General features: G+C 41.1%; 4 protein-coding genes across 7 annotated transcripts; 2 read left to right on the plus strand and 2 right to left on the minus strand.

The window, feature by feature from the left end:
* Positions 1-6,229: 6,229 nt before the first annotated feature.
* Positions 6,230-28,793, minus strand: mamdc2a (MAM domain containing 2a). The gene is made up of 14 exons (XM_026342544.1): positions 28,589-28,793; positions 28,270-28,398; positions 22,656-22,909; positions 18,688-18,772; positions 18,457-18,594; positions 15,614-15,870; positions 12,457-12,550; positions 10,992-11,138; positions 9,995-10,260; positions 9,767-9,863; positions 9,379-9,525; positions 8,899-9,158; positions 7,874-7,958; positions 6,230-7,769 (listed from the first exon to the last, which is right to left on the minus strand). The coding sequence occupies exons 1-14, from the start codon at positions 28,620-28,622 to the stop codon at positions 7,708-7,710; spliced, it is 2,055 nt and encodes a 684-aa protein (XP_026198329.1). The 5' UTR covers positions 28,623-28,793; the 3' UTR covers positions 6,230-7,707.
* Positions 28,794-33,897: 5,104 nt separating this feature from the next.
* Positions 33,898-45,415, plus strand: ptar1 (protein prenyltransferase alpha subunit repeat containing 1). Its single transcript, XM_026343824.1, has 7 exons — positions 33,898-34,007; positions 36,242-36,411; positions 37,856-37,922; positions 38,079-38,183; positions 38,513-38,768; positions 39,450-39,820; positions 40,992-45,415. Exons 1-7 carry the CDS (start codon positions 33,922-33,924, stop codon positions 41,374-41,376), a joined length of 1,440 nt encoding a protein of 479 aa, XP_026199609.1. The 5' UTR covers positions 33,898-33,921; the 3' UTR covers positions 41,377-45,415.
* A 1,557-nt stretch (positions 45,416-46,972) lies between these two features.
* On the plus strand, positions 46,973-77,896 carry apba1a (amyloid beta (A4) precursor protein-binding, family A, member 1a). 4 transcript variants are annotated; one of them, XM_026344303.1, is made up of 14 exons: positions 46,973-47,058; positions 59,678-59,758; positions 60,794-62,443; positions 66,067-66,165; positions 66,284-66,323; positions 68,403-68,548; positions 69,375-69,407; positions 71,422-71,508; positions 71,955-72,140; positions 72,320-72,499; positions 72,626-72,838; positions 73,604-73,723; positions 73,836-73,976; positions 75,531-77,896. In XM_026344303.1, exons 3-14 carry the CDS (start codon positions 60,878-60,880, stop codon positions 75,600-75,602), a joined length of 2,883 nt encoding a protein of 960 aa, XP_026200088.1. In that variant the 5' UTR covers positions 46,973-47,058; positions 59,678-59,758; positions 60,794-60,877; the 3' UTR covers positions 75,603-77,896. The 4 variants fall into 4 exon arrangements, with proteins under 4 accessions (XP_026200088.1, XP_026200089.1, XP_026200090.1 ...); XM_026344304.1 differs by having other exon boundaries at positions 60,797-62,443; XM_026344305.1 differs by having other exon boundaries at positions 59,678-59,739.
* A 4,436-nt stretch (positions 77,897-82,332) lies between these two features.
* On the minus strand, positions 82,333-98,412 carry fam189a2 (family with sequence similarity 189 member A2). Its single transcript, XM_026343568.1, has 11 exons — positions 97,769-98,412; positions 96,011-96,067; positions 92,145-92,255; positions 89,230-89,349; positions 86,882-86,989; positions 85,735-85,868; positions 85,268-85,403; positions 84,841-84,895; positions 84,169-84,342; positions 83,263-83,603; positions 82,333-83,136 (listed from the first exon to the last, which is right to left on the minus strand). Exons 1-11 carry the CDS (start codon positions 98,045-98,047, stop codon positions 82,855-82,857), a joined length of 1,797 nt encoding a protein of 598 aa, XP_026199353.1. The 5' UTR covers positions 98,048-98,412; the 3' UTR covers positions 82,333-82,854.
* Positions 98,413-101,642: the final 3,230 nt, after the last annotated feature.

The following is a 101,642-nucleotide window of genomic DNA, read 5'->3' on the forward strand; positions in this document are numbered from 1 at the left end:
TAGCTAAATTTTTTGCAGTGTAGATGTCTTCATGAAGTCATTAGAACAATTTCTGACACTTGTATATAACAGTACAGTGGGCTTCCACAAAGTTCCTTTTTGTCCTTGTGTATGATTCCAGTGGGCTCCATCTTTAATAAATACTGTAAAGTGTCCCCTTCTGCTACTTTGCTTGTGATACACATCTATTTGCCACTATAAGAAGATCAAGAACTGCATAAAGTCAGCATTGGACCATCTGAAGGGCATAAAAGGCCAGATGTCATTCTTTTTTATTAATTTAAACAAAGGGGGAACTGGGACAGTGGTCATTAGAACTCCAGACTTCACTGGTTTCCCTGATGGTTACCTCACCCTGTTAGAACTCCACTATAAACAGTATGCATGTAATCTGTCTTACTACCATCCCGTCTTTGGTTTTACTGCTGTTCTTACATCACTTACAGCAAATGATTAGCACCATCCCACCTTTTTGAGCTATTGCATCTCTTCCTTCTCTAGAGGAGGTGGAGACATTGTTTTTATGGCAACAGCCTCCAACTATGGAACTGTCTACCTCAACACGGTAAAAATCTATTTGTTTCCCTTTTAACCTGGCTGAGGTATTTTCCATTACTCTTTCCTTTCCTTTTATTTTCTGGATAAGTTCTTTTTTCCATCTGTTTTGCAGTTGATTTAGTTTGTTCTTCTGTTTCAAGGCCAGTCAAATGAAAACAAACAATTCATGATTTTGTCTATGTAATTGCAGGGTAATTAAACCCCCCTTGTTCTTTATAGCCACAGAGTAAGTACAACTTATGCAAGCTATAATATAAAGCCATGATTGTTAACCCCTTATTCCCCAAAATGTGCATCTTCTTACCTTGTACCTAAAATATGTATTGGTGCAAACTGTACAAGTACATCTTTATTACAAAAAGGTATGCTGTGATTAGGTTTGATTTTCCTTTATTTGCAAGTTATAATCTGAGCCATTACACTGAGTCACTAATGGAGGAAATGAATACAAGTTTATGATACAGATATGTAAAGATGAGTAAATCTTATACAAAGTAGATAGTTTAATGCAGGAATGTGGTATATGTTTAATATAGTAATATATACTTTAACTTTTCCTAGTGTGGAGCAGCAGGAGAGCTGACACAGTGTACTAGAGAATGGCGCAACCTAATGGCTGTACAGAGGACTTCACTAGAGAGGAGCGAACGGGTGTCTCATCTGCAGGGTATCTCTCAGCACACACACACACACACACACACACACTCGCACACACATGTCGTCATAATTTATACGTGGGTAGTAAGGTTTAGTGAAAGTACAATTACTGTGACGCCTCTTTAAGCCATTATAATTATTAAGTTAAGTTAATTATAAGTTGTTACCTCACTTTCTGTCAACTATGTTTTTTACATTATAAGTACACTATAAATAATAGTGTGCATTGTACAAAGCTTTTGAGATCGCTGCAGCTTGATTGATTGACATCAATCAATCAAGCTGCAGCGATGTACAATTTTCTGAACAACATCCATGATGCATGGATTTTTTAAATTTTGCAATAGATAAATGCCATAAAATATTCAATCCAGCAATGGCTTTGAGAAAATTGATTTATTGGAGTGAGAGCGAAAAGACGAGTAAGGTAAAGAAGCAGCAGAGCAGAGGTGGAGGTCAATAATGATCAGTGATATTGACTTAGCCACTTGCAAATGGAATCATATAACAACAGGCTCTAGGAGACAGCATCGTCAGAGTAGGCACACGGATTCATACTAATGGCCTGTATCTGTGGAAAACCAGTTCAACTATCTTAAATTATGTTATTCAGCTGAATTCAAATAATAAAATATTTCGTTTTATTTTAGATTGTGGAGGGAAGGTAGATGTAGTAATCCAAATGTGTATTGATAGTAAAGTGGTAAGACGTCGCTGAGGACCCTGTCATTGAGATCATTAACACACACCTCGAGAAAAACATAAACACAGACATAAAATCCAAGTAGATCATTCAGAAGGGTGTTGAAGCCAGACGTGGCAGCAACCTGAGAACCTGCGTGTGGACACCTGTGGTGACTGAGGCCTTCGGGTTGATGAATAAGGGCTTTCGGGCAGTGGTTGGCCTGGTGGTCATCTGAAGCAGCTAAAATGTAAGAGGTGACCAGAAGGGCTGCAGCTGCAGTGATCACAGACAAGAACCCAGAGGTTTCAGGAGGCTGTGGAGAACAGCTTTCAGGATGTCTTTAGTGAAGTTCTAGCAAACCATCAGATGTCAGGCTTGGCACAGACTGTGTTCAACACAGAGGGTAAACTACTGACTGTGACGGAGAATATTAAGGAGCTCCAGAAACGAACCAGAGTTTAAATACCTGCAAGAAACCTCACTCAGCACGTCTGGTGCCTTACAGCTTCTCAGCAGTAAGGCACCAACGTCACTGTTAGATGCTGAAGGCTCTGGACTTGTTGTGTTGGGTTGTCTGACATGTCTTATTGTTATGGCCAAGTCAGAACTGCTTCTCTAGCCCATGTGGTGACAAAAAAAAGATCCTGTGGCCATGAATTACTTAGGAGTGGCAAGATACTATGTGATCGTTCATGTTCAACCTATATGACAGGATGCTTGACATTGCACCGCAGTGAAGTCTGAACTATGATTTTGGTATGTAATTGCTTAAGACCACAACATAGTGTCTTGTTTCCATGCCTTACACTTGTGTGGACATGACCAGAGCTGGATTCGTGACAGTGGAAAGAGCAGCCACATTCTCTTCACTGTTACTCCTTTTGATGTAGTCTCTATAAGAGTAATCACAAAAAACAATCATTTAACATTATATTCTTTCTCGTTCATATATTGATGAGCTCTCAAAACTGGGGCTCATGTGTTTAGACAATTCCTACAAAGAATAATAGTCATTTTTTGACTACACCAATAAAATCCCATTTAAGTCATCACAGTTGTGTACAAAACCAAAGTGATGGAAATTTAAATCATGTGCTCTGAGTTGTACGTGCACTCCATTGTCTTCATCATCGCAGTAGATTTTAGACAGTTCATCGCTCACCTGAACCCGCTGCCTCCTCATCCTCCGAGCCCATTCATGTTCCTCTAATCGCTTCATGAAGTTGGGAGCTATCGGTGATTAGAGGAGCTGCGGCTCTTGAGACAAATTCCGAGCGAGCTCCAGATGAAGGGTTATCGACTGACCTGTACACCTTGAGCCACGGAGAGGCTGACCCCTCCATCCTGCCGGTGATTAAGCTCCAGAGATTGTCGACCAAATCGCTGGGCGCAATCAATGGCTTCACAACTGTCACACACTGACCACTTCCACTAATGATGACAAGCTAATTAGTTGTTTTTCACTGTGAGGGCATCAACCCTTCAATTATTTATTTTGCCTGTTTTATTCTGAATTCATCCCAGACTTTAATCAGAGTCAGAACACATTGATGCAGTTTTATCCTGTTCATCTAATGAATGCTCCTTTACTCAAACACAGCAGCCATACAACAAACTAAATATTTCCCAAAACATTCAGTCATCCAGTTATGGGACCTGTGCAGACACTATGTGCTTTTGCTGCTGTGGTCAACACTCAACTTTAACCAACCTAGATGTTGTTCCTAGATTGATCACTTCCACTAGTGCACCTTCACTATGTTCACTGGGAAGGTGAGATTGCACCCGCTGGATCTAGTGAAGTCATTTTCATTTTCATTTGCATACCTGGGTGACTGTGGTTCAGTTGGTAAGGCAGTCTGCAAATCCCAGGGTTGGTGGTTTGACTCCCATTATTATTCTTATTACATATACTTATGAAGATAGGTTCTTCTGCATTTTAAGGGAATGTTACTGATTGGGCACATGTTAAAGTCTCTCTCAACATGAATTACTCAACATTATTACTGATGCCTCTGGTCCTTTTTCATCACAACATGAACTATTTGATTATTTTTGTTAGCGGTAAGGTCAAGTAAAAAGTTACTAGACCTCGATTGAAAGTGGATCATAATACATATTTCATAACTTTCTATATGGTGTTTATTTACACAGACAACTGCACTGCTGTGCAAATATTTACTGTCTTTACATATAAAGATTCAATTTAGAGTTTGATTCCTGCAACATAGTCAGAAAAGCTATAAGAAGAGAATAACACTGTTCTGAATAGTTTCAGAATTAGCAGGTTAACTGGTTACAGGTGTGAGGATCAACTGAATATGTGTTTACATGACATTGTTCAGTAAAAACACTAAAAATCTTTTTCTTTGTACTTTTCTCAAATAAGTAGGTTCAAGAAAATCACAGATCTGAGTTTATATTGCGTTTTACTAAAGTTGTCAACAAAGGAGTTTCATTAAAAAAATGTTTGTTTACTACACCTGATGTTAATTTCAGTTCTAAATAAAATGGTAAAAATCAAACGTAATAACATCAAAAGGATTCTATATATTGAATTCTTATGCCCATAAATATTTTATACACGTTGTACAGGAATGCCAAGTTGTAGTGTGTATAAGTTCTATACTGCTGCTAACTTGCTGTCAGAGTATGTCAGAGGGAGTGGGATTCTGGTGTTTGACTGCCCTCCAGTGGCTTCTAGATTATTTTCATATCATGAGACAGGCTGACCTTGGCCCTCTTCAAATGAACTGTGGCCCCTTATTCCTTCTACTCTTTGTGAGACTTATACAGGTTTTCCACATATACTCCTAATGGCAGATTTGTGTTTTAATGTAATAAAGTTGTAAACACAGTATGCCCTATCTATGAAAAACTGAGAAAAACCTTTTGATCAACATCTCTAGTTAAGCTGCTACAGGGGAACCAGGATGACTATAAGACCATGAAGCGATGCAGGATGCAGGATGTGAGTTCACTGACTTTGACTGTGCGGCTCAAATGAGTGACTACTAAAACCAGTAGAGGGTGCTCTCACTTAGCAGACAGCAGCGACTGTCTCTGAACTTGAATTCAGTTTCCAGTGGCTCTATTCTGGCCTACTTACAGACTATAACAATAACAAGGTAGATTCACAATGACAATACAAGCATGAACAGGGCCGGAGAAAGATCACTGTACATACAATAAGCCAGAGTGTACAGCAGGTGAGCAACAAGGTAGATAGCTTTAACAATGGCATCACACACAAAGTACAGCATTTATCCAATGACAAACAAGTAAGTGAACCATTAAAGCATTGCAGTGAACCATTTCCTGGTTTTCTGCATATAGGTAATGAAATGTGATCTGATCTTCATCAAAGTCACAAAGATCAACTGCAGTTTGAGCAGTGGTCTGCTAATCATAGAATCGGTGGTTCGATTCCCAGCTCCTTCTATCACATGCCAAAGTGTCCTTGGGCAAGATACTGAACCCCAAGTTGCCTCCAGTGAGTCAGATCAGCTGCATAGCAGCTCTGCCATCGGTGTGCCATGCTTGTGTGTGTGAATGGGTGAATGAGACGCAGTGTAAAGCGCTTTGAGTACCAGCTAGGTAGAAAAGAGCTATATAAGTGCAGAACATTTACCATTTTACAACAATTCCAAGTTTATGTCATATTTGTGTCTGGTAGAATAGATGTACATATGATATATAATAATACAAAATAATTGTTTTATTTATGTTAAGTGTCACTCAAAACTCTGGGCACAATTCCTCTTTGAACTTAGCAGGAAGTTGTGTCAAAACACCTGACTTGCAATGAATATTAGTCTTTTTGAAGCCCTATCTCCTCTGGATTTATTCATTTGTGTAGTGCTTGCTAAAAGATCCAGGAAAAATCTGCTGCTTAGGCGCTCGTCCTGCCTCCAGGATGTTGCTGTTTTTACATTTTGTAGGACAGTTCCTGTCACATATACACTCTGCCACAGGAGCTCTACCTCCCTAGGACCTCAGGTGATGTGATACACTGGGTAACCAATGTTCTGGCTTGGTAAAATATTTTTAAAAGATACACACAAATCCTTTTTAACACATCTTTTGATTTTGATATTAGTAAACTACAAAATTATGATTGAATTGTATCTCTATAAAAAAGAAGTCATACTGATTTTAGACCCCACACTCACCAAATTGTTGGATGCAACTCCCCCAGTTATGCACTTAGAATGCAGTCATGGCATCACTTTTCAGACATGTGATTCTAATGACGCACATGATGGTGACTACACGTTTACCAAAAAAATAAACTGAAACAAGTTGTAGTAAACCAGTATAATTCTTTAATATGCAAAACTGTGATCTGTGATTGTTGTTACATAAAATGATTATCTAGTTTCAACATCTGAGAAACAGTCATGACAGGTTCATGCACCGCAGTGTCGAGAGCTCAGGAGAGGAACCAGCAGAAAATTGCCCGGTTCCAGACTTCAAAATCAGACATCTCAGACATTTGCAGAGAGGTCCAGCATGTTTGGCTGAAACATTTGCAGAATCCCCAGGATGCTAATGAGTGAGCATGGATCAAACCGAAAAGGAAGGTTTCCAGCACCTTACTGAAATCATACCATGAAAAGAAAACAAAAAGTGACTAATACCTGGGTAATTGTCTACACTGTTTAGATTGTGAAGACTAATGCTGGACTCGAGTCCTTTGTCACAGTGGAACTTGCATTATAAATCTTGAGTGAAGTCTGATGGAAACATAATCTTCGTAGCTATATAGTGAGATGGAAAATGTACTGACGTTTTCCGTAGCATTTGCTATGTGTCCCACACAATTTATACATTTCCCTACAGTTCCATTTCTTGGGCCTCAATCCATTTCTAGCTATAAACACCTGATACCATGATATTATCAACATGAAAAGTCAATTTACTGAGAGCTCTGGGCTACAGAAAGCTAGTGGTAGGGTATGGCCAAAACTGTGTTTGCAAAAGCATGTCTCAGCTGTGGTTACGTATCTGTATCTATTTTCTGCAGAAAGAGAAAAAATAGGCTTAAAGTTTAAAAATATGCTCTGGGTCACATTTACGAGCATGTGACATGGGAGTCAGCACGTGGGCAGCATAGAGAACTAGACTGATGAAAATAGAAGCACAATGGCTGTGAAACACTGTTGACGTGCATTTGGTGCAGACATGGCTTTACTGTGAATCTTCCTGTGCACAGATTTGTGCTTTGTATATTATTTCCTGCCAAACAAACTATATGGCCGCACAAAAGTGTCAAATATTTGTTAGACGTATGAGGTGCCAGATCTGATCCTCACTTTAAAACCTTTAGATGCTGCAACCTCTGTGCAGCATCTAAGCTCTGAATAACCACCACAGAGCAATAAAGTTTTGTAACTGAAGGAATCATTCTGACCTCTGGTTTAGTTGAAAATAAATGTGAGCCAATATATTCATACACTACTTTTGTGCATAGTGAACAGGCTTTGACAACGCGTTGTGTAATCGAGTGCCTTGAGAATGAGGTTTGACTGTTGTGAAGATTAAGTAGAGAAATCATTATCACTGTTATGTTAAAGCATGATTAGAGAGACACTAAGAAATAAAAAATATTGAAATGACTGCACTTAGAAGTGAAGAAGGACAGCAGCAGCACAGTATGGTGGAGGTCCAGGTTGTAATGTAAGCATCGCTCTACAACTTTGTAAATTGTCTTGATGGACTGTTCGGTTTCATACATTCCCCCTGAGCCACCCACCCTGACCCTGAAAACCTACCACGCATTCAGACAGAGAGACCTCCCTCTAGTTTTAGTTCTCAATCTCATTAAAATACTCTGAGAAGCCTGAGTACGGAGTGATGTCATCAGGATCTGGAGGACAAGATGACACACATATTATAATTCAACTCTTTAAACATTAATATTTAAATCACTAAGTCTGGTTTAGAAAAAATAAAAAGAATATGAACATGTACCTTCACATGGTCCCCTGTTAAAGCTGATGTCATCAATAGCAATATCACTTCGTAATGATGGACCTCGCATAGCTTCAAATATAACCTGCAGGAAACATAAAGTGATGCAGCTGTCATCATTTTGGCTCTGTACACCACTGAGCCACCACTGGATGGATTTGAAACTAAGCAATCAACACATGCTGAGCATGTAGACTCTCAGCTTCACGAGTGTTTTTAAATCCCTCTGGCTGCGCAGCCGTTCCATGGCCAAGTGTGTGTCATTCTCTCGTTCTTTAGTTGATTTACAAGTTACAGTTTGTTGATAGTTGATTAAAAGTAAGCTGATCAAGGTGTGTCACGATTTGATTTGAAAGGGTTTGCATTTGCATTGGAAATCCAGAGAGTTGTTACTGGCAGTGAACAGGCTGCAAAACCAAAACAATCATCAGAGAGACAACTATCAGGAACATTTGTGAAGAGAGAGAATTCTCTGGGTGACCTCAGAATATCAAAAGGCCCAGAAGACCACAGCAAACAGCTGTGGTGAATTCTTGTGGACTCGACTAAAGATGTTACATATGGTTCTTTTCAATCAAACCAGTCTTTGTCCTCTTACAGGAAAGTGAAGAAGGACAAACCAAAAGACTTTTTGGTCACACTATAGTTGCTCTGCAGCTCTCAGACCTTTACAGAGTTGGATTAGCAAAGCCAGACCAGAGGGGTTACTGTTCCCAATGTGTAAATTTGGTAAACTGCAATGCAAATTACCAAGCAGTGCATTTTCCAGGGGAAACGCTTGCTGTGGACTTACAGTATGCAGTTGCTTGCACAAGATGGCGCTGTCATGTAGCCTGTACTGATTTGGAGTCATAGAGTTATGCAGGTCATCAACATCAGAGATGCAAGTCTGCATTTAGTAGTTAGTTATACTCCAAGAGGTTCAGTTCTGCCAGCTAAAGCTAGCTTCATTAAATGGTAAAGTAAAGCTTTTTCTTGGCATTACAAGCCACTTTACGACTTCTATTAGTTCAACACTGATGTACCTGGTGTCGGTCATCACAGTAGTAGTCCACCTTCGCCCTCATCCAGCTGACGCTCTGCTCCCCACGGCGTCTCCAAAGCAGTGCTTCCCTCTCTCCGCTGCTACGGCGCAGGAGCACGCTCAGTATGCCGGTGCCAGATCCATACATGTGGTAGTAGAAGATCAGACACTGAGAGGATGAGGAGCCACGCAGTTCAGAGGTCAGCAGCCGAGCTTTGTGACCCGGAAGCATTAGTGAGGCTTCAATGTACATGAAGTAGCCTGGAAGAAGTACACAGAACTCTTATTACATTATCAATTCATAACCTCAACTATTAGAAACTTTGAATAATATGGCTACTAATGACTGGTTTCTTTAAACTTGCATGTGTGGAGGATGATGCATTAAGTCCTCCACATCACACACGGGTCTCTATCCAGTCACGTCAGGGGTATTTCCTCTGAAAGAATGAACAAAGCATTAAATGAGGAAATGACTCACCCACCCCTGTGGTGTGGTCTCCTCTGGGCCCTGTATAAGAGGTGGGGGTATGTCCCTGCACTCGCAGCCAGTCAGCCTTGTCTTCTTTCCTGTCCTGCATGTAGCCACAAATACCGTTTTCAAAGTTGCACTGGCCTGGGAGGGAGCCTGCGGAGTAAACAGTCACATTAACACTAGCTAAGTCCAGTTTTAGCCTGTAGTGGTTTTACAGTTTTAAGAGCATCACGTTCAAACAGACATTCCATTGATTTGATACTTTTCAGTCATTCACTGTGCTATATACCACTCAGCCTGTGTTTTTTTCTGGCAAAGCAGCTGCTGCACTGTTTGTTGTGTTAAACATCCTTTATTCAGACAGTCAGTATATGTTTTTTAGTGAGCTTTTTACCTGTTGTGATTTGACAGTCCCCCAGTCTGATGGTGATGTCATCAATGGCTACAAGGCCACATTCCCTGAGGTTCGTACATATGCTGACAAAAACTACCTGGGATACAGAGAGAAAGACTGAATATAGCTATTCAGTGAGCAACCATGTATCTAGTTATTTTTCATATGTTTCATTCATATTCATCTCTCATTCAACCATCCTTCTGCCTTCCATTCTTACAATCATACCTTAGAAAGCATGGGTTTCATGTAGGTGATCTCAACCTCAGTCCATACAGCCCTGGAAGTCTCAGGCAGGCTCCATGCCTTCTCCAGGGCCACATTGTTCTCGTCATAAATGTAAAGAAGAAGAGAACTGTCCACTTTTCTAAAGCCATAAATCAGGTAGTAGAACCTCAGGCAATATTTGTGGTTCCCCGGTAATAAGGGGCCGTGCAGCCGACCCACATAACCAGGGCGCGAAGTGAAACGAGTGTTTGCAAGGAGGAAACAGCCTAAGAACAAGACGACAAAGAATACAGTGTGTAGCTTAGATGACTAGCTGAGATGCATGTAGATGCATGTTTAGCAGAAAGCATGTTGCAGCAAATGCTCCTTAAAAAAAATCAACAAAATAAAAAACTCCTCATCTGATTAGGTATATCTTCCGTCTCTGAAGCCCTCTACGAAATGTTAATGGATGATGCACCCAGCATCACCTTTTTGTTTTGATATTAATCGCTGGAGTCGAACTGGAAAGTTATTCCACTTTACCCACTCCAACTGATCTGGAATTACATAGTTGCGCCTGTATGTGGGTTGGAGGTTGAGGGATGTAGATTAAACAAATACATTGCCAGGTGTATTCGTTCAAGTTGCCCAACAATAACATCAACACCAGTTCCCATTACATTAGAATCTACAGAACTGGTGGCTGAGTCTGGTAGTCTGGTGCCTAGTGTCCAGAAATGAAGCCATAAAGTTTACAACTAAATGACCTGAGCAATTACAATAGGAGCACAATGTTAGTATACAAGATAATAAACGGATGCTGATTGTTTCTGGGAACCCCAAGACACTGGGTCTGGCTAGTCCAACAGTCTTCAAAAACAAAAAAGGAAAAAAAGAAATAACAAGAGCAAACTAGCACTGGCTACAGTATTTCAACAATCCAGAATTCTACCTCAGTGTTGTCACTAAGTAGCATTAATGCAAGTTTTGCAGTCTGTGGTGCAGTGTAACTCACCGGATCCTGTGGTATGGTCCCCTATCCTGTAGGCATTAGGCTTGACTGAAACTCTGTTCCACACCTTCGTCTCTGCTGTCTCCTGATGGTACAGGCACAAGCCATTCTCAAAGTCACAGTCGGCTATAGATGGATCAACAGTCGGCTCTGGAACACAAAACACAGCATCTCCAGCGTGAACCTTATTAAGAGAGGTCAGTGATGTAAGAATATTGTGCATCATCCACATACATCAAATACGCAACCTACTATGTGAACCATGACTCAAAAAAGATCTCAAAAGATCAAAGAAAAGAAGATCAAGACTCGCTTATGACTTGATTTGCAGTCATCTAAAAAAAAACGTTTAGGTATTCACAAGTCTGCTGCTGGTTTAAATTGTCAATAACTAAGAACAAGTTTGTTCTATAGCTACTCTCCCTGGAAGTGGAGCTAAGGTGGCCCCTAAGACACATCACAGAATGCTCAATGAAGCCAACATCTCTGTTCAAACACAAATCATGGAGCACAGAGAACCTTGATACTCCACAATGCTACTAGATTTTATGGCACCCTGAACAAATCTTACAAGGAATGCTGCAACATAATAATCTCATCCCATTGGTTAAGTGGAAGGAGCATCATCATTTGGGGCTTTGTTGCCTCTGGACAGCTTCATCTCTGAGGAGAAAATGTATTCCTAAGTTCACCAGTGTATCATACAACAGGATGGCCAATGCAGATCCTTGAGTGCCACCTTCCTGTTTGTCTCCACCTATCCCTGCCCTAGCCCCTGCTGACTACCGGGTGTCAGGTGTAAGATCAGAAGGTGTAAGTGCAAGGATGGTTGGAAAACAAGCTTGTTTAAGAGCAGTGGACAGAACTAGAACTAGAGGTACAGGAAATAACTTTCTACACCAGTAGAGGGTAGTAGTCTGCATTTATCTTTCAAGAAAGGGAAAACATAACAAGACCTTGGACTGCAGATATATAAACTGTAAACACAGAAGCACTTGGAAGCATTTCATTACTATTTTCACACCACTCTCACTCATCACAGATGGTTTATAGCTACTTCTACTACTAAGTTGTAAATGGTAATGATTTAACCCTAACCCATGCAATCAGAGTGGTCTCTTACCAATGGTGCCACCTACAATTCAACTTGCAGAACTGGCTGAAAATCCAGAGATGGCAGTCCAAAGGTGTGGGACACACACCTTGACTTGTGTCACAGCCCTAAAGTACTGAGCTTTTTGTGGAGAGGTGTTGATAATACCTGAGCCATAACGTCCTAACCCTAACAGCAAGTTGTTAGTCTACCCTTTCACAACAAATTTGAATTGTGAAGTGTAATTAATATGGCTGCCTCAACATTTTAAACTCCCCACCAAGCTGAACCAGATGGAGATTTTTGCACATTTTAGTTTTTGAACATGGTGTGAACATGAATCCACCCCCATAAAATCGAAATCCCCTTTCTCACCCGTGTCCCTATGGCAGAATTCAGGGGAAAAGGAGATGTCATCTATGGCCACATAACCACCTCTGGCACTATTAAAAGCCACCTCAAACACCACCTGGAAAGACACACACAAACAACAACAATTAAATAATTGTATGACTTAGACCTACTAATCCTGAGAACATGCCCTATGATTAGATTGATAGATGAGCCAGTGGTAGAACCCAGACAGTGACATCAGTATGCTGCAGGGTAAATTTGGGAAAAATAGATCAGTCAGCAGAGTGCTGCTTAATGGAAACTCTGTGCAACTCTTGGCTCAGATGGACAGAGGAACTGCTCCAGTTAGTAATGTTATGCAAACTTCTTTCGACAACAGCAGTGGTTGGCTGTGGGAGGTGTTCTGGCTGAAAGCACAAGGAAAGAAAGGCAAGTGCAGTAAAAAAAAAACACAAAGCAGTGAATATAGTGAGTGTGTCTGCCTCTCAGCTGCACCAATAACAACAAGAAAGAGAAGCGCCATACAGTACGTTTTTCCTTCAGTAATATCTATAATATAAAATATATATGTTCTTTCTGCAGCATGCAGCACAAACCAATCCCAATTAAATGTGTGCTCTAAATAGTACTGCAAGCAGTATTTACAGAATAATGTTGAACTGTATCCATCAATACATTTTAGAGTTTAGTTTTTAGAGTTTAGACCTGGTTTAGATCTGAAGTAGTGGGTTAGGCAAGCAGTAGCTATAATTCAGGTTCTTTGTAAGTCTCTGGGAATTTTTTGTAACAAAATGTAAAATCCCCAAAAGGATATTCCACATGTTCCACACACATATGGACTCCAGCAGCTGATCCTCTTTCTGTGCCTGCTGGTTGCTGCAAAGGACCAAGTCTCCATGTCAAAGAGTATGGCAAATAACCCCAATGTGCCTCTTATCTTATGTATCTAGAGAGCCTCTTATCCAGTTTCTGAACTCTGAGCCGTGCATATTAATTGAGCTGTTTCTTACACATGGTTTGTTCATTACTGCTGTTTAATTTAATTCAATTAATTTTTTTTGTATAGCTCCAATTCACAACAGAAGTCATCTCAAGGTACTTTCCAGTATAAGGTTTAAGACCGTACAGAGTATAATTGTATAAATAATTCTCAAATAAAAGATCTGACTTGTCACTACAGTCCTTATATATAATATTAATTACATGCTAAAGCGGGCCTGAAGAAAGAAATGTCCTACTGTCCAAACTTTTAAAGAAAGCAGAGATTTAACTGGGTCAGCGCTCACTGTAACACAGCTCCAGCTCCTTTAGTAACACAGGATTATTTAAATGCTCTACCAAAGTTATCAGTAAATAAAGAAACTTCATAAGATAAAAATGAAAAAAAGATACAATATATAAAATATATAGCAGTGACTGAAATTCTGTCATACAACTTAAAACTCATATTTAGAAAGTCTAATATCAAATTACTTTTTGGAGCTACTTTCTTCGGAGGAGGAAATAGTCCCTATGAAATGGATAAGCAGTGTGGTCTGTGGAAACTACCTCATCCATACCCAACCCATCAAAGTCATTGGCTCAAGCACCTATCCTTCTCCAAAATCCCAAAACTCTAATAAAACTGCTGTAGAAACATTCAGAAAAAAAGCGAGTTAAATAAAACCTGCAGCATAGGCTGAGATAGCTCCCATGATGGGAAGTGAACTCAGTAGTCTTTTGTTACACCTCCCTCTTCCTGCCAGCATCTTTCAGACTTTGCTGGCTCCTTTAGTAACACAGTTTCTTTTATACCTCCTTTTTTCTGTCATGTCAGCGCTAATTACAGCTGCACAGCCACACAATTCATTATATACAAAACAAACTAAAAAGACCTTTTTTTTTTTCTTGAAGGATAAAGCGCATGTATAATAAACAGGGCTGTGTATTGGCCAGAATCTGCCAATACAAAACATATTATGATACAGGGTAGGTCAGTGTATGGCATATACATGTATACTATAAGCAAGGTGATGTATTGCCCCTTTTTTTAGCTATAATTTTAGGAAAACTGTCATAGTTAAAAAAAAAACACAAAACACACCACAATATACATAAATTCTGAGTAAAGAAAACAAACAAAACATACACAAAACTGCCCAACACAACAAAAAATGAATCACTGTCTGCAAGACCTGTTTCTAACATTAAACTAGCAGAACAACTATATATATATATATATATATATATATATATATATATATATATATATATATATATATATATATATATATATATATATATATATATATATATATATATATATATATATATATATATATATATATATATATATATATGCACATATATACAACTTTTATAATTCTCTGTAGAGTTGGACTTTCCTGCATCTCTTGTTTGCTCTAGTCCACAAAGCTGTACTGGATTGTGATGTGGGTGTATAATAAATGTTCTACACCAGCAAAGACATCTGTGTTTTATATCTCATGCTCATGCTACAGCATATCATGTGTTATTATATGTTATTTATATGCATGATATACTGCTCCACTACACATCTAATTACTGAAGACCAAGTCACAACAATTCTCCAATAGTAATTCCAGTGAATGTCATCTCTAAGGCATGGGGAGTTTCTACGTACTGTCATTCAGAAGATCAAAAGAGAATTGTTTTAGTTCCTCTGGGATACTGCAAACATCCAAGTCATGAAATCAAAGTGATAACACATGTTGACTTGTTAGACCACAGTGCTCCTGCTGAGTCGGTGTTTTCCCACCAGAGGGAACACTGCTGATTATTCTGGCTCGAGAGCAATTTTACATGTCCGGCCTTTTTGTTCAAAAAAAAAAATTGGAATGGTTTAGAAGTAGGACTTTATAGACTCTAACTTAACAACTCGAGCTGTTCTGTGTGTCGCTGCATTGTAATTATGAAACCATTTCATGTCATGTGACAGTAAAGTGTGTGAAGTGAAAATGTGAGTTCTTTTTATTGATTCCAACTTGTTTGTTCACTCATGAACTTGTGAGTGCAATATTATCATAACTGATACAGCATACAGTGAACTGACTGAAAAAATAAAAAATAAAATTAAGACACAAATTCTAACATTTCAATCCCGTCACATGAAGCAGACCTGTCCCCTATACCTGTGCATGCCGGCTTCAGCACTGACCTCCAAGGGGTGTGGTGCCTTGATGTCTACACTGACCAGCGTCCAGCTAGGTGTAACATACACCTCTGGTTTCCAGATCTCTTCAAAGTGGCCCAGCTGGTCTCGGGTGAAAACTGAGAAGATATTTCCCCTCTCCTGGTCTCGGTGGTAGTAGAAGGACAGGCAGCCTGCCATCGGCACCGTAGTCATGGGTGAGCTTAGCTTGGCCACTTCCTGGAAGTGCTTGACGTACATAGAGTCCACATACATGTAGTGACCTGGAACGGTATAAGACATGGCACGTTTGTGGTTTCACAAGCTGTCATAACACTGTGCAAATGTTTTATGTACAATAGCGCCACCAAGGGAAATTTCTGGCCACTCCAGCGACCACACAAGGTCCAACTCTGTGGTGCCCACAGCCGATTGTTAGATGTTTCTCATGGCTTAGCTGACTATGTCTAGTGTTATTTCAGCTGCTTCCTACATCATACAGTATATACAGTATTTGTATGCGTACAGTATATTTGCTGAATTTTCCGGTTTAACTTCAGCGTTCAATTAGCACTGTTGCTCATTGAGCGTTCTGTTTTTAAGCATACATCACAGAGGGAGACGGATGACCACAAGCCACGGCCTCCAAACCAGTGCGTCTTCATTCTTCAGTTGCTTGACTGGCCAGCACACTGTCCTGATTACAGATTCTGCTTCCAGAACCACAAAATCCAAGAGCCTTAGTCTCTGCAAATTTACAGTATATGCAGCTGTATCCTGGATGTCTCCTGTGGAACAAGCTCGCAGTCCAGGTTCCGGAGGCAGAAACTTCGTTAAGGCTAGACTCCATCTTTTAGTTAATCTTCTCTAGTCTACGACAGCTGAGGGACCTCGATTAATACACTGTGCTCCTCTCCTCTCCTCTCTCCATTAATATGCCAATGTGTTTTTGCTGACCCTGGTTCTGCTGGAGGTTGCTTCTGTAAAAAGGAAGTTTTTTCTCTCCACTGTCACCTAGTGCTGCTTAAGGCGCCATATAAATAAACTGAACTGATCGGTAGACCACAATGTGTTTGAAGGAGGTATATTATGCCGTGGCCCAGGTGTAGCATGTAAATCTGATTTGACTTTCACATTCAATGTGATTTTTGCTTAATTCAGCTCCACAAAATGCAACACAATAACAAAAGACATGCAGACATAACAATAATAAAATTCAATGACATCAACACTTTGCTAAAAGAAAAGGAGGCATCTTACAGGGAAGTCCTGAATGTCGGTATAAACTAGATGTAATCCACAGTAACACTGAGTGAAGATATTGGGTCTTATGCAAGACTTTATTTTTACTATCTTAAGCATCTGTTTATTTTGTCCATAATACAGAGCTACGTAACTACACTAACATGTCAAAGGACTATTGATGAACACCACCTGTTCATGATGTGGAGCACATTTGTGACCCAATTTGCTACAGTGCCTGTTCTGGTTCATTAGCAGGCAACATTTCACACTATTACACAACAAAGGTACCATTGAGTAGAAAGAAGACCTTCATCTGAACACTCATGTTATGGACAGTTATGGAGATAAATACATTTGTGCATTAAACAGAAGGTCATGTTGCACTGTCCAGTGTTAGTGAATGCAGCCCGTCTGGAGCAGGCAGTAGTCTGTTCCAGTCGGTTGTCGGTTCCCATCCAGATTTACTGTGATAAAACGTTACCAGATTGACACGTTCAGCTGCTTGTCTTCAATAACTATTCATATTTCTCAGATGATTCACATTTAATTCCGGGCGTGACACAGTATGTCAGTCATGCTAGATGTCATATGTGTAAAATGCTGTGCAGCTTTTCAGTGCTGCAGTCTCTGCACCAATAGTTGCCGGACTTTCAGAAGGTAATTCCCGACAAGGAGGCTGCTGGTCCCTAGGAAAAATTCCAATGGTGAAAACAGGCCTGAGGCAGCTGAATACCTCATCCTTTCTGACCGATAAAAGCACCACTAACAATGCATCACTTGAACTAACTATTAAAATAAAAGTCTCCTTTATTAAACAAACGATGAGAAATTTCTTTCAAATTCCATGTTTAAATCAGGTGAAAGCCAGCCCATCACAACCTGAGGTCATCCAGTCACTGGAGACAACAATTTAGCTTTGAACGTGCATGTATTAAGGCTTTAAAGTTCAAAGAGGAATTCCTTGTGAAGGCACCTGAGGGCTTGGGATCAAACCTTTTCCTACACTTTCATACAGGAGCTGGCCTAAAAGATAACCTAGGCTTTTCATCTCCTAATTAACTGTTGTTTTTACTGCAAGTCATGAAGTCTTAGAAGAAAGAGATGATGGTTGACTTCCTTTAATTTTCAAAAGGTTTAGCAGATGAGCTCAACATAGGACTGTGTGTATGAGGTCAAAACAGCTCCTACGTTGCTTTGAGTCTTCAGTAAAATTCACACTTTGGCTGCCAGGTCTGTCAGCTGCAGCAGTCAGACCTCAGTACTGTGCAGTAATAAGCAGTTGGGAGATTCAGACGTTAACAGCTAGTGACCAAAAGAAACTATATATTTAGACATACTTCTGCAAAAATATATGTTTGGGGTGTTTGGAACATACTGATCATATAAACTGACAGAGAGGAGAGAGGATGTTGCTGCAGCGGTGCTGTAAGAATCCTCTGCAACTGAATCCATGCTTGACTTACACTACACAACATACACAATGTAGGCCAAGTTCATAGTGGAGAAGGTGTCTTATGTTATAGAGACTGTAAACCTTAAAATATAATTTGTGTTTTAAACTTAAAAATATGAGTCAAAGGGCCGCCTTAAATGTGTGTGTGTGTGTGTGTGTGTGTGTGTTGTACCTCTCTGGTTATTGTTGGTGTGGTTTTCAAGCAGATTAGATTCAGTCTCTCTTGTCATGCTCCCCCCAACGTACCAGTTGACATTTGGGTTCCAGTTGTTACTGTAACCACACAGGTGATGCTCCTCAAAATTACACTCTGGTAACGCAACCATCAGAAACGTTTTTATCAATAATTTTAGACAATACACCAAAGCTGAAGCATCTCAATTGATATAAAGCTGACACTGACCTATGCAGTAACCAGGAACAATGTGGATCTCAAAGACGGCTATGCTGTTCCCTGAGCTACGCTCAGGTCGGCCTTCCAGCAAAATCTGTGGAGGAAGAAACAGACTTACCAACATGCTGTGTCAAAAAACAGCTGCCAACATTACACCAGGTCACATCGGGTAACAATAGTCAGAGAGCGTAGGATCAAAGGATTGTTCATTTGATGTGTGAGTTACAAAGAATTTAGTCATCCATCAGTCTAGTCAACATGTCTGCAAGTGGTTATTTAGTCAGCTCTGGAAATGGGCAGCCAGCTAAGATCACTCCAAAGGTACAAGTAAAAAGCAGCCCAGAGTAATAGCAAAAGGCTTAAAGGAATCACTGGAGCTCATTAATGTGTTAGTGAGTGTACCATACACTCATCATGATGCATGATGCATGATTCATGGAATATGGTGTAGCTGGTATAGTAGGAAAGCACAGACGAAGCAGGTGCTCTCCAAAAACAACAAGACGGCACCTAAAGTTCACCAAAAAGCACTGATGCTCCTCCACCCTAGCGCATGATGAAATTAATTATAATATTATACATATGTTTTAAACTACACCGTTCAGTTTTAATGTAAAAAAAAAATGCAATGTTGCGATGTTGATGTACAGCAGACGTATCACGATTTAGGGCTCTGCTGCCTTTAGGTCTGGACATTTTCATCTTAAGGGGGCAACTGATTCCCACCTTATCAAGACCTCCAACAGGATAATGAAAGAGCGGCTGTCCACCAGCAGAAGTTCAGGAGGATGTTGGTGATGCAGCAGGACAATGAGCCTAAACACTAAGAGTTATTCACACTAGACATTCTGGGAATACATGTATGAGTGAGGTGATCTCTGTCGTTTTGCAGTTTGTTTTGAGCCACATGAGGTTCAACCAGTTATTAAATCCAAGCTTAGCTTAATACGTGGATTCAATAAAAACAGGAAAGAATTTAATTATTCACTAAGATAGAAGGACGTGATTTTAGACCACAGTGCAAGTCTTGAAAATATTACATGCACATCTGATTAGTTATCTGAGCTGCTGTGCTATTTGTAAAAGACTGATTATCTTGTTTTAAGACCTAGACATTACTTGATTAGAGTTAATTATATATTTATTATACTATAAATATATATTATGCATATTCATAGTAGTAATGGTAGGTGATTATCATTGTAGAACTTACAATAAGTTTTTACATACTGTGATGGCCGCACTTGCTGCCACACAAGTGAACTGTGGGTAACCTCATGTATTGGTTTGGATTTATACCTTAACCATCATATTCAGTTTATACATAGAAAGGTTAAGTTTATACCTGTAGAATGTAAAGCAAGACAACAGTCAAAGTTTATTTAATACACTTTATTTAGTTAATTTGCCAGTACATTAGTTTCTATTTGTAGCGCGCACATTTAGTAATCTTCTGTACTGTCATCCTATGTTTAATAATTCTTGCCTGTGTTAATTTATATTATTTTGAGTTACCAGTTCAGAGGTGGCCGAGGCTAGTTGCTGCTGTTGCTGCTGCTGCGGGTCATCTTCTCAGGCCGAGGTCAAAGGACGCGGCCCTGAATACAGACCTGCTTTATACAGGAAGATGGCTCATTGGACTGTACCATAGCCTACCACCTGTGAGGGGGATTTAGGTTGGCATGTTGTATACTATGTTGGTCTATGTTAATATTAGTCCTTTGTTGAGGGAGTTGCTTTTGATTAATTGTTTAATTATTTACAACTGAAAGACTTACTGTAGTAGACGTAGGTTTTAGGTTGTTTGTAGTACCCTAGTGTTTGTAGTTACTCCCTGTGTGTGTGTGTGTGTGTCAAATGGTCTGATCAGCCATTATATATGTTCCCTCGTGTGTTCCTTTAGGGAGGTCAGTTGGTTTTTGTTATTCTGTTTATTCAGTTGAAGTTATGTTTGTCTAGTCTATTTCGTTATATGTGGTTTCTTTTGTTGACCTCTTTTATGGGCCTTAAGATTTCTTAAATATTTTGTGTAATTTTTCCTTTCACATTTTTGGATAAATAAACCCTTTTTTTTTTGACAATTCACCTGTGTTTCCTCTTGCCTGGCTACTTGGTCCCTTACACATACTTTCTAATTTTAGAAACATCCACAAGTTAAAACTAATTAAATGCATCTTAAATGTACATGTAAAAATACAAAAATAATGAAGCACTTTACTATGCTTAATAAAAATAGTAACGTAAAGCATACAATGCTTTTACTACATATCTCATCTTACTTCAAGAAATCTTACAAAGCCCAAATTCACTTATTCATTTAAGATAAAGCATAAAGATAAAAACACCTTGAGGTAGCATTTTACTAGTGGGACGCATCATCAGCCTGGGGTTCCTGCTAAATTTTCAGCATCTGTGCAGCATCTGCCTTATAGCCGACCGGTGGAGCTTAAACTCTTTAGAAATTCTTCCTGTCTGGTGAGCATTGACAACTCTTCTTCTGAGGTCTTCAGAAAACTTTGTTTAAGACTGGATCATTTTCCTAAGTAAACCCACTATACCCACTTCTTGGCAGCTGACGTATACTGTACATATCTTGCACTGTTTTCAAACTGTAGCTGTGCAGTAAAACTCTCTGTTGGTCTTAAAAATGCTGTGAGGTGAAGTATAAATTTGTATATGAATAAATGTAGTCACTTTCATCATTACACAACATCTGTGTCAGATTAAACACAAGGTGTCGTGTATTTACGGGTGAGTGAGGTGTATATGTGTCTGCAGACAGAGAATTCTTCCAGTCAGTGCACTGCAGCACTCAAGCCACTGTGCACTGTAATAATTCTAGAGCTGCAAACACTGGAATTAGTACCAACATGATGTAGTTCTGTTTCCCCTCCTAACACAGCATGGCATGTGTGACAAATTCATTGTCTCCATTACAGAATTAAAGGCACTTTAGTCTTTTTGGGTCAACTGTTCCGTTCAGAGCAGACTGTTATAAAAGATCTTAGTGCTCTGGTCATCATATGGGCTCTAGTTACATTTAGGAAGATGCCTAGATGACGTTGTCGCTTATTTTATGGTGTTTGTGGGTCTTGGCCTCGAACAGTCTGTATTTAAGGAGGGTTGGCTTCTGTAAATTTAGATTCTTGGGCAAAACTTTATTTATATAACACAATCCATTCTAAAGAAACCCAGTCTGCTGCTCTGCACAGCAACAAGAACATATTTACTACATACTGTACTGCACAAATCAAATCATTAAAACTAAAAGCAGCTTCTTTGCTATCTATGTGTCTATCTATCTATCTATCTGTCTGTCTATCTGTCTGTCTGTCTGTCTATCTATCTATCTATCTGTCTATCTGTCTGTCTGTCTGTCTGTCTATCTATCTATCTATCTATCTGTCTATCTATCTATCTATCTATCTATCTATCTATCTATCTATCTATCTATCTATCTATCTATCTATCTATCTATCTATCTGTCTGTCTATCTATCTATCTATCTATCTATCTATCTATCTATCTATCTATCTATCTATCTATCTATCTATCTATCTATCTGTCTGTCTGTCTGTCTGTCTGTCTGTCTGTCTGTCTATCTATCTATCTATCTATCTATCTATCTACAGCAGCGTCCTGTGTTTCTGATGACCCAACCATCCACCTCATCATCCTCCCTGCAAGAGCTTTATCACTCTATAACTACATCACCTGACTTCCTTTTTTGCTCCAGGCTTAATTACTACAGCTGCTCAATGTCTCAATAAAATGTAATAAGCTCCTTTCACAGACCACCTATGGGGTCGTTTTTATGGGAGGACAGTCTTTCTAAATAGGACAGTGTAAACAGCTGTGGGGGACTGGAGCCTATCCCACAGTGTCTGAGTTTGAATAAACTTTACAACGCAGCATGTTAGGTCACAGTGATTTCTTCACTGTGAGTACTGTGATCGCGGCCTTACAGCCATCCCTACCTGGTAGGGGACGGTGGTGTTCGGTAGGTCCACACTAGCAATGAGCCAGCTGTCAGAGGCTTTGCTGGCAGTCCAGAGCCGATAGTCAAAGTTGTCACTGTCTGGTCTGAGGTGGAGATGCAAGGAACCTCGTCCAGTGATCTGGTAAACCAGCCTCACACAGCTCCAGTCATGCTGGTCCACAACTGGACTGACAAGGACTGCCTGCTCCTGGCCGTGTAGTAAGAAGGCGGAGTCCACAGATATCAAATGTCCTGTGACAATAAGATACATACAGTATATCACATTTATGTACAGAACATACATCTGCCACTGTAAACAGGATGTTACTTATGTTCTAAAGAGAACTAAATGTGGTCCTATTTACTGTATATACATATTTGGTTAAAATCTAGAGATCAACCTTGACTAGGGACTGGGTTATCCCAGAAGGACCCATTGGACATGTCAGAGGACATGAAAAGTACTTATGCATTTGCCAAATTGCCTTTGTGCTCACTGTTTGTGTTAATTAGATATGGAAGGTCAGAAGCTGGTTCAGATGCCATCCATGCATTATTGTCTGAAAACTGAAAGAAATACATTTGAGCTCCACAACAAATGTGCATAACAGCCTTATTTTATTAGTTCAAAAATCCCCTGGCAGAGTCAACAATACCATGACATGACTGATATGAGTCATGATACTGAATGGACTAATTGGCCTATTTCACAATAATTTGGATGCTAATGCTGGAACAGTGGAGGCAGTGCTGCAACATTGGTGATGCTGATGAATATCGATAGAAAGTTCTCATTTCAACCCCATTTAAAAAAAACAAAAAACACCAGGACTCTGTAAAATCTACAGAAAAACACAATGTAATGATTTTTTAATTATTATTTTATATTGACCTTATTTTTTCTTAATGGTTCATCTTTTCAGTTCAAATATTTGATAATATAATATCAAATAACCTCGCAACTGTTTTGGAATTGGGGTTGTACATTACCATGGACTGCTCCACTGTTACCAGTGGAGTTCAAGAAAAAGAGAAGCAATTAGAAAATGACCCACAAGAAAGACAGAGAATGGTAAAGTGTCAAATACTGTAAATTAGAGATGCACACAAGGCTGTGGGTGTGTTCCCACTGTTATTACTATGCATAAAAGATTCATTACACTTAAAGTAGCAAATTAGTAAAGACTGAGAAAGACTTTCCACCATCCTTTCTATCACAGCTCAGAGCAGAGAGGTAATTCAGCAGATATAAACTGTGTTTACGGGCAAATGCTTTAAGTGCCCTTAGTTCTAAATCAGGTTGGGGGTCGTGCTGTTGGGTTACAGTTGTTTGTGCGAGCCCTTTTTGGTCAAATGCTGTTCAGCTGGAGTCTTACTAGCAGTTAAAGTATTCTCTCCTTCAGTCAAAGACTAGTATCAGTCGTTCTGTTCACTAAAGGACTCACTGACTGAATCTGGCACTGCTGGCTGATCATGTCAGCTGTTTGTCAGTTTACTACAAATTATGACCAGAATGCATGCAGACCTAATGTTAATCGACCACACAGCTAAAACACTTTTCAGTAGAGAGTCAGTGTCAGTATTTTAATACTGCACATGTGTAATGGAAGAAACCTATCTCCTTAAAATCACATTTACCCAGTTTCTGTCCATATCAGGCTGTTCAAAATGTTTTACAGCATGATTTTTGCTGATTTGCTTTGTCAGCAGTAATTAACATTCTCTCTAGAGTTTACATATATCACTGGAAACTCTGACTCACTCTGGTGAACAATTTATGTAATTGTACTGAAGCTGACTCAAACCAATACACTGTAAAACCTGATTTATTTAACAAAAAAGACTAAAACTGACTACATGTAAATGTTCAGTGACAATAAACTAAACTTCATTTATTTTCAAGATCAGTAGATCAGAGCTCTAATTTGCCTGCCTACTGTTTAGATTTTGGTGGCCAAAGGTTGAGGTCACAGTCACCTCATGTTCGTCTAATTCTTGTTGTGATTGTAATGTCTCAGGAACACCTTGAGGAAATTTCCTGAAATTCAGTCCAAATTTGGACAGACTAGATTTTGGTGGTCAAAGGTCAACAGCCAAAATCACTGTGACCTCATCTGCTTGGACTCAAGTATAAATATGAGTCAAATATTGTGCTTAGTATAAATATTAGAAATGAATATACTGCATGCTTAGATCACATGAGTTATATAAATAACATAAAACTTGTATTTGACTGAAGCATTAACAGCTGACTTTGACACAGCTTATTAGCCCTATGCTTTAAATACTGATGGTTCTGATTTAGAACTAACAGCTGATCTTGATTTGTGGACATGATATCAACATTTGAACTGGGAGGTTCTGAGATGTCACTCTGTTCTGAGAGTTTTTGAAATACAAAGACACTCCTGTGTTTTATTAAAGTATAGTTGTCTGTTGAAAGAGGCAGGAATCTTCAGAAAGCTGATGTGATGATTGCATTAATAGGAAAATATTAATATTAATACATTTTAGGAAGAGGTGTACATTGGCCTATACAATGAAATAAGGTTTTACCCAGCACATATGAATACATGCAAGGGAACACACACTGCAAGAAAAACTTGAAACGTTAGCTTCAACCAGATATGATCACAGGGGAACTGATTGTGATTGGTGGTGTTATTGCATCTTCCCCTAATGGGACATTTGTCAATTGGTTGATTGACTGGCCAATCAACCAATTCTTTTACAACCATAAAAAGCATTAACTAAAACATCAACTAACAAATAAAAAAATGGAACTACATTATGTACTTTATGACACTTTATTATACTTTATTATTGCCCGCCTATAATTTGCTAAAAAGATCACAGGTAAACTGATATCGATATATCAGGCTATATGTGAGTTAATCCAACTGCTTGGAAAATGTTAAAGCATATTTTTAAGTTTTAATAAATTCAAAGTTTTTACAGTGTAATGTGGGGTTCTATATCATCTTCTCAATGTCAGCATCATCTACTGCATAAATCCCGAATTTTTAGTATACAGCAGGATCTGTATTCATCCTTGCACAGGAAATGTTTGTTCATTTTCAACTTGGAAGAGAGAGGTGATGGGTAGAAAGGAAAGGAAAAAGAGAGAACAGGAGAGGAGAGGAAAGGACAGCAGAGTAGGGTCTGTTATGGAGTAGTCAACTGTGTTTAGCACTTCTATTATTAGTAGAACTTTTCACCCTAAGTTGTCAACATATGTGAGTTCGGGAGACCGTCCAGGGGAAATTTTAAACAGAGAGACACACAGATAAGGATAATTCATCTTAATGGTCTGTGGAAGAGCAGTGAGGACCTGACAGCTCTAACCTCGCTCCATCCATCCCTGTCTTTCTATTTATGCCACCCCAGCACAGCCTGAAGTCTTTGTCTCTGATGTCTCTAGTGAATATAATCACCTAGAACATTCATCCATGCTTTTAACTATAAACTCTGCCTTGGCTTCTTTTTTTTTTTGGAGACAGCCCCCTTAGCTCCAGCCTGAGCACATTGCCATGGCAACCAAACAAAAAAACACTACAGTGGTGCCGTCTTATTTTTTATGAGCCTATTTATTGCCACAGTGGGTGTAGTCTATCACCATTTCCAAGGCCAGGCTGGTGGCAAGAGCTTATTCCATCTAATTTGGTTAGTGGGTTTAGTGAACACCAAGCTGGATCTCTGCTCAAACTTCCGTTTGAGGTAGAGCTCTGTTTTCACTGTCAGGGGGGGGGTATGCAGCCTATTCGCTACATTTACTACACACTAAGAGCTAAAGGCTTGGCAGGAAGAAAGACGGCACACACAATTTACAGTGCCGCAACCTATCTTAACAGTGGGAACATAAACTGTGCTGACAGATGATCATAAACAAAGGGAGCTGCTTGATGCAAAGAGCACAGCAGCTGGTGGAAAACAAGACAAAGGGAGGACTCAATTGGAATTTCTGGCTCAGCATGTGGTGTAATTACATGTATTTGTCATTTGGAAGTCTGGGCAACTTGAATAGAAAGTTATCACATCCAGAACTTGAGAGAAAAACCTTTTCTCTATTTCTAATTCTATCACTCTAACTATTAAGGCCACTCAGTGATGGAAAGAATGAATCTGTTTCTTAAAAGTGATAATAATATAATGATAAATATGTCTCTATTGCAATCTGTAGAACATAGTTGGGAGATTTTGAAAACTCTTATTGTAATATCTAGTATAACATTATAATTTTACAAATGAATGTTATATAATATGATAATAAAATTTTATGAGGAAAAAGTTAAGTTACTATGTTTCAATGTAGTGATCCTGGATCACCTGCTGACAGGATGGTATGTGGAATAAGCACCAGTTGGGTCATTAGCACAGCTGTTTCTGGTGAATCTGAGAATGCATGTGTGGATGAAAACATTTATAGCAGACCACTAAGTCTGAATAATTTCCTAGCACCAAACAAACGTCATGTCTATCTCAGTTTTTACCTTGTGTATCCAGTTTTAACTGCAGTGTCTTAACCCAGAACTATGAAAACTAGGGAAAAGCCCTTCTGATTCCTGTCTGAAAGCCTTGCCTGTGGTAACACAGTTACCCTGCAATATTCTGGTTTGGCATTCCAATCTGTTTGACCCATTTAATGAATCGCAGAGACATCACCCTGCACTTTCCCAACCAAATCTTACTGAAAGCTGCAGTACTGCCTAAAAATGTTAAAATGCTTTGATTTGCAAAGGATGATGCTACTATTAACATCACAGCTGATTCACACAGACAAATAAGCACAAGTTAACAGTATAAGCCATACAAGGACACACTGACAGAGGATGAAATAGCTGTTCTACTCAACTAGTTGTCCAACCTAAACAGCAATGTTTTTATTTGTCTCTATCCTTCCTACAGTCCAAAAAACATTTGTTGAAAGGGTACCTCCATGACAGCAGACATGTGTTGGAATTGCACCCTTCTGGCAACAGGCACCAAAATGGCAGCTGCCTTCTCTTACAGTGGATGGATTACAAATTGTTACAAATTACAGTACCATGTGCTAAATGTGCACTGTACCTTGGATGGATTATCAGATCATGCTACTAAGCACAGGGCATAAAGCTAACTTCTTATCTTAACCCAGCTAAGAGGCACCACAAAAAGACACAAATGAACGACCACAAGGAAATACAAAAAGGCTGCAAAGTTGATGAAAAAAGCTGATGAACAATCAGAAAGGGTGTCAGGACACATAAGTGGGCTGCTGAAACAGCAACAAGACATTCATGGACAAGAGAGGGGCTGTGACCTCTGCTGTGGGACAGTGGCTCCAATCAAGTATAACATTCTCCACGGCTTCTCCAGACCTTTCATGTCTGTCATATGTGTTCAGGATGAACCTGCCAATTCTAGTGTTCTACGGCAAATGTCATTTGAGCTCCTCGGTGCTAGGCAGTGAGCACAGGGCCTGCAAGAGGAGATCTGGCCCTCAGGCTACCCTCATGAAGTGTGTTTCTGATTGTGATCAGTGTGTTTATAATTAGGACTATAAATATAAGTCATTTCATTCAAGTCCATGCATGTTTATTTCTCATAATAAAGAGCTCGTGATGACACTGTACCTTCTTCATTCATTCTCCAGCTCCCATACTCGGGGTCTGATGTGTAGCCACAGGTGCCCAGCTCAAAGTTGCAGCTCCCCGGCAGCAGTATTTGCTGCTGCGCCAGGAGGACTCTGCACAGTAGCAGCACTGAGGAGAGACAAGCATCCATGCTGCAGAGTATGTGCACAACTTAACTCTATATTCACATACTTTTGTTAGCTTTTGTCGTTGCACAAAAAACAATAAACAGGCCCAAAGATAGAATTTATCTTTAGCTGTAAATGCTATATCTGGCATTTAGTGCAACATGCAGCATTTAGCCTTCAAATCCATTTACCCTGAAGAGAGAGCGAGAGGAAGACGCTGCTCATCGTGGTTTGGAAGATGTTTTTGCAGTTGACTGATCGTATCCCGCTAAATTCCCCAGAAGAAGTCCAGCTCCAGCAGCCCGTAGAAACACTCAGATGTTGTCTTTCACATGTCAGCAGGAGAGATGGGGCGTTTATCCAGGAGGATGAATGAGACGGGACGGAAAAGCTGCGGTCCGGGTCGCAGCGCCTCTCCGCCTCCCAGGGCCGGACCCAGCGGGTTCAGGGCCATTTTAAAGGTCCCCCCCACCCCCACCCCCCAACAACAGCAATAACAACAAAAATATAGTGTAATGGGACAAATTTTGGTTCAAATAACAGTTGATAGATAGAGTTTTACCATCCAACTGTAATTACTTTAACCAGTATTTTAAACATTTATCTTAACAGTAACAAATACACATTTGCCAAATAAAAACTTTATTATAGTTATGTATTATAATTTTGTAGAGTAGCCTACTTCATTGTAGTTACTGTAGTAATTTATTATAGTTATAGTTTTGCCTATATCAAATTTTCAGTTTGTGTATGCTGTTAATTTTACGTATTTATTTTTATTTATAGAAGACAGGACACTTGTACACAACATGTACAAGACAAAAAGACAAAAAGACAGGACAATGGGACTATAATGTGCATCTGTTTTTGTGCATTGGTTTAGTGGTGACTAGGGGATAGAGAGAGGAGGCGGCAAAGGGTTAGGGGCAGGTAGGCTACTAGGAAAGAGAAAAAGGGGAGGAGAAGAGAGAGTAGAGAGAAAAAGGAAGAAAAGGAAGAAAGGAAAGAAGGGAAATGGAGATAAATGAGATAAATTAGATAAAAAGTAAACATGAGTCTCATAATACTGACTTTTTATCTCATAATTTAGGTGAAATATTTTACTTTTTCTCTTATAACTTCGACTTGAGCCAACATTCTTCTTTTAAGTTAAGGTAATTTTGTTTTTTATCTCAGAATTTTGACTTACCATTCTTATTTAATTTTTTTTTTTTTTTTTTTTTTGTGGCAGAAATGGGCTTATATAAACTCTAGATATCCTTTAAGTGTATTATGAAGCATTATTACTATTTATATTATTATTATTATTATTGTTGTTGTTGTTGTTTGTTGTTGTTGTTGTTTTACATTACACAAAGTAATGTCAGCCATTGTTGAAAAATAGTAAAGCCATTTTAATAGAAGTGTTTATTTATTTAAAGATAAATAATAAAGAAATACAATTTGGAAGGAAACCCTCTTCTATTGTCCTAAAATACTAGACCCCTTCAGTAAACCAAAAGAAAAAATATAGGTTGTGACATGTGGTGAAAAAATTAGAATAAAAACCCAGTAAATGGAGGGTGAGTGAAGACTAATGTGCTGGTTAATATTGGTAAATTTGTTTGTATGGCTTGGATATGTGCTTTCAGGGACAAACACTAAGTTTTTAATAAAAATTTGAAGAAACAGTCAGCTGAGGGTGGATTTAAATCCTTGGTTAAAAAATGCAACTATGTGTTGCCTGAGATGAACTAGAAATGAATGAATCTATCTGAAACACTTTGGAAATAAATAGAGGGCTGAACTGTGCACTGTGTCTGGATTCCCCCTCCACTACATCCCTGTCTATCCCACTATTTCCTGTTTCAAAATGACTGTTTTTTTCAGGGAATGAAACATCTAATGTGAAATACATGCAGGCCCTGCAGGATACACCCAGAGCCCAGAACTTTGTAGTTACCTACTGTGGAAACATATTACACATCTGGTTATGGTTATGTTCAAAAACATCACATCCCAATACGTAATACCAGTCTGCTTCTGCTTACTGAGTAGTTGTTGTCTGTAATGATGATGACTGAAGACGGACGGTCAAATGAAGATAGTTTTTAGCACTGTTGCTATATTTTTACATTTAAACTCCCAAATGTATGACCTATTATGTGGCATGCCCTTTTTGCCTGATCAGCTACATTTCAGATCATCTGGATAAATCTGATTGTGCATGTTGGTAGTCCTGATAGTAGGGCATTGCAATAGTTGAATTGAGTCAGTAACTGGAGATCGTGGATGGTACCCAAACTTCTAGCAGACTTTGTGAGGACAGTCAGTGCAGACCCTAAGGTGGCCAATAATGGTCTTCAAAAGCCACTTTCCTTTCAACTATCTCTGCCCTACTCACATCTGATTACCTGGATTGCATGTGTTCAGCCAATCAGGAGCTGTAAGTGTAGGGACTGTTGGAAAACAAGCAAAGTCAGAGGCACTGGAGTACCACAGTTGATAACTGTAGCCCTAAGTTTATGCTGGTGTTGTGGAGGGTTTCTCTAGGAGGACTAGAACTTCTGTCTTGGATTGAAGATGCTTTTCCTCTCATCTAAATGGAGATGTCAGAGGAAAAGAGATTAGCGTTGAGAAAGTGGAGCCATCTGGAGGAAGGGAAAGGAAGAGTTGGTTGTCATCAGCATAGCAAGAGATTTGATCTCGATAAACTGAGCTCCTCTCCTCTCTCCTTTCTCCTGTATCAATGCAAATGCCACCATTTCATGTCATTAACTTTGTGTCTTCTCTCTCTTGTAGTTGTGTTTCCTCCTCTCTGTCTCCCTCTGTCTGTACTTTTCTGCAGGTATCCTCGGCCTGGAGCTGTACATCTCCCGAATCCAGTTCATCTGCCCAATGTTCTTGCTGCTTGTTGTTGTCTTATTGCCTGCTGTTCTTTTCTCTCTTCTCTTTCCACTCACCCCAACCGGTCGAGGCAGATGGCCGCCCACTATGAGTCTGGTTCTGCTGGAGGTTTCTTCCTCTAAAGGGAGTTTTTCCTCTCCACTATTGCCTAAAGCTTGCTCAAATGGGATTGTTGGGTTTTCTCTATAATTTTTTGTATAAATATTTTCTGTAAGGTCTTAAACTTTACACTGTAAAGTGCCTTGAGATAACTTCTGTTGTAAATTGGCGCTATACAAATAAAACTGAATTGAATTGAATTGAATTGAATTGAATTTGTTAAATTATACATGAGCATAGTAAGACATACTGTACTGTATTCATGTACAATTGCTTCTAGCAGGACACCTGTCTCTACCAAAATACCTTGAAGGTTCACCACGATAGATAGGGCCTCAGCCAGCTGAGAGCTTTACCAAAGATGCCCAGCTAAGAGAATACAGACAGGTGATTAACAGTGTCAAAGTAAGAGTAGGACACTGAGAACTGGTGCACAGCTCTTGTTGTCCAGAACCATCATGGGCAGTTTCTGTGGAATAACCTGAGATAAACAAATCCCATTTTGTTGGAGACCACATTTCAAGGATGTTAGCCAGAAATGACTTCATGTATCTATTTAATACAACAGTGCACAGTTGTTTTTGTTATTTTTGTTTAGTTTTTGTTTTCAATGAAGGCAGGATTAAGTGCAGGCTTTCCGGCTGTCTGCCTGTTTTCTGATTATAGTGGCATAACTAAGACATAGAATATGGAAAATATCTCCTAAATCTAAAACCAAGGCTAAAATGATCATTTAACATGATAAAGTAGTACACTGATGAGCCACAATATTGAAACTACCTGGTGCTTTTATTGTTGTGGTGGACAGGGCTTACCATGCACACTCTGACAGGTGTGTAGCTACACAGCCCCACACGTTGTAATGCACTGTGTGTTCTGTCAATCATGACCGACATTACAGTTTTCCCATGCTGAGCCCGGTCTACCAAAGCATTACAACCACCAGTTGATTTTAATTATTGTTGTGGCTGATCAGCGTAAATGATATTAAAACAAACAGTAGAATAAAGAGCAACCAGCACTTCACCTAAACAGACAGTGCTGTAAATTTAGTGCATGGTAAACACTGAGAATTGATAAATTGCACCACACAAAGACTTACTCTCTAAATTAATCCCATACCAACGAGGTTTAAAGTCTCTTTTCATTAATAAACATGATGGCAGAGAAAAGAAAAGCTAATAAAAGCCACCAGTGATACCAAAACTAAAAAATATCATTGTTTGTCTTACCAAAGTCACAAGTGCATCAAGCAAAAAGTCCAGCAACATGGAGGCAGGACACAAAGCAGCAGCACTTCAAAGTGTGGAGACAGAGTTTACAGTCTTCTCATATGCTGCACATGAATACATAGGTCTTAGTGGTTCCCAACTGCGTATGAAGCAATGTCAAGTAGACAGCATAGAATGAAATAACAGTGGTAAGATGTATGATAAAGTTCCATTACTGATAAACATTAAAAAGAACATATGCAGAAGTTATTGGCCTGACTTTGGGTGTAGATAATTCCCACAACTTGTGTATTGTGTTGAAGATTATCAATATGTTCTTTGTGCTGGTTTTCATTGCTTAAAACAATAGAAGAAAGCACACTGAATCATTAGCTCGGACAGTTTCTGGCTAGTAAACAGTTTCAGACTCCCCCACAGTTGTTCCCCACATTAGGATAAGACACTTTTTCCACAGATGCTTTTCATCTCTTACGTAACATTGTTTGAAAGTGAAGTCGCAGGCTTTGCTGAATTTTATGTAGGGGAGTCAAAGAGAGGCTATCAAGCTGTTTCATTTCCTAAACACCTCAATAAGACTTTTTTATTTTATATAGTAGACCACATGAAAGAGTTGCCTGTTTAAGTGTTGTATAAATATCCCGTTCTGAATTTCAGAAGGGTGTATTTGGAGCCAAAAGCGCAGAAAAGCAGGATTAACCTAAGAAAAATAGATAAATCTGGGAAACAGGCAAAGGGGAAACCTAAAACTAGCCTGAAACCACAATAATACAACATATAGCCTTAGATATAACAAACACAACTGCAATGATGAACTCCTAAATTGTGCTCTATGCTCTTTAAACAGTTTAATGTCATTGTAAATAATATAATAATACAAATAATATAGGAGTATCATGCCGAAATAGTTTGTAAAAAAAAAATCACCCACAAATTTGAGTTTTTATTGTGTAAAATATGTTATGGAAGCCTTTTAACTTCTTGAAAGACTTTGATTTGCTGTTTGGGAGGCACAGAACTGTGTCTGTGACTGAGATCAAAGCACAATAAAGCACAAAAACGTATTGAATTTACTTACTGACACTAAACATTACAGCTAACATAAAATGCACTCTTCATATTATGTGATTTAAAATTATTTATTGTAGATAACGTTATTTAAACTGATTAAATTTCAAAAAATATCACACAGCCAGATTTCTAACATTACAACTACAGACTGTACTACTTTGCCCACCTGGGCTTCCGTACTATTTTTTAGCCCGGAAATAGTTAAGTACGTCACTGTGACGTCATTCGGTGCTCTAAAAATGGCGGAGTCGGAGGAGGAGGTGGACGTCTTGGTCCAGAGAGTTGTGAAAGACATCACCAACGCTTTCAAGAGAAACCCCAACATGTAAGTATAGTTTACTGTAAACAAACCAGGCGGACCGGGCCGGTGTCTGTCACGTTCAGGGGACGCTAATCCAAACAGCAGCTCCTGCTATTCAGCTATGTGGGCTTGGACTACCACCTGGAATCAGAGCAGTTCAGAGAAAAGTTGACAGTGCTGTCAGCCAGCGTAACTCTTTATTGTGTTAAATAGATGCATACAAGGGGTTTTCCGGACAATTCCAGACTGTATTATTTTCTACCTGGTGTACAACAAAATAGAATAAACGGTGCATTAGTTCGTGTAACTTCGTTACGATGCCTCGCTAATCTTTTGATGTAGGGAGGCGGCTGTCAAACTGTGACATCCACCCGGGCCGGTGTCGTTAGCTCACTAATGGTCCGATCAACTAATGAACTTAACTAATTAAATTGTGTCTTATGTCTTTATTTGATTAGGTCTCAGTTACTGTCTCTCTGGGCTGTCGTGTTTGCGACTGCCTCTTTCTCTGTAGTTAGTGGTAGCTACACCATCGTCAGGGTTAGCTGCTAATAGCACTGTGCTTTCACGAGCTAACATTACTTTACCTCTTAAAATTAAAGTGACAAATTGGGCAGAGCTTTTAGTTGCGAAGAATTAGTCAAGTCGATCATGGCCGAAACACCCGAGGATGTTTTCCGTTTTGGAAGTGTCTGTAAGCCTCTCAAATACTATGTGAAGTTCAGCTGTCCTACATAGCAGTTATCATTGAGAGAAACCTGGTGGAATCCCTTATTGTTAACAAAAAGCGATTAACTTAGTTAGGTTGCAAGTTTGAATGATGCACTTTCATATATTAAAGATTGATGTTTTCTGAATCAAGGTTTCCAGAAAAAAAACAAAGGGATGATGGCGAAACTCAGGGTGCAACAGTAGAGACAGTAACATGAAGAGTGCAGCAGTAAGCTGATTGACTGTAACCATTAACCGGGCTGGAGAAAACTTTCAATTCCAGCTGATCGAGGAGTATATAATGATCTCAAAACCCCCATTGAAATCAAGCAAGAGAAACCCAGAGCTGGAATCTGAAACCCTAGTAAAAAGATCCTTTACCACTTGACTTTTGCAGAAATTTTTTGCTGATATAGTATTTTGCTATTGCTTGCTACTAGCACTGGCAGTGACATTACTTTTAGTTAATGTTTTAGCAACACGCTCTTCAGCAATTCCGTGACAGTTCTTGAAAAGCTGAAACAATCACATATTATATTTCAAAACAAAGTTGTTGTTTTTTGGCAATACAGATGACCTACATTCCGTACTGTGCCTAAATGCCTCACCAGTGCTGCTACTGTGAGAAATGGTGCCTCATGTTACGCACTCTGCAGAGTGGATTTAGAAAAGAGAGAGTGACAACATCTCCTTAAGTAATGAATCATGTCACCTGGAGAATTTCAGATTGATGTTTTTTTTTACCTCTCACTTTCAGAGGTCTTTGTTTCTAGGGTTCTGATGCTGCACACTATTTTGATAAAGTATTTATCACCCCAATAGTAACAAGTCAAGCAAAACAACATACACTGATTAACTAGTAAAATCTGTCCTCTCCTGTTCTCTACCTGTTCTCCTGCATATTCTCTACACTGTGTGGAAGAGCTGAGCCTTGCCCGTAGTCACAGAGGGACGAGGTTGCAGCACCATATTTTCAGATCTTCTAATCTCAATGGCTGTTCTTTTCAAGTTCTTGTAAAATGCATCATAGGTAGCTAACACTGGAACACAAATATCTTTTCACATTCACACTCTCAAATCACATGTACACGTAGCTTCTAGGCTCAACTAGCAAGAGTAGTTAAACTCTATGTCCATCGGCGAAGTTATTGTATTTGTGCTAATGGTAATGTCAGTTGGAAAAAGACAGCGATGTAACAAGAAATGAAAGCATTATCCCACAAGATAGAAGTAGGTCAGATGTTCTACATCTGCAGTGAGTGGGCTTATGCACAAACTGGGTGAAACAGCATCACAGGCCCTTATTCAAGTGAATATAGAATAACAACCATAATTAGAATCTCATCAGAGTGTATAACAAGGCCTGAGACCTGAAATAACTAAAAGACAAAGGCTCTGTGTCTCAGCTTATGTGCAAAATGTCTTTCATAAACTATCAAGACATACCCCGAAATGTGATACGCAATGTGTTTGATCAGTGTGTCCTAGTTTTAATCTAACAAGTAAAAATGGTTCCCAACCCTCACTCTCATTGTCTCCACCCTCAGTGATGAGATCGGTGTGATCCCATGTCCAGAGGCCCGCTACAACCGCAGTCCTATTGTGCTGGTAGAGAACAAGCTGGGTGTTGAGAGCTGGTGTGTCAAGTTCCTGCTGCCATATGTCCACAACAAGCTGCTGCTCTACCGCCAGCGCAAACACTGGTTGGACAGGGAAGGTAACTGAACATGCTCATCATTTACTATAATAAATTATTCACTGTCTCATCTCTCAATACATCAGATTTACTCTTTTGAGTACTTTACTCTGAGACTGGGTGATATGGTCAAAATTATTACTATAATAATTCTTATTCTAATAGTTCTTGTATGCATTCCTGACAACATAGGTAAATCAGGACATGCTTCTCATAAGCGACAGATAGTGTGCTGGGTTATCTCCTTCCAGATGTTGACCAGGGTATCACTGAGCTCCCAGACAGTCTAAAGTGCAACCTGGCAGCATCGGATGGGCCAAAACATGTCTGAGAGGTGTTATTTATTTGATCGAGAGTAGGAGTCAGTCAGTAGTATTAATTTATTCATCCTCCAGGAACTGTCTGCATACTTTCATCACATGAGGCCGGGTATTGTCGTGCATCATGAGGAACTCAGGACCCACTGCACCAGTGTAGGGTCTGACAATGGGTCCAAAGATTTCACCCTCCATGGATATGCCTCCCCTGAATAGGGATGTCCTGATTTATTTTTTTTGGCTCCCTGAGTTTTCCGTTTACTTGCAGTTTAACAGCAGTTTTAACAGAGTGGAGCATCTTCTCGCACAAACAGTCTTTGGTGATTTGGTGGCGTTGACTCTAAAAACAACCTTATACCAGCAATGTTTGCCTTTTGTACCAGTAAATGCAGCATCAGCACAGGCTAAACACATGACCTGCACACTACCATTTAGTGGTTATAAATAGTTTAGTGTTATGTGTGTGAGTCACATGGCAGGTGCCCAAATGATATTTCACATTTGCAAGCTCTAATATCCACTCCTCTGTGAAGGCAGTAATGCTGCAATACCAGTCGTGTGACTTCTGTTGGTCAAAATTTACTAATGTTGTGAGGACTACTCCACTCATGTTATCTTGTTTCTCCCTTTCAATGTGTGTGTATGTGTTATTTTAGCTTAAAATGTGTCCCATGTATACAACCTGAGGTCTGCCTGGATGAATGTGCAGCTTTGTAGCAGAAGCAGAACATTTCTAATTGGAAATGACACATCCTTTCTTCATCATCAATGACATCCTTTCTTCATCATCATTGATGGATATTGTTTCCTTTGACCTCCCAACTCTAAATGAGATGAAGTTTTATTATGAGCGAGTGTGCTTAGGCTAGTCATTTTGTCTAGGCGGCTTACTCTGGGGAGAGTCCTGGTGGTTTCAAACTTCTTTCATGTCACAGATATTATTGGCACCAAACTCCTGAGAACACTAATGGCTCTAGAAATGGGTTTTATATCTTTGTTCTGATTAGTGCCTCATTACTGTTGTATTGTGGTTCTCTTTAGAGAGAGCCATAGTTCTTTGCACCTCATGTGTTGAGTTCAGTCCTGACATGCATCATATACATTAATCAATCAGAGTAGCTAACGGTTCCTGTTTGTGTGCCCCTCAGCTTTAGTGGATATCACCTGCACTTTGCTGCTCCTCAACCCAGATTTCACCACCGCATGGAACGTCAGGTACAGCTACACCCAGGCAAAGTGGCCACCTCCAACACAATTACAGCAATACTGGTTCTTCAAATCAGACATTTATTGTCTTTGCCCTTGAAAGAGCTAAACACAAAAAACAAGCAAGAGTGGCTAAAGCTAATTTATGTCTAACTGTTGTTGCAGGAAGGAGCTGTTGCAGTGTGGAGTTCTTAATCCAGAGAAGGACCTCTACTTGGGCAAGCTGGCTCTCACCAAATTCCCTAAGAGTCCAGAGACATGGATCCACCGGTAAAACTGCAAAGAAACAGGCTTTTCATTCATGTATTTGATGTGTTTCTCATATTTTTGCTGCATTTGGTCAGTCAGTGTAAAAGCAAATTGTACCATGGATGCAGCACAAAAAGTTAATTACTTGCACATTACCTTACTAACACAATTTCCATTAGTCTCAGCTGTACTTCCTTACCCTGTTTCATGGGGTCTTTGAGGACTACTCAATAAAACTCACATTCCAACAGCAGATGGAAGTGAAATTACTGATGGATAAATTGTCTCATAAAAAGTGGTGTAGCAGTAACTGTCCTGTGAGTTCAAGTTCAGTTTGTGTATCCATGTAGACGCTGGGTGCTGCAACAGATCTTACGTCAGTTCTCTGCTGTGGGGCACGGCACAAAACAACAGCAGCAGCTGCACCAAGGTGAAGCAGAGCCGGCTGATGCTGAGAGAAGCCAGCAGCTCAGTGACCATCTGGCCGGGACGCTGCGCCAAGAGATGAAGGTGTGCTCAGATGCCGCCAGCCGCTATCCCAGCAACTACAATGCCTGGTCCCATCGTATCTGGGTGCTACAACACATGGCCAAGGGTAACATCAAGGTACAACATGGAAGTGCTTTTTTTGTTTGTTTTTGTTTTTTTTTTTTTGTGGTCAAAATATCTACATACTATATTTTGGCGGTTTATTAGGTACATAAAGCTCAAACTAATGCACCTACAGTCCTGCAATGATTGTTTCCTTGATGAATGTTGAAGGCATGGTCCATGATTCTGTTGAAACTACTTGCTTCATCACCTTAACAAATTCAGCATTCTCTTCAGGAAGCACCCCAGGGCATCAATGTTAGCTACTGGGTAATCACACAAAGTACCAATATTTCACTGTTAAAGTGATTCTTTTGGAAGATGCAGTTTGGGTTGTGCTGTTGAACTTTACAAACTAACAGGTTATTTTGTGCACTGCATCACTGAGGCTAGGCTAAATCACAGAAACACCTCTGCAAGGCGCAGTGCTCTTTCTTAATCACTCCCATTTTTTTAATTCAAAATTCTATATGTTGTGATCCACTACTGTGAATATCTAGTTACCTTTAAGTGTATTTGACCTACTAATGTTTGTAGCTTGTATTGATGCTATGACCATGTGTCATTTTCCAAAACAGGAGGTTGAGACTCAAAGTAGTGTAATAAGTGCATTCTTACTGAAACTCACCTGAAACTGACAATATTATCTCCCACATATGTACATACACATGTTCTCATTCCCATGTTTTCTGACAGGTTTTACATGATGAGCTGTCATCTATGCGCCTGTGGGTGTCCATGCACGTGTCCGACCACAGTGGCTTCCATTACCGCCAGTTCCTACTCAGTGAGCTGATTACCGGGGTCTCCCAGTCACCATCTTGTACTGCCGCCACCACTGCCGCCACCTCTTCACACCATCAGCAGTCCAGCACAGTACCCATCGGCAGTCCCCACCATCATAGCCACGTCCAAGCTAATGGGGAGCCACAAGGGGCTGAGGTAGCAGGTGAGGAGGAAAGGCAGCTCAGCTTCACCACAGTCCTTCTACTCTTCCACGAGGAGATGGAGCTGTGCTCAGACCTGATCCAGTCTTTTCCTGGGCACGAGACACTCTGGAGTCACAGGTGAGACACAGGGCTAAAGGCATTTGTCATTTTGCACTAACTACTACAGTTTAAAAGAAAAAAAATAAAGGATAAAAAAAATGGATATGGTACATCGTGAAAGTCTAAATAATTTTTAAGTTTAATAATTGCTCAGGGTGCGGGTGACTTCATGTCTGTTTACATCTCCTAAAAGTGGTGATATGTGATTAGTCATATTGGAAGAGTTTTACATTGCTGAGTTACAGCTTCTCATCACATAAAGAAACTGAAACTTTCCAATAAACAAGCTATTCTGAGACTTCCTGTGTGTTCTGAAAGTGTAACCTAGAGCCATTTACCTCTTAACAATTAAGAGGCACATTCCACAGTATAAAAAGCTAAGATCAAATACATGCCTATTCTAGTGAGGTGCTGATTCATAGGCAGACACAAAAGTAATGAATTTGGGCATTTATTAAAAACGCATTTATTCAGTTCCATCTAATCAGATAACTATTTTAGCAATTTACCTTGTTTATGTAGAGTAAATCGGTATTCCAGGGATCCTAGAATATACCTAGGATCCAAATCATCAGATAAGTCTTGCAAGCCCAAACCCTTGAAAAGCCTAAATGTGTAAACTAAAAGTAAATTTGTTGTCTCACATTGAAGTCTGCCCTTTACAATTATGCTTGGATTAGCCAAGAGGTGTCAAACCCTGTCAACAGTTTTATGTCAAGCTGAAACATTTAGTTTTAGGTGTAAATACTAATTTTCTGGTAACTTCTGTGATGGCTGAGAGCTGTTACAGACGTGATTTGAAAGCATCGCTTGATGACAGGTAAAAAGGTTATTAGTCAGAGGTGATATGTGGTGAGTTGCATGTCCTCCTGCTCTTCCTCATTAATCACGCCGTGACTTTTAGGAACTTTTAAATGATAACATGGAACTTTATCTCTCTAATATCTAATATCTATCTAATATTAATTTTAGTGCCATGATAGCTACAGCTTTGACAGTGTATGGCCAAAAGTATTTAGACCCATTAGTGCACCTTTTGAAATCAAGAGTTTAGCCTAATGTGTAGGGAAAAAAACAACTTCAGTCCAAAAATACACTACAATAGCTGGACCATGTGCCCATATACTGAACTTGTGTCTTTATGCAGGGCATTTGAATATTAAGATGCTGAATGTATGGTTGCTTGCAGGCGGCATGTCTTCTACTTGTGGCACAGTATGAGGAGGGAATCCCATCACCACTGCAGCACCAACGGAAGCATAGAGTCTGTCCACCTTAAGGACAGCGATCCAGTCCTGCCAGAAGCTGGGGATCAAAGCTGTGCAGGTCACGAGGAGAGTGTGAACGGACAGAGGCATGCTAGTGAACCGATGGAGGTAGATGGCGCTTCCTTGGCAGACTCGCGTGACAGCAAGCGACTGAAGAGAGGCGTCCTGCTGCCCAGCCCCCCTACCCTGCCCTCTGAGCACAGCTTTGTAAGCAGTATCTTGGACAGGTGCTCAAACCCTGAGCAGAGACGCTTCGCCCTGGCATACAAGAAATGGTTAGACACTGTCATTGGTCAGCAGCCTTGAGAGAACAGCCCCATCCTTTCTTTATGTTGAAGTTGCCTTTAGACAAAGATTTAGGATCATCTTGCCCACCTATAGTGCTGACTTTAGAGAGCAGTCCTAGGGAAGCCTAGTGTTACTGTCTTGTCCTGACACTAAGTAGAGAGGATGGGGGTGGGATTTTTTACAGAAACATCTGGATTTGTGAGCTTCATCTGAGCCAGTACCCCCTTCAGAATGGAAATCTGCACACACACAAACAGCCTGTTGGATTGCAGTCCTAGTAGATTCTGCTCTTATGCCTCAGGTCAAATTTCCACTGTTTGTTTATAATGCCATGCTTTGAATGCCTTGGCATTCATTTGCATGTTACTTACTTTCCGTTCAGATATTTCACCAAGTACTTCCACAGGACAAGGAAGAGTGTCTTTGCAGAAGTGAGAGCAGGGCGAAATATAAAAATAACACTTGTTGGACCTAATTATATGGAATGCCAAAAGAGCCAGTAGAATATAAATAAGACTTCATGAAACAGTAAAATGAAATGTATAAATAGTTGAAACTCCATTTATTTTGAATTGTCAACATCATTCCATGTTTTATGAAGTGATTAGTTGTAAGAAGTGGGGAATTGTTGCAATGGACGCAGAAGTGTGAGCAACAAAAATGCTTTTATTAAAAAGTTCAGTATGGGCCCTTCTAAAGTACAGTACAATAGGGTGATGGTAGTTTAAATGATTGCGTTCAAATTCACTCAGCCCTCACTTATTGCAAATGCATTTAAGCACAGTCGCACTCCTTTTCTTTTTTCTTTTTCTTTTTCTTTTGAGCTTCCTCTGGTTTCCATTCTGAAGGCTGTAACCTATGTTAACTGTGTCAGTTTGTCTTGATCTCTACTTCTGTTGACCCCTGGTTGCTGCTCCTGGTCTCATTTTACTGCTGAATATAGTCAGTAAGTATTAACTATGTAGCTAAGTGCTAGGTTACAGTAGCGTACAACAGAAAGCCCTAAAAGTTAGAAGCTAGCAGAAATAAGGATGTTTGTTATGTGAAATATTATTCAGAGCTAACTTTAAGTTATATTTTCTGCCTACCTGAATCACTAAATAAGCAGAGAAATGTTAGCTTTACCAGTTTAGCTGAACTGATGCTAGGATAGAGTACTAGGGGACTTTCCCTGACATTCACTGGTGCTACATGCTGCCGTTACTGCAACAACTTCATCTGTTACAGATGTGTAGTGAACCACAGGTGGACACTGAACAGCACTTTTGATAATGATAATAATAGTCAATCATTGCTAAATGACAATATAAAAGCTGTTTTTGAAGAAACAGCTGTTAAAGAGAGCTGATACCTTCCTTCTGGGCTAACATTCTGTTATCAACGTAATGCATTGTCTCATTAAGATTTTTCTTTTTTTTCATCGTTCCTTGATTTCTTGTCATATTCTATAATAAATTGACAACCACTACAGCACAAGCTAATAGACGTTGAAAAGGAGTTGTGATTTTAATAAAGTCAGTTCATTCATTTTTACGCCTCTGAGAAACTACAGCCACCCTTAAACAAGTCTAGCAGAACGAGTACTTGCATGATCACAATGTGGATATTGTCCGTATCCAGGGCTTGACATTAACACCCACCAACCCACCAAATGCAGGTGGATTTCAGCAGTGGCAGGAAACGCAGTCACTTGCACTAGCCACTTTGGCAGGTTGAAATTTAATTGAATTTTTCTCAAAAGGCATCTGAAATAAGTGACACTACATCTGAAATAATAAGCTAAGTGCCATGTGACACTATGACACTCCACACCGAGGCTGACACTGAGCACAGCCGGGAAATGTCACATTGCCAGTGGATGGTCACAGTGGAAAAACCCAACACTCAGCCAAACTGATGTTGGGAGAGCAGACAATGACGATTGTTTTGTGCTGGGACGGTCCTAATGCTCACTCAAATAAGTTAGGAGCTGGTGTGCCTGCAACGTTAACCTGTTCATGCCAATGTGTGTGCATGTGTCATCCACTCTGAGCCGACGGTGATCCGCTGGTCGTTAAGCATGTGTCATAAATGACAATGATAGGAAGGAATATGAAGGAAGCCTTGATTTTAGGCCAGGGTTTGGTCTTAGAATGTCCGAAGTCCCAGACAGAAGCACTTTATTTAATGTAAGAAACTTAAGAGACATTTGTGATAACAGCTCTAATGGTTCTAACAGTTCTCACTTGTCACAGCTTGCCTTCCTATTCTTTTACTTTTTATGTTTTCAATCAATGTTCTACACCCCAGCACTACCTTTACTGTATGCAATAAGAAGCTACTCTTTTTTTATGTCTCTGTCTTAATAGACTTCATGTTGGGTTGTAAATCTGGTTCGAGCACATTTTAGCAAACCATGGTCAACTTTATTCATAAAACATGATTTCTTCTAACTTTGGAAAATCACCTGCCACAGTGGCTGGTGAGCAAAAATGTTAATGTCAGGCCCTGTCTGTACCCATAAAACTCATGAATGCCCTCATCTAAAGTCATTCTTTAAATGTTGTAGCTGTGATCTCTGCTGTCTTAAATCCTCTGTTGTTCAAGGACTCTTTGAGTCGCCTCAAGTTGTACCTAAATATTGGATAAGTAATAATGCTATGTTTTATAGAAAGCTACCTTGTTTATCTTAACACACCAAGTAAGTCGGTCGACAAAGTAATTGAAAAGGTATTGTTATTATTAATATTATTATTATTGTTGAAGTTAGAAATCCTAATGGGATTTTGACTGGAAGGTCTGTTTTCACTTTTATTTCCTCCAGCTAGTCAACAGTAGACCTAGCTGCTCTGTAACTAGCTTGTTAAAAATAAAGGTAAGATCAAAAGGGTCCAAATATCTATTAAGAAATTATTTGTAGTGTTTCAGTTTCTCACAGGCTGTTTCTACACAGTTGGTCCCTTCTGTCAAGTAGAAGGTGAAGGTGATAGCATCCATCTGTACTGAGAATTATTCTGAAATTTGTACAAATCTGAAGTAAGCTTTATTACAGATAGTCACTGCGAAAAAATAGACTGCAGATCTGATAGGGTCCTTTTTTGTTTTGTTTTCATTATGGGATGTTGTTACTAGTTTGATGCCATCATTTCTATGTATAGATGTTTGACTGGTTGGCCTCCTTTAGCAGACTTGAGCAGAACAATAAATGCTGCACTAGGCTTCATTGTGCACAGACTGGCTAGCTAGAACAGCCTAGGTCCCCATTAACCATGTTGTCCTCAGCTCTGCTACAGAAAACTACAGTGCAAGAGTTACATGGACAGAATTGTTGGTACGGTTCTGTTAAGAAAGAAAAACACACAATGGTCAGTGAATTGACATTTGGTATCATGGTGTGTACAACAGTAAACATGGACCACAGAAAGCTAAGGAAAGAGTTGTGTCGGGACATTAGAGAAAAGAAACGATAGACTAACGTGTTAAAGTTAAAGGCTGTAAGACCATCTCCAAGCAGCTTGATGTTCCTGTGACTACAGTTGCACATATTATTCAGTTGTTCCACAGATCCACAGGACTGTAGCAGCCACGTCCAGGGAGGTTGGCAGGAGAAAAATGAATGACAAAGTGAAGAGACAGATAATATGAATGGTAACCAAAGAGCCCAGAACATCTTCCAAAGAGATTACAGGCGAACTCCAGGGTTATCATCCAGGGTCCATCAGTGTCAGATCACACCATCAGTCACTGTTTAAGCCAAAGTGGACTTAATAGAAATGATTGATGAGGACTCCACTGTTGTAAGCAAATCATTAAAAAAGAGAAAATACATATTGACAAGCCACAAAGCTTCTGGGAGAGTGTGCTTTGGACAGGTGAGACAAAACTGGAACATTTGGCAACTCACATCAGCTCTATGTTCCCAGACGCAAAAATGAAGCAACATTATGTTAAGTTAAGTTAAGTAAGGCTACCATCATTTTGGTCCAGGCCTGTTTCATTTCATTTTAGTTCATTCGTTTTTGTTTTTGTTGTTGTTGTTGATTTTATTTTGTTTTGTTTTTTAAACTTCTGTTGAACCATATCTCAAAAGCAGTGTCTGATTTTCATGAGTTAATTTTCAGTAATTTTTTTATTTATTGTTACTTTTTTATCATTTTCTAGTTCTTCTAGTGGCCAGTGTGGGTTTTTCTTTCTTTAAAGGAAAGGTACCAACAATTTTATCCACATCTGTATGTCGTAAGATGTTTTATCACCTCAGATCACTGTGTACATGAACATAGATAATCTTGAAGATTTTGAGCCATGCCATTCTTTAGGTTTGTTCATCATGAAGGGGTGCATATCGCAACCGACGGGTGGTGGGTATTTTAACATCCTTGCAGACCTAGAACACAAAACTTTGAATACAAGACTATCTATGCAGAAATGTTTGTTTTTTTTTAGAGGTTCAACAAGCTTTTAAAAAATAATGTAGCTTGTGTTTCTTTTATTTATTCTTCACTTGACTTCAGTTGAGGGTATGTCCTTAATGAATAATCCTAGCATCTCATTAATTTTCTATTTATTTATGGAGTATTTTATCTTCACTTTCAGTGTTGTGTCATCTGCTTACTAAGAAAATAAAGCTCATCTGGGAACTGTTTGATCTGCTGTGTTTTATCTGGTGTGTGTGTGTGTGTGTGTGTTCACCATATTTGAGATGCCACTATACTCTTAACTGTTTTTGTGATAAAGTCACAGGTAATGGCCTTTGACTATTCCCACTCTTACACACTGCATAACCTCAATGTTATGCAGTGTAGATTGGAAAGGAAATGTAACCATATGGTGATGTTGATTAGCTGTAACAACATGTTTTTAAATGCAGTCTTTCCATACCCCTTCATTTTTGGACATTTCACTGCACTGTAAATGTATGTGTAGAAGCCCCTCTGGCAGTAATTCCAGCTTATTGGTTAAGTCTCCGGAAGAATCTCACATCTGGATTTAGACGGTTTCTCCCATTCTTCCTGACAGATCCTCTCCAGCTTAGTTTGGATGGGAAGTGGACCACTGAAGCACAAGACAAGGCTTTGGAAGAAGGTGAACCATCAGCGCAGGTGTTGTAGTAGTTGCAGTAGTTGGCTATGTTCAACCATGGGGATGGTAATAGGTCATGGTCGTCTTCATGGATGATTGCCTTTCTGGCAGGATCTTTCATTTCTGCAGAGGACTTTTGAATGTCTGTCCACCCGAGCATTAGGAAGAGACCTGATGGTTTCAGACTTCTTCTGTTTTGTACTGTGAATTGTTGGACATTATATTATATGTAAACAGGTGTGTACTATTCTAAGCCATGTCCAGTTAATTCAAATGGTGGACTCCTGTCCAAACTTAAAGCCTTGTGTAAAACGTCTGTGGCCTGTGCAAAAAAACACAAACTAAAACATGTTAAGAGAACTTTTAAATGTAACATGTTGAGAAATAACACGCTAATATTTGACGAGTGGTTTATTATTATTATTAATATTATTATTAATGCACAAGCTGCAGCCCACAAGTGTCTTACAGAGCTGTGACAGTGCACAGGCTGCTGGTTGTGTCCTGTCGGGGGGAGTAAGGAGGGGCTGGCGAGGGAGAGAGAGAGAGAGAGAGAGAGCAGCCGCTACAGGGAAGATGGAGGACGGTGTGGCAGCGGCGGAGCGGACCTCCAGCCTGCAGCAACATCACTGCTGAAAGCCGGTGAGTTCGCCTCTTGTTCGGCTTAAAAGCCGCTGTGTCCGCCGACACCTGCAGCGCGCCGCGGTACTGCGGAGCAGCGCGCTCGGGAACGGCTGCGTGGTCGTTGTTGTTGTTGTTGTTGAGCTGAGGGGACGGGGGGACCGTCGCCGCTCGGTTTGCTCACCGTTTTGAGGAGTGGCCTCAGGGCGGCCAGAGGAAGTGCCATACCGGGATTGAGATGGAAAGCAGCGCAGCTCCGGATGGATGTGCGCCGCTTTGTGCTGTGCTACAGCGCAACCGCCCACCGGGTTGACATGAATGAAACGGCCCATTGAGGCCCTGTTGTTGGCAGGTGCAGAGTCCCAGCAGTCGACACCCTGGCCTGGTTCAGGCTTCTCCTGATGCTGGGTTTCGGGCAGGTTCGGTTTCTCTTCATAGCAGAACCTCAGCTCGGCTTCAGTCATCTCCTGTGATCCAGAAATCCAAATCAGAAACATGTTGTGCAGAGGCAGCCAGTCTGTGTGTGTGTGTGTGCGTGTGTGTGTGTGTGTGTGTGTGTGTGTGTGTGGCCTGATTGCTGTTGACAGGGATGCTGCAGGTCACTTTTTGGCTGTGCAGTGTGTCAGGGCTGGCACTACTTCATAAAACAGTGAAACCCGGGTTTGTCATGATCCGGTGGAGGGCATGCAGAACAACCTGGTGGTGAAGCCCTCGTACTGTGTGTTCCTGACTTCAAGTCCAATAGAAATCACATGTTGACATCTGTGTTTGTGGTTAAAACTACGTCGACCTGTTTTTAACCTGCATTTAGTTTTTTATGATTAAAAAAGAAGCTCAAATATCAGAAATGCTCCTTTAACTGCAGTGGGATAGAGGGGCGTATCTTTGTTTGACTGACAGCTGGTTGTTAAGCTAACCCTATGCTTCTTCAGGCTGCAGAAACCCCACCATGCACCTGCAGACCTCCTCCTTGTTGATGACTGGTTGATTGGATGAGTTACGAGGGCTGGACACTGGACCCAATCAGCTGAATGAAAATTGCTCCTCTTGTGCATAAAGGAGAAATTATGTAGGTACACGTCTATACGGTCCTACTCACAGGAGGGGGTTATGGGTAACTACAAGTCGCAGAGGAGCTGCCCTGCACACCTCCCAAATCGAGTGAGCTGATTGGTTAACTTCCTCTCGCTGGCACAAGGGGTCGTGATGTATCCAGGTGTCATAATACCATAATAATTATAAACAGAGGGAACCAATAGAGGGGCACTTCCTTTTCCAGTACAGTCTCAACACTAAGAGGGAGCACAGGTGTAGCTGCTTAGAGCGCTGTCCGTGGTGCTGATTCACGTTCAGTTAGCAACTGCAGTTAAAGGCTGGTAGCTACGTGAGTAAAGTAAGGTAAAGACATACAGGCACAGGAGTAGATTGAAAAGACTGGTCATGAGATGTGATCTGATCTGATCTTCAACCAGTTATCAAAACACTGTTTCACTTACCTTTTCCACTGTTGCACTGTATATTTAATGGGTGTGTTCAAGAACGACATGAAAGATCACGACTGTTATTTATCAGCTTAGAAATATTGTGTTTGTTGATGTGAGGGAGTTCAGTGCCAGTTGGTAGAAGCATCACACGCAGCACCTCCTTTTTTATTTTCTACAGCAGCCTCCCTGTGTGCTGCACCCTAGGGAACAACAGACAATGGAAACAAATTTGCTCTGTCATGGGCAGACAGTGTGTTGTCAGTGGTGCTGAAGGAGCACACAAAGTGACACATGCACCTATATTTACATGTTTTTTTTCACATGCTGCAGCTTAGCATTAGCTGTTTAGCCTGCAAAGTGATACACTAGCACTTTTCCCCAGTGACTGTGAGTTTGGTGGCTCGTTCAATAGGGTACCATGCAGGGTGAAACGTGCTCATATTTGGAAGTTAGATAAGATGGAGACTTGTTCAGAGTCTGCGTCTCTTGTGTTGTGGAGCAGCTGCTGTCTGGCTCGGCGTGACCATCTGATTTGCTTACACAATGCAGACCTTGCTGTTTTATGTAAATATGGTTTCAAAAGAACTCTTCTGAATGGCTGCAAAGACTAGTCCCCAATTAATGCAGACAGAACGGTATTCTGCTGAATGAGTGAAACATTCAGATAGCATCGTCACGAAACTATCAAAAAGGAAGTGAACTCTTTGCTATTTCCTGTTTTTCTGCTAATCATGAACTGTGATCTGTTGTTCACCAGTCACAAAGTCACAAATATCAACAAACAAAACATTTCTAAGCTGATAAATAACTGTCCTGGTCGTTCATGTGTTGGCTGAACACACCCATTAAACATACAGAGTGATGGTGGAGTGAAGTGAAACTGCGTTTTAATGCTTTACTGTATCACTTTATGTTTAACGTGTGATAAATATAGTTGTGATAGATCATGATTATTTGTGTTTTAGCAGCTTATAAATATTGTGTGTGATTATGTTTGTGACTTTGATAAAGCTCACAGCCAATTTATGCAGAAAACCAAGAAGCTGCAATCAGTAGCAGTCTCGTTACTGTTTTGCACCTCTGTGTATATACTTTTCTCCCATTTGGATTTGGAACAGTGATCAACAGAGCAGAGCTGTCAGCTGGGGCACATTTCTGTTTACTTTCAGTTCCCTTTAAACTGTGCTTGTTGCTCAGCTTTTCTGTTGTGACTGTGCTAACAGCCAAAACCTGAATCAGAGCAGCAGACATTTTGACATGTGAAAGCAGGAACCAACTTAAGAGCTACACATACGATACAACCCTTACTGTATCTCTTAAGGAGAAGTACTGGCATGTATGTGTTCATCATAGATTCAGGAGTGTGGATCAATGCCACGCCGGCACATAATGCATGTGTTTACCAGTCTCTATTGACTGTCATACTGTTAGTCTACATAATGATTGTTCCTGCTAGTAGGTGTTATGTTATGCAACTAAGTAATTATGACTAGATGTCCAGTTTTAGCTGGCAGTAACTCTAAATATAATGACATAAGTAACTATAATAGAAGAATAACAGTTCTTGTGAAGTCCAATCTTTCTGCACAGTGCATTCCAGAGACTGAACTGTACTAATCTCGTGCACGACACTGTGTGATGTTGTCAGGCTGTACATTAGCACACCTATCATTCCTTCCAACATGACGCCTGCATCGTAAACCACTGGCACAAGACAAATTGAGAACACACCACCAGGGAGGCACTGCTTTTATTAAAGTGCAACAAATAGGGACACAGGCTCAGCCCACTGCTCAGAAAAGCCCAGACTTCCAGGAGCTGCTAACCCTGTCACATCACACTCCGTTAACCGAAGAGCTCCGTGTTTGCTGTGTGTCTGCTCATGTCCGTGTCTGTTTAAAGACCCCAAGCAGGTGAGCAAACGCATAATTAGTATTCCACGCACAGGCTGCCCCAGTCGCTGTGTGCTTGCATTTCACTGTCCAAACAACTGAGCCCCCAAAAATTTCTGATAAGTGATCAGCGCTACAATAGATGATAAAAGAAACTGATCATTTCGATTGCATGGGCCTACGCATACGAGTGGGTGATACAGACTTAAAAATGTGCAATAGTATGTTACAGTGATGATATTTTAAATAGTACTATTCAGCAACATTGGCCACAATTCATGGCATATAGCCATGAGAGCTGTGCATATCAACAGTGATGAAAGTGAAGAAATACGCCTGCCATCATCAAAAAGCTGTGTGCATTAGGAAAAGAGCTGCAGATCATTCAGTTCCTCCAGCATTGTGACTGTGTGTTTATCATGGCCCTAAATGCCAATAAAATAGGTTTGTTTGTTTGTTTGTTTGCTTGTTTTTTGTAAAATGCATTAAATTACTGATTAAATTACCGAACCACTTGGAGGAGGACTGTGCAAGTGTGCACGCAGAACATCAACGAACTGCCTTGCACGGTTTTTAGCAGAACTGTTTGCAGACACCCAGCTTCTTCTGGAACTTCTGAGAGCAACTTGATATACAATATTATATAATACCATATAATTTGTTTTTCTTCACAGATTTTACTTTTAGAGAGTAGCTCCATGTGTTAACACCACGTGTTACGTTGCTCTCATTAGAAGCTCTGGTGAGGCATTCAGGGACAGTAGGCCTATAGCACATATGTCCAATTTACAGAAAAGTTACAGTGATTTTTCAGTGATAGAATTGCAAGAACGCATCAGTTCTTACCATCACAGCATTGTGGATTCTTGGAGGGACTGATTTTTATATATATCTGCATGTAGTCTGCATATTAATAGGAAGCTATTTTATTGTTTTCAGTAGACAGAAGAGTCCAGTTAATGAAGCGTCAGGGACTCCACATCTTTGTTCTTTCAGATGAATAATTGAGTCAGCAGTACTCACTAGCATTCAGATAGAACAACACAGATTTGAAGGAACTTTGTGTTCATGCTAATCTTGAGAATGAACAGGTTAAAAGGGGTCCAGCAGCTTCTTTTTTGTAGTGTGATGTCAGTGGGGTGACAATCAAGAGTGGCTCATGGAGGTTTTCATTCAAGTGAAAGGAAAATACTGACTGTATGTTCTTCTATGGCAGGTTGTATCCTTATTTCATCAGTGTTGTATTATTCTTTACCCACCTAGTGGCCATCAACAAGCAGCTCCACTGTTGCCCAGAAGCTTTAGTGTCATCCTGTTTGTGTCAGGCCATTTCATCTGTGTTGGTGGACAGCGGCTGTGGTATCCTGCAGTCAGCTGCCTGCTCAGACAGAGGGAGGATAAAACAAGTAGACATCTTGGCAGACATGGAAAAGGACCCCTTTGCCATGGGCAAGGAGCATATCTATTTGTCGAGCAAGGTTTTTGCTGGTGCGCATGTCAACGAGCAGTGACTGGATTTCTGCTGAGAGGCCATCCAAACCTCTGGCCTGCTCAGTGGGAATACAGTCAGGTGACCGGCTGCATCCATTTGGTGATGTAAATTTCTGCCTGCTTGAGCAGCCGGAGGCAAACACTTCACCACTTAAAGCACTGCCATTGTCAGCTATTGAGCGGTGTGCAGGCTGAAATGTCACTGCAGGGATTTATTATTATTTTTTTTTTTATTCTTATATGATGCAACACTCTGATTAACGCTCTACTTTGTTTTTTTAAGTAATCAGTAGGTTTTTAGGCTTGAGACTGTGCACACTTCTCTGTTATCAAAGTTGCTATCGTCAGTGTGTGTCTGTATGTGTCTATATGTGTCAGTACTGTGGGATAGCTGACCAGTGACAAGTCGAACCGCTTGCTGCTTTGTGTCCTATCCTGGGAGCCTCTACTTCCTTCTCTCCTCTGCAGTGCTTACAAACACACAGTGGAGCAGAAAGGTGGTTGTGCTGTACATGAATTGACTACCATGCTTAGTAACCAAACATGCAACCATATCCACAAATGATTTTGGCACAGGTTTTATGCCAAATGCTTATCCTGACATACCTCTCCTCAACTGTCACCGAGCCTGGGACCGGCACCGGCACCACTGGCGTGTGCAGCCTGAGTGGCTGGGGTCTTTGCCAGACGTGGGTGTTCAGAGTCTTGTCCAGGGACATTTCATTATACAGCCAAGAGGAGTCAGGCCAAAAACTGTTGACCCCAGAGTCGATTAACAACCGCTTCACAAGCTGAGCCACTGTCAAATTATCAGATTTCTGAGATATTGTATTGTATTGAACTTAATATGAGGGAGACTCCATTGCAAGACAGGTGGGATGTCTCTAACAGGCAGGCAGCAGGTTGTTTAACCTTTGGTTTATACCACGTTAACTATTTCTTTAAAACTGGTCGACAAAATTGGAAATCAATAATCATGCCTGTATTATGGCAACATTTGATTTTCAGTATTTGGTTGGATTAACTGTTTGACTCAAACATTATACGTAATTAAAAAACAGATTCAAATCAGAACAAATGCTGAAGCTGAAATTGGGGCAGGACTTCAGGCTTCCATACAGCCCACAGCCTGTCTGCTGCATCGTGCAGATGATTGTTATTACATTCACAGTTCAGCCACTCGCAGCTCCTGACTGCAGTGTGTTATGAATCACACTGTTCTAAACTCACGCTTGACTGGTGTGAAGAATTCGAGACTTGAAAATCGCTGTGGGGAGAATCAGACGCCTCACCCCTATTTTGTATTTTGAATGTTTCATGGCCTCATGTTTTTTTTTTTTACCTTGGAGAAATGTAGCAACACTCTGGAAAGAAAAACTGGGACTGGATTCAGGAGGAAATGAAGCCAGAATCTGAAATGTCTGACAGAGACTTTGCAATTGAGAAATAATGAGCCGTGACCACTCAAAGTTCTCCTGATAAAATGTGTCAATATTGGATTTAATCAGCATTTGCGACCATACACAGGATCATGAAATGAAAATGTTCAGATCATCATCAAAGCACTCATATTCATAGAGTCTGACAAATATGAGTACTTCACTAAAGAGCATTAAACACACAGTGACAGTGTGAGTAGACTGACTTTAGCTGGATTTGACCCTTTTTCTTCAGTGTAAACAGCTTCATAACAATCCAGATATCTGGAGTTAATCCTGCACTGTGGGCTATGAGGCAGCTTTCCTTTTTGGAACATTTTCCTTCCATTTCTTTTGTATTTGTACAGTTTGACATGTGCAGTCCACATGTCTCCCATAAACTCGCGGATACTCGTCTCTGATGATGTGTCTGAGAAAATCCATCTACAGTTAATCTCACTAATTAAAAGTATCAAACTTTGTTGCAAGATATGTGTTCTCCCTGCTTGAGATTGACTCAGGCCACCCAGTCTTTGGATTTGAAATTTTGCTGTAGGTGTTCTTTCAAAGGGAACCTGAGAAGAGGAAGGCTCCATATCTGGGTTTTCCTACGCACTCTGAATAGTAAGTTTGCCAGTGTGCAGAACCGTCCTCAACAGCACCACTGTGCTGCATAATTCAGACATCTGTTCTGAGGCTATATGATGAGAGGCCAAGAGATTTCAGTAGCCACAAAAATATTCTATTTCATACAGTATGTGTTTTTGTCCTGATGCTTCCTTTATCACATGCTAGACAATACTGGAATGAGGAAAGAGAGCTGCTGGGTAGTGAATTGTCGTGAAACCACTGTTGGAATTTGTAATAAAATCAGTGATTCTGTTTTGACTGCATTTTTCCTTTCATACAAACACAGCAACTCTCAGATTTCCTTTTTGTTGCACCAGTGACTCCTGTTGATCAGTCTGGGTGCCTACACAGAAGACTGTGGGATGGGGATTCTCTTTCAGTCCTGCTGCTTATTCCACTGCTTCATAATTTAGAGTGTGGAGCAGATCATTGTTCACCGATGGTGGGTGTATGATTTTACATTTTACATCTAGTCATTTGGCAGACGCTTTTATCCAAAGCGACTTACAAGTGAGGAACAAGGCAAAGGCAGGGTAAGCACAAGGAGCTCCTGCCAAATGACCCTGGAGGTAGACCACAGCCAGGATTCAAACCCCGGTCTCCTAGAGGGTGCTGATCTTACCACTACGCTGTCCAGCTGTTTCATTTTGACAGTATACACTATAATGTGCACATTCTGGAGTCAAATAAAAAAAGTATTCTGTGATGAAGTGCTGGTCCTCTCCTGTCATTTATTTACAGGAACACCAATAATTCAATCTGAGACTTTTCTCTGGAGCATCTTGTCATCTGACCTCAACATGAAATGAAAATGACTCAGTACAGCTCTGTGTGCTTTGGCCGGTTCCTGGCTGCTGTCTTTTTGTTGACTTCTTCCTAATTGATTTCTCAAATCAAACTTAATATTAGTCTCTCTATCATCCTCTTCCTTCCACTGCTTGAAATGGGGTTAAATGTTGTCACACACTAGACTGCACAGGACCGGTGAGGTAGAGTATCGACTAGTGGTGGGATTAAATTGAATGTTGCAATCTCCCAATATGTTTATTACCTTGCCAGTATTTGAATATGCTCTGTTGATACTAAGGCCTGCCTAACCCCTGCCTTTTTGTGTAGACACTTGAATTGATCATTGGCCCATTTGGCTTTGTAGCTTGACTTGTTAAAGCTGCCACAACTGTTTTTTCTGGCCACTAGGTGGCAAATTACAAAGTGCTAAATTTGCACATACACAGTACGTGGTTCTGTTGTTTGTTGTGGTATATGTTGTCTATTGTATTGTGTTGTGAGAGCATATTCAGCAGAGTCTGACTGACAGCAGCATCATCAGCTGACTGGAAAGAGGAGAGAGAAAAGAACAGCAGGCAACAAAAATCACTGGTCAGTAGGACCAGTAACTGCACTCTAAAGATATAGAAAGAGAAAGATATAAGAGCCCCGGGGCCAAGGATACATGCAGAAAGGAACAGAGCGAGAGAAAGAGAGGAGGAAGCACAACTAAGGTAGAGAGAAAAGACAAAATTAATGACATGCAAAGGTGGCTTTTAAATGAATAGACAAGAGGATAGGAGGGGGCGTGAGGGGAGGGGAGAGGAGAGAAGAGAAGAAGAGCTCAGTAGAGGTCCCCCAGCAGAATAACCTATAGCAGCATAACTACCACAAGTAAACCTGCAGTCTGAGAACAGAGAGTTCTGCTGGGAAAATAGTTTTTCAGCATCACTTTGAGACAGCATGCTTCTTATTTGACCAATATTCCTCAAGTGTTCTAGAGATTTGTATGAAGTAAAGGAGATATTCTGGTCAAAGATAACTTAGATTTCTCACAGTATTACTTGAGGACAATCCTTTGTCATCCAGGGTAACAATATTATTAGACATCATGTCTAATAGTATAAGACATGTCAAACCGTATAACCTCTGTCTTGTCTGAGTTTAGGAGTAGAAAATTAGAGGACTTTTTAGGCCTTTGTCTTTTAAGCATGCTTGAAGTTTGATTAATTGATTGACTTCTTCTGGTTTCATAGAGAAATATAGCTGGGTATCATCTGCATAGCAATGGAAATTTAGGATGATGTCTCCAAGTCCTAACTGGAAATCTTCATACAGGTTATTATGTTCTTATTATGTGGTCACATAATTGCTTTGAAACTACTTTTTCAAGCTGGAGCTGAAGCTTGCCCCTCTCTGGCTCAAGCAGGTGAGCAGGATACTTAGCAGGATCACAGCTAACAGAACCACAACCATCACTGGTATGGCCGCCATGACTGGAGCAGGGGTAGGGACTGCTTCTCTCCTGAAGCACAACAAGAAACAAGGCAGGAGTACTAGGCTGGAGGATAGAAACAAAACCTTGGTAGGATACAAGAAACAAGGCTAGGCGTTGCTGGAGCCTAGTATCAAAAACTTTGTCAGCCTTGATGATCTGGCAAGGGGGTTTTGACTGAGTGGAGCTTATAAAAGGGAGGTTGGTGCACAGGTGAAACAGATCTGGTGATTAAGGTGAGAGAGCAGAGGGAGAACACAGGTGAGACTGATCAGGACAGGAACAGGAAAATGGACCAACAGGGGCAAGGCCAGGCAGGGATCATGACATCAGGAGTGAAGTGCCCACATCAATGATCTAATTTATAGGAGTTAAGTTAAATGACAGAAGCACTGTAGCCATTTTGTGAAGCTTACATGTGTATTTTAAAACCATCTGCAGGAGCATGTAATGGTGACAAAGAAACAGCTACTAACACATACAGGTCCCAGCTTATTGATTGTCTTTGCTTATTGATTTACATGATCTAATACCCTAAGAAGTCTTCTTAGGGTCTTTAATCAGGCATCAAAATGAAGAGATTTAATGTGGAGGCTGATTTCTGTACATTGGACAATAAACAATTGTAAAAATGCAGCACAAAAGTAATTTTTGTTCTAATGTAGCAAGAAAGATGTTGAGAATGATGAGATGATCAATGTATTACTTTTTATTTTTACCTGAATATTAATATATAATTTGACAAAGTCAAAAAATGTGATTTGTAGGGTTAGGGTTAGGGTTTCCTTGGTTTCATCATATTATTATTTGCCACCAAATAAATTTCTATGAATTAAGCATAGTGTTCGGTCATATGTAGCGCGCCATGTGAGGACAAAACACCTCCAAAAATGGAGGCTGACGGTTCCATTATCAATGTTACAGCAGCTCAAAAAAAGAGCAGCAGGTTTGACAACCGTGGTGGTGGAGGTGGGAGAACACTGCTGTGGCTCCACCACCACCACCACCCTGGAGAGGTCACCTTTTTATCTGGCCTCCCTCAGAGAGCAATTACCCGGTGGTTTCCTTGACAACCAGCCGTCCCCGTGCCGTCAAGCTCTGACAATGAGAGGAAAGGGCGAAGAGGAAGCAGAGCGACAAGCCAGACTTCAAATAACATGTTCTCACCACTGTCAGGAAAATAGCAACTCTTGTTTGAACTCGTGTTTGCTCCTGAGTTACATACATGTCACCACATGATGGAGCTCCATCATAGAGAACCATTGTTAGGACACAACATCACTTGTTACTTTAGTATGTCTAATAAGAAGGACATTAAACTCTTATATGTGGATGTAGCAGGCATCAGGCACTATACTATGATGGAGCTGGAGGGTGAGGCCAGTGCATGGGATGGAAGTGTAATAGTATATAACAACTATAATGTGTTATAGTATAGTATAGTTAATCATGCTGTAAATGGATATGAGGAGCTGATCTGCACTAGCAGTAATTTACCTTAATAACATGTTAGATAGAGTTCTCCATCCATTTATTCATCAGCTATACCACTTAGCCTGGTTGGTGGCTGGAGCCAATCCCAGCTGATACTGGTTGAGACTATTCTACCAAACAGACACTCACAGCTGAGAGTCACTAATAAACCTGCTTGTCTTTGGACTGTATGAGTCTCAGGGCATCTCTGCAGGTTCAAGTCTGGAACCTTCTTACTGTGAAATGAATGCTAATCACTTTCAAGTGTTTGAGGTAAACCACAGTAAGAGTCTGTAGCTTGACCTTCGGCTCACTGAGTCTGTTTTTACTATTTCCCTGTGATATTAAAAACTGATCTACTGACCAGACATAACAACTATATCCAATATATCAATTTCTGCTTGACTGTACCTGCTAATGAAAGTTTTCTGGCTTGGTGGCGATCACATAACATTTTCTTTACGTTCATCACTATAAAAGCATCCCCTTTCTCAGTAACAGTAAAATAAGGTTGATATCTGAGACTTAGGTAATAGCTCCACATACAGAGCTGTCTTGTCTCCTGGATTATAAGGAGTTTCACTGCAGTGGTGCTGAGAGGTTTTAGCTGCCTCGTATCAGTATTGGTTGTATTATTGTCGTAGACTGTAAATGAGGCCAGCTGGGCGGCAAACACATCTCATTCTGACTGCTTGTGTCAGCCACTTGATGAAATATAATGCCATTGTTATAACAGTGTGATAATGAGGACACTCTTGTAGGTCTGCCCACAGACTTTTATAAAACCCAGCTGATGTTGATGTTTTCTGCTGGAAGATGATGCTTTTTCTGATCCACATTCCTGAAAACATGTAATTAAGTCGCTTTTGAAAACAAATAACTCTTGTGCCATTTTTGATGTGTCAGATAGTCTTGATGTGATAGATAATAGCTTGTTTGTATTACATCGCAACAGTTCTTTTTACATGTAAGTTAATATCATTCACAGTATATAGCAAAATTTGAGTTTGTTATGTTGCCTTTGGACAAGAGATACATGATGTTCTTGCATGCTGAGAACTACAGTATATCTGATATATATTGCAACATAACACACAGTTGTTCATTCCACATTTGAACTGGGGAAGATGGTTTCCACTATTGGAGGCAGCTGCTACACAACTTGAAGTAATTCACTATACTCTATTGTTATGAGATTGAATATACTGTATGTACCTTGTATATTCAATTTGTAACCAACTAACTACTGCGGACAAAGAACAGTTCCAACAAATAGCAATGGCATGGATTGAGGTTTCCTAGTTTTCTGCATAAATCTTTCATATCATTATATTTCTACCATCACTTCATACTGAGTGTTTTTAATAACTGGTTGAACCTTTGGAAACATTAACATCAAACAAGTTCTTCAACATCCACACCTTTGGACATTCTTCCTCACAAAACAACAGCTTACTCAGATTCTAATTAGATCTTAAGTGAACATCTCTCTTCATGTCGTTCCTCAGCATCTCTATTGTGTAAAATTACTGTAGGGTATATTTATACCCATATTCAGACGCTCCTGTCTCAATGATGATGTTATTCATAGATTAGCTGCAGCTAATCACCAACAGGTTTCCAATAAAGGGATGTTTCCTCCACATAGGATGAGCTTGTGTGCTCACTTATCTATCCTCAAATGCTGCTCTTTGACCCTTGGTCCTTACTCTTTAGATTGAAAAAGGAGGTTTTGGGACGTCCTTCAAGATGGAGGACCGGGGTGAGCAAGGATGGATGATCAATAAATTAAGGGAACTGGGATCCACCTACGGTTTCTTTCTTCCCTTCATTGTTATAATCTTAGCTACATTGAAAATGCAATGTTGTACACTAATTCTTTAGTGAGGGGCTCTGAGCACTGACATGGACTAAAATGTTAGATTTTATAAATAATTGCATAATAACTGCACTAAGCTTTTAATTTGTGTTCTTCTCTCTCTATTCCAGGGTGGAATCAAGGAAAAAACGACAGCTGGAAACAAAAGCAACAGAAAGTCAACACCATATAGGTACATGTAATAGCAGAAGGTGAGCGACTGCCTGGCACATGTAGTTTGATCAGAGTACAGATATGGACACTCTGAGCAGTCTGCTGCTACAGAGCCCCACACACAGCAAGCTGCAATGCTGGATGTGTTTTGATCACTTTGTTCCCATGCTGTCTGACTTGGACATTACCGTTTTATCATGCAGCTCACTCGGGTGATGTCTAGATATGTTCAGGCTTCCAGTGTGTGTCTGAAGCACCTTTAATCTCTTATCCTTACCATCCAAGACTAAGCACCCAGACCAAGAGGGTGTTCATCAGTAGCTGCCCTTTGTTCTGGAACTCCTTCCCAAAACCCATTTGTGACCACATTCCAAAAAAACTCAAAACTGAATAGACTTTGATGCCAAAATAATGAATTGAGTTTAATGAACAATGACTGAAGTGAATTGTGTTGCAGTGGCTGTGTTGATGTTGCCTCTGTCAGTAGTAAGTGAGCCTGCAATTAACTTTTCATAATTGGCCCAGTATTGAGTGAGGCCCACTCAGTGGACTGACAAGAAAGGAGCAATGCAGATCTGATGTTTAGACTGATATGTCTACTGTAGAAAGACACAGTTGCAATGAATTGTGTTGCAGTTTGACACTTTCATTTTAATTTGGCACATTACCCTTCAAGAGGGTGTCTGGATAGTGTAGTGGAAACGTTGCTGCCCTCCATGTGGCAAAGCAGGGTCCCAGCTCTGGCTTACCTACGTTAGGGTTCCTTAGGCAAGAATTAGTGTCTGCTTAATATAAATTTAATGTTACATCAAGAAGAAAAAGCATTTTTGCAGCTGAAACTTAAATGAATCTCCTTAGCATTAGATTAGATTTTACAGTAGGTAGAATACTTTCCTACTCTATCACATATAGCAACTACTGCCCAGGCCAACTGTTTCAGACATTTGCATCCTCACATGCACCTGTTCTGGGTAATGTCTCGATAAGTTCAGAGTTTAGTGCCTTTCTGCAAACAGCTTTATATGTGTTTATAGTGTTTATTCCAATATTTTCTCCCCTTTCTGTCATTTTAGCAGCCTTCACTCTGAACTCACAGGCGCCTGCTGACCATGGACTAAAACTATTATCTGACACAGTTTAACCAACCAGATCCAGACATGAATCCCCAGGAGACAGAACTTGGCCAAGAGGTGATGGAAGAGACTGATGTCCCTCATCGCCATCGCCACAACAGCCGCTCACGTAACCACAGCAACCAGGAAAAGCGCTATAGGCGCTGTGAGGGCCCAGCTGGAGGAAGTGCTGGCAGTAGAGCCAGAGCACCACAGCAGCGAAGGCCACAGGAGCAGCAAGACATGGAGCTGCAACAAGGAGCTCAGTCTCCACAGGCCCAGCAGCCCCAACAGCCCCAGCCCATTCCCCGACCTGCAGTGACACGTTACCGAAGACAGGGGGACAGCGAGGCCAGGATCCGAGCTCAGCAGCAGAGGCACAGACAAAGACAGCAAAGAGAAGCAGAGAGAGCACAACACTTAGCACAACAACAGGACAAGCAGCACCACACTGACATGACCCACGAAGATGAAAGAGAGAGGGATGATTCAGTACTGGCTCGCTCAGCAAGCACGGAGAGCGGCTTCCACACTCACACTGACCGTGCAGAGGGGGACGATGGCTTGGTGATGATGTGTCTGGAGCCCGAGGGGCAGCCAGAGTTGGAGGATGAAGCTGGGACCTACGGAGTCCAGCTAAGACCTGAGGCGGAGGGGTACACTGAGAGTGCCGAGGCTGAACAGCAACATCACCATCCACATCTTAACTATCCTCCACAGTCCCCGCCCCTGCCCTGTGAACCCCTGTCTGTTATTCAAAACCCCCAGAGACAGGATGAAGCCGAGGAGATACTGAACGCTGGCTACTCCAACTACATCTACACCCAACCCCTCAGCCAATCTGGTGGAAGGGCTGATGAGAACTTGGGGAGTTTAGATACTGGACTTACAGATGAAGCTTATTCTGAGCCATATGACATTTACTCACTTTCTGAACATGTTTACGAGGAAATCTGTGATGCTCCCACATCAGCTTCATCTGCTACAGATGGGGCTGATGGGACAGAGTCTCTCCAACAGAGAAGGGCTGGTTTTCGGCTGTTGGATGGACGGGCAGGATGTGGAGACTACCATCAGCAGGAAGCGGTGGGCTCCCGTCTGCGCCACTATGATGAACGCTCAGACGGCGAGTCAGACAGCCCAGAGAAGGAGGCCGAGTTTGCCCCATACCCACGCACTGACAGCTGTGACCAGGAGGAGGACATTGATGGCATTGTGACTGAGGTCAAAGAAAGCCTGAGCTCTCAGAGTATCCATGGTGCTACAGAGGACACCATGGATGAAGAAAATGAGCAACAGCAGGAAGAAGAAAGACCCCAACCTGAGTCTCAAACTGATGACAAAGAACACAAAGCTGCCAATCAAGGGAGGCCAGCCAGAAAACAGCCTGTGAGTCCTTCAGAGGAGCCTGTAGCAGTGCGCAACAGTCAGGAGAAGAGGGACGCCATATCTTTGGCCATCAAGGACATTAAGGAGGCCATAGAGGAGGTGAAGACCAGAACAGTGAGATCACCATACACACCTGATGAGCCCAAGGAGCCAATCTGGGTAATGAGGCAGGACCTGAGCCCCACTGTGGAGTGCGACCTTCCGCCTTCACTTGGAGGCGAGGTAGGTGCAGCAGCTCTAGCTGCTATTGTTATTGATAAGACTGTGCAGTTTTCTTCTTACCTCTGATGGTGTTGTAGCAGAAAGACTATAGAGTCTATTTACTGTGTAAAGCCAACAGAGAGCAGAAAGACCAACAGACCAGATCACTGAGGACTTTACACTTCTTACTACTGGCCCTTACACATAGTCTTTCTAGAAGGTCTTTCTTCCACACACAATATCAAACCACATTCTGTAGATATTCCAACTCAGTAGGCTCAGTAATTAAAAAGCCCAGAAACTTCAGACCTTTTACCCACTAAAACATTTTGGACAATACAACAAATAAGCCCTTCAACTGTTGACTTGGGAACCTTGGTTTTCACCATTAAGGATGTGCCAGATTTATATTTTCTAGTTGCTATAATTAGAGCCACAATATGACAGTATATCTAGGTTGGCATTAGCACAATTTTCATCAGCCTCCTTGCGATAAATCCAACCGAACAAACCCTGAAAAGCAAAGTAAAGTGTTGTTTCTACGGTGCACCAGTACATCACAGAAATGACACTAATACAATCTAGATGAGATACATGACTGATAATAGGTGTGTGTGGGCGTGTGGCTCACTCCTCTAACCCCACAACGGAAAAGAACACAGGTGTGTGTACACCAATGACCTGCTATTTAAAACATGAATTATTAATGAAATGAAGTCAGTCCAACAAAACACACACACACACACACACACATGCAGATGTACAGTATGTCTCAGGATGCTACACTGACCTAGTTTCCTAACAGTCATCTCGTTGCCTGTGTTTCACAAGAGTAAGATGAAGTGATGGAGATCAGTCTCCCGTCTGTGTGTGTTCAGCACAGAAGTGGAGCAAAGATGTGGTTAGCTTAGCACAGCATAGAGAAGAGCAGTGGGAAACAGCTCCTAAAACCTAACACGCTGAATGGTAAGCAGAGAAATGTTGTCTGACAGAAATGCCAGGCCTCTTCCCACTGACTGCCGTGCACAGTGGAGATCTCCTGTACAACAAGTGATCAATCCAAACACTGTTCTTGACCTGAACAGAAATCTTTCCTCCTCCCCACCCCTCGTCCCAATGATTTATTCAGTAAAGGGAGAGAGAGAAAGGTAAAGGGTAAGACAGGTTCAATAATTTAGTGAGGATCCAATGACAGAATGACGGGGCTGTTTACCTGTTGACAGAACAGAATGCTTTTAACACTGCTGTGTTAAACTTCATGTATACACATACATGTATACTCATGTGTTCACAGCATACACTGTAAATGAATGTAATTATCAAAGATGACATGACTCCACAGAGCAAATCCAGGCCAACACATAGACAGACCCTGGCTTGTTGGTTCCGTAATGAATCATGATACCTCGAGTGTCATCTGAGCAGCTGGCTCCTAGTCCGTAGACAGTGCTGTCACATTTACCCACGCACCGCCACTCTTAACACTGTCTCATCTGAAGGCACTTGTTGAAGTTCAGCTGGGATCGTGCAATAACAGTACTGGCAGCAATGGAAAACTTTTGGATGTATCAAGTAGAAAAGCTTGAGGAGGAGCAAGCCAAGCAGAAGCAGGAGACAGAGCAACATGACAGAGATGAGGTGTGGACAGCCTGTGATGATTTTTCATTGGCGTGTTGGTTTGAATTAGTAGCAGTGGTGGTATCGTTTGTCTCGGCAGTGTTATGATGTGTGGAGAGGTCTGGAATTGCACAGCGTTATGTGTTTATGAGAACAGATATTTCATTTCAGAGCTCTCTCGTGGACTCGTAACAGTAGCAGAGTGGTGTTGTTAGATAACAATGTTTGATCATAACGTTTTGTGTCAGATATTAGGAATTTGTGATCATCTTTATATTATTCTAATGTCTCGAGTACAGATCAGCACAATATATATGAAGAGATAATAGTAAACATTTCAGCCAGTTATAAACAGTAATACTGGATTAATATATTTAATAATATTTACAATAATGCATTAACATGGAGGTGTCATTTCATGTTATATCTGTATTTAAATACTTGACATATCTAGAGTAAAACTAACAAACTAACACTACCCTGCTGGTCTCTAATGTCCCTTGTAATTAGAACCCAATTTGGACTGTGTAGCTGAAGAAGTGCTATTTGTATTTATTGTTATTATTTGTTATGTAGAGAAAGATTTAAATGAGTTTATTGACTTAGTCAGAATATCAACAGGCTGTTGATACTGCGAATGTTAGAGTCGACTGGCTCATCCAGAACTCCTTCAGGTGACGTCATCTCAATGGAAATAATCCTCCAGATGATGTCATCTGCCAGAGGAAGATGTGTTTAGAGTGTTTCGAAACAGGGACACTTCTTATACAGTCTATGTACAGTAAATGCAGACAACTGTGGCCCATAAACCAAAAATGTTCTCACTTATTGGGAAAGAAAAAAAATTGTACTAAATAACAATTATAAGCAGTTAAGCAGGCAAATAATAGTAATTAATATAAATAAATTGATGAATAGTATTCATATATTAATACATTAATATGATTTGTACACAAAGCCAATAGCTTTACAGTGTTTTACTGTCTCCTCCTACAACATGCTGGATATGGGCCAAATCCTGACTGATGGTGATCCATTCTTACCTTTATTGTGCACAAAGTTGGGCTTAACTTGTGGATTCCTCCTGCAAATTTTGCCAAAACCTATGGCCATGACTGTATGTCATGGTAAAGCAGTGTATGTGAATATTTAGTCTCACTGATCCACGGCACATTTTTATTAGCCTGATGAAGACTTGAGCACTGTACCTTTACCTTAACAGTACTCAGGACTAAAGAGATGTATCTGCATGGAGAGATCTCACTTATAGGCAAGTGAGAAAATAAAAATAAAGAGGTGAACAAAGATGCTGAACATGCTAAAATGCAGGGGTCTGAACACACAGGAAATAAAGCCAGTCAGTTATAAAGGAGATCAAATACAGAGATGGTGTGAGCTGCAGCATATGTGTCCTGCTGCTCTGTGCTTCTATGTTATGACACTTGTGTTGTGATGTTTTGCCTCGAAGCTGCGATTCGTCCAGGCTCTGTGTCGGCTCACCTCATCACAGCTTGTGTGTTTGCGTTTTCGCTGCCTGCCACGTTCAGGCTCGGAGCGAGATGAGATGGATCGTGCTGTGGAACTGGTGCTCTTGCTGTTGGCTGTTTTCAGTGCAGGCCTTGTCTTTCTTCTCATTCTGCCCTCTGTTGGCTGCAGATTCTTTCACACCTTCACACAATTTGCAACACAATTAAGAACCTTTGTACTGATCACACACAGACTGTGGGGATTCCCAGTACCCAGCAGGTGCTCACGGTGCTTTTCTGACTTATCAGACACAATCAGGCACAACTGGCTGTATTTTGTTAGTGGTGCTTAGGCTGAATTAAGGATTTGTTTAACAATTCCTTTTGGGCATTGTAGCCTTGAGTTTCTAGCTTTACAGTAGAGAAGCATACAGGAAACATGGGGAGGGAGAGGCCTCTAGCTGGACTTCGCAGTAACTATTAGGCTGTGACTGTGCTGCCTGAATAAGGGATTTTAATGCACTGCCTGTCTTCTGCTTTTTGATGACTGTGTCCTTGCAGTCTCCTGGTTCAAGCTCGCCCTCTCCTCCAGGAGCAGAGTCATCCAGCAGACACCTGCTGCAGGACGACAGCTTTGAATCTTCTCCCTCCAGTAAGGAGGTGTGTTCATCATGTTGTTATTATTCACTACATATTCAACACACCGGGTCTCATTCTCACCTCTTTTTGCACATCAAGGTGAAGTAATGTTTGTTTTTGTGTCTCTTTTTATGCACAGTCCAGGAGAAGCCTTGCATCTTTCCCCACATATGTAGAAGGTAAGTCATCCTCTTGCTGTGAAGGGACAGTTGAAGGAGAGACACAGAGACATGCCAATAACAGGGGACGTGGAAGTTGGAAGTATTGAATGTAGTAATAAAAAAATAGTGAATGAATAAATGAACAGTGCTGCTGCACTGTGGTACTAGGGTTATATTATGCTATTTACAGAGGTATGTAGGGTGGTTTCCTGGAAAACATCTATTGTGGTGCAATAGTTTGAAATAACTAAGTAGCTACTTAAGTAATACATACAGATACTTTACTTTACTTTTACAATTTGAGAGGGAATCAGTATACTCCTTACTTTACTACATTTATCTGGCAGCTTTAGTCATTTTGCAGACATAAATTGAGAACACAAAATATAATCAGCTAATGAATATGTATGTATTGAGGCTACCGTCAGTGCATAAAATCTGCTTCACATTTACCTGCTGCTGTTATTTGTTCTACACCAAGCCTCATGCCTTAAGTTCAGTAGTGTTTCTTTGTGAAGTGCTAAATGGGTTAAGGCAGGAATATACTTAACAGTGTTCAGTGTTTCAGTGTACAGTGTTTGTACTTTATTGTATGGTTACATTAAACCTCTAGAGTTATCAAGTAATAACCACTAAATGGGGACTGTAAATGTCAAATCACCCTTCTCTACCCATTATTAAGATTATGTCACTTTAAATGAAACACCAGTGTAAATATCTGAAAAGTCAGATAGAGGTTTTGGGTCTCACAGGCACAACAACACTGACATGCTGACAAGCGTTTGGCAAACAGAATGAGGCTGTCTGGCCTATAGTGCCAGTGTTTGCTGTGCTCAGGCTCACCCCCCCTCTGATTCTCTGGGAATACACAGCTTATTGAACTGCACTGCTGATCTAAGCCTGTCGTAAAGGCTGCGTCAGCATTTCCTAAATGTCACAGCTTTCACTAGCTAATAAGGATGGGGGAGGTGAAGGAGACAGGTGTGGGGGTTGGGGGGATGAGGAACGATCCACCTTTGACATTATACGTCAACATACCCAACACACATACATTATTTATTAACTGTGTCAGGATAAATTGATCTCACCGTTATAATTACAAGCACCATTATTATTAAGTCGGACATTTCTCCTGTCATTATAATATACAGGAAATATTTTTTATATTATAGCAAGAGAGGTTTTGTGTTGATTGAGTCACTGAATAACCTGTTGGTTAAAGTGTGTGTTTATTGTGTCACTTGACGTTGATCAGAACTATCAATTCAATTCAATTCAATTCAATTCAATTCAATTCAATTCAGTTCAATTCAATTCAATACAGTTTTATTTGTATAGTGCCAAACCACAAGAGAAGTCACCTCGAGGCACTTTACAGTGTAAGGTTTAAGACCTTACAGTAATTCTACAAAAAAAGATACAGAGAACCCAACAATCCCATTTGAGCAAGCTTTAGGCAACAGTGGAGAGGAAAAACTCCCTTTAGAGGAAGAAACCTCCAGCAGAACCAGGTTCATGGTAGGCGACCATCTGCCTCGACCGGTTGGGGTGAGTGGAAAGAGAAGAGAGAAAAGAACAGCAGGCAATAAGACAACAACAAGCAACAAGAACATTGGGCAGGTGAACTGGATTCTGGAGATGTACAGTATACAGATATACAGCTCCAAGGCCGAGGATACCTGCACAAAGTACATCAATGTCTTAAAGAGGCTGTTTGACAGATAAGACTTAGTTTTAGGTCGTAGTTTAGAATCTGGTTTACTGTGGTGTAAGGGTTAGGGAATACATTGTGTTCAGTGAATGGCATTAATATTAAGGGCTTTGACTGTGTGAATGAACAAAAAGATAAAATACAAAATACAGATTTTACTGTGAATTATGAGTATCTTCTGATATTGTATGGTTTTCATCTTGTGTCATATTTCAAACAAATCACTGCAACCACAAGTACATTTTTGTAAAGAATGTAATCTTAACTGAATTACATTTTCTACTTCCTGATATATAAAAAGGGAAGGGATTATAAAAAAGCATGTAGCCACAGTGGGAGAGGAACGTTATTTCCACAGTGACACTGAAATTCTCTCCTCCCTCCAGTCCCAGGCCCGTGTGACCCTGAAGACCTGATTGATGGGATCATCTTTGCAGCCAACTACCTGGGCTCCACCCAGCTGCTGTCAGATAAGACACCGTCCAAGAACATCCGCATGATGCAGGCGCAGGAGGCCGTCAGCCGCATCAAGGTGAAAAACCAGCACAGCACAAGCTCAGTCACACTCATGTTACGCTTGCACACACTGGTCTGAAGTTACAAGCCACAGTCAAGACTGTTTGTAAAGTTCAGTCCGAATGCTGCTTTCTAGTTTAGAACTAAATAGTATTACTTTTCATGTTTCTTTATTCTTTATTCTCTAACACCCTATTTTACCATTATATGACTCTACAAGTAGCTGCACCTCTTGTATATACTGTATCTCATGGATTAGCTCCATACTTAATTTGCACTTGTACAGTGCCTAGAAACAGTCTTAATAGTTTACTCCTCTTAGAAGCACTGAATACTTTTTATAGGCAGTGTATAAACGTGTTTGTACTGTGTTTGGCTAAGATGCGGTACAGCATATCATACTTTTGGTTGGTAATATTTATGTGTTTACCTGTGATTGTCTCACTGCTCTCGATCCCACCCTGTGACATGTCCAGGTTCCTCCTGTCGTCACCCCCTTTACACACAAAAAACATCACAAAATGAAGTAGTACTTTTAGAGAAATTGTTTGCTCTAATAGAACATCCATGAAGTTCCTGTTGGCTGCTGTGATGCAGAGATGTACCAGGTTTACTGCAGGAGGTGGGAAAACATGTAACAAGTTATTAATGACAACAAACTTTAAAAGATAGCAGCTTTGACCTAATCATTTTGGGTCGGATGCTTACTCTCTCTTTAAGGTTATTATCTCTGACACGAACACAACACCCCGCCCCGGCCCCCTCCCTGTGATCCAGTTGGTCTCTCCTGTACAGTGCTCTAACCCATTATTCTCCTGTCTGCTTTATTCCATGCCTGGCAGACGGCCCAGAAATTAGCCCAGAACAGGAAGAAGGTGCAGTACCTACATCTCCGTCTAGTCCTCCACACTGTCCAGTGTGCAGCATCTCTTTTTCCTTCTGCTTGGTTCTTTGTTTCTGTTTGTTTGTGTAGATCACTGTCTCTTCACCGTCCTTTCTCTCTTCAGGGCTCTGTCAGTTTGTCGGCATGTTCCTGAATCCAGCCTCCACCTATGTTTTGTTAGAGGTCATTACACATCAAACATTCTGATACTTCCACTGCAGTCTTGGTCAAACTGGTCCACTACTTGTCATGGAAGGAATCCTGTTGGCTGGATACAGGAAACAGCTGCCATCATTCTGTTTGTGTTTGCATTCCTCCTGCTTTTGCTGAAGCACTAGAACGTGCACTACTACTAACTGCACAATCTTTATCAGAACTATTCTGTAGTTTTCTGGTTTTTGGTGATCTGTGTGTCTGTGTAAACAGTGCCACCTACCATTTATGATGCTGAATAGCAGCAGCAGCAGCTCAGTGAGAGTGACATAGTGAAATCATTTAATCAAGTAAAAGTAGTTCCACAGTGTACAGATACTTTAAGGAAGTCCTTTATACAAAATAAGTAAAGTTAATTAATAGTTTAAGTTCATATATAACAGTGAATAACAATTTCCTGTGAAATCAATGAATCATTCCAATCCAGGATATGTGTATATTTTATATTTCATACATTTATGAATTTGAATCACAAACCACAGATAAAGCGAAGCAAACTTGGAATCCACACGCCCCTTTTTCCAGGAAGTACCAGAGCTTTAAAAAAGCACTCCAGCTTGGTATTCCATCATCAGGCAAACACAACATTTGGTGACATTAGGTTTAGTTTCCTCTAACCGGGGCACAGAGAGGGAAAACGTCTCTGAAGTCATTTGCTCTATTTACTCCAAAGTGGAATGCACGACCATAATCTACCCCCCTCCACCTCTCTTACTGCTGATCACTTTGCCACCTTCTTTACCAATAAGGTGGCAGCCATCAGCTCCCAGTTCTTTTTCCAACAGAGACACACTACCATCCTCATCTAACAGCATATCTCTCACCTTGTTTGCTACTCTGACTACCACCTGTTCTTTTCATCCTATTCCCTCCTTTCTCCTTCAAACAACTGCAGCCACACTTATCACAGCTATTACACAAATCATTAACACATCTCTCACAACAGGCACCTTTCCCCCTCATTTAAGCAGGCCCAGATCAGCACACGCACTTTTACAGTATGCAAATCACATGTTCAATCAGTTTTATTGGCTCAGTTATGTTACCACAGACAACAGTTTTATCAGCACAGTTGTTTTTTTTAGTCAACTACCAGGTTAGGAAACCATATGCATGTATGCAATGAATTTAAAAACCTTTTGATATTTGGGAACATTTGTATGGCCTTCACTATGTGACCTGGAAATCATTTCTTACAATACTCATTGTGCTTTTGACTGTGTGTGCATGACAGTAGTGAATTTAAATTACATGTAAAACTTGGTGAACGACAGTATAGGTGAAGCCTTGTAACACTTACTGTAAATCAGTTTTTTCTGCATCATTCCTGACCATTTTCAGAAGCGTATTTTCCTGCTTTCCAGTTAGACAGCCATTCGCTACTTTCATGTGCTATGAAATTCAAAGGAATCATTTTCATTTCATCGTGGCTTTCTTGCTGAGATGACAGAATTTAAAGTCTGTCTGCATTCTCATGCAACACTAATGATTTTAATTTTTACTATAACAAAATCATATGATTTGATATTCAATGGATTTTTATAGCACATTTCAATGAAGGTGGGAAGAACCCGGTCAGAATGAATGACTCACTCTGTCTCTCAGTCAGAAACTAACTACTTAGTACTAATGTACTTATTGACCTGAAAGCTGAATTCATGTAGGTGCAGTTTTGTCTTTGAGTATGTTTTGGTTCACTGTGCATTCTAACTTTGAATGTCTGTTCATCCAGCAACGCTTCATAAACTCGCCTCTAATGTTTTTTGTAAAATAAATAAATATTCTGTTTGTAGACCCCTGAGGATGAGCCTCAGCCCATGACAGAGGTGGATCTCTTTATCTCCACCCAGAGAATCAAAGTGCTCAACGCGGACTCCCAGGTACTTCCCTGACTGCACATGTGGTCAACTCACAGAGCAGGAGCCTCCATATTACATATTACATATTACATATCACACAGCAGTATAAATGTTGCTCTGAGGATCACGCTGAATTAGTGCCCTCACAGTTCACATCAGGTTTGAAGTTGGTTTAGCTACTAATTTATATAAAGTAAAGTCCCCGTTTCTTACTTTTACAATATATACATATATCAGCAGACATGCTTTGCACACATTTGCATTTGTACTTTGGTTATACCATATTGATTAAACAGGATATCCAGCAGATGCAGATCAGGTCTGAAACATCCCTTACTAACAGCCAACATAATCACTCACAAGGAGCTATGAAGAACTAAACATACACAGCAGCCAGCCTCGTGGCGCTCCTTTGGCCACTGTCTCACAGTAAGTCGTATTTTCCGTTATGGTGCTCTGACTTCCAGGAGACTATGATGGACCATCCTTTGCGGACCATCTCCTACATTGCCGACATTGGAAACATTGTAGTTCTGATGGCCCGGCGCAGGATGCCCCGACCCGACTCTCAGGAGAATGTGGAGGCCTCAGACCCAGGACAAGACAGCAAGCGGCAGTACAAGATGATATGTCATGTGTTTGAGTCTGAGGATGTGAGTCCAACAGCAACCTTACAGACCTGTTGTGTCTGAAACAACACACTGTTTTATAGTTAGTTAGTTTTGGCAGTTAATCAGCTGTGAAACTGTTTATAGTCAGTTAAAAAGATCTTAATAGAACATAATGATGATGCAGTTTTTTTAATTCTAAGCCCAGCCACCCTGTCTTCTAGGCCCAGTTAATTGCCCAGTCCATCGGACAGGCCTTCAGCGTGGCTTATCAGGAATTCTTACGAGCCAATGGCATTAACCCTGAGGACCTAAGCCAGAAAGAGTACAGTGACTTGCTTAACACTCAGGACATGTACAATGATGACCTCATCCACTTCTCAAAGTCTGAGAACTGCAAAGATGTAAGCAGCATGCAGCAGCATCAGTCCCAGTCCAGTGCAACAAACTATTACAACCATTAAGTTACAGTTACATTTGATTTCAGTCTGACTTGAAAATGTTTTCGCTTCTCTTTGCTGTGAGCACAGGTGTTCATAGAGAAAGGTAAGGGTGAGATTCTGGGTGTGGTCATTGTGGAGAGTGGATGGGGCTCCATCCTGCCCACTGTAATCATTGCCAACATGATGCACGCCGGACCGGCCGAGAGATCTGGAAGACTTAACATAGGAGACCAGATCATGTCGATCAATGGAACCAGTCTGGTGGGACTGCCGCTGTCCACCTGCCAGAGCATCATTAAGGTGTGTACAAGACTATTTTTATAACCTGGGAATATAAAAGATGATTATTGATTCTGGTGGTGCACAGGGCTTATTACTGTTTGATAACATGACCTAAAATGTTAGATTTCATTTGCCATCATGTTACAATGCTTGTACAAGAATTATCACAGCAGACAAGGATATTAAAAATACTAAATACCAAAAAGGATGCAGAGGGGGGCTAAATGGAGGCAGATTATTCAGTGTGGCGACACAGCTGAATGGAAAAGAAGACTAAATGCTAGTATTACTAAAAAATGCTAGAAGGCAATTTACTTTACTGTTTTCATGGCCTATGGCTACTTTCATACTTTCAGTGGGCAACAGAATATGCAGAATTCATGGATTTTGACTGCATTTGTGTTATTAGTTGCAAATGCATGCGGAGAGAGCAGGATGATAAGCCACATGCAGCTACTGTGGCAGCGCATGGTACATGCCACCAAATACTCTGAGTATTAAAATGACAACCATGAATGAGTAGAAATAAAGAACTTGTACTTAATGTAAAGAGACTGAAAGAGATGTGATGTCAGATGATAATATATGATAAGATAAGTTTTGACACAGCTAAGGCTGCGTGATTGAAGCAGGAAAAAGGAGCACAGCGATAATCATGATGTGATAAAATGTGAGTAGAACTGTACAATGATACTGATGGAAACCAGTTATTATCCAAGACCTCGAGGGTGACATTGAAACATTTAGTAAGGTTTCAGGCAGCCTCTGCTTTGCTTCATGTAGGGTCTGAAGAACCAGTCTCGGATTAAGCTGAACATTGTCAGATGCCCCCCAGTGACCACTGTCCTCATCAGACGGCCAGACCTCCGCTACCAGCTGGGCTTCAGTGTCCAGAATGGCATTGTGGGTAGCACTGTGGTTCCTATTCTTGATTCTTGTGTTCTGTTGAACTTGAGTGATTTCTCTCGTGTGTCATGTAAAATATTTGAAAGATTTGATCTGTACCCTCCAACAGATCTGCAGCCTCATGCGTGGTGGCATCGCTGAGCGAGGTGGGGTCAGAGTGGGCCACCGCATCATCGAGATCAACAGCCAGAGCGTGGTGGCCACGCCCCATGAAAAGATTGTCCACATCCTGTCCAATGCTGTGGGAGAGGTGAGACATTATAGGGGACATACAGTAGATCCTTCCACACACTTACTGAAGTTAGTGAATGCAAGTCACATCGAGACATTCTGCAACTTACTACTAAAGACAGCTCTCATATGGATTTGTGCTCCGTATGCTCATATGATTATTAGAGCTATTAGCAGAGAATGACACATCTCTGTTGCTGAGTAGATGAAACACGATCAAATGTCTCCTAATTGGCTTTGCAGCTACGACCTGCTTAGTTATAAACAGCAACAGCAGCTACATGACACCCAGAGGGACGTGTCAGTGTACCCAGTGCACGCAGCTCAACACTGCAGGTCTTAAAACGACATCCTGACCTCCCAGTATAGAGTCAAAGGTCACAAGAATTAAAAATGTGAATCCTTTACCACACTGTACCAACCTATGTGTAAAGACACAGATTCTCACGCATAAATATACACTAAATAATCTTCAGCAGATGCACTCTTCTAGTCTTCTGGTGTTTGAGTAATGTTTGATACAGAAACCTGCCACTGTTTGTCAAAAGGGACTGTTGAGCTGTCCACATAATTCCATGTTGTGTCAGTATATTATGTCCACACGTAAAACAACATTGTGTTTTGGTCAAATGAATCAGGTTTTGTCAGTTTGAATTTAAAAGCCTCATAATGCTGCGTAATCGTGATGAGATCGACCTGATTTGGGGGAATATGATGTAGGTGGTGGTGCTATAACAACAGTTGTCAGGGAGACTACAGACATTTGATTTTAAAATATCCATTAGTGCCTATCTTTCACTAGTATAAATACCCAGTACTTTTCACTATTCCTGATCGCCCATCTGCTGCGTGTACCCCCCCCCCTCAACTGTTGTTCTGCTCCTCAGCATTTTAAATCCAGCCAGTGGAGTCCTTAGTGATTAAACCATGCCTCGAACCATGCTTTTACTAACTATTCACACTGTACTGAACTACAGCCCGTGGAGAAAACTAGTTAAACTATTTGAAAAGTGTTAATAACCGCATGGGCTGTGACCCACTACGTCACAACATTAGAGTTTCCCTCTAATTTTCCAGTCTTTCACTGCACTCCTACTCCCTCAGTCCCTCTTACGGTCAATAATCAGTCTAAGCCCCTTGGTAATCCTTTTTGTTTTGCAGTGTGTTTGGGTCATTCCCTTGTTGCATCATGAATGATCTCCCAATTAGTTAGGCTGCATCTAACTAAATGTATCTGTGGACTTCTGAGTTCATTTAGCTGATGTCATCATGTGTTACATCATCATTGAAGATTAATGAGCCTGTCCCAGAAGAAGCCATGACATGACCTCCACTGTGTTTCATAGATGAGCTTGTATGTCTGGGAGCAGAATCTGTCTTTTTCCAATCTTTAGCCTTCCCATCACTAACGAACACTCTTCTTACTCACTCTTTGATTTGTGGACTCTTAACACATTTAAAGAGATGTCAGGCCTCATCGTTTACCGGTGCCAAACTGATCATTTGGATGTTGTAAGATATTTATTATGAATACTTCAATTAAAATGCTTTGCTCCATTTGTGACTGTCCCAGATCCACATGAAGACGATGCCTGCGGCCATGTACCGCCTGCTGACAGCCCAGGAGCAGCCTGTTTACATTTAACAAGTCAAAAACCTGACCTCACATGCCCTTTAAAACGTCCTGCAATCAGCTCCTCGTTCACTCCACATGTCCAGTGCTCATCTTGTACCCATCTCTCCGTGGCTGAGTTGTCGGCTGGATTCTTCCATTGCTCAGCCTTATCTTCAAGTGACGACTTAGAACATTCACTAAGAGATTAGTTTTCTTCCTGGTTCACTGTTGATGTTTGGAAACTCAACACATGTCACTTAAGTGTATCTAGAATATTCAGTCAAGGTAAATATGACAGTTTGGTGAAGATTAGAAGAAACATGAGTAGAAACCTTATTTTCATGAGGTGGGAACTAAACCCTGATTGCCGACTTGAAGGCTACCTGCATGTCCAGCTGTGACTGTCACACCTGACTGTACTTCTGCCATGCTGCTATTTCACTGGCAGAACAACCTGTGTCTTGCTGTACCTCCTCCACTGACTCGTTTCTGTGACATACTGTTGTTTTTTTATGTGCATGTTACGTTGGATGGGACCAGCTGTCCTTCCTGTTACTGGAACCACTCAAATACTGTATGTTGGTGGGGGTTTTTTTTTCCTCTTTTTTGCACAACACAGAGGGAGTGTGTGAATCATGGGTGTGCGTGAACACACACTCCCCCTCATCACATTCCACACATTATGCATTGTTGAAGAGTCGATGCTGCAGCTCCAGTTTGCACTTCACATTCCCAGCTCTGCTTGAGTTGATTGTTACTGTACAGTGGTTATTGTGTTTCCATTAGTTTGCATCCTGTACTCTGCACAGAACACCAGCAGCAGCTCCAACCACTCTTGCTTGTCCAACCACATATCCACCCTGTTATACCAAACCTGATGTCCCAGTGTCAGGGTGTTTGCACAAGTTGCAGGAACAGTCACCATGGGTTCATCATTGTCTAAATTACGCTGGGCTGTTAAATACAGGAAAGTTTCTAATGTTTTAATTTGGCTTCTATAGAAAATATTTTCATCCAACATACAACAATATGTGGTATATGTCAGACTCATCATTCTGCTGCTCTCACTTTCTCTCAACACAAATATGTCTCTTATATAATAAATTCAATAGACTGATTTTACTTTGCTGTTTTTTTACCAGTGTCCCAACAGCTAGGTTCAACAAAATGCAATACTTCCTGCATGTTTCTGTATTTAATGTTTAACTCCTGTTAGTGCAGGAGTCAAGTATCACTAACAGTAGCTTTATTGTGAACAAAAATACTGCAAAGTAGAACCTGGAAGTGTGAAAGCAGCAGAGTACGACTCTGTTGTCCTGATGAATTAGCATTGTGGAAATCGATAGTAGTGAATTAATTGTGTTAGAATGAAAAAAGAATGAGGTCAGAACACAGGGAGACATCTTAGCAAGCTCTTCTGAAATATGCTTATTAAACAGTGGATGTATGGAATGAAGTCCTGTCGCTAATATGAGCCTCTTATAAGAAAAGGCCTCATTCTCTGCAGTTGAGCTCAATATTAGCCCTGGATACTATCTGAGAATTCACAATAACCAACAAACAACTCTCAATCCACGTTCAGCTGCTGAGCATTAAAGAAACACCTTTTTCTATGTAGCATCGTTTAATAACCAAACGTTATTATTTTTAATACTATGTTTAATGTGGCATTTTAGGGAGCTTAATATTGGTTCAATGATAATGATTCAGTCTGAGGGGTTTATTGCAACGGGAGGAAAGACATTTTCCAGGAATGAGAACTGTCCGATCAGGATTATTCAACTATTATGAATGTGATCTAGTAGAGATAATGGTGTTTTTATATCATACGTTGAAGTCATACTCAAGGACAGTGAGTAAGGGATAAGAGTTCACCAAAGCGTAATGCATTCTGGTTAGTTTTTCTTTCACTGGTCAATTTTCTGTTCCTGCAATGCAAACCATTCACGGGTTCAACTCTTCAAAGTGCAATGTCTTTTTTTTATCTTTGTTTTGTTTACACACTTGAAAGATGATTTTTCTTATTTCAATGTTTCGTGATTACTTGTTTAAATGTGTATTTATACACAAAATAACGTATTTTGCATTTGAATGGTGCTCATCGAAAGGCTAGATATGAAATGACAATGTGGCTGTACAGTATGCTTACTACCATGGTGTTGTTTTATCCCATATACTATCATCCACCACACTGAGCATTATTGTTGTCAAGGTTTCCAGTGTCTACAGGCTGAGTTTAGACTGTGAAGAAATGAGTGGCCACAACACAAACAACAACACAAACTGGAAGAAACAGAAGCACGGAAGCTGTCACCATGGAGATGATTTTTTGTATGTTATCTTTTACTAGAGGAGGCTCTCTAACTTCAGAACTAAGGATTAAAATAATCGATGAATTAATCACAAGTTAATGTATTTTTCCATTTAATAAGAATATTGATAATAAGGTCGTGATGTGGGTCCTGCTCATTTATCAGTTTATTTGAAGTGACATTAGTAGGTGAGCATGCATACATAGATATTTATGACCCATTTATATTATTTGCAGGATCCAAAGCAGATTTGGATGCAGGGTCCTATTTATTATTCTGTCATTCGTTGTCATTCGTTTACTGCTCCCATATACTGTAAATGTGCACCTGCCCTATAAAAATGTAGCACATCTACACAGCTGCAGTTTTGTCCTTAGAGCCTGCCATGAACACACAGAGACTCCAGCTTTGACTAAAGTTTTATTACAACATTATAAGATGATTTTAGAGTTGACTCCATCATGAAGTTAGAGGTGGTGGATGCACGTCCTCCTCAGTAAATCTGAACCAGTGTGAGAACACAAAGGTTTGCTGCTTCATCTTGCTGTAGCAGTGAGGTCAACGAGGAGTGTGTAACTGATGTTTAAACATCTCACATTTAAAAAGGCCATTCAATTTGAACTTTACTGGAATTTTTACTGATCTTTTTTTTCATCTTTGATGCCAACATCAGCTCCTCTGCTCCTCTTCTGTTTTTGGGTAATGTACTGTACCTGCCTGCATCACATCAGCTTTGACCAGCTTTTATTTTCCTATTGAATGTTGTCAACATTGTGAATGCCCACCACACCTCCACCCACTCACAAATTCCAAATCCCACAGCTTATTCCTAATAAGATCATAGTTCATCTTGGCCTTACTACTGCTACTGGACTTTTAATGACGTTAACACTGACACTGAGGACGACTAGGGGATGATGGACTTTTATAACGTGGGCTTCTCTTTAGCCTCGTGATTCTGCTGTACCATTCCTGCTTCTAGTGTGTGTGTGTGTGTGTGTGTGTGTGTGTGTGTGTGTGTGTGGCGTGTGATACAACCAGTGTACTCCATGTTCAAACAAAAACCAGCTGGGTATATAAACTACACATATAGACAGACTATATAGAAAACTATGTAAAGATATAAACCTCTAATGATTATTTGGTGTGTGGGTTGGCTTACAGGCAAGTTCCAGTCAGTAGAAAGCAATGTGGGCTTATTTAAGGCAAGTGGAATGTAGGAAATTCACGTACATATAGTGTATATACAGCTAGAGCACAAGATCATTTAAGGTGTTTGATAATTTTCCTTCCTGGTTTGTCAGGGATTGTAGGCTAGTGTGACCTAGTGAAGCCGACCGACCAGGCTCTTGAAGCTGGTGGCGGGCAGCAGGGTTGGCGAGCAAGTATTTTCAAGTGCACTCATTTTGAATGTAACTCAAACATTAACTCTCAATGTGTCTGAAAACATACGAGAAAAGGCAGCATTTCTGTAGAGCGGAGCAATGTTGAATTGATTTGCTAGCTTTTTTTTTTTTTCTGTGATGTTCTAGCTATCAAAGCTCCATTTCTGTACCAGAGCCAGAATGTTTGTAACAGTATTTACAACAATAAAAGACTCACAGAAGGACTGTGGCTCAGACTCGGGTTTCTAAAGAAGCTCTGTGCAACATTTTCAGGTGATCTCCAGTTAACTCTTAAACCAACTGGCTTCACTAGTGGTGATTTTGGTTCAGCTGTCATCCATGAAATGCAGGGTCAGTGGTCCAACACCTGGTTCTTCCTGGCCATATGTTAAAGTCACTTTGGACAAGACACTGGTGTCTTATATGTAGCTGTCTGTCCACAAGTATTTCCCTATGGGGATTATTAAAGCATCAAAATCAAAATTCTGATGAGTGGCTTTAGGTGGGGTAAATACAGGTGCATATCATCAAAAAGTTTATTTATGTCAGTCATTGAATTAAAGAAGTGGCACTTGTATATTATATAGATTAATTACAGTATAGATATAGATATATAGATATATTTCAACTATTTAGTTCTTTTCATTTTCATGATTATGGTATCCAGCTAATGACTCAACCCAAAACCCCAAATTCTCAGCAATCAACAGAAAATTTTATTATTATATAAGACCAATAAAAGAGAATGTTTAATACAGAAACATCTGTGCAGCATGGCAGGGAGCCGATCAGCCTGTGGCTCGTCTGAATTGTTGGGTCTGGTGTCTCTCATCTTCCTCCTGACAATGCCCCATAGTTTAGGTCAGGCGAGTTTGCCATTGAAGCACAGTGATTCCATGCTCAGTAGGCCAGGTATTGGTACTTTTGGCAGTGTGGGCAGGTGTCAAGTCCAGCTGGAAAATAAAATCTGAATCTCCATAAAGCTTGTCAGCAGAGGGAAACATGAAGTGCTCTGGAATCTCCAAGTAAACGGCTGCGCTGACTACACTAGACCTAAAGCAACTTGGATTCTGTGCCTCTACACTCTGGGACCTGGATTTCCAAATGAAAAATAAAATTTACTTTAATCTGAAAAGAGGACTTTGGACCACTGATCAATCTCTCCCAAATTATTGAATGGCCTTCACTTCACAATCATCTCAAGGCTGCGGTCAGCCCTATTTGTGCATGTTTCTCTGCCACACCTATTCCTCTCACTCAACTTTCCATTAATATGTTTGCATACAGCATTCTGTGAACAGGCAGCTTCTTTAGCAATGATCTTTTGTGGCTTACCCTCTTTGTGGAGGGTGTCCATGACTGTCTTCTGGACAACTGTCATGTCAGCAGCCAAGATTGTGCAGTATTGAGCTTTTTAATAATTATTATTCTGAGACGAGTGATTTTAGGGTTTTCATTAGCTATCGCCCTTTAGCAAAAAGGGCGATAGTACACAAAGAGTAAGTAAGAGAAAGTAAAAAGATTCCACAGCTGAAATGGGAGAGAGTGTGTGTACTGGAAGACTGGAAGGTTTGTGCAGGTAGAGGGTAAAATGAATACAGCAAAATCTAAGAAAGTCTCAGAGCAAAACCTGATGCAGTCAACAAGAGAACTGCGCTTGGGTGCAGATTCCCTTTCCAACAAGATAATGACACATGGTTTAAAAACAACGTTAACTTTCTGAAGTGGACAAATCAGAGCCGTGACCTTAATCAAACTGAGATCTTGAGGGTAAACTTGAAAAGTGTAACTATACTGTAGGTAAATAGATTTAGAGAATATTACTGTACCTGAGTGCTGTCAAATAGTCAAATCTGAAAAACAGCAGTAGAGTATCAGAATGATTTTAATCTTAAAACGTTAACATTAAAATGTTGACTTCACTTAACTTTAAGAAGATCAGACTGATTCAGCATCAAGATGGAGGTAAGTTGGTGGAGGATTGAGGGGAAGGCGATGAGAACGAGATTAAGAGAAGTAAGGAAGTTGGAGATATGTTGAAAGAAAGTCTTAACGTAAGTTTCTGTTGGAGCACATGAGATCCACATGAGATCCTCTCAGGTTACAAAGAACCGTTCAGCCAGGATGAGCACACTTCCAGCTCAACGTTTATCCAGGAAAGTCCAGGAAATGTGTTCTAGATATTGTTCTAAAAATGTTCTTGGAACAACTAACAACCATTATGGGTGGCTGTGGCCCAATAGGTAGAGCAGTTGTCTGCTAATCATAGGATTGGTGGTTCGATTCCCGGGTGCCATATCACATGCCAAAGTGTCCTTGGGCAAGATACTGAATCCCAAGTTGCCCCCGGTGAGTCAGGTCAGCTGCATAGCAGCTCTGCCATTGGTGTGTGAATGTGTGTGTGCTTGTGTGTGTGAATGGGTGAATGAGAAGCAGTGTAAAGCGCTTTGAGTACCAGCTAGGTAGAAAAGAGCTATATAAGTGCAGAACATTTACCATTTATAACATCACGAGAACGGGCAGAAAGTGGTTTTCAAAGGTCAAGGTCACTCTGACCTTACATCTGTCCACACAAGGTCTCAGGTATGGTGGGAATTTTATTGTAGTTGGGACAAATGTGGATGCATGAATGAACGGATTAGAATACAAGTCTGGACTAAGAGCTGTCTCTTCTGGGGAAGGGGTGCATACAGGGACCTCAGCTGCACCCTGCTGCATCAGGCCAAGCCTGATGTGGATTTGCAGAGGCCCAGGACTCCTCCCTATGATGTGCAGGAGGAGAGTAGGTCTTCAAAAAGATTTAGACTCCAGTTGAGACCAAAGTTTTCGTGCGTCAAGTGTTAACAATGACAGTTACATTGGGCTTTATTTGAGTGGTCAGACAAATACTGTCTCTATGCTCGACGAGACACTAAGAGGCTGCAAGCTGGTGAATAAGCGCAGGAGAAGAAGTCAGTTTTTACTGACATGGCCTGACCGGATGTGTATTTCAGTCCACAATAAAGTTCCAGTCCCTCACATGAGCCAGTTACCAGTCAAGTTAATTAAACCAAATTTATTTTGAATTTGCTTAACATGCACAACCAGCTCTGCAAACATACAACTGCCTGCTGTTGTCCGGAGGCGTAAACTCATTTGTAAACATGAGAATCTCAGCCTTCGCTGTGTAATTAGTCAGTGCACAGCAGGTCAGCTGAACACCAATAAAATACAGTTCAACATATTAGTTCCCAATATTAAACTACATGAATATTATTTTTTCTTTCAAATCTGTTCCTATTCTCCCTGTATATTGTACCAAATTGTCTTACCATTAGATTACACTTCGTTATCATGTAGTGAGTTGACAAACCGACGCTTGTTACAAATGGTAAAATATAAGTAAATGTTTAGAAGCACAGAAACCTCCGTTCACAAAGAGTCACCAAAAAGTATTAGCAGATCAAAAAGTGATTTTTAAAACAGCACTCAAACACATATGATCCACAAAGATCCTCCTCAGTGGCTGGATTTGCAGTCCATTGATTAGAACAGTTTTTCTCTCAGCGTTCAGCGACAGATGAGGCGGTGTCCAGCGGTGGCTCCTCAAAGCACCGTCTCTCTGAATACTCCAATCAGACTATGAGGGCGATCGGGATGATCCAGACGGGACCCTGCTCTTGACACCGCTTTTCTACGGTTTCCACCATGTTCCACAGACTCAAGTGCTGCGCAAGTGAAGGAGCTAAGGTCCCCACAGCTCTTCAGGTGAAGCAGACCAGGCCTTCTCCTGGGGGGCCGGGGAAAAGTATGCGAGCAACTAGCTGCTAGATGCTGCTGCTGGGGATTTTTAGGCTGACTCGAACTCATCTCTGACTCAGTAAACACCTGAAAACAAAGAGGAAACAAATGTTCATGACACCTAAGACATGGTGCACTAAACAAATACATGTAATGTTCACTTTGAGTTTAGGAAAGTGGTTGAATCATAAATATTTTTGTAGGAACTCCTACCTGTTCTATGAAGCTGGCACAGCGCACGGCCTCCTCCATGTGCTCCTGATCTGACTGCAGGACATTTCGTATGCTGTCCACCAGCTCCTGGACCTCAGGGGTCAGGCCTTGAGCAGCTGGCTGCTCCAGGATTTTCCTTACAAGCTGCTGTGTATGTCGATAGCTCTGGTAGTCCACCATTGAAGAGGGCCGGGGCCGCCGCGGTGTCCTGCTGTTGTTTTTGCTTCGTCGCAGTGTGACCTGGGCCTGGGTGTGGGCTGCCAACGTAGGCTGGGAGGTCTGGGTGGAAGAATCTGTTGTCTGAGGAGGTGGTGCGAGGGGGGAATCGCAGCTGCTCCACACTACGGGGGGGGGGGGGGGGGATAGTTAATGTCATAAACTGTACATATAAAATATATTTACATTTAGAAACAGTGTTTAAAGTGTGAAATTACTATGTGAACAAAATGTTTCTCTGTAGAAGAAACGTTTTTTGCAGTGGGTATTCTGCTGCTGCATGTGCCCAGTTCTGCTGTGATGGAGCCAACACTTCCAAATACTGTAACAGAAGTCACACCACCTTTATGTCAGTCTGCATCATTTGGACAACAAAATAATGCCCAGAAGAAACACTCTTCATTTGTTGAGCTAAGGTTGTCATGCTTCATTGTGATTGGCTCAGTTGTTTTAGAGCCATGACTGGTGATTGACTAAGAGTGTGAATAAATAACCTGTGCTCTGCGATTCATTCAAACAGGAGACAACACAGGAATAGAGAACACTTTCTCAAATCTTAGACACAGTACTGAATAAAAAAGACGTGCTAATTATGTGTAGTCTGACTTTGTTTAGAGCAACAGTGTCATCTCACACTGTAAAACCAATTGCCAAACACTGCATATTTCTTTCCAAGCAACACAGACTAACCTTTAGCAGCAAGGTCCATCAGCACTGGGTCACTGTTGGAGCGGCGAATGCCTGCTTTCTTGCTGCGGTTCTGTGTCGGAGTGTGCTGCTGCTGCTGCTGCTGAAGAGGAGGAGGAGGCAGCTGGAGCTGGGGCTTGCCTGGTGACACTATGGGGACCATATGGGGACTTGTGTCTAAGATCAGAGATCAAAGGGCACCATCATCATCATCATCATCATCTTCATCATTTTATATTAAAGTACACAAAACAAGAGAACATGAGCAGGCGCTAAAATCGAAATGATTTTTGTCAAGAGAAATGTAGCACACAGTTCCGTGAAAGATCGTACAGTGTCTTCAACAAATATACAAATTCTGGATGGGATCAGGTTCTTTGTTTGGTCATCACCAGAAAAGACACTTCTATGTGTCCACAGAGCAGTCTTACCCATGCAGCAAACTCTAGTAGAGAGGCCTTTAGTCTCCTAGACGTTACCCTGGCGTTGTTTGTGACCTCACAGACTATAACACACCTTGCTATTGGTCTGATCTTTGTTGGTTGACAAAGATTTGTTGGGATGTGCCTCTCAATATATAAACCTCTGTGATGCTAGCACACTCCTCTTGGTTGGTGACTCATTGAGGGAAACCAAACACAACAACTTCCTTTTCAGCTCCTGTGTACAACGCACCTGGTGTTGTGGAGGCTGGGTTCACAGTCAGCTCAGTCATGGCAATCTCAGCCTCCTGAAATAAACAGACCATCACATTGAAACAGTTACAGTTTGTGGACTAGTCAGAAAGGTGAGAGGATCATTAAGACTCTACTGACAAATGTAATCCTCTTTGTTGCAACTAAGCCTGTCACAATTCTTACTTTTATTAGATGTTATATTACTGATATTTTGATACTATTTTATTAATAGAATTTACACTATGTATGACCCTTGAATGTCTCCACACCCTCTGCTGAAATAGTGCTCCACATCCATATCTCCTTATATCATATGATAACTACATTACATGATTACTGTGACAGGTCTAACTGCAAATAACATGAAAAGTTCACCGTTCTCCACATCTGTGTTATCTTGACAGTGTTTTCTCTTTGGTGTGTACCTGTGGGACTGCATGGGTGGAGCTTTCAGCAATAGCTTCATATGGAGGTGGGGGGTCTAACGGACAGAAGACCTCCACGCCTTTGATCCGAGCCCCGTAGATATGAGGGAGAGGGATCACACTGTCCCCGAGCATCCTGAAACACACAAGTCAAACTAATCAAACACACATCTCCGCTTTTCTGTGGGGTAATGTAGGCTGATCAAATCTCGCCTCATGCGTCCACCAGCTGCCACCACCCCACCACCACCAGAGTCTAAACCCTGGGGTATCCTGTCCCATCTCGTCTTCTCATATGCACCTGCACTTAATGAAAATCACCAGACATCTCTCTGTTGCTTAATTGTGTTGATCACTGTCACTTGCTTTGATTTGAAATATGATTCATTAGAGTAGAACAGACACTGTTCTATTCTACTATTGACTCTGTATGTGTGTGTTTTTGAGGGGGTGGAGGATGCAGTTACCGGCGAGCCAGGCGTGGTGTGTATGAGTAGAAAGTGGAGAAGTAGGAAGGAGGAGGAGCTGGAGCAACAAACTCATCTGGGTCTGGGACCTGAGCAGGCTCCTCCCTTTCTTCCAATGTGGCCCGGGCCTCGTCCTATCACAGAGCAGAGACAAATGACTTCACATGTCATGTTAAATGCTGTCAGGTGCACTTGCTAAGTCATGGGTCCCAAAGTGTTCCAGTCTTTGTGCTAAGCTAGGCTAATCATATCCTCCAGGTCCATGTTAAAGACGTGTGCCAGTGTGTTTCACAGCTGGTGAGGGGGCTTTCTGAGTCCTTGTGCACACGTCACATTCAACAACTCTGCAAATGTTGCTTAATACAAGAAGACGGTGCATAGCAGTGTAATGAAACAGCACCGACAGTGAATTCCAATAATAATAAAAAAAAAGACACTTGGCTTTTAATTATTAGCACATGCCACTAACTAGGGCTACATCTGTGCTGACGTTGTTAGGAACCTAAACATGTTCATGTGAGCATTACTCATGCCAAAAGCAAACTGTAGAAATCAATAAAGAACCACAGTTTAGGATCAGTTAGGATTATGGGGTTCCCTCTGGACACTCTGTGGGTTCCTGTTTTGGTCGACTGTTGACTTGAATGATCAGATTGTGGGTTTTTGTTTTGGTTGCTGGCAGCCCAGCCAAGAAGCCCATATGGGTTGTATTTGGGCTGCAAGGACAACATGTTCCTTTGCCCATTTGTTCTCACTTTTTCTGCTTTCACTACCACAAACATTAGTCATGTCATGTTTTCTTTCCTAATGTGTATGTGTTTTTTTTTTTTTTAATGTAAACTGTTTTCTTTTCATAGAGCAGTAATTCACCTTGTTACTAGTCAGCGTACCATCAAAATGATTCTGCAGCTGTTTTAAAATGTAATGAAATTGTAAAATGAAGTAAAAATGTTCCATATTGGCACTTCAATCCTCCTGTGTTCATTTTCCGTCAATGAATCATTCAGTGTGTGAAAAAATTGGCAGCTGATCAAAATCTGTGCAGAGTAACTCTGGATATGAAGACATCCATCCTTATATCCTCCTTTAAATGTGGATATTTACAAACAGTAGCCTATGACACTGGCCCAACTGTGTGTGATCGTACCATACAGGGTGTTCTTGCGGTGAAGATCTGCAGATATCTGAGGGCAGCTGCCATAAGGCACACAGCTGTGGTCAGAGCATTCAGAGCACACAGTGCAAACAACACTTTCTGGGAGACAGGAGAAAAAACAATGTCAGTTACAGTAGAGCTGACCCCAGTGCACACATGGACCATGGATTAATCGTTAACCATTATGATGAGACATTCAATTTTACTGTCACAGTTGCTTTATAAATGAGACCTAATGATTCCCTAAATCTTCAGGCTTAGTTGCACTAATAAGAATACAAAGTAGTTGTGCGGTCATGTGTAAAGCGTAAGTGGGGGAGTGGAAGAACTTGAGAATCCTCATATCGGTTAATAAATTCCCTTCATTGATCGTTCCTCAGTCCTCGATCATTAATTGCCCTTGTCTCTCCAGCTTGAAGGACATCCAAAGCCTCTTATTTCATTCTGAGGAGCGCGGATTGATGATCGATGAATAAGGAGGGATAAGAGAGGATACACAAGACCATCCTTTGTGGAAGGACTGTCAAACCCCTTTATTAGAAACCTGTTGGTGACTGGCTGCAGCTGATCACTGATCTGAAACTGCACCACCAGTACAGTTTTCTACTGAAATACAGTTAAACAGTCATAGTAAAAAAAGTACTGTAATAATATAATTATAGTGTAATAAAACAGAACTAATGTACACCCCAGACACCTCATTTACACACAGACCCCAGGTCTGAACACATCAGACCACTTATTTACAACTCAATATTCTGTCTTTGCCCCAGAACCTAAAGAAGAATCTCCATCCATCCATCCATTCTCATCCGCTTATCCGGGGCCGGGTCGCGGGGGGAGCAGCTTAAGCAGAGATGCCCAGATTTCCCTCTCCCTAGACACCTCCTCCAGCTCTTCCGGGGGGACACCGAGGCGTTCCCAGGCCAGCCGAGAGACATAGTCCCTCCAACGTGTCCTGGGTCTTCCCCGCGGCCTCCTCCCGGTGGGACAGGACCGGAAAACCTCCCCTACGAGGCGTCCCGGGGGCATCCGAAACAGATGCCCAAGCCACCTCAACTGGCCCCTCTCGATGCAGAGGAGCAGCGGCTCTACTCCGAGCTCCTCCCGGGTGACTGAGCTCCTCACCCTATCTCTAAGGGTGCGCCCAGCCACTCTACGGAGGAAACTCATTTCGGCCGCTTGTATCCGCGACCTTGTCCTTTCGGTCATGACCCAAAGCTCATGACCATAGGTGAGGGTAGGAACTGACCGGTAAATCGAGAGCTTTGCCTTTCGGCTCAGCTCTTTTTTCACCACAACAGACCGGTACACCGACCGCATTACTGCTGCCGATGCACCAATCCGTCTGTCAATCTCACGCTCCCTTTTTCCCTCACTCGTGAACAAGACCCCAAGATACTTAAACTCCTCCACTTGAGGGAGGATCTCCCACCCAACCTGGAGGGTGCAGGCCACCTTTTTCCGGTTGAGAACCATGGCCTCGGACTTGGAGGTGCTGATTCTCATCCCAGCCCCTTCACACTCGGCTGCAAACCGCCCCAGTGCCTGCTGGAGGTCCCGGTCTGATGAGGCCAACAGGACAACATCATCTGCAAAAAGCAGAGATGAAATCCTGTGATTCCCAAACCGGATTCCCTCCGACCCCTGGCTGCGCCTAGAAATCCTGTCCATAAAGGTAATGAACAGGATCGGTGACAAAGGGCAGCCCTGTCGGAGTCCAACATGCACCGGGAACAAGTCTGACTTACTGCCGGCAATGCGAACCAAGCTCCTACTCCGGTCGTACAAGGACTGAACGGCCCTTAACAAAGGGTCCCGAATCCCGTATTCCCGGAGTACCTCCCACAGGATGCCACGAGGGACACGGTCAAACGCCTTCTCCAAGTCCACAAAACACATGTAGACTGGATGGGCGAACTCCCATGAACCCTCAAGCCCCAGCGAAAGTATATGGAGCTGGTCCATACTCTTGCACCCTAGCAAGAGTATGGAGCTGGTCCAGTGTTCCACGGCCAGGACGAAAACCGCATTGTTCCTCCTGGATCCGAGGTTCGACTAGCGGCCTAACTCTCCTCTCCAGCACTCTGGAATAGACTTTCCCAGGGAGGCTGAGGAGTGTGATCCCCCTATAATCGGAACACACCCTCCGGTCCCCCTTTTGAAAAAGAGGAACCACCACCCCGGTCTGCCAGTCCAGAGGTACTGTCCCAGATCTCCACGCGATGCTGCAAAGGCGTGAAAGAAGAATCTAAAATCTCCAAATCATGTCCCTGTTATTACATTTCTATTCAGGATCTACTCACTGTCCGGCCTACAGTCTACACTGAGAGACATACCTTGAGCAGGACCCTCATGGTGCTGCAGGAGTAGGCAGGGTGGAGCTCAAGCAGCTTCTCCTTAGGACACTGGGAGGTGGGGGCGACGGGGCAGCAGTAACAAACATCTCTGTCTTCACTCTGAAACAGAAGAATAAGAGAAAGAGACTGAGAGTGACAGAGAGAGAGGGTGGCAGCTTAAAAAACAACAACATTAGTTTCAGTGTATAGTGAGAACCAGCACGTTATTGGATACATCACCACATTCACATTATGTAGTGACCATGGCAGGAATCCATCAGGAAACTGGACGTTCAAGGGATCCAGAGGCTGAAATGGTTTATTCCTGTGACCTGTCACTCTTGATTTCCTTTCTTGTTTGCTTTTCATTCTTTGGGAGGTTGGGGCCTACACCGCCATGTCCCTGAATGCCTCACAACACACACACACCTCACACACTACTAGTACTGTCCCTGAACACAGTGCTCCAAAGCAGCAACCGATACACTGCTGCTGGACACGTTACTTTCTTAGTGTAATACCTGTTCACAGAGGCGAGTGCTAGACAGACATGAGATTAAGAGATATTAATTCTGGAAATTCTGGAATTCTGGTCTCGGATTCAGAGCTTTTACTACTTCAGATGTGTAGCTGTATTTTTCAACTTTCACCACAGGTGATATCCACGCGAACATGCAGACGCCATTTGAATGTTTGTTGGCATCATACAGTCCCTATAAAAGGTTTTCACCCACTTTGGATTTATTGACATTCTGAAACAATCATGGTCAATAAAAGAGAAATGTCACCTTACATATTTTTATTTATATATATATATATATATATTGTCATGACTTTGTAGAAACCTGTTTTCACTTTGACATTAATGTTGTAAAGTATTTTTCAGAATGTTTTTGTCAAAGTCGCCAACTTTTATTGACCATGACTGATTTATAATGTTAATAAAATGATGAAACATCCAAGGGGGTGAAGACTTTTTATAGGCACTGTATGATGCCAAATAAATACAGGATTCAAATCTGCATCAGCATGACCACACACACACACACACACACACACACTATTTATAGAGCAGAGTGCAAAAGTTGTACGTAACCCCATCTATTCTTATTCCTGAAAGCCCCTCATAGAAAGGACAGATGGACATAAGTACATGTGAAAAACAGAGAGACAGGAAAGAGACATAGGAAAGACAACAAGGAGAGGTCAAAAGGTCACACAGAGAGGCTGGGGCCTGAAGAATTCCGGGTCACAGTTCACAGTGAAGAGCTGTGTAGCTGAACACTAGTGACAGATTTGAAACATGTTGCACATGTGTTCAATAAAAAAACTGGTTAAGTTGTTTTGTTTTTATTTCACAATACCACTTCTTCCAGTCATAATACCATTGTACCACACAGGACTGGCCTTCCAGTGTAGAGTGTCACAAATTGTATGTCTTCCTGCATTATCTCCAACTCTGACAACTTCCTATGTGCAGCAGGCTGCTGCCGGCGCTTAAGGAAGGAAGGGTGGGTTTGATTTTGCTACACTAACATGTTTCAAATCAAAGTTCACTGGGGATCAGGAAAGGTCCCACATAGGAAACATGGATAAAAGCTGCTTGTGTTGTGTCTACCAGACAATGTGTTCTGTATGTTCTTCCATGACCAGAAATCTAGTTTCCAATAAAAAAAAAGAAAATAGAAAATAGAACGCCGCTGTGTCAGATAAGCACTGAATGAAATGATTTCCAAATTATTTCAAATCTATATTTAACTAAAATAGGACAAGACAACACATCAAAGATGCTGGGAAATCTGACAGACTCTGGGTTTTCAACATTCAGTACAATTTTCATTATTAAGCACGGTCAGATTCACCTTCATTTTAACACTACTTGGCAGAAAAACTGCCTCCAAATATTTCTCATGAAATAAAGAGGAAGTGACATAAAATCTACCCCAGGCACCACAACCTGGAAGACAGGCTGGGAAAGAGGAAAAGGGCAGAGGTGCAGGTCAAATGCTGATACTGAGGAAGGGAAATGCAGCTAAACACTCAGCTACAAGATTTCTAATATATTTCTACTAAAAAAATATCAAGTGCTGTAGCGTTAAATGTCTTAGTGAGAGAAAGAAAAGCTTTGTTACTGCACACAGTAAGTCAATAAACCTGATCTTCCAGCCAACCATATTATGTGCAACTTGGCCTCTGTAAAATGAGTTTCAAGATAAATATAGACTTATGGTTGATGTACCTTTCTACTCCCGCATTAGAAAATCACACTAATATTGACTGAATTTCTCAACGGCTATAAGGAAATAACGATGACCTCTGCTCGACAAAGAGAAACAGGAAATCATTTTTCATAACATGTCAAAGGCTTAGTGGATTATTTCAGAATGTTGTGATGACTTATTTGGCTTTCATTGATTTCATTCTAAACACAGACGCACGCACGCACGCACGCACGCACGCACACACGCACACACGCACGCACGCACGCACACAGTGGTGATTTCCTGTCCTCTGGGTAGTGATTCCAGATGTGATCTGGGACTTTACAGAATGATTGATGCTATTACAACTGACCAAGTTCATTTTAAGACAAGATGAAATACACACACACACGTGCACACACACAAATACAATCACGCAACCAATCTGACCTATTGTCTAGCAACAGTTTCCAAACATAACATCATCAGTTTTTCTAATGACACTGTATGGTCCAGGATCGTATGTTCTTTTGAGCTGTTGTTGCCATGAGACTCACTGCTAACCATTCTTCTGATTAAATTATAAAAATGATTTGGTTTACTTTCTTACTTACTTATATGTAAACTGGTTCAACATGGACAAAATTAATTTTTAAGCATTTGCTGTTGACTTTCTACATAAGGAAGCAGAGAGAACACAGGTAGCAGCCTCACCAGCTGGCAGCTGGTCATACTGGAAACCAGCTGGGCTCCCTGGCAGCACAGGATGAATCCAGCCAGATTAAGGAGTACACACACCACAGACAGCAGGACAAACACATTGACCTGGAGATGGAGGGATGGGGGCAGGGATGGATGGAAGAAGGAAGGGAAGATGGATTACTGTGGTTGGTTGGTTTGAACACTGGGGTCTAACAGTGTAGACATATTATGTGGAAACCATTTCATAAACAGAAAATAATCAAACCGAGACTGAACTGGCAGAGTAAGTTGAAATGTAGCGTGGACGATGTGCAAACACAGAGATGAGATTTCAGTACATACTGGAACAAACTGAAAGTACAGATGTCACCACATTTTGCAGTAAAGTGCTTTTTAGCTCATTTTATTAGCTTTCATTGAATTTTAAACATATCCAGGAAGTTTTATTCAACAGTTGTTTATTATTCTTTCTTTATCTTTCTTAACAGCTTAAACTCAATGACTGTTGCTCAATCGGTGAGAGTAGTCCTCCACAACTTTCAGGACCAGTGGTTCAGCTCCATCTTCCCTCTGCCCACGTGTTGATGAGTAGCAGTTAGGATGATGGATGGAATATTGCACCTTTACAGAGATGCCATGGCCACTGTTAACTCGTCTCAGTCTGACCACCCTGAGGGAAATAGTCTGGATCTGCCTCTTTATAAGACACTAATAGCATTAATAACTACCTGCTCTTGAAATAACAGTATTTATTAGAGTTTGTTTAAACTTCTACACTAGGTGCACAATTATTAGGCAAGTGAGTATTTTGACAAAATCATCATGTTTATGCATGTGTAAACTTGAATGCTTATTGGATTTGAGCCTATAAGATGATGTTTATTTGTGGAATGAGGGAGAGTTTGGCTCAACAACAAGTATCAGTGTTGTTGATATAGGGTGTTTGGATCAACACCCTATATCAAGGTTTGTGTAATTATTAGTCAGCCTTTTTATTGTCGGGCAAAATGGGCCAAAAGATCTTTCAGAGGGACGCAGCACTCTTGAAATTGCTAAGATAGTTGGGTATGATTACAGAACTAATTATTAACTAACTAATTAAATGCAAACGATTTAAAAGGAATTAAACATAAACCTACCAGGAATCCATTTTCCTCCAGTTCTGTCATATTCCACACAAGGTGTTCAGTGCTCAGTGACATGGCCAAGGTAAGAAGGCTGAAACCTGAAACCTGAAACCTGACCATCACTCAACAAGACCCATAAGTAGAAACGTCAAGACTGGACCAAGAAATATGACAAGTAGGACGCTATCTCTCCTCAATAGAACTTTAAGACATGGTCGATGTAACTATGATAGAATCCGTTCCATCCATGTGTTGACACAAAAAACCAATGATAATGAGAACAGGCATGAACCAGAAATTGTAGGGGCCAATCATGTGGCTGGAAAAGTTACAGTGAAGTCATTTTAGGTTGAGGTGCATGGCTCAGACCGTATGAACTACTGCAGTTGTGCACAGCAGTGCGTCAGGAGCAGGAGCAAGATAAGAGAAATGATGACGGAAAATGTTAAAGGAAAGTCAAGCAACAGCGTTACAGAAGAACTGAGCCCAAGAATCCGAAGATGAAGATAATGTTGAAAAGAAGCGTCCGAGAAATTCAATCAGGTGAGAATATACTGACTAGTTACAGTCCGACCGAGAAGTGTCAGCTACTGCAGACTGTGTCAGAAGCATGTTCCCACAAAGACGAAGCAGTATCATCCTCTAGAACACACACAATGCAAGACTTTCCAGTCCCAGACCCAAGTAAGTGCTGCTGGGTAAACAACCAGTGTGATACCACCACATCAACAACTGACCTGATAGGTACGTTGTCTTAAAAACACAAACAACAACAAAGAAACTTATATTTAATAGCCTACTTCATTGCAAAAGACATAATACCAGTAAACATAGTCAAAAATAACCAATTTAACCACCTCCACATCTCACTTAGAAGTGAAACAGAAGCTTTAAGCTTGAGAGAAATAGTTATTTTAACTTATATGGAGATATAAATTGATATAGACTGATTACACTTTTTACACTTTAATTTACTTTTATTATAATGTTCCCATATCATCCAGCCCTAATCTGAAGACAGATTTTTCTGGTTTTGTCAACTGATTAGATGGATGGACCCATGGCTGGATGAGCAACGGGCACAGAGCCCTCTTTGACTCAGAAGCCAGAAAGGTGAAGGTGGGTATTGGTATGGGATGGTTTTATTGAAGATGAGCTAGTTTCACTTTTTCAAGTTGAAGATGGACTCCAAATCAACTCCCCCCCAAACCTACCGCCAGTTTTTAGAAGACACTTTCTTCAAGCAGTGGTACAGGAAAAAAGTTTTCATCTTTCAAGAAGACCATGATATTTGCGTAGGACAATTCTCCATCACACATCCACACTTGAAGATGAAAGAATAATGACGAGGCCCTCCTCCTCACAGGAACTGGCACTACTTAAATGGGAGATTTAGGGCGAAGGAAAACAGTCCACCTCTCTGAACAGTGTCTGGGAGGCTGTTGTTGCTGCAGAAAGTTGATCGTCAACAGATCCAAAAACTGACAGACTCAATGAATGGAAGGCTTATAACTGTTATTAAGAAAGAAGTGTTGCTATATTGGTCACTGATTGTTTGCTTTTGTTAAGTCAAAAGTATTTATTAGTTTGAAATTTTGAGTTGTTTATTATTCTCATTTTAACAAATAAACAGGTGAAATGGGAAATGTTTCATTTTTCATTTAGTTATAATTGGCCAATAATTGTGCACACACAGATCTTCTCCTAAGAACGTCAAAACCTCACTTTTACTTTCTTAAATATTCAGGTTTGAGGTTGTTTTTTCTTTTTGGATTGACCGAGGAGACTGTAGTTGCTCAATATGGAAATGAAGCCTCAAAAATACAACTTGCGTAATAACTGTGCAGTGTAGTGTATTTCTGAGTATTGAATTAACTACTTAACAAGATGCATGAGTTAAAACTTGACTTGTTCACACAGCCAAGGTTCCACACAAGGTGAAACCAGTTTAATCTGTAAATGTTTCAGCATGTACAGGGAAATTTGATGATGTGAGCCAGCCAACTGGGACTTAGGTTCAACAACATTTAGTCACCTATGATCTTTACTGTGAAGGTGAATACATAATTGAGCAGGATTTCTGCTGATTTCAACAGACCACGTCACCAATAATAAGCCCGTAACCAGCAGCTGACTGCTGGTTGACAGTGGTGTAAAACTAAGTCAGACATTATGCACATGGTTTGTTCTCTGCAGCGATGCTGTCAGACACCTCTGACTCCTACAATCTAACTAACATTACTGTGAAATCAGAGCGAGGCTGTGGTTAGTCCAGACTGATTTCTTCATTCAAAATAACCTGATTTTGTTTGGCTGCCCTGTGAACAGATACGGCAGCTGCTCTCAAGTACTGGAGCTGCTCCACCACTGTTTGCTGTAGTGTTATACTGTGATACTAAAATGTGAAGGACAGCAGCTTTAAATATCAGAATTTGCATTAGGTGGAACAGGCACTGGCATCCATTTGTTATATTTGGTGTAGAGAATGTCCATCAATGGACATAGTATGTGTGGGTGACTCCACACATACTATGTCCACTGTTGGATGAGAGGACTGATGTCACTGTGGCTTTACATTTTCCCCTCCTGGTATTTCAGACTTTACAGATTTGTTCATTAGTTGTCTCCTCTCAGAGCTGGTTCCCCTCTGCACTGTATTCACTACGTCACCTCTCACCCTTGGGCAGCAGCCTGGTTCTCTGCTTTCTGCAATCATTGCTTCATAGAGGAAATCCAAACCATGTCTCTTACCAGCAGCAGCATGGGCCTTCTCCATGTGGTGAGTCCTACAATACCCGACAGAATGACCTGGAAACATAGAGAGAAAGAGAGAAATATTATGTTGATGTAGAGCAACACTGTGCAAAAACACATTGGACCATTTGACCCCTTCACGCTATATATTAACACTTTAACACTTTCCAATGATAATAGATGACATGTTTTATCTACTACGAGTGTTGGATGTAACGTTTTCTGCTAAGAGTCCACAATTAGATTTCCAGGAAACAGTCATTCAGGAAGCCACTTCCTCCCTTCCTGAAGTGTTTATACTAATACCAGGTTTGCTTTATGAGGCCAGATCACACAGTGCAGTGACTAACCTGAAGTGATCTGTTGAAACCAATATGAGGCTTCAACTGTCTGAGTAACTCAAATCAAGCAGGTATCTTACATTACATTCATTTAGCAGATGCTTTTATCCAGACACCAACCCTGGGATTTGGTGGTTAGTTGTGTAGTTTTAGAAAGAATATATAAGTACATGCTAGCAGGCGTAGCTGAGCTGTAGTCAGACAAGCAGTAACACATGTCTCCACATGAGTGACAGATGAGAGGAATGACAAGGAGGATCAGGATAAGTGATGGGAGTTTAGGATAGCACTGAGTGTCCTTATACAGAGGATACAGGGAAGAGGTCCCAGGGTTTATTATATGATCAGCATCGATGTTCCAGCATCACGACTCCTGGCTGTTCTCTACATTACTGAATGGTTAAAACATGGCTGTTAAGCTGTGAAGTCGACTCATCCAGTCCATCTCATCGGAGCTTGGTTTGGTGCAGTTTCTGCACAGAATTGATCTTTGGCTTCCTCCTTGTGTAAGAGCACGTCAAATCCCATTCCTGACTGCAGCAGGAAACTGTGGTGAGAGACAACGATTTTTAAAAGCACTCCAGAGCCAATGTGGCTACATTCATCACAGCAGCACAAAGATTTGTCCTGCAATGCAGCCTGAAGGCCTGAAGGTCACAAACACTGTGCAGGTAACTACGATATGTTGTTGAGAGCAGAAGGAAATGAAACCATCAGCTCTGTTTCAACAAAAACATCCTGTAGAGCTGAGGGGAGCAGCACAGCTGTGGAGTTACCTGTGGATTGTCACTAATTATTAATTAAGCTGTATTTTTATCAACAAGTACAAGTCATCAACACTCAAAATCCCATTTGGGTGGAGATCCAGGTGCTTCTTTCCTGAGTGATTATCTTACATTAAAATCAATCCAGCCTGCATTACTTTAAAGGTGCAGCTACATTAGAAATCACTCCTCTGCTGCAGCGTAACACACAGGCCTACTGCCCAGAGGAGCACACGCTATGACAGACAGGAGCGCTGCACAAGCAGATGCTGGACAGCCAGTAATCAGAGAGGGGACTCCCTGCACCAGGATCTCCTGCAGAGGCTGGAGCAGCAGGTGATGGGAGATGAAAAGTTCAGCAGCGTTCACTTCAAACTCGAAATGTGTTGCACTGTGAAAAGGTGAAGTTTAGCCAGTTAAAGGAAAGGTCCAACATTAGTGTCCAGGATGTGTCTGATTGAATGTAGACTGAAATGAAGAGGGACACTCTGAAATAAAGTAACTTACAGAGTGTCCACAGAGGCTCTGACAGTAATACTGTATGTTTTAATGGAAACCAGTGAGTGATGAATAAATAGACACTCAGGATCAGACCACTGTACCACCATGCACCAGGGTACCAGCCACGCCTGTAGCTAACGTTAACCTACCGAGGAGCCAGCCCAGAAGGGACAGGAGTTTCGGATGGAGGGTGAGTTGCTGAGGGACAGAGCTCCAAAGGACAGCGCCACCATGGAGCCGCCGAGCAGCAGCTGCAACAAGCCCAGCGACAGCAGCGGCCGCCCGGGCAGCAACAGCCGGGAGCCGCCGGCGGCGACGCGCGAAGAAGCGGACAAGCCGCGGGGTCGGTTTCGGTAAGACGGCTCTGCGAGCTGCGATGCCCCGGTAACCGGACAGCAAGAGCCCGGCAGCACCACCGGGAGAGACATCTGAAGCTCGACGGGAGGAGCGAAAACAGCACGATCCGAGCTCCAAGCTGTCCCGAGCGAAGTGCTGGGTCCGCGGATTACAGGCTGGACGGATCCTCGCAGAGTCCCAGTCCGAGTCCGAGTCCACCGGAGCTGTCGAGCTGCCCCGCCATGCTGGAGTCCAGTTTAAAATAACACGCACGGCCCTGGATTGGCTTTCACATAGTTTGCCAGCAGGTTGAGTGGAGTCCGGGCGGGGGAGGGGCAGAGTAGGCCATGTGTGACATGTAAACAGGGAGAGCTGCTTCTCCAGACCCTGGAGGAAATGGAAGCTCTCTGCTTTGGAAAGTTTCACACACACACACGACTGCAGGAGGGTTAGTGTGCTCTAAAGGAGCCTCACAGCTGATCTGATCTCTAACTCCTCATAAGATGTCCACACAAGACAAGTGATACACCACCTGATGTAGCTACATGACTTAGTCTGTGTCTGTGATTCTGTCATGCTGCACACCTGACCACTGAACACCTGATATTTCAGAGGTTTCACAAAGTCAGTGCACAGGTACACGTGCAAACAGAATGTAACTTGTTCCAAAATGAGCTCTAAACCAGTCCAAAAGCTTCTGTGGCATCGATCTGACTGAGCCACTGATGTAAAAAGACATTTTAAACACTACTGATACTAGATTTGACTCTCACGTGCTTCAAAAATGAAGATTTGAATTCAACAATGCTCAGACTCTGTGTCAATGTGTACAGGATTATAATAACAAAGTAAAAGTGTTGTGCAGAATGATGCACATACATTTTACTATTGGATTGATGCAGAAATGTGGAAACATGTTGTGTTCACTTCGCTTCACTATTTATTTTCTCTACTAAATACTTTTATTCTGCTACATCATCCTAGGGTGCTTTGTATGAAGGTACACATAACAACACTAACACTAAACTTTGCATTATGTATCTTTAAAGAATGTAAATTCATCACTGAGGCCTGTGTGACTGAATAAACTGCAGCGTCTTTGAGTCAGGTCAGCAAATGGCTCCATATCAGGGTCGACTTCCTGATCTCCGTTCTGTTCCAGCACCTCACAGGCAGCACAGTCCATTAATATGTTGTGAAGACACAGCACTGCTTGTTAGAAAACAGCCTAAAGCGAATGTACTATGAATAAAGAAGGGGTGAAAATGCTTTTAGCAAAAGGTCATTTGTCAGGTAGTTAATATTTGCTTGGGTTTATGTGCAAAAGCTCCTTACATATAGAGAGCTGCATGAAAGTGTGGATGTGGTTAAAAGCAGGTTGACAGCTGGCTAAGACAAGCTCTGAAAACAGTCTGACAGCGTCACAATGCACAGTAGAGCCATAGGAAGATATTTAGTATGGAGCTACGTGTATAAAGGAAAAAATGCAGTTGAATTGTAAAAGAATAAAAGGTGTCAAAGAGTCGGTGAATGGAGTGTGTGACCACGGTGGAAAATGTTAAACTGTAGTAGGAGACATTAGAACTTTACACAGGTAGTGATGGTCAGACAGTAAGTCTCCAGTTTACAGTTCACAATGACAAAGAGAGTGAAGAAGTCAAGGGAGGGAGGGGGGGGTGTAGGAAGCAGTGATGCTTGATTATCAGTGTCGATTAGAACCAGCAGGATATAATAAAGACAATGGTGTGTGCACTATCAAGTCTGTCTTGGATAACGTGTGTATTCCTTATCAGTTCATCTGGAGGCAAGTCATGCGTAACCTTCACACATCCCTCTTGTTGTACCAGCAGCAGTGATAAATCTTCAGTAATAACACCGCTGTGAGGCTCACACTGTACCTGCCATCTCTCACCAACATCTGTGCTGACAGCATGCTGCACCCTGATTAAACAACACTGTGCTTGTCACAAGACAGGCTGCAGACTTTTGTTGCATTTGAAAATCAGTTTATTTTATTATTTCACATTGGCGTTCTTGACTGGCTGACATCGGCTGCATATGTCTATGACTACAGAGTGGAACAATTGTCAGGTTAAGACAAACAGCAACCATGATGATGCCTGAGACAGTTCCATTTAGGAGACACTGATGGTGGCAGGTCAATGATTTTGTTGGATAGATGGTTATGCAAAAATACACACATGTAATACACAAGCATAAGGCAGTACGTTGCTGTAGTTCCTGTACCTAAAGATCCTCATACAGTACCTCATCAGAAGTGTTCAACTAGAAATTATATTATCTCGTGATGTAAACACCTAAATTATTAAACAAAATACAATAACGGCCAAAATAACGGACAAAACAGGGTTGTAAAACTGTCTTTAAAAAAAAGTATCGAGCCAACAAACAGTGGTTTTAGTTTTGTTTGGCCGGATTCTGGGTTATTTAAGGTGTGTGTGGTGTTTCTTTCTTCAGTGGAGGGGAATGGAGCCAAGTCTGTTCTGCTTGCCACGTTGTTAAGGGCGTTCAACTGAAACATCCTTTTTTAAAAACAATGTACCCTATAACCCAAGTAGACAGAAGATGCTGGGGACTGAGAAAGTTGGGGGTAATAACTAGACGTGGGGGTAAGTTATAAAACATATGAGACTGAAATGCCTGTTAGTAATAAACTTGACTGAATAACAACAACATCAACGAGTTGTTCTTGTGATTCTAAGCTGGAGAACTGCAGCATCCTTACATTGCCCTTCACTTTCTATTTCAACATTCTCCTTAGATCAAGTATCTGTATCTCCTGCTGAACAGTGTGGTGTCAAATCCCAGCCGCTCTCCTCTGCAGTCAACCTACAAGGAACTATTGATTTTCCAGTAGGTTTATCCACTGTGAATACCTTACTGGAGTGCACACTGGAATTAAATCTTCCCACTAAAATGTGTTCCTGTCTGTCTCATTCAGCTGACTGCAAAACTTTATAGGTAAGCCGTCAGTTTAGTCAGTGAAGGGAGAAATCTTTCTTTTCAAGCTGCAGTCCTTTGACAGCACAGAATGTTGGGGCCACTTTGTACATACTGTATTGCTTTGGTTTTATGTTTGCAGCTCTACCTATGTTTCCACAGAGACAGCAAAAAAGAAATTCAGTTAGGATTCAGCACTGGGGGTGTTCAGAATTGTGTTTATACCAAGCACATTGATAATCTGGTTGATTAATACTTAACCAGTTTGGTGACACTTGTTATATTTGATGCATAAAGGTGATAATGTGATTCTGCCTACAGAGTTTGCATTTGGAATCAAAGTCTGAAGAAACAATTTCAGAATTTCTGTAATATTTAACTAATGTACTGTACTGACAAGCTTATGCTACTGTTTCCATGACTATTTGACTGCTGTTATGATTTACCCAATTAACATAATCAGACAAATAATGACACCAATTCATTTAGTGTGAAATGATCCAATCTTACACATTTAATGGTGACAAAAATATGTGAACCCCTTTTCCAGCAGCAAAACACACTTTCCCAGTACATTCCTCCAACAGAACAGCTTCAACTTAGAGATGATGTTTGGCTTCCTTGCATGAACCACCTGCTTCAGGTCCCTCCAAAGAGTTTCTCAGTCCAAAACATTACATTTTCAGCTGCATCAATGATGGCAAGTCGCCCTGGTCCAGAGACAGC

Source organism: Anabas testudineus, chromosome 9 (assembly GCF_900324465.2).
Source record: "Anabas testudineus chromosome 9, fAnaTes1.2, whole genome shotgun sequence".
Classification (NCBI taxonomy): Eukaryota; Metazoa; Chordata; class Actinopteri; order Anabantiformes; family Anabantidae; genus Anabas; species Anabas testudineus.

Bases quoted from the DNA above. Each gene is read 5' to 3' on its own strand.
- mamdc2a (XM_026342544.1), bottom strand. From the start codon at position 28,622: ATGAGCAGCGTCTTCCTCTCGCTCTCTCTTCAGG. The intron at 9,864-9,994 runs GTATGATTGTAA...TCTGTATCCCAG, and splicing joins TGAAACCCATGCTTTCTAAG to GTAGTTTTTGTCAGCATATG. The intron at 7,959-8,898 runs GTACATCAGTGT...TGTTTCCTGCAG, and splicing joins ACTGTGATGACCGACACCAG to GTTATATTTGAAGCTATGCG.
- ptar1 (XM_026343824.1), top strand. From the start codon at position 33,922: ATGGCGGAGTCGGAGGAGGAGGTGGACGTCTTGGTCCAGAGAGTTGTG. The intron at 37,923-38,078 runs GTACAGCTACAC...CTGTTGTTGCAG, and splicing joins ACCACCGCATGGAACGTCAG to GAAGGAGCTGTTGCAGTGTG. The intron at 39,821-40,991 runs GTGAGACACAGG...GGTTGCTTGCAG, and splicing joins GAGACACTCTGGAGTCACAG to GCGGCATGTCTTCTACTTGT.
- apba1a (XM_026344303.1), top strand. From the start codon at position 60,878: ATGAATCCCCAGGAGACAGAACTTGGCCAAGAGGTGATGGAAGAGACT. The intron at 69,408-71,421 runs GTGCAGTACCTA...TTCTGTTTGTAG, and splicing joins TAGCCCAGAACAGGAAGAAG to ACCCCTGAGGATGAGCCTCA. The intron at 72,141-72,319 runs GTGAGTCCAACA...CCTGTCTTCTAG, and splicing joins ATGTGTTTGAGTCTGAGGAT to GCCCAGTTAATTGCCCAGTC.
- fam189a2 (XM_026343568.1), bottom strand. From the start codon at position 98,047: ATGTCTCTCCCGGTGGTGCTGCCGGGCTCTTGCTGTCCGGTTACCGGG. The intron at 96,068-97,768 runs GTAGGTTAACGT...CTATGTTTCCAG, and splicing joins CCTTCTGGGCTGGCTCCTCG to GTCATTCTGTCGGGTATTGT. The intron at 85,869-86,881 runs GTACGATCACAC...GCTCTGTGATAG, and splicing joins CCGCAAGAACACCCTGTATG to GACGAGGCCCGGGCCACATT.